We start from the raw sequence: 141,461 nt of genomic DNA, 5'->3' as shown, positions 1-141,461 counted from the left end.
TGCAGTTCAGGATGTGCAGGGGCAGCCAGCAGAAGGCAAAAAGGCCCACGATGATGGCCAGAGACTTGGCTGCGTGCACCTCCTTCTGCAGGGTGGTCCTGGAGTTGCCCATCAGCTCGATCTGGTGCAGCTGCTTGCAGGCCACCATGAATATCTTGATGTAGATCCCCAGCATGATGACGAGCGGGAGCAGCACGCAGCCGAAGAAGTTGAAGTAGACCATGTAGCTCATGGTCACCACGTTCTCAAAGAGGCACGAGATGAAGCAGCCCTGGGGCTCCGTCCCTGTCTCGTTGGTGGCGTTGGGACAGCCGCTCATGGCTTTGTGCCAGCCCATCAGAGGGGTCAGTCCAATCCCAAAGGACAGCAGCCACAGCACTGCGATGAGTCCCCTCGCCCGCTTGCCGGTCACCAGGCTGTTGTACCTGCAGCCCCCGGGACAAAACCACAGCAAATGTTACATAAACCAGCGCCGGTGACTTCCCTGCAGTTAAAGGATTCGTGTTTTGATTAATGAGACAAAAACCACACCCACGAGGGGGCCTCACCTCTCTGATCGCCCGAGGGGCAAAACCTCTCACCTGTGTCTCCACCCACACGCCCTGGTTTGGGGAGCTGACTCATTTACTATTCCTGAGAGGCGCCAGCACTGCCCCAGCCCACAAACCCCCTGCAAGGGGAGGGAAGGGACTCGGAGGCTTAAAAAAACCTTTATCATTGCGTGATCCTAAACCACCAACGGCCAGCAGGGCACGGACAGGGAGGCTCCCTGAGGCTCTCTGGCTCTGAGCAGCCCCTGCTGGGCACGCTGGGGCAGCTGCTGGGCAGTTCCTGGGCTGACCCCGTCCAGCTGCGGCAGTGCTGGTGCCCAGCTCTCCATTGCAGTCCCACATGGGTTATGAAGAAGCTCTGCTGTGGCCCAGGGACAGGTTGGTGCAGAGCTGAGCCTGGAGCTGCCCCACACCTTCCTCATGTCAGAGTCCCTTCGTGGCCCCTGCAGCCCTCAGATGCTCAGACACACAAGCAGAGCTGGAACCTGAAGCAGCAAAAGTCAAGTCTGGTTTGGGAGCAACCAGAGCAGCTGCCAAAATCAAAGCATCCATCAGATCCCTGTCTGGAGATAAGAAGAACCTGCAGATGCCAGAAGACAACATGAGAAACCCATTGCTGTCCTCTCCAGAGCCAGGCAGAGCCTGCTGGCTGCCACACGTCCCCTCCTTCCCACACCCTTCTCTCAGTGCTTGTTTACTCTGGCTGGGCTGCCCTGCTCCTCCTTCCCTAAGAACGTTTGTTCTGATTTTCTTCCGGCCGTGAGCAGGGCAGGGTTTTATTCCCACAGATCTGCAGCTGTGCTGTGAATCACTGTGTGAGTGAGCTCCTGCTCCTCTGCAAGGATGGGGGACACTGGGGGTCCCAGAGGGACTGGGGGAGCCCTCAGCTCCTTCAGGCTGGGCTGGCTGGGAGGATGCAGGAGCAGCAGCCACATTTAGGTGCTGCTGAATTGTGGACACAGACCATGGCTTGGTGTCTGAAGGGTAGATCCAGTCACTGAGGGGCTTCTCCTGCATTTTTCTCTCATTATTAATAAGTTCCAATACTTAGAAGATGAGAAGGTCTCAAACAGGGCATCAGTGAGGCCAAGCCTGTTGCTTTGAGACCTCACATTAAGTTTTCAAAGCTGGAGCTGGTCTGGGCTTGTGGGACCTGAAATCATTGAGATTTGAGAAGTTGACAGAAATCCAATCTCTTGGCAAGGTCTGAGTCTTGAGCTGCAGCCCTGGCCCAGCTCAGTCAGTGCTGCAGAGGCACCAGGAGCTGCTGCTCCCTCAGCTCTGCAGTGGGAAGGGAACACTGGCCCTCTCCAGGTGCTCCATCCCAAAAACTGCCATGGTGAGACTGGAAAATGCCAAAGGGCCATTGCTTAGAAACAGAAACTGAAGGAATAGAGGGGTTTGTGTGCTCAGGGACAGGAGGAGCCACCTTGGCCATGCTGAGATCCCAGGCTGGTGACATTTGATGCGGCCTCTTGCTGGAAACACTTGGCCCCAAATGAGGCTTCTTCCATCTGCTCTTCTCCTGAACTCTGCTAAGATAAGGCCTGGCTTGAAGGTTTACAAGACCAGTCAAGGAGCCACTTGGTGTTCCAGGGGCTGTCCTGGTGTCCTGTTTATTTTGGAGCTGCTGGCTCCTCCCAGCAGAGCTGCACAGGGACCATGGCACGTGCGTTTGTATATCCCCCGAGGGAAGATGTGAAAACATCCCGGGCTGCAAGAGCCAGAGCTGAGCAGTGGGGAGGGCTGGAGGCCCAGGACAGAGGTGGAGATGTTTTTTCACAGGGCACAACTGCCCTGCTCAGATTAGCTCTTCAGTTCCCCAGAATTTGCATGGCAGAGCCCTCCCACCATCTCTGCATCCACCTGGTGGTCACTGCTGTGGGCAGCCCAAAGAGCCCAAGGTGGAACTGGGGACAGCCTGAGGTCCTAGAGTTGTTAATTAATTACCTTCATGCACTTATTTGGTGGGACCCTGCCTGTATTGCCCTTAAGTCAACACAAGTTAAGCACAAACTTAAAAAAATAAATTAATGAATGTCACCAGATCCAGGTATGAGGAGTCTCACAAGCTCTTCTCTAAACTCCATAAAACAGGCTCAGACAGTGAGGAACCCACAGATTTCCACAGCTCAGAATCCTCCAAACCTCTCCTTCATTCTCTTTTAGGCTTAATATTATTAGACAAAAAAAAGCCCATTAAAGTAAATTTACTCACCTAAGTCTGCTCAACTAATGTATAACAAATATTGAATCACCTCTGCGCTTCCCCCCGGAGGCATCAAATGTTGCCTTAATGTAAATAACAGCTGAATATTCTCAAATGATTTATTGGAATTAAATAACCTGGCAATGTGTTAGCTCCTTCTGAAGTCTCTTTATGGGTGCAATCAGCATGAAGGCTTTAATTAGCCCAGCTCCCACCCCGAGGCCATGGTGGGGTGGCTCAGGCTCCTCTCCTGAGGCAGAAGCTGAGCATTGGCCACCAGTGTCCCTGCAGGAGGACAAGGGGCTGTCTGAGGGACAGCCCAGCCCTGCAGTGTCCCCTGGGCAGCTGGGGCTGTCCCTGCTGTGTCCTCACCCTCACAGGCACAGCCAGGGCTGCACGAGGTGTCCCCTGCTCTGGTGGCCCTCCCACAGCAGCGTCCCCATGGCCCCTCCAAACCCCAGGGCTTTCCTGGGGGAGCTCACAGCAAACACCAAAGGAGTGAATTCAGGTTGGAAGCCTCACTCTGTGTGTTGGAGGATGGTTGGAGTTGGGTTTTTGCATTTCTGCTGCCACTTCCTGGGGCTGGGGAGCAGCCAGGGTGCCCAGGCTGGTGCTGAGCGCAGCTGGCACAGAGCAGGACGCGCTGCCAGCCCGGCCTGGCAGGAACTGAGTCATGTCCTGCACGTCCCTGGCAGCTGCCACCAGCCCCTGCTGGACCCTGGGGAGCCCAGCCCAGCCCTGCTGCCCCTGAGCTCGGTCACACAAGGAAAGCACAGCAGGAGAAATTCAGCATTTGGGGTGAAGAGCTTGGGGCAGCTGGAGGAAACTCTGGAACAGGATTATGGGCACATGGTTTAGGTCAGAGAGCAGAAACAGGAGAGCCCTGCCTGTCCCTGCCTGTCCCACATCACAGCCTGGGGGTGCCACACAGCCCTGGCCCGTCCCTGCTGTCCCTGGGCCACAGCAGAGGCTGCTCAGGGACTTTGGGCTCTCCCACTGCCTCCAGAGCAGGATCAGCCCCCAGTGAACAATTCCAGAGCTTCAACCCCAAACCCAGCCATGGTTTGTGCTCCCCAGCCCCCTCCCCACCCTGCCCCTGCCCAGGCTGCTGGATGCAGGAGAGGAGCAGATGGAATTTGCAGGGCTGGGACCAGGCAGGTGCTCTGGCATATATTTCTATTTTAAGTGTGAAGGGAAATGCACAGACACCTCCATTCACAAGGGGTGAGAGCAGCTCGGCTGCCAAGCATTGTGTCCTTGTCACCTCCTCACAGCTGTACTTTGCATCTTGCTCTTTTTTTATTTAATTTTTTTTAGCTATAACAAAATAAGCACCATTTCTGCCTCTGTGCTCCATGCACAGCCACGGAATGGAGATCACACAGCAGCTGAAATATCCTGGCAGGACGCTTTAAATGAATCATAAATTGCACCTTAGAGAGGGAGGGGGGAGAAGAAAAAGAAATAAAAAGAAAAAGAAAGATAAAGGAAAAAAATGAAAAGAAAAAGCTGTGCTGTTGAGGCAGGAAGGAGTTGGCGGCCAGAGCTGTGCTCAGTGGTGACGCCGTCAGCTGGGGAAGTGGGACATCTGTGAGTGTCCCTGTCCTGGGCAGACAAATCACTTCCTCCTGCATCTGTCCCCATTGTGAGGGACAGCAGCAGCACTGCCGGCCTTCCGCTGGGCGGGACTGCCACAGTGCCACTGCCACAGTGTCACAATCACAGTGTCACACTGTCACAGTGCCACTGCCACAGTGTCACAATCACAGTGTCACACTGTCACACTGTCAGTGTCACACTGTCACAGTGTCACAGTCACAGTGTCACAATCACAGTGTCACACTGTCACAGTGCCACTGCCACAGTGTCACAGTCACAGTGTCACACTGTCACAGTGTCAGTGTCACAGTGTCACAGTCACAGTGTCACACTGTCACAGTGTCACAGTCACAGTGTCACAATCACAGTGTCACACTGTCACAGTACCACTGCCACAGTGTCACAATCACAGTGTCACAGTCACAGTGTCACACTGTCACACTGTCAGTGTCACACTGTCACAGTGTCACAGTCACAGTGTCACAGTCTCACAGTCACAGTGTCACAATCACAGTGCCACTGTCACAGTGTCACAATCACAGTGTCACAGTCTCACAGTGTCACAGTCACAGTGTCACACTGTCACACTGTCAGTGTCACAGTGTCAGTGTCGCACTGTCACAGTGTCACAGTGTCACAGTGTCACACTGTTACAGTGTCAGTGTCACAGTGTCACAGTCACAGTGTCACACTGTCACAGTGTCACAATCACAGTGTCACAATCACAGTGTCACACAGTGTCACATTGTCACAGTGTTACAGTGTCACACTGCCACAGTGTCACAGTGTCTGTCACCTGCCAGCCCGGCTCAGGTGAGCTCAGGGGTCAGGAGCAGGAGGAGCAGAGGAGGGGGCACCCCCAGAGGAACGGGCACCCCCAGCCCTCCCGAGTGGAAGGCAGTGTCCCCTCCCTGGTCCCCGTGTCCCCAGCCACGAGCCGGGGCTGTCAGACACCTGCAGGTTAAAACCTGCTCAGGAATTCTCATCCATGCCCTCATCCATGCTGTGAGCCCTCCCTGCCTGGGTGGTGACAGAGCCCGGAGAGGGACAGAGGGACAGCCACGGGGCTGTGGGAGAGAGGAACACGGGTATAAAACCCGCACCTGGCACACGGCCGGGCAATCTGGGGGTTCACACGGGCTCTGCAGCCGGGGATTGGGGGGGCTCGCAGGGCCGGGCAGGGGTTTGCAGGTGAGAGCTGCCCGCGATCGCTGCTCGGCAGGGTGAGAGAACGCGGCTGGAAGCCGAGCTCAGACACCGGGGGTGTCAGCGGGCTGGGCCAAGCGGGGCTGGGGCAAACGGAGGCCAAAGAGCCCCGGAGCACAGGAAGGAAATGAGCTCAGCCCCTCGCCCTGCTGCTGCTCCCACGCTCCGGCAGCCCCCGGCAGCCAAAGAGCAGCAGCTGCCCCGAAACGGTGCTGTGCCTGCAGGGGAATGGGGACTGGTGTGATACTGGGGTGGAACCAGTGTGTGATACTGGTGTGATACTGGGGTGGAACAAGTGTGTACTGGTGAGATACTTGTGTGGTAGTGGTGAGGAATCGGTGTGATCCTGGTGAGGAATCAGCATGATCCTGGTGTGATACTGATGTGGAACCAGTATGATCCTGGTATTTTGAGTTCCCGGGTCAGCCCTAGACCACAGCCCCGCAGTTCTCCCCTGTTTAAGGCCTGAGCTCCTCCTCAGCCCCCCGGGCTCTGCAGCTCAGCCTTATCAGCCTTATCAGCCTTATCAGCCTGCTGGGGCCTGGGCCTGGGGGTTTCTGTCCTCCCGAGGCTCCCGAGGGCCAGGCCTGGCTGTGCGGAGTCGAAGGTGCCTGGCAGAGGGGAGATAGGGGCTGGGTCAGGGGCAGCTGCCCCTCCCAGCGCCGGCTCAAGCGATAGCAGATAAGGGGGATGGCAGATCCCTGCTGGACCCTCCTTCTGCAATGAAAGGGGTGGAACCCCCTTCCCAAAGTTTCCAAAGTTCTGCCTTTCCCCCAGCGGCCCCACCGAGCTGCTGCTCAGCTGCCCTGGCTGCAGAGCCCAGGGGCTGGGACATGGGGCAGGGTCAGCCCCGAGCCCTCCCAGCCTCATCCCAGCAGCTCCAGGAGCCCATCCTGTCCTTCCTCCATGCCTGGACAGAGCCCCCAGCCCATCCTCATCCTCTCCTCCCTGCCTGGGCACTGCCAGGCTGGACAGAGCCCCCAGCCTGTGCCAGCACAAAGAGCACAATCCCATGGAAGGTTTGACCAAAAGGGGGACATGGCCCAGAGCTGCTCCTGCAGGGACTGTGCTCTGTCCCCTGTCCCAGTGACACCAGAGCCCAGAGGGCACTGCAGGGTGGCAGAGCAGGGACACCCACAGGGACACACCCCCGCTGAGGCACTCCCAGGTTATTTGTGGCTCCTGCCCAGGCCTGATGTCATCCATTGGATTAGGAGCTAATCCTCTCCTTGGATTGCACAAATTCCCTAAACTCGGTCCCTTCTGCAAGCCTGAGAGCCTGAGGACTGACACATCTGTAGGCACAGCTGGAGTCACCAATTCCTGGCATCCCGTGGATCAAATACAGTAAGAGGAGTCCCCAAGCCCCGCGTGGTCACTGCCTGGGGCAGCCCAGGGCCTGGGCAGACTCTCATTGCTCTGGTAAACAGCAAATTTCATAAAAATCCCAAGCAGCAGCTTGATAATTAACAAAGCAAAAACTTGCAACTTGAAGATAAAACAGTTTCTGCCAAAACATTTTGGTTTCATGTATGTTTTGCAGGGAGAGGTCAAAAGATCTTCTGTAGCAAAATTCTGCTGGATTTCAAAAGTTCCTTTTTTTAAAAAAAAAATCTTAAAATTAACCTGTATTTTTTTACAGATTGAGCTGGCCAAAACAGAATAAAAACCGTCTAAATCCAAAATCTGGGTCCTGACTCAGCCTGGGGATCAGTGCCCTCAGCCAACAGCCTGGAGCCAGGCCTGGCATCCCTGATGCTCCCTGGCATCCCTGCTGTCCCCCAGCTGCTGCAGAGGGGGCAGAGGTCCCAAGGAGGCCCCAATTCCTTTTCCTGTCAGGACTTTTGTTTTTTTGGGAAGTGGCCTCGGAGGTGCGGAAAAGATATAAAAATCTGGGATGTGCATTTTAAGGAAACCAGGCTGCTCACAGCTAAAAATAGCTGTGATTTCCCCTCTCTGCTTTATTGCCACGAGGGCACGTGTGATTATTCCTGATTTTGTTGTTGTGTTTTGGCTGCACCTGAAGGCTGGAGCGAGTGGCAGCCCTGGGGAAGCCTCACACGTCCCTGGGCCCAGCTTGGCTGCCACAAAGTTCCCTAAAGGTTGCTCAAGGGAACACCCCAGCCCTCCTGCCCCTGGTGGGTGCAACTCAGAGATAACCAAGGCCAGGCACAGCACCCTGGGGATGGGGAGGCTCTGGCAGCAGAATTGGGGTGCTCAGGAGTGGGCACAGCACAGGAGCCACAGGGGAGCAGCAGAACTCACCAGGGTTCAGATGAAGGGCAGTGCAAGGACAGAGGGAAATGAGGCAAGGGCACAGGGCACGGGGAGGAAGAGCAGCTCTGTGTGCTGGTGGCACTCACAGGGTGCCAGGTGAACACCAGGAGGATTTTCTCTGCTCCCCAGTGGCTCCAGTCCCACCTGACATCAAACCCCAGCAGTTTGCTTTGCTGAGCAAAGCTGGGATCTGACAGGGATCTGGGAACAGATCCCTGCAGGGGAACATGTCAGAGGGAGCCTCTCCCCTGCAGCACACAGACTCAGCATCAGCCAGGCCACCTCTGGAAAGGATGAGGAAAAAGCAACAACCCAAATTGAATCTGTCCCACGAGAACAGCAGGAAGGAGCTGCACTCCTGCCTTCCTCATGTCAGAGCCAAGGGAGCAGCAGCTCCTGTGGGACACTGGCAGGAGCAGAGGCAGGTCAGGGCAGCACCATTAACAGATCCTGATCCCATTAACTGATTGGAAATCCACAGGAGCATCCTCTGGCTGCAGGGAGGCAGCAAGGGCTCAAAGATGTGCAGAAAGGGAGAGGATGTGGCTGGGATTCCAGTTCATAGCAAAGCTTCCCTGGAACATCAGCCCTGCACATCTGCAAGGGGTGAAGCTGAAGATGGGAGAGAACCAAACCCAGGACAAGCAGCAGATCAGCTCAGATTCCAGGGATCTGGGGATGATTTTCCCAGGGCAGGTCCCAGCTGGGGTTTGCCAGGCAGCAGCACCTCATTCACTGTCCTGCAGCAGGTACCCATGCACAGGGGCACACACTGGGCTGCTACTCAGTGCTTCACCCTCCTTTGGCTCTCTAAATACAGATTCTCTTCTCCCTCCCTAATTCCTGACACGTTTGTTCCAGGCATCCGTCCCTACCTACAATTCTTCTCCATGCCAAAGGATTTGGGTTAATGCAAATAAAAGGAAACTGTTTTATTCCACCTACAAATCTTCTTTGGCTCCCAGCTACGGGACTGTGGGGTGAAATCCAGCCCTGGAGGAAGCCAGAGAGCAAAAAAAGCCTCTGTGCCAAGTGCTGTGTGCAGGATGGATTTGCTGCTGCTGAGAGATGCTGGATTCCCTGGCTGGGATGTTCTGCTTGGGGGAAGTGCTGGGATGGAGCTGGGCACAGGATGGGCACTCAGTGGTGGCAGCCGCCAGGAGGGGGCAGGAAAAGGGGACAAGGACAAGGAGCTGCATCCTGGGATGGCCGAGGGAAGGGCTGGGAGCTGCAGCTGCACAGAATGGGCAGCATGGGTGGGGGCTTCTCCACAAACAGAAAATTCATCAAAAGCAAACAAGCGAAATATGAGTTTCGAGGGACACAAAGAATTCATGGCTTTGGGTCAAATTCAGCAAATATTTTTAGCCAGAAGAGGGAGGGCTCTAAACCACCATTTTTAAAATAAGATTTTTTTTGTTCTGTAGTTCTCCAGATGAGAAGTTGTCAGTTCCTTCCCCAGTGAGGAGGTCCTGACCTCAAAGAGCAGCACAGCCACATCGGAAGGGTTGGGCAACTGAGCCCAAAATCTGCCAGGTTGGTCAGGATCACTTTGCTTCACTAAAACCTCCCAACATCCCTGTTCCAGTTTCACTGAAACAATTTTCCTCTTCCCCATGGGATTTCTTGGTTCAGCCACAGAGCTGAAAAATCCATTATTAGCCTGGCTGTAATGCAAAGTTCTGCTGTGCACCCCAGCCCACAGGCCTGCCCAGCCTCTCAAGCAGCTCTGAAAGGGTATTAAATAATGTGGCACAGCCCATCCTTAATGTCCCTGCTGAGCTTTCCACAGGGAGCTGATGGAGCACTGGATGTGACAAGGACACACACTCATCTGCTCTGCAACAACCACATTATTTATGGTAATCGCTGGGCAGGGCTGGGCACAAATAATTTTCTTAAACATTTAATACTTCATGGCCTGGTATCAGCCTCTGCACTGGCCTCCAGAACTGCTGTTTAAATGAGAAAAGCTTTTCCTACAGTCTCCATTCCTAGAAATTGATGATCAGCTTCCCATTCCCACAGCACAGCCCAGAAATGGCACATGCTCCTGCCCAGAGAGGGTGGTGGAAGAGGTTCCTCCCCCTCCCTGCCAGCAGCACTGTGGAATAATGATGCTGAAAACTCCAACCAAGCCTTGCTGGGAAAGCCCTGCTGCAGTCCAGAAGGGTTTTGCCTGTGTAGATTTATAACCTCCTCTGTCCCCTTTTGATCTTGGTGTACAACTAATAAAAGCCTTTCAGTATCAGTCCCTAAATCTCCTGTCCATTGTCCTGCTCCTCACAGGGAGAGCCCCCTCCTTTGGAAGGGGTTTTTTGCTTGCTGCTCCCTCCTGAGAGCACTGAAAGAGGCCTCAATGCCAAGATGGAGTTAAATCCAAATTTCACACTTTAGCCAGCCCAGGATGGGACTCCTCGGTCTCCACTTGTGTCCAGCCTGAAAGGACTCATAGGAATAAAGATATTTGTGCAAAAGGAATAAAAGGTTTGGCGAGACATGGGGGGAGGAAAGCGAAGCTGGGAAAGAATCCCGAAGCAAGGCAAAACTGCCCTGGGATGAACTGCCCTGATGGAGAGTGGAGCAAACCGCTCAAGAGCAGGACTGGGGGAAAAGGAGTGCAGGAAATATTGGCAGGCTCGGCAGCTGGCAAAGGCACTTCCCTCTGCGAGCACAGAACGATCCCTCAGGGCATTTCTGATCCTCTGCCTCCCCCGGCTCCAGCAGAGCACAGACCCCTCACCAGCTCCCTCAGCTGCAGAAAGTGCTTGTGGAACAAAAACAGAGTTATTGCCTGACAGCTTGTGGCCAGGGGTGTGATTAAACTGAAACTCAAGAATCTGACCTGCTTCTGTAGCTGCTGCTGCCCCAGCAGCCCGGGGAAACCCCGAGCGAGCGATGGAAAAGACACGGCAGCGTTTTCCGGGGCCGGGGTGGCTCTGTGAGCCCGGCTGGGGGCTGGCAGGGTCAGAAACAGGGTCAGGGGTGCTGGAAACAACCTGTCCCCGTCCCTGTGTGCTGCAGGTCCGCTCCCGCTTGCGCGACATCCCCCGGGATTTCCGTGCGCCGCGCTCGCATGACACACAGACACACGGACACACAGACACACGGACACACAGACACACGGACACACAGACACACGGACACACAGCCTCGCCTCTCCTCCTCGGCCCGATGACTAATTCATATTTGCTCAACCTCTGCGAGGTGTCAGATGCAAGGTGCCAGAACAGGGTGAAAGGGTTTCTCTCTTTTGAAGCCGTTTCAGGGTGACTTCATTGCCGTGCACGGGGACGAGCGGAGGCCGGGGAAGCTGCGGCTTTGCGGGGTTCAGCTGAGGTCCCTGTTCCACATCTGCCCTCCTTCCCCACAGCCCCTGGAGCTGTCCTGCACTCCCGGGGGCTCCATCCATGTCCTGTTCCCAGGGAAGGACAACCGAGACACGGAGGAGACCGAGAGGAACAAACTCAGGCGGTTCACAGTGCAAACCCGGGGTTTGGTGCACTTCAGCTTAAGGAAGCTGCTGCACCAGCCCACTGGAGAGGCGCCTGTAACTTCTATTCCACACATTTCCCCCCATTTTAATTCAATTCCCATGAATTAGAAGGAAAACAATTCATGTCTTGGAATCTGAACTGTAAAACTGTAAATCTGTGTGAACCTTTCTGCTCCCCTTTTCTCCTTTCACAGTAGGAAATAGTAGAAAGAGTGGCTGCTCCTCTATTTAATCACCTGGGAGATGCCTGGGCACCGCAATAAAGGGGCTGTATAAATAAATACCTGCACAGATGAGCCACAACATCCCAAACACAGCCTTACACCGCTGCGGGCCCGCCCGGAAACCTCTGACCCTCCCAAGGCAAACATCCTCAAGAAACTGAACCTCCAGGTGTGTTCCGAAGCAAAAGTGGGACACTGATCCCGTTCCTGCAGCGAGCGAGAGACAAACCTCTGCTATTTCCACCACCTGTCAGCAGTGAAACTTTCGGGGCAGCACCAGGGATTGGAAGCGCCAAGAGAAGGAGGATCAGCCCCGGGCTGTCAGGGAATGCCGCTGCCCGCTCCCACTGCAGCTCTTACCTCAGGGGGACCTTGATAGCCAGGTACCTGTCGATGGCCACGGCCAGCAGGCTGAAAATGGAGCTCTGGGTCAGCACCAGCACGAAGCAGGCGAAGAAGAGGCAGCTGTGAAAATCCACCTGGAAGCCGATGCTGATGGTGATGGCGAAGGGGATGGCCAACAACCCCACGGCGATATCGGCCACGGCCAGCGACACCAGGAAATAGTTGGTGGCGTTCTTCAAGGTGCTGTTGATGGCCACGGCCCAGCAGACCAGCACGTTGCCAGCGATGGAGAGCACGGCGATGATGAGCTCCAGCACGATGTAAGTGGTTTTCACAGTGTCCATGGCGAGCGCCCCGCGCCGGGAGCAGGCGAAGCTCATGGGAAGAAGGAACTTTCCTCCGGGCGCCCTCCCGCAGGCACCAGCACGCCCCGGGGCAGCCGAACGCCCATGTCCGGGCTCCCCGCGGCCCTGGGGGGCCGGAGGGGAGCGGCGAGCCCCGGGTGGCGGCCCCCCGCTGCCCGCACCGCCCGGCCCCCGCCCGGCATCCGCGGCTCCGCTCAGCGCCCGCCCGCAGCCGCCGCCACCCGCGGGGCCATCGGGGCTGCTCCGCCCGGGATGCTCCCTCCGCCCGGGATGCTCCGCCGCTGCCGCCCGCGGAAAAGCCGCTGCCGGGGCGGCGGGGCTATTTCTGCTCGGGGCGAGCGGGGCGGGGAGTGCGCGGCGCGGAGCCATTGGCCGGGACCCGGCGGCACCGGCACCGCGCCCCCGCAGCGCCCGGCCCCGCTCCCGCACCCCCGACTCCGGCACGGCTGCCCCGACCCCGCTCCTGAACCCCCCGGCTTCGCTCGCACTCCCAACTCTGCTCCCCCTCTCCCGCACCCCCGGCCCCGGCGTGAAGCTCCCCCGAGGTTTTGGGCACCGCTTTGCACAATTCGGAATAAAAAGTTGCCCTCAAAAAGTTGCCCTCGCTGTCCCCAAAGTCGAGGACTCCGGGTGCTGCTGCTGCTGCTCCGGGACAGCGGAGTTGCAGCACCGAAAATAAAATTGGCCACCAGCAGAGCGCTGACCCAAAGTAGGAGATTTCACAAAATCCTGGCAGCCCTCGGTCTCTGTATGGTTGTGGCACAGCGGGGCATTTCCTGATGTAAGAAATGGCAAAATAGCACGGATTAGCAAATGCTGTTACTCACAGGGCTGAAGTGGTTGAGTTTCAGTCTAAGGAGCTTGAAAAAAGTTCTACCTGAAGGGGTTGTATACTCCGGTGGATCTTAAACCAGCAGGGGAGGTGAAGGTAATTTAATAACTGGTTACCTTTTCATTGCAGGTTTCATGCTTTATATTGTGTTCACCATCAAAACACAGAACAGGGATGGAACTTCACATCACTGCTGAGGCATCCAGCAGCACTGAATAGCTCAGGGTAGAAAGTGGAAAAAAATTCAAACAATTAAAGAAAATAAACCTTCCTGTAGCAAACAGAAAGTAAAAGATATTGACATGGATTTCCTTTTTTTTTTTTTTTTTTTTAAACAAAGTTGTAAACTAAATCCTGTGGAAGGGAATGCTTCCTGAGGATCCAGAGTTAAATCAGAGCAAAAAACATATGGGAAAAATAGATTGAAACTATTCCTTTGGGTGTAGTGCAAATGGAAACACTCCTGTTGACCAGCAACACTTTGGGTCAGACAGATACAAAGGGGGACTCTTAATTTATATTGAACAAAGTCATTTTTATCAAGTTGGACATCTCAGGATGCTGAAAGAAAGCTGAGCCAGGGTACATTTAATTTGATGGGGACACACAGAGGGATCTGCACACAGGAGCATTGCTGCCCCTTGCACTCCCACCTGGACCTTTGCACTTTGCATTCAGGCACTCTGCTGTCACAGGAAAGAACCAAACCACGATGGCATTAACAGGGAAGCCCCAAAATCCCGTGACTCAAACCTCAGTTTTTGCCTGATGTGCCCTGAAAGGAGCAGCAGAGTTTGAGGTGAGCTCAAGGTTCACAGCCCCAGCTCTGGCTGCTCCATCAGAGCTGGCTGGATCCTGAACTTGCCCACACTGGTTTGGTTTATTTATTATTTTGGGATGAGTGCAGCTTCCCTCGTTCAGAGCCTGTTATAACCATGTGAACTATCACAGAGAAGAACTTTTCCCCCCAGAGGGATGGATTTACATGAGGGTTTTTACACGCATTGTTTTCCTAGTGCAGGAACATGTGCCAACAGCCACCTTCTGCTGCTTTACAGCACCTCAGCAAAACCAGAATTAACTTTCTGCACTGGACACATTTTATTAGAGAAAGATCTGCTTTTGTGATCATGGAAGCACTTATTACAGACTGAGCCCAGGGAAATTGTGGTTTGTCAAGTCAGACATGAACAGAAAAACCATTATTTCAGGTTCTGATGAATAGGTTGTTTGGGCAAGGTCTCTGTGAGACAGGTAGTGAGGCAGTGAAAATTGTGGATTTTGCCTTACAGGGAGATTCATGGCTCTCCAAAGCAGCAGAAGCTGTGCCAAGGTCCGGTGGTTTATTCTGGCAGGAACTGGTGCAACTGAGCTGACTCCCAATACAACTCCTGCAAGGGGAGCCAAGGACAAGTGTGCTCAGCTCTGTTCTACCAAACCTGGGTAAATCCTGCTGGGAGGAAAACCAGGATGAGCCCATTCCCAGATCCTGCCCTCCAGCTGTGCTTTTTGAGCCCCCTTTAAATACCTGGCACCACAAACCCTCCATGAAACACCAACTGAACTCTGCTGCCCTTGGAGAACGAGCTGAGCACTGAGAATCCCTGCAGCTCCCGGGGGATCCACAGGTGAGAGGCTGCAAATTCATCTTCTGGAATCTGTAAAGGAGCAAGGAAACCACAGAACCATCGAGGCAAACACAGCTCGGAGCCGGCAGCTGATGGGTGATGAATCCATTCAAGAACTGGAGCGCAGCAGCACCACGGCAGCCCCGGAGCCCCGCTGGATGCTCAGATGTCAGACGCAGATGAATCACCACTACTATTATTTTCCTGGATTCCACTTCCCTCCAGGGATTCACCTCCCAAGCCTCACGTAGGGAACGGCAGCAGCCCCGATCTGCTGCTTTCAAGCGCAAGAGGTGTCCGGGCTCCTTTGTTCGAGGGAAGGCGATTGAAAGGGATCGCACGTTGTGCTGGAGCTGCGCTGGGAGAAGCGAGCGGCGCCCTGGGGCCGCTGTCCCGGCCTCGGCAGGAGCCCTCCAGCCTCGTACGTGCTGTTCCCTCTGTCGCTGCCGTCCCCGGGGAGCGGAGCTGCCGCTTCGCAGGCCGAGCTCTTCCTGCAGCCCCTGTGATCTCTCCTGAGCAGGCTCCGAGGGCTTCCCGAGCGAGCGGTGCCTTCGCACCTCCAGCGCTCTTGGCCCGGGCACAAAGAGCTGGGGAGGAGCCCCAGTAACACATCCCTGCACACACACCCGGCCCGGGGACACGGCTCTGAGCACCAAAAATCACCCGAGCCAGGGACAGCTGAGATGTTCTTGCTGGTCCCGCAGCCAGATCTGCCAGCTCAGACACTCCTCAGCAGCCCCGACAACAGATTTTCCTCTCTAAGTCCACAGAGTTAAAGAACAAACACTGAAGTGGGAGAATCTCTGCTGCAAAGGGACACAGATATTGTCTGGCTATCAAAAATAAAGGTGGATGCCATATAAGAAGTCCATCTGTCTTGCTGACTTAGGCACATCATCACAGTGGCTTTGGCAGCCCTGCACCGACCTGTGAGCGCTGCAGCCGTGGGCAGAGTTGGCTCTGGGGTGTGCAGGGCATCAAACCCAGCGCTGGTGGCTTTGCAAGCAGAGGAGCTGCCACCCATCCCTTCCCGTGGAGGGCAGCTCCACCCAAAACTGCCGCGACACGGGGGAATGGAGAGACAGAGACACTGCCACCAGCCTGGCACTGCCACCCAAACCCATCCCCATCCCCACTCAAGCCTCCACTGGTTCTTCTGAGCTGTTTTCCTGGACAAGACACAGCCTGTCCTGAGCCTGACTCCAAGAAAGGATTCCCAAGGCACAACGCAACCCCTAAACCGCAGAGCAGGTACCAAAACCGCCTTTGAAATGGAGCTGCCAGCGTCAGGCTGAACTGCCCGGTCTGCCCGAGCCAGCTGAAAGGAATGGATGGGTTTGGATAACTTGCAGGCACCTCTGCATGTTTATTGCCCACATTGTGTTGAGCATTAGCACATCAAAGGCTCCTGATGAGCCCTGAATTAAATGATGAGGAGAGGAATGGCCCAAGGTGAGGTTGGTAACTGTAGGGCTCCAGGCATTTTACTGGAAGAGATGGAAAACAAAGAGTGAAATTCCAGGGAAAGCTATTTCCATACTGGAGATTTCAATCGTTCGGCAAAAGCCTTGGAAAACCAAACAGAAAAACTTGGTTAAGATCGTAAACTGTGGATGAACAAACTTGGATTTTCCTAGTCCCCAGGGTCATTGCCAGATCATAAATATGTATTATCCTGGAATCTCAAACCGGTGCTTTAAATTATCTGCAAGAACTCATCTCACAACAATGCAGGTGTGTGAATTCTTTAGAAATTGTTTCATTAGAAAACAAAGAAGTCACCACAGGACTGAAAAAAAAAAATAAACCATAAACGGCTCCACCAAAGGGGTTGAATTAAAAAGGAAGGATTTTGGCTGAATGGAGTCCAAAGTATGAGAACATAATTTTGAAAAAACTTTTCATTTTTTTTTCTCTGTGTTTGGTTTTGTGTACTAACCAGCTTCTGGGGTGGAAAGCCAAGTGCCTGTTCCAGCAGGATTTGTGAAGCAAAGCTGCTGCTCGATGCCCACGGTGCTGAGCCCTGCACGGGGCTCCCGGTGGGTACCGGGCCCAGTGTCCCCTTTATGCTGGGGGAGCTGGTACAGCCAATCTCCCCGAGAAATCCATGGGAAGCGTTGTGTTCCCAGGCCAACATCAGCTCCGGAGAAGCTGGACAGGCACTGATGCCCTTTGCAATTCAAACAACCTGTGATTGCCTCATTCAGAGCTGAGCTGCTTCCTGGGCAGAACCTTCACGAGTTCCTGTGCCCAGAGCTTGCTGAGTGTCCTCTTCACTCCCAATCAACACTGCACAGCAAAAGGAGAAGTGGTTCTGCTCCCTGACATCAGGGAAATGAGTCCTCAGCCCCAGCCTTTAAAGCAATTCAGGTTCACGTACAGATGTGGCATTTGGAGCTCCAAATGAATGCAGTGAAAGGTCTTGAACGGGTGCAACACAACAGCTCTGAATATGGAATTATGCTCAAATACTAGAGAAAAGCAAGATTTAGTTCAAATCCCTCAGCTGGCTTTCTCTGCAATATGAGCTCATGATTTATAAGTGTCTGTTATTATTATTATTGAGATTATCTGTGGCTGTCAGAGGACTTAGAAACCTCTGGTGTTCCATGTCCCAGCCAGAGCTCTGACAACCACTTCTGATCCCCAAAAATCAGGCTCCTTTCACAGGCAGGGCCAGGCAGGTCACCCAGGGGTTAAAGAGCAGCTTAGCTGTGAAGGGAAGATGCAGAATACACACAGAAATACAAATGAGCAAATGCAGGGGCAGGACCAACCTTCCTGTGCACAGGCAGCTGAATCTGCACCCAAAGCCTGCCTGAACCCCAAGGTCGGTATTGCACAGCCCCTGCTGGATTGCTCCATCAGAAATGAGGGTTTTGTTCCATCCACGCTCCAGCCACTGGCAAAAGGAAACCTGGTGCTGTTGAAGCCCAAGAACTTGGTTAATGTGGATTCCATCCTTGCAGGACTCCATCAGAAACCCTCTGAAAGCAATGCCCAGTCACAGCTGAAAGGGAGAACTGCCCAGCACTATCCCATGGCACATTATTTATTATTAACATTATTAACCCCTCTGCAAGCCTCAGACAGAACTCTCCCTTCCCAGAAGGGCTCTCCAGGGCTGAGCTGTGCAGAGATTATTATTTATGAATAAATTATTTTTATTCAGACACATCCAGGTTGCCTGGGCTGAACACTTTCATTCATGGCTTTCACTGGACCTGCCTTGGTTGTAGCTCAAATTTGGGTAAGGAAAATAACAAACGTTCTCTAACTGAAAAAAACCCGAGTCATGGTTGCAGCCTCACTTCCCAGGAATTTCATCCTGTCGGGAGAATGTTGGGAATGTCCTGAGGAATCGCTCACCTGGGGAGCTCCTTTGTCTCCATGATTAGAGCCTGGGAGTGGCTTCCTGTGAGACAAAGGATGAGCTGACCGAGGAGGCAAAAGTTGCAGCACATCAAGGTGGAACAAAGGTTTGAACTGCTATAAATTCTTTTTTTTTAAGCCGAGAGAAGTTTTAACTGGAGCTTTGCACAGAAAGTGTGCAGCTGTGTGGAGCAGGTTAAGAAAGGCATTTGCTCCCACGTTAATTCTCTTAATCTTGTTACTTTCTCTTTAACCAGCTTAAACTCTTGCTGAGGGTCTGAGGATGAATCCTCAGTCACTGCTGTGTATTTAAGAGGGGAAAGCAGCTCACTTTCTGGATGTGTGAATAATATTTACCCACGCTGACATTTTACAGCCTCATTTTCTTCCTGTTAAGCTCAATAAAACCAGTGACTCCCCCAGCACCTGACTCTTCTGGGTGACATTTACTCCAGAGCCCTCCAGTATTAAACTGGATAATTCTGTGAGGCTTCAACCACCTGCTTCTGACCTTTGCAGCCCATCTGGAAGACTCTTTATTCTACTCACATTTCTTATGCTTCTCTTCCATCTGCTCTGGCTTCCATCTTTCACCAGTCAGGAAGGGAATTTTTCTTTCCACACCAATCCATGTTCTCCAAGCACCAGGAGTCACTGAAAGCACACTGAGCAGCCCTGGATCTTGTCCTCCCACCCCACCTACAACCACCCACAAATCCCCCCAGGAAATTATTGGCTTTAGATTTCAGTCTCTTGTTGAACCAAACTTGTCCATGGCTGTCCCTCACTGGCCATGCCCACAGAGAATCCAGCTTGCCCCACAAATGACTCAAAGCACCAGGAGTGTACTCTGAAAAGAGACAGCAGAGCCTGGGAGCATCACTTAAGGCCCAGCAATAAAAATCCAGGGCTGAAACACAATACTTAGGTGGGGAAAAGCAAAGTAGCTTGGGTTATGTAAATGACAACTTTTCCCACAGGGTTTCACCTGCCCAGTGGACACAAACACACCTGAGAGGCCTGAAGAGCTTTAAATGCCCATTTCTTTTATCATCTCACTTTTCTTTGCTTACTTGGCAGCTGGATTGTTCTGGTACTGCTGTCACCACCTTGGTGAGACAAAAGCAGCCTCTGTGAAATTGTTCTGGAATTTGATCTCAGCACCTCTGAAAGCTCTGTGGGTGGAGGGGGTGGTGGCTGCAGAAGACTCCAAGAGATGTTTCTGGCACTGTGCACACACTGCTCACCCTCTGCAATGTTCTGGCACTGCCTCCCAGGTGCTTCTAACTCTGGGATCTGTCATCTCACCTTCTAGACTGCCTCCAAACTGGCCTTGAACACTTCCAGGGATACTTTGGATTTTGTATTGTATGTAGGTAACTGAAACATTTCAACAAACCTCAGAAACAGAAAAAGATTTATTAGAAATATTACACAGATTTTGCATCATACATTTTAATAATGTTAATATTTAAATATTAGCATGTCCAAATCTGCAATGCTTAGTATGTACATTCTAATGTGCTCTTTGTATAAATTAGATTACGATGGAACAGCTGTACCCAACAGGGAAAGCTAAAACTGTCAGAAGTGATCATCCCATATGACAAACTCAAGCCTGGACCAACAGTCACTAAAAACATTGTGTCCAGCACTGCCCAGTGGGACTTGGCACACATGCAAGTCAAAAATGGAGAGACTACCAGTTGAGAAAATAAAGTTACTTGCAGTTCAGTGAGAAGCTGCTTCTGCACCGTGTCGGTGAGCGAGCGTCGATGGCACTACAGTTGGTACAAACCAACACAGCTGAGCATAGTAGAACTTATTGCTGGGTTTAAAAATGTCTTAATGCTCCATGCCCTGAGTCTTTTTAGGCAAAAAGCCCTCTTGTGACAGGAAAATGCATAATCTCATCCCATACAGCCCCTGCCTGTGATCAGATGCACAAGGCTCAGCTTTGCCAAGAGCTGGCCCGGTCAGATCCTTGCTGCTGGTACCCCCAGCACAGCAGGATGAGGGAGGTATGAACAAACCAACAAGCCCAGGCTTGTGTGGTCACTGCCAAGGAAGGGGGAAAGTCAGGGAAGCCAAAAGGTGGATTTTTGAAGAGTTCCAGGTCAGGAATCAAACTGGGAAGAACCAGTCATTCTGCCTGCGTGCACTTGGTTCGGACAGAAAACTTGCACAGAACTGGTTGCACGTACAAAACAAGAGAGAAAACCTGTCAAAACCAACTTCCAATCACAGAAAGAAAACTGCCAGACCTCAAAGGGACCCTGCATAAGCCCCAAATCCCTCTTGCTTAGCACAGCTGCTCTGCTGCAGAGCAGGAAGAACAGAAGTCTTTGTCCCCTTTGTGTTACCAGGACTGGCAGGGGAAGGGGAGCCTGGCAAGGGCAGCCAGCTGTGCTGTGTCCTCTCCTCACCTGCTGAGACGCCCTGGCTGCACTCTTAGGAGGAATGCCCCTCAAGCTGACAGCCCACACAGACCCTCTGATGTCCTTTGTGACAAAGAGCCCCAGGTGTGTCTGTGCCCTGTCCCTCTCCTCACACTCTGGGCTCTCCCTCAGCCCCACCAGGAACTTTCAGGAAAAGCTCCTCAGCCCTTCTAGAAAAGCTCCTCACAGGGCTGACTCTGGGCTCACTCCTCACACCTCTGTACCTTCCCAAGCCATGAAACAATTTGTACCTTCTCTGTCTCACCTGAAATCCCAGGAGCAGGACTGCAGCTCCCACACTCCAATCTCCTTTCCTCTCCTACACTACAGTACAACACACTGCCACATCCCTCCCTGGAATGTCACTGGCACCCCCTTCCTAGCCCTTCTGCTCACCTGCTCATCCCAAATCAGCTGTGCTCATCCCAAATCAGCTGTTTGCTCCCCTGCAGCCCCACAGACTCCCCAGGTGGTGCCTGTGAGTGACAATTCAAGGAGCAAGGGACAAGACAAGATTTATCTGCCTGCACACCAGGGAAAGAGCCATTACTCCTAAGAGGCAAAGTCAGAAAGGATTTAGGAGGTTCAGACAAACCTCCTGCTCAACACCATCCCTGTCACATCATCACATTCAGGACATTTTCAGAGAATTCTCAGAACTTCTATAAAGACTACCCACATGCTCTCTTGCTTAACTTAATTAAATTCCCTAACTTTAAAGGCAGCTGGAACTTAAATTTTGCAGCTTCAATCTGAGATGTCTCACAAGGGCCTGAAGGGTCTCTGAAAACCAGGCCTGCAGCATCTCATATAGGATAAATTTAAATTAATATTGAAATTTTAAGGCAGCGTGAAAAAACAAGAGCAACTTGTGAAAATCAAAGTCTAGAAATGTAACTGTGCAATGTTTAAAAGGAAGAAACCCCCCCAATATTGTAACAGTTAAATGAACAAATAAACAATATTCTTAATTAAAAAAAATAATCTGGAAAACCTTCTCTCAAGGTATCACAATAAGATGTTTTGCAGGTTTGAGGACAGAACAGTAACATTGAAGAAAAGATAAAATCAAGTATCTTCTTCCCTACTACAATTCTGTGTTGTAATTCCTACCTAAGTAAAAAAATTAGGAATACACCACTAGAATTGGGCAGAATTAGTGTTTGGACTATGCTGCTGGGAGGAGCATAGGAGAGGAAGCAGCAAAGAGATGACAGAAACATTGCTTTGCACAAATCATTTGGGAAAAAAAAAAAAAAGAAAAGAAAAAGCAGCTGGATCCCACAGAATGGTCTGCAAGGGTAAAGTGAGCCTTGAGAGCCAGAGCAGTGTCAGAAGAGCCCTGGGAGCAGAGGATGCTCACACAGGAGGTGACATACACCCCATGGACACTGAGCCACACTGCAAACCCTTCCAGTGACCACAGGGTTAAAATTCCCTTTTTTTACATCATTTACTCTGACTTTGAGATGTTTACCACACACTGGGAATTAAAAGTGTTTTTCTCATCCCTGCAAGTGCCCAATCCAAAGCCCACTGAGGAATATGGAATTTTCTGTGCTGACTTCACTCCAGCTTTGAACTCCAGCCCGTTGGAGAGAATTGGGATCCCTGCCAGGGCACACCTCCAGGGAAAAGAGCTGCTGCATCCACAGGCAGTGGGGCCCTGCAGTGCAAGTGCCTCAAGTTTTCCTCTTCCATCTCATCCTGCATTTTAGAGCAACTCATCTTGGGTTCTCCATGGACACGAGGGCGTGCTGAGAAGTTCCAGAGTGAATTCCACCTAGAAAGGGCTCCCCTGCAAGGAGCTGCCTTGGCAGCACTCAGCTGCTTGCTCACAGGGCAGGATGGCAGCCAGCATCAGGGGCACTGCCTGTGCTCTCCCCTGGCCATTTTTACCACACAGCCTCTCCAAAGACTGCAACTGGACTTTCCCAGAGGCAATGGATTAGAATTAATTTCAGACTAAAACCAAGAGCAAGAGATGATTTTGTCCTCCCCCAGAACAGGCACTGCCTTCCTCCAGCATCCTCTTTGTTCAAAGCACTCCCTGGCTCTGGGCTCTTCCATCTATTCCTGAATCCTTTATTCTGCTGTGAGAACACCAAGTCTGAAATACATTGTTTATTAATTAAATAGCATTACAAAGTAAAATCAAATCAAACAACAAAGCACTATGGGGAACCAGAGGCTGAGATCAGCCACCTGCAAAGCCCTTGAAAGCCTGAAACCAATTTTGTTCTGTGAAATCTCTTGTTTCCATTTCATGAGCCTTTTTCCAGGAGGCAGGAGTAGTGAGCACTATATTTTTTGCAAGAGAGAAATGATGCCTAGCTCCCTAGGACTAATGTCCACAAAGCATCAGGGTTAAGCACAGTAACTAAACACCAACTTTCTCCTACCAGCGTGCCCTGAAGCAGCCAGGCAGCCTTTACATGCTCCTAGAACAAATCCAGCAGCCTGTTGGATGCTTCCATCCTTGCAGACAAACACAAAAATTAATTTCATCAGGTGAAATGAGAGACACAGAATAATGGACACTTCACAGTGTCTATCAGGCATTTTCCTAACAGTGTTTCTGAGGTGGGAAGCTGCTCCCTGGCGCCTGATCTCCCTGGCACAGACGGGTTCCAGTTACATTGTTTGTCATCTGTGGAGTGAAGTGCACCTTCCATTGGTGCTGATGTATGACTGTGTTCCTTCACAGCATGACATCACTTCCAAGCATGTCCCAGTGCCCCGTGGGCTGTATTTCATGGCACAGGGCACAGGCTGTCTCCAGATTCCTGCCTCCAGGCAGCAATGACACAGCTGTGCTGACCAGACAGGAGCAACACAGAGGGAAGAAGTTACTCCACTCAATCCACAAAAAATATGAGATGTCACTGTATTGCTCACCTGATTACTGGCACCTTTCAAGCTAAAGCTGTTAAATTGCATTTGCAATGTTCCTGTGATAACTGTGCCTGCACAGTCAGCCAGGAAACCAAGCTCTGGCTTCCCGGAGTAATCAAGTAATGAAGTTGGAGTAATAAACCTATTTTTCCTCAAAGACATTATTTCTGTTTGAGATGAAATGAAGTCCCAGCACCTAACAGGACCTTTCAGACTTATTTCACTAGCTGGTGATGAACAGAGGGTGGTTTCTGAGTTACAAATGATCCTGTTACCATCCTGCTGGTTATGCTATGAGTAAATTAGTGCAGTTATTGGGTGAGATGTGCGAGAGTAACTCAGGTTAAGGTTCTACAACTTAAGTGCATCTGTCAAGGTGTTTCATAAAATACATGGAGGCAAGAAAACAACATGTACTTGGGATGAATTAAGCATCTTTTGGCAAGAAGAGCATTTTTGTGAGCTTTTGCATGAACATTAATCTCCCAGCCTCCCTTGAGTGCCAGCATAGTCCACATTGACTTAAAACTTCACTGTGTAGCAGGTCTCCTGTCAAGGCCAATGTTGTTAGCCCAAGGGATCCTTTTCAGAAATATCCCATGTGTGCTTGAGAACGCTTTGCAATTTCCATGTGGGAGCAAACTTACCAATGGATTTGGTTTGCAAAGGTGGACAACAGGGAATTATTTGGTTGCAGTCCCAGATGGAATCAAACCTACGGAAGAGCCTCCTTTCACACTAAGAGCTTCAGTTGGTTGTGGAAGAGGAGCAAGCAGGTTTTTAAAGTGATCGAGTGCATCTGTAGCATTCTTTGTTCTCTTCCCCACTCGTGTCCACCTCTTGCTCTGCAGCTCAGGTCTCAAAGTATTTGTAGATCTGGGCCACGTACTGCATGACGCTCTGCCAGTCGGGCCGGTCCGTGTACAGCATCTCGCTGAGCTCCTGCCAGACACAGCACCACGCTCAGGCAGCCCCACACGGCTCCCCTGAGCCCCTCAGCACCTCTGCTCCCACTCCTGAGCCCCTCACAGCCATCAGGACCACTGGGATGATCCAAGTGCAATTCTGAAATCTCTTCATGCATTCTACCTAAAATATTTCTTCCATCTGCAATCAAAGATCAGTTCTCTATACAACTTCATTTAAGCTGATGCTCCTTTGCTTCTGAATCTAGCTCATGAACCCCGTAACAGTTTTCCCTTCATATTAAACTTATATCTCCCTTGTCATATAGTTAATTTTGGAAAAGTTTTTTTGAACAGTTTAACGTCTTTCTGTTTCTTAAAGCACTAAAACAACAGGAAACAAAATGGTGCAACCATTAATGTAATGGTGTGATATGGCAAGTCTGTCCATAAAATTATGAATAATCGGCAGCTGGCATCCAAAAGAAAGACATCATCCATACCATTATCTCAATACTGGATGACCTTCAGCAGCTCCTCCAAATTATATTTATTCTGTGATTCTACAAATTCTTTCTGGAAGTTCTCCTAACAGCATCCTGATGGTGGTGCAGCCCGCCCCAGCCCTGTGTGACACTCTGAGTGCAAGGTCACTGACTGGCCACGTGGCAACAAGGAAAGGTGTTGGAATGGTGTTTGCAGCAAATGTCCCCTTGCTCAAAGGTTACTCACCAGACTGGGTTTGATGCCCACACTTTCAGCAGCTTGAAATGCCAACAGCAGATTTCTCTTCTGTAAAAATAAAGTTCAAAAGGATTAACATCAAAGCACTGCTCCTGAACCTTTCCTTGCATCTGGTTACCCAGTAAGTTTAAATGAGCAGGTGTATTTGAAAACTAAACCCCTGGACTCCATACTTGCCTGCAGACTCTTTTTTGAGTCTCACCCTTTTTTGATCTTATTCACTCACAAGTTCTTTGCCTTTGAACAGCTCATCTACTTCTGCCTGAGTGACACCCTCTGTTTTTGACATATAGATTGTTGTGAAACTGGTTACAACTGGAAAAAGAGCCACTAAAGTTCTGTCTTTACTATGATACCTGGTTTCTGCAGAGGTTTTAATTAATATAAGACATTTTTGCAGATAATATAATTCTTACTGTGATAGATACTGTCTTTGTGTTTATTTGCAGCACTTGCTGGATTTAGCCAACTTGTCACTGTTTCATCACCCAGCAGTCCCTGCATTTCTCTCTGGGAGTTCACTGTTGGTTTCCTTCCCCTTTTCATCCATTCTGTTCACTGTGAATTCTGCAAATGTACAACACAACTTACTTTGTCCTGGCTGTTGAGCTCCTGGTAAGGAATATGTGCAGGCAAATATGTGTGCAGGAGAGCACAGAAGGCCAGCCCATCACTCCAGCTGCTGCTGAAGTTGGTAATATCAATATTCTGTAAGAGAAAACATGAGTCATCCTTGAACAGTGCTACACAACAACAACAAAAATCTTCAAACAACAGTTTTTATGCAGCCATGGAACAAAAACCCCAGAGCTGAGATAAAAATATCTGTGGTGACATTCCCACCACTGTCACCTCCAAAAGGAGAGAGGTGAAGAAAAAAAATTTGCAAGGAAATAGTCTAATAGAGTTGGGAGTTTATATGGACAAATATAAACTTCCTTCCCTTGTTTCTAGACACTTGGATTGTTCTTTGCCAGCCTCTTACTACAAGGCTGCACTCAGGTGCACAGAGCAAGCCCAGTTTCCCTGTTCATGACAGCTGAGGTCCAGAACCATGGGGGTTGCAGTGACTACAGAAACAGAAAATGGTATTTTAAAGTCAGCCCATCTGCAGAGAACTCCTTCAAACCACAGGATACATCCTGGGGATACAGAGTGCACTGGGGGTTCTTCCCTGGGTGCTCTCACGAGGCACAGCTGCAGTTAAAACAGGCCCATGGCCCAGTTCTGCCCCTGTGAACAAAGTGACCTTTCTGATGCTCCTGTCTGCACTGCCTGGCCACACCAGCACCCTCAGGAATTCCCATGGCCAAGTCCTGCAGCTAAAAACAGAGCACTGAACTGCTACAGAGCAAGAGCTGCTGGAGCAGGGGGCTCTGGGACACGGTGGAGCTGCCCCCTCTCCCACACTCCTGCAGGTGTGGAGTCACCTCCAACCCCCCTCAGCAGCCACATCCTCCTCTGTGCTCAGCTGCAGTTCACACTCCCCACCCCTGCATTCTCTTTAGTTAGCTGTTTTCTGGTTTCTTTCAAGACTCCCCCAAAGACATTTTACTGCATCTCTCATGCAACAGCTGATGCAGACACTAAAACCCAGACAGGAATTATTTCAGCATGTGCTCCTTGCTCCTGATACCTCACTGATTAGTTATCCAACCTGGACCTGGTCCAGTCAGACAGGATTTCCAGTTAGTAATAAATGTCCATAACCAAACATGACTCAAATTGAAGCAGTAGTGAATATCTCAGGTTAAAATACTTTGTAATAAATCTACAACTCTAATGGGCTCAGAAAGCAGCTGACATCCCCACGCTGCCCCAGCCACCACGTTGTAGGGCTCTATTAACATCTGTCAGTGGAGACAATACAAAAATGAGGCACTGCCTGAACACTGTCACAAGAAAAAAAAAATTGCTTTGAAAGCTGCCTTGGCATTGCCTATTCCATAAAGTTGCAACTTTTTAGTTGTAAGTCCAACTTTGTGTGTATGGAATTGGCTGAGCTAGATTATTCTGCTTTCTTGAAGTTTCAGACAAACAAGTTCCTTTCTATTTATCAATCTGCAGTTAGTGGGAAAGGAGTGACTGCCAAGTTACAGAAGTGTTTTTACTGAGGCCAATATGTTTTATCAGCAAATAGCTTATCAGCAAATGCCAATATTCTCATTTTATACTGTAGGATGGAAATGGAAAATGGAGGTTGTTCCTCCTCTTTCCCAAAGGCCGTGGAAACAGGAACAAACAGAGCCTTAGTTATGCAACAGGACCAGACAAAAAGGGAAAGCTTGTTTGTGTAGGAACGTTGTATCCATCCTCGTTTTCATGATGCTACTATGTGAGATACAAAACTGCTCCTTCACACTGTATTTCACTATCCCAAAATCAGTTTAATAATTTTACTTACCTTTGCAATTTTAAACACACCTAAAGCTCTTCTCCTTTTCCCAAATCACAATATCTACACATAAGAAGTGCTCATGTCTACCAAAACTAGGTTCAATAATCCTCACTTCCCCAACAGCATTGTCCAGCCAGTCATGCTCAGTAACTTTTGGATCTAAGTCTTACAAACAAGTAAAAGTTCAAGGATGGGATTCTGCTGACCATGTTTGAACCACAGATGAAATCTGCTGCAAAGTGGTTTGCCACAGTCAATGGCCAAAACGAACTCAATTCTGAATTTTTGTCCTAAATGCAACCCCAAAATGAACATTCAAAGGTTCAGCTCAACAGTTCAGTTCACAATACAATAAAAAATACTCAAGGCCACCTAGTTCCATTTTTACACCTAACAACAATCAATGAATTTTGGTTTCTTTTCTCTAAACAAATGCATTTCCATTTCATACACAGTACAAACTCCTCTCCTTGGCACTTCATCTTGGCTTCTGTGTTAGATACTTTTCAGTTTGGGATATAAGGACATGGTAAATGAAAAGTGATCTGTGTTTTGCTACACTGCAGCTTTATTTGTAGTACCTCCCCACTCCACCACCCCAAGAGGAATTAAGTCAAAATAGAGACAACTCTGATTTCTCGGAAGATCTCTGGCTGCCCTGAAGCCATTAAAAAAATAAAAAAAAAGGAAAACAATTTAGGGAATGAACACCTCGGAAACTATTCCCTTCTCTTGATTATTTTGGCAGCAGAGCCTGTCTCAGTCTTGCTGCCACACCTCTCTCCCTATTCAGTCCCTGAATATATGGGAGCTATTTGTGTCCATGCTGGTTGTTAATGCACAACGCCAAGCTGCATTTCTATGTCCCGTTTCTAGGTTCTGCTCACAGCAGAACCCTCATCCCAAGCTCTGAAAAACTGCATGTGGCTTCTCATGAGACACCCAGAAAGGATGGCAACACTCTGAGCCATCAGAATGAGTGCAGGGAGAAATGGGAAAATGGAGCAGGGATTCAGATCAAACTGAGCTGCAGCATTTATCAAGAAAGGAGGAAAAATTTGCTGTCAAATGGTCACAGCACATCCTGTGGTCAGTGGCAGCCCAGGCTCTGTCCTCAGCACTCCTGCAGGGTCACCAATCAGTAGAAACACTAAATTCTCTTCAAGCTCACAAGTGAACTCCTCTACATCACTGGGATTGTTCAGACACTGGGATCTGGAGGCACACCAGAGGGCACAGCTATCAAAGTACCAAAGTGCCCAGAAGGACCTATTTTTACGAACATTAAAGCAAAGTTTGAAAAAAGAGAAATATCCAGGCAATGCTATTTGGATAACAAATGTACAATCTAGGATATCAGTGTCAGGTTAAGCCTAAAAGACACAAACCACCTGGAAGTGATTGACCTTAGCCCCCCATTCCAGGAACAGGACCTTTCCTGCAGATAACAGAGCCCTGCTAAAGACACCCAGGGAAATCTGTGTGATCTGTTCTCACTAAAAACAATTCTTTGTTTGTCTGAGGAAAAAACCACCACCCCATTAGATTTCACTCGATCTTTGACTCCAAGCAAAAAGCAACAATGACATCATGCACTCCTCAGTACAGTCTGAGTAGGTTAAAATCCTGATACCAGATATTCCCACTATGCACGTGTTACTGTGCCCACAGCAATGGCTCTGAGTCATAATTTTCTCCCTGAGAGCCAGAATTATCAATTACAGACATGAATCAGCTTGAAGCTAGCCTGGAATCTGAGGAAGAAGGCCTGCAAGAAATACAAGCTGAGCATCATTATTCCATCCAGCATCCCTTCCTGCCTCTCCCAAGTTATTGGGATGGAATGGCACACAAGGAACCTGCCAGAGTGGCTGATCATGGAGGTTCAGCCCATGCAGGATATAAAATTAAATACCTGAAAATAAATCTACTGAGTAAATAGATTCAATTTATTGAATCTATTCAATTGCCTTGTTTTTAATAGCAGCTTCCCTCAAGTGGCTCATCACTACCCAGGCCCCCACAGCTCCTCCTGAACAGCTCATTGTTTTTATTGGATATATTTAAACACAGGTCTGAACAGAAGCCACAGCTCTGCACATCTGAACTCTGACCTTTCTAAAGCAAAATGGATCAAGGTACTCAACAGGCAACTTCCAAAGAGGACTCAAACCTACCCATGTTTAACAACAGCTGCACAAAACTGCAGCTCTAATTTGATTTATTACACCCTAACTGGCTGGGCCAGGTTAACAGGGTTCAGCCAAAGAGGTTTTATTCAGAGCAATCTTCAGGCTCTCACTGGGCAAGTTTTGAACAGTTCCTAAGAAGCAACATGAAGAAAGGATGGACCCTTTCAGCCTTCCAAACAAACAAAACACTCCAGTTCATCTGAAATGCTCCAGCAAAGATATGAAACATCTGGGCAATCTACTGGAACTATGGGTGAATGAGAAGTGTGGTCAGGTCCAGTTAACAGGGATGAAAGGCACGAATGCCTGAAATTAAAGGCTGCCTGGATTCTTCTGTAATTGCAGGGTACACCCAGATGACAAGTGCACACAGCTATTTTCAATGGGGAGCTGCAAGTCTGAAGTGATTTGTACATCACATTTAGTCCATCTACTACCAGGAAGCTTTCTCAATGCTCTCACCAATCTTTTTCTCTTAAATGGAATCCAAAATGAAGTAATGCCTTGTGATTAAAAGAAATCAAACCAGCAATGTATTGCACAGAGATTAAGTGGGTAGCCAGGGCTGGGAAGGAAGCCAGGTGACCTCCTATCCTCCAGCCTGTATTAATATCCCTGCTTCAAATGGCCCAGCCAACTGCAGTCTCCATAAGAAATGCTTTAAATTTCTTTAAAATGTTGTGTTTTTATCTCATAATCCATATTTCTAATGCTTCTCTCAGCATGTCAGTTAGCCATGTATCTTATTGCTGATTACATATGCATGGAAGAGCAGAGCTCAGATCACAAAATGCTCTCTGAAAATACAGTTAAATCATGTCATAGCAGCACTATGAACTGAAAAGGAACTGATGCCAGCTCTTTAAAAGTCATGCCATTTACTGCATTTCTTTTTATAAAGAATCCCTGCTTCCCATCACATTTTTAGGTTCTGTTTGCTCCTTTCTCCACTGCTGCCACAGGTGCTGCTTTGGGTTTACCATTCATCATTTTCTTCAGTAAGTGTGAATTAATGAGCCCTTTAGCAAAGACAAGATATTAGAGGATCTATGGCTGCATTTTTTTTTTTTTTGCAAAAGCATCAAACACCAATTTGCTATAGAATTCACATAGAGAAGAGACATTTAAATAGAGGAAATTTAAAATTTTTAAAAGGATATTATGCATCCTACACAAAGATGTTTCAGCTCCCAACTATTTCCATCTCAAAAACCAGAGAAGACACCAAAAAGTCAGGCAGATCCAATTTTCTTATATCAACTTTCCTACCCATGTCAGACTGGCAAGAATAGGTGGAATGATGCTGTCTAAAATTCTGTGTTTACAACAAGCTCATCTGGACAAGAGTTGTCCTACAGACATTGTTCAGAGTAAATTCTAAAGCCATTCTAAAACAATTCTGCACTCGTCAAACTCAGCTTTTTGCTCCTGTGGTTCAGGACATCTTCAAGGCAGCTTAGTTCTGATACTGTGGTTACAAGGGAGAGGTGGGGCTGAAATGGCTGAAGTTTTCATGACAATAAAAAATGAAAGTTGTAGCAAATGGGAGACAGCTAAGGTAATAAAGTCATTATGTAGCCTCCTATTTCCTTTGCTTGCAAGGCAAGATTCTACTGACACTGAAACCATCCCTGCAGCCATGCAGTGAGCATCCAACCTACCCAAGGAGCCAAATAGCTCTGTTGGTGCCTTTTACTGCTCCTTTTGTTTGCATTTTTATACATAAAGAGTGACTTTTTATAAAGAAAACAAGTTCTAATGAACACAGGCTAGAGTAGCTGCTGGCACAGCAGTGGATGAATTTGAAGCTTTCCTAGCAAATAATCTGAGTTGTTTTGAATGCAAATAACCCCATGACAGCATCCTCATTACTAAAAGTCACCTACTTCAAAGGTCTCACTAAAGGTTAGTAAAGTTACAGGGGTTTGTACATATTCCTCAGTTTGGGTCTTAATTTATTGCTATGCACAAGAGAGACAGAAAATGTATAAAACCAAGTTCACAAGGAGCTGGTTGGTTGTTAAACACAGAGGACCAAATGAGAGCTGGTCTAGGCAGAAGCAATTTTATGGATGTGTCTGGGTCATTTCAGAGATGAGGTAATGGTGCAAAGAGGTATTTATCAAGTGTGAGTGGTATTTCTGTAATTTCCACCAGTCACGCTCCGTGAGAAGGCAGAGCAGGAGTCACTTCTGTCTGCAGAGGTAGATTACACACCAAAAGCAGGGACTAAGGAGCTCTCCCTCTTGTAATAATCCAATTAGACATTGATCAGTCCTGGGTTTTGCTCTGCAGGTCTCTTTTCAGCCTGAATTCCCCTTGTTATGCTCCCTTGCTGAAAGGCAACTCCCTGCTTGCCACACAGCTGCCACTTCCATCAGCTTCCCCAGCAGCTCCAACAAATGACACCAGGGCTGAATGGCACAGGGGAGAAACAGACTGGGCTGGGTCCCCTCATTCCCAAGGCTGCAGCAGTGAGGATGCAGCAGCACAGCTCAGGGACCACACAGATACTCTGGGGAAGAGGGGAGGGAGAGAGGAGGGGAGGAATTAGCTCCACTCTGTGTCCAAGACAGCAGCACAGCTACTTCCTGCCTGGAGCCCTGGTGCAGAATTGCTAATGACCACACTGCCTGCTCCCACAGCTCTTTCTAATTATCTGTATTGAGAATTCAGAGATTAGGCATGCCCTGGAATTCCTGGGTGGAGGGGCAGGCTGCAGACTGCAGCAGGCTCAGGGTGGAGGATGGAAACAAGGTGGGCAGAGGTCCCACCAGCAAAGGTCACTGGTGGACCAGCAGCAGGGCCCAGCTCCCTCCCAGTTCAATTCCCAGTTTGGAGCTGTTCCAGCTGGTGACCAATCAATTCAGTGTTTTCACTGATTGTCAGTGCATCCAGGCAACACAAGGGAAGTGTCTTGGACTTTGGGATGGACAGAATGTAAATGCTATTTTTAAAATGACCCAGCAGGATAGAAAGCTACGCTTGAGAGAGCTGCATTTATTTTATCCCTCCAATCAAGAGACTTGTGTTTGTTTAAAGCATAAAGCCCTCTGTGTGAAAAAAGGTAGAGCTTGGCTCAAGTTATTTGGTTCCACTGGGGAAGCACATTTGTGCACTGGCATTTTTGAGAAGGGGTGATTACATTTGTAATCAACCTGGTTATTCCTCACATGCCATGATTTGGCTACTGCATTTTAATTCCAGACACCAATCCTGAGTGCGCATCTGGTGATTAAGAAACCACTGGGTCCTCTCCTGTATTTCCTCAGGACAAGGCACAGCTGTGCTGGGATTCTCAAGACTTTAAAACTAAGCTCCATCATATATGTGTCAAAGGAAGTGTTTGAACAAGCCAAGTCCCAGATATTACATTCTGACCAGGTTCAGAGGGTCATCCTGGGTTTTGTCCCATTTAGCTCTAATTCTGGTGAAGAATCAACTCTGCTGGAACTGCCAGCCTGAGTACCAACCCTGAGGACTGTGGTAATATTTATATTTTATATATTTTTTTAAATTTTTTTTTACATTATTTACACAGCTCTGCAGTCCCAGATGATGCCAGTGAGGTAAAGTGCTCAGCTGACAATTAGAAAAGATTAATGCTTCAGTAGACAGAAAATGCCAACTACTCACACTAATGACATACAAAGAAGTAACAGACTTCCTGTTTCTAAAAATAGCCCTTATTTTCCAGAATAAAGAAGAAGAAACTTTCAAACACGGATGTGTTAAAAGTACAACTGGCCATGAAGGAGCTTTGGGATGTCCTATAAAACAGATCCTCACAAAGTGCAGCCCCAGGAATGCACCTGGTTGATGCATCAGCAGTCCAAAAATGCCATCCCGGCACTGTGTCCCAGCAGAGTCCCTCTCCCAAAGGAGAATGATCCCATGACTATCTCACCAAAGGGAATATGTCATGTCCATCTTTGTGCATCTTTGGGTCACACTTAATCCATGCTGGATCTCATCCAGTCAGCAAAACAGGCAAAAAAAGCATCAGAAAGAGCAGGGACTAACAGCATGGCATAGGGCTTGAGAACAAGGAGGATTTGGAGGAAATACTGCCTAGCATGACGAGAAAAGAAATGCAAATTCCTGTGAGAAAAAGAAAGCCACAAATTCGTAAACAAAAAGCTGGTATTAGTCTGAGTTTAAATTGAACACAAAGGATAAAGAGCTTTATATTACATCCAATGCCAAACCACCAGCAGAGCAGTCTCTTGCTATGATTACTTGACAAACAGCAAATACTGCAACAGCTTTATTTTTCTCCCTAAGCTTTTGTATCTCTGCTCCATGAAGAGCTGCCTTGATCCACAGCTGATGCACTGACACTGCCATAGGGAGGTGATTCCATTGAAAACACAGACCAAGAATACATGAAATACAAACATTTCCAGAGGTACAGCTGCCATTTCCCTTTATCACTTCTAGGACATTCCCTGTCTGCTCCTATTTAGCATTTTTCTGTTTAAAACAACCATAGAGCTTTACTGTAGGAGATGGTGGATCTTCAACAAGTGGTGGGTGTAAAATAGGTCCTGTTAAACCCAACATCACTTGGAACAAAGAATAACCATGAAAATGTATTGGAGGAAAGAGCCACTCTCAGATCCTCTTTTCCTCTGGGCCACAGGAAGGGTGTGTAGTGGTTGAAAAGAGCATGAAAATAGTTCCATATTCATTAACATGGTGGCAGTTCCTTCTCCTCTCTGGAGAGAGCATGTGTGGCAGAAACAATAATCCTCAATTCTAATGATCATGGGTTAAGTGCCTCTTAAAGTTCTGTGTTTTCACAATACATCTGTGAATAGCAAGAGAGTTTAATCTAGAGAGGTTTGGCCCCTTGACAAATGGTCTCCACAGAGAGCAAAGAGAATCAGGGCACTTAAATGACACCACAGTCACTAATGACATGATTATGGGAGGTGATAATGCAACAAGAATGACTCTCAGCAGCTTCCAGGAGTTCCAGCTCACAGGAACCCAGCCTGTTAGAAAAGAGGCACCCAGTTCCTGCTTCACAATGCTGCTAGGATGTATCATTTTTTAAATAGATGGAAAAAAGCCACAAGACAACAGAGAAAAAGCTATTTTAACACAAATAGCTTACTCTCAGCAGGCTTTGTGGTTTAAAGTATTTGTGGTAAATGAGTTTCAGAGCCACAAAAGCATTTCTCAAGCCTGGTCACCTCATGGCCCTACATTACACACCATGATGTCAACGAAACTTGGAGAGGCAGAAGGAACACAGAATTGTATATCTGGCAGCACAGAGCCTGTGCCACTGCACAGTTCCTATAGGGAACCATACACTAGATTTGGTTTTCAAGGTGGAGATTTTCCACCAGAGTTTTGCACAAAGACAGAGAATCCAAAGCCTGATTTCACCACAATTCTTGCTCCTACTGAGATTTGTTGCACCTCCCCTGCATAGTTATTCAGAATCAATGGCCAAAATGCCACATAGCATTCATCTGGACACTAAAACATGACAATTGAAATAACATGATCTATCGTGTTACAGTTTATGCAATCCCATTTTCATATGCTTTCCTCCTAGTCCTTAAACTGAACTCCCACTTTATTTTCACTCCAGCGATTCTGTTTTCATGTTCTCAATATTTTTTCTCAGTATGCATATCTTTCTGATATCAAATCACTGTTTAAATAAGGATCTTAGAATTGACATAGCCAATTACAGAAACATAGATGCTTTCATGCTTCCCTTCAGTTACTGTAAACTCATGCAATTTCTTTTTTTAAAAAGCAAACAAAACCCTCCAGGCCACTGCTAATTTGTGTTGCACTTCCCCCAACTCCCCTTGGTGTCCCTGGTTTATTTTATGAGATTGCCTCCTGGGGAACATGCTGAAGTTCAAGGCCAGGGAATGTTCCCACTGTAGTCCATGCAAGGAGAGTTTGTGGCTGGACTTGATCTTAAACTAAATTAAACTAAGTGAGTCTATATTTGCCAGGAGCAGGATGAAAATTTCTATCTGTAGTATAAGTTTTGTATGAATTAAAGCATTTAAAAAGTAGAATCCTGTGTGCTGGTCCCTAGGTCTCATCCCCAGATACCTTTCTAGGTCACTCATCCAGCTTTCCTCAGGGATTCTGGGACATGGGGAGTAGCTGCTACTGAGAATATCAAATATTCTAATCCATTTTGCCCATACTGCTTAATGAAATCATAATTTAAACAGAAAGGAATCCCCTCTTCCCCCCAAGCTCAGATGAGGAATTGCTATCACACATTTTGCCACCAAAAAGAGAAGTTGGGCAGCCAAGCAGCAAGTTTTTAATGCTCTCATTCTGCTGTGTCACGGGAAAAGAGTTTGCAACCCAACTTCCCCCTGGTTCTGGCTCCATGTGAGGAATGACAGGACAGATCAGCCTGGAATTTGCACAGATGATGCCTCACAGACAGGGCTGTTATCTCTGGAAAAGAAGTCACCAGGGCTCTGCTCTGAGGAGCTCATTACCTCATCCCACCCTTGCAGAGGCTGAGGCAGGAAGGAGGATGACGTTCTTCACTCCATTTCTTGTACTCAAGAATGATAAAAACTCCCTGTGGAGCTCAACATCAGCCTTACCATGGGAGTGCAAGGGGCTGGGAAAAGCAAGTTCAGGATGAGTTAGTGAATGCACAGCAGAGAGTGCAATGGGAATGAGAGGCTGAAGAAGAATGTCCAAGAGAGAATTCCTCTAAACAAAGCAGTGAAGATAGAGTAGTAAAATTCTCACCATAAATCAATATTGTGATTGTGCTTTGGTTCTTCTGACTTTAATATCTACCCTGAGATCTCACACAGGCCTCTAGATTTGCAAAGCCACATCCTTTTTTCTAAAATCAGTATATTTAGTTCAACTTGGGTGTAAATCAGAGAAAGAAACCTACAGGCTGATGCTCAGAGAACACTTCTAACAGTGAAAAGGGCAACACTGCCAGGAGAATCTGATTGAGGAGGATGGAAACAGCCCATAAAAGTAAACATGCAAAAATCAACATACAATATTATTCACATTTCTTTGAAGTGACTGCTTACTGCATACTTTAGAAATGTGATTTAAGTAAAAAGGTACCTACTCTCTTACCTGGTAACCTTCAGTCTTCTTTTGGCACCATTTCAACAAAGCATTCCTCTTGGAACCCCCATACTCCCGGGCCAGGGCTGCCAGGGGGTCCTTCCTCTCCACACTAAACCAGGGAAGAAGAGAGAAGACAATAAATACTCTTGAAATCTCTTAAATTTTTAATTTTTTCATCTCTTTAATATCTGTATGACAAAGAATGGCAGCACAGAACATGAACATAAACCAAACTGAATTAGGTTTTGGAGCTTGCAGTAAGTGTTTTCCTTTACACAAGGTGGTGTCACTGCACATGAAGAGCTGAAAAAACAGAACCTGTGGATAGGCAGTGGTGTGTGTTAACCAAATACTTCTGTTATTATTGTCATCAGCTTTACTACAATTATCAAGTAATCTCTTTATTTTATATATAGAAAACTAGGATTTAGATGTAAAATGGAAAAAAAATGCTTAAAGAATCTGCAACAGTAAATTCACACCCAGCTGAGGTGCTGCAAAACAAATTCTTGAATAAAATGAAAAGTGTGAAAGCTGAGGACATTTAAAGGCCAGCAATCAAAACACCCCCATTGTCTCCACTCTACAGCTTCTACTGGTGGAAATAACAGTGGAGATCAGAGGAAAATATATGTTTTTTTCTCAAGAGTGAAGAAAATTATGTGTCCAATTTCCTTCAACCCTCAGAGCCTCAGGCTTTTAGCTCACCACAACATGGAAAATGACAGTAAGATAAAGAGGGCTGACCACATGTACACATGATGGAATTCTTGTGCACAACTCAGTGGCTCCTGAAAGCTTGCTATGCTCATTTCCCTTTTTAAAGATCATTACAATCTGAATTTTCATATCTGGATCTAACAGAGCCTGGTAATTCCCAAACACCAGCCAGCAGAGTCTGCTCTGGAGACAAGAGATCCTCCAGATTAAAACATACAGATTAAATCCTCCAGATTAAAACATTTATCTTGGTTCCAGGTAATGCTGTTGGGCTGCCCTGTTTTTCCCAGGAAATTGAGCTGATACCTGAGTTTGCTTTGGGGTTTCAAGCAGCTGGGGGTGGAGGAAAGCATCCTGCTGCTGAAGGCCATGGGGGGTTTGCTCAGGGACTCCAGGGAGGGGCTTTTGCGGAGGTAATGGTCTGGTTTCAGCTCTTCATTCCTCCCCTTCAGAAGGTCTGTGGGAATTCACAAAAAGCTGTCAAGTTTGCAGATTGAAGAATTTGATTAATCACTGTCCTGCCACCCCAGCACACAATATGCAGTCTGTTGTTTTGATTCTAAACAAATGTACTCATTTGTTCATTAAACACACATGGGGCTAGGAAACCTTGAGCAGATTAGAGGTGACCACAGCAAGGAATGGCTTTGATGATTTCAACAGTACAGGCTGCCTGGTTTCCTGTGATTGATACTCCTGCTGGGGGGTAGGGGCCTCAGGTGAATAAAGGGAAATACCAACATCTACAGCCTCCAAGGTTCAAAAGCTGAGCACAGATATCTTCACCAGATGACTGAGCAGCCCTAGTACAAGGATTTCTTTTCTGCCATTAGGAGACTTGAAGCAAGAAAGCCTCTTGTGTCCTGAACACAGCCAGGGAAAGGCACTTCTCACTCCTCATGATGTCTGACATAACTTGGAGAAGGCTCAATATATTCACAGCAGATGCATCTGTATTTTTCTTACACATATTATGTAATTTATATAATGTATTTGTTATATATATATAGTTATATAGTCAAAAGAAAATCACTGCACATCAATATATATAAAATAATAAAATAATAAAAACAAATAATAAAAATAAAAAGTAAAAAATAAATAATAAATAATAAATAATAAATAATAAATAATAAAAAGTGATGTAACAAGCCAGGACTGCACATCATGTTATCAGAAATTACTGGATGTGGAGCTCAACTTTTCCATCTCTTTTTCAGTTCCATCCCTATGATTATTACCAATTAATGCCAATCACTGAGGTGTGAATTCCTTCTTATCTCAGCTTCAGCTCCCTATAACTTATTTCTGGGTGCTTGAAAGTCCAGATGGAGCCAGGAAATCTCTGACTCTCAAAGATCACAGCCAAAACCAGCTCTGGGTGAAGTAATCCATGCTCCTCTCCAACTATGTAACATTTGGGTCACATTAGGGACATCACAGAACCCTGCTGTGACACTGGTCAGATGGAATCAGCCAGAAGATTTTTATTATGGAGACTACTTCACTCTGAATTTCCTTGGGGATAATTTCTGATTCAGTGTTGTTTGCATAGGATCAACTGCCTTCTAGGATTATTTAGATTGGAACCAGAGCTGTTACAACTTTACAGTGAGTAAGCCTTTGCTATGGATTATTGGAACTAAATTAAATCCAGGTACAAAGAGAAGCTGTAAATATAGGAACTTGCTAGATAAGCAACCATAAATTTTTACCATACAATGGCTTATAAAATATCTGTTGATTTTAACAGATTTTCACAGAACTATCTATGGGTAATAACAGAAATTATCCATTGCCCAGAGTGGGATATTTATTTTTAAGGACTGGCATCATATTTCATAGCTGATAGATTATTTCACTCTACAGTAAACTGGTAGAGATTAAAAAGGTCTTACATTGTGTTTGGGATCTACACACTCATGCAAGACTTCCTGGAAACCAAGTGATACAAGTAAATAAACCCTGTCCATTTCCCTAGACAGAAGCAGACACTTCTGCTTGCTTAGCCATGCTCTAATTTCTCTTCTGTATTAGCAAACTATTGCAGAAAATCCAGTCTAGCCATCAAGAACTTGTGACTGATTGTTGGGGCTTTTTTTGTCCCTTCCTGCAGTTTCACTACAGGAATATAACATTTCATCTTAAAAATTCAAGAATCTGTTGTTACTAACTTTGATTAAAATGCAACAATTACATTCAGGACCAGATAATCAAAATAAAGGGCCTAGAGAAACTGAGAAACAAACACTGGTAGGAAAGAATATTAAATGACAAGAGAACAAAAGCAAAGTGTGAAATGAAAACAAACTCATCTCTTGAGAGCTCTCAAAACAAACTATTTCCAGCCCAAATATGACTGCTCCTAAAACAGTCACATCAGTATCTGAAATGTTTGATGTATTTCAAATGAAGCTCAATTTAAAAACAAATAAACCCTCAGAAGACAGTGCTTTGGGCTAATTCCAGAGACATACATGTTGAACAAAATCCAGCCCTCTCCAGTTCCACAGTGTGGATTAGAGAGGTGCCATGGATCCTTCAGAACAAAGAAGGGGAGTTTGTGTTGGCAAACCACAATAAATCAGCTATTTTTTAGTTATGATCAAGATGGGAATAGAAGCACAACAAAATTAATAAACTCTGTAAAACAAAGATATTGGAGGCACTTTCCAGGTTTCCTTTGACCATGTAAGAAGAGGAAAAATGGCTCAGGCTGAGGCCAACAGTTAATAACAAGTTTAGTTAACAGAAAGAGGCAGTGTCTGTGCATTGATCACAACTTACCTGCCAGAGGGAGGTCTGACAGGTCTGCATGTCTGGCAATGCCCTTGCTGGCTGGCTTGGCATTGTTGTACACAGAATGTCTCTGTCAAACAAAGGTGCAAAAGGTAACCGAAGAAGTATTGGCCATCATGCTTACATAGGTGAGCAAAAAGAAGTTGTTTCTGCTATTTTAAGAGCACAAAGCATGTAGAAGGATACAGAAACCTTTCAGCAGTATCAGCTGCACCTAGATTTGGGTGAGTAACTGTGAAAAATAGAAGGACAAAGCGACAATACTTTATCTGGTAATACATTGGCTCCTGAACTACTTCACACTTCTATTTGTATGATTTTTCTCTTGCCAAACACAATTTAGAGTCACAAACCAAAAGTAAGGATGTCTGTTCTCAGCCTGATTCAGCTCTCAACACTCTGAGTCATATGTCAGGAGGATTCCTGTCTCTGCAGCCCCAGCAGCAGTTTTCAAGGAACACCTCACCATCATCAGGCATTAATACAAATTCCCAGACCTCACTGGATAACTGGGAGCACACATCTTGGAAACTTCAATCCCTTGTGTCCCAGCTCATGTGCCAGCTCCCTAGTTCAGTGTGATGTTTCTTCTATCTCACTCCCAATAACTGAAACCTCTTTTCTGGTCCATGGTGATAAAAGCTCAGAACTTCCAGAGTTCACATCCGTCCACCAAGACCTCTAAGCTCAAGTCCAGACAAACTCACTTTGATCCTTTTTGTTAGGACCACAGCATTTGATGTCCCACAGCAAACAAACAGATGAGTTTCCCCTTCCCCTGTCAGCAGATGCTGGAGCCAGCACTGTGTCCACCTCTTTTCAATCTCCAAGGACAGAAGAGCTCCTTGTACCTGCATTGGGGAAACAGCAGCTGCTGGGGCTGTCCTCACTGGAATTCCACTGAGAGGGCTCCTGGGCACCTTGTGAACTGGGATATTTTGTCCACTGCTACCTGCAAGGAAAAACCATAGAAACATCTGGATTTCAAACCCAACTATCAGTCTCTTGTCAGATCAGGGAACCACTGTGTAGTGACATTCTCTATTTATGCACCACTGACAGAAAACACCCATCCAGAAGCAAGAAGCAGATCCTGCACACTGCTAGAATTTTTTTTTACTCAATGTCCAAATACCTGAGCATCCCAAGTCAAAGGACTTTATCAGTGACTTCACAGTGGCTGCAGACTCCGGAGGCGTGGGAGATGCTCTGCTGAGGCAGACCCCCTGCCAGCGGCTGGCTGTGTCTGACTCCACAGAATCCACCTCTTCAGCTGCCAGCCTGCAAGGCACAAACCAGGCAAAGTCAGGGCCAGCAGAAAGTGCAAGCACAGATTAAAGTTCTTCATTGATAGGGAGGTAAATCCAACAATGAGCAGGTTTTATTGCATTGCCCAGAACATGGACCTCTCTTAGAATATTCAGGTACTTTTTTTGCAGCGCCTGGGAAACACTAAATCACTGAGTCTAACAAACTTTTCTGCATTGTTAACCATTTCATCCCCATTCCCAAGCCTCACACAGGAAGGAGGATTTTCATAAGAAAAAAAAAGGCAGTTTGATGAGACTTCTAATAATTACCAATAATTGCCTGAAGATGGGCTTTCAATAGAGCACAGGTGCCAAGGGGCTGCTGTGGCTCTCAGTTTATAGTGAGGAAATAACCAAAAGGCAAATACACTTCAGAGTAAAAACTCAACACTTAAAACTTATCAACAGAGAACCCTCAATCACAATTCATAAGCACTTATACAGGGAATAAACTCTTAAATGCTTCATCCTAGCAGACACAGGAAGGCCAAAATCCAATGGCTAGAATGAAGACAGACAAAGCAAATAGAAAATGTTTCATATTTTAACAGGAAGGATAAAGAAGTTATTCCTTTGAAAAGAAATTCTGAAGTCAAGATCAGGGGCTGGACTTACAGGAGTTCATACAGGAAGGCCCAGAGCTGTGTTAAACATCAAATATAATCCCACAGTGAAAGCTGCTTCCAGTCAAGTATTTTACATGATATTGCTCAGTGACTTACCTGTATTTCTCAGGTAGACTTGGAGTGCAATTATCTAGTTTTAGTTTAGGAAAGCTGCAAGCAAATAAAGTCTAGCAATGTGAAAAGAGATTATTTGTCCCTCTCCTACCTGCTCAGAACCTGCACATCAGCTGCTGAGCAGCAGGTCCTGAGCTGTCACCACTCCTCCCTGTATTTACAGTGTTTGATACACACCAAGAGCTCCATGAACACAAAACCAGAAATTATTTCATAAGGTTCCTGGAGGACTCCATCCAGAAAGTGCCTGTGGGGCTGAACAACTTCTGTGAGCCAAAAATAGAAGTCAGAGCCTTTCCCTTTAGCCATCAGAAAATGAAAAAGGCTAAAGGGTGTCAGTGAATAAGAGAATAAGAGTGACTCAAGTTTCTATTTCTGGCAGGGCTTAAGGAGGTGCTGTCTTTAAGCAGACTTTGCTATTTCTTTAATTCATTGAAGCTCCTTGTGTGCCAGGGGAGCCTGCAGAGGCAGATGGCTGGAGAAAAAGCCATTTCAGTTCCATTCTCCTTTAATCCAATAAGGAGGAAAGGCAGATTGGATGAGATTCACAGAGCTCTGAGGGAGCCAGTGTTTTGCTAGCCTTAAGATCCAGCCTTGACTTCTTGTTCTGTGGTTCATAAAGGATGAACAACAAATCAGCACGTGACAGCATCTGCACCTGAGCTACACAAACCACAAAAGCTAAAAGAGCCCTGCAAAGTGTGGAGGAAGGACAAATTTCTGCCTCAAGACCCCAAACCACCCAGTGCAATCTATTTCACTTTCAGTCTGGCCTTTGACTGCAGAAGGATGCAAACTAGACCAGCCCCTGTGCCACAGAAGAGACAATTGAGAATTTAGGAGCCATTATTCTGTCATTAGGATTCAAGTGCTGCAGTTACAACCAGTTTCCTTTTTTTTTTTTAGGATGTTTCCTGTAATCTTCCATCTGTATATTTGTAATAGGCAGACTGAAACAACCTCCTTGATTAAACACAATCACAAGAGAAAACCTAGGCCTCCCTTGCTGCAAACCTTGGCATAAAAGAACAACAGTCCTGAGAGCCACTTGCTTCAATTAAAACAACACATGCCAGCCAACAAGCAATGGAGAGATGAAACTGGTGAGCACTTAACCTTAAAAAGAAAAATCGGTATGATAGGGGGATGCACATGTGTGTACAGAGATGGGCTTCTTAAGAGAGAAGCAGAACAACAAGAGCTTAACTTGCAGTAGCTAATTCAGGAGGACAGCAGAGAGCACAAACTAGAAAGATTAATGATCAGCCACAACTTCAAACCCAAAATGACTCCTCCTCATGCACAGAATTTCTTCAGCTTAGCACATCCTAGGCCATCCAAGAGACTACACAAGTTCTGCTACAAAAATGAGGGATCTGAACAAAATGTCACCAAGTGCAGTATGCTTTCCTGGAAACAGGAATGAATGAATGGCTCACACAGATAAATGCTGCACGTGCAGCTGGCTGAAGTGGAGCAGCTCCAGGAGGAAGCAGAGCACTGGAGCCACAAAGGAATTAAAACGTGCAGTCCCTTTCACAAAACCACTGCTGAGTTTCATTCATTCACTGGTGAGAGAAATAGATGCAGAGAGCTTTTCTCTAACAGCAAGAGTGAGGTGGATAACTGACTGGTAACAAGGTGCAAATCTTTCAGATTTTTGGCAAACTCAGCCTTCTCACGGTAATAAAATTTCTAATCTGCTCTGATGACTCTTACAGGAGGCCTAAGACCACAGGACCATATTTTCAGAAATGATGACTCCCCAACCTCATCTTTGACACAGTTCCTGTCATTGTGACTCATCCTGAACTCCAATGCACACCAAAAAGAGACACAGAGCTACTGCTGCACAGAATAGAAGAGAGGCCAAAGGCAGGCAGCAGACAATTCCAAACACTTAAACATTTATTTGGCACTTCAATGTATATTTCTTAAACGTAAAAACCAACATTCAACAGCTGCCAGCACAGCAGAGAAAGGCAACACAAGTGTTGATATAGGCAAACACTCCAGTAGCACGGCACAAAGGTGGGGCCATGCCAAAGCCAGGACATCCTGTGGAATTCTCCACTAGCTCAGCCTGCTCCCACACCAGGCCCTTGCTAGGTCTTCACATCTAGAAGAAAAGGACAGAAATCCCACAGCCAAAACACAGAATTCCAGTCCTGGAACAAAGAGTGAGAATCTCCTGGTAGAGGTGGTGATCTCTGAGTTTTTCCTCAGCATCCATGGAAGGCTCTCTCCAGGTGTCTCCAGCTGCAGAGCTGAACTTCAAGTTCTCCCTGATCATCAAATACTTCACCTGAGTTAAAGGCATGAGAACAACTCCTTTCTGGGAGGGTGTTTACAAGGGGCTTGATATGTTCGTTTCTTTTCCTTCTGCTCTCTCCATCTGCAGTTCTTGCAGGAGGACAAAGCTCACAGGGAACTGTCCCCGGGAAGGTCACAGCAGGACACGCTCGTGGTTGTCCCTTCCCAGCAGCACCGGGTCGGCCGTGCCACCCAGTGGCGAGTGCCTTGTGAACGCAGGGGTGGAAATCAAACCAGCAGAACATCTGAGAATGACTAAATCCGTGTTTGCTGCTGGATTTCAGTGACCTATCCCCACGTCTGTGTGTCTGTATAAACCATCTGTTCTCTTACATGTATTTAGACACACAGAGATAAATCATAGAATAGAATATTACATGGAGAATTTGTGTATATGCCATTAAATTTTACAAATCAGACATACACACTCAGTGTAATTTTTGCTTAAGGTTAAAATGCTATGTTTGAATGCCTGTTTTGAGGAAAATAGCCCCATCCCTCCAAAAAAAGCTCTCAGTTATTTCAGATCCCCAGATCTCTGTGATTACTTCTTATGGCTTAGCTGGCTTTAGAGTAATTCAGAACTTCTTCTGCCTCCTGGTGTCTTCTGAAGAGAGAAGCCTTCTGAAACAAAGAGAGAGGCTCTTGCCCATGGGGAAGAGGTGGACCTGAGCATTCACACTTTGCAATACACTTGAATTTTGCAGGGTAATTAAAAAACCAGAGGTGCCTTCTTGTATTGAAACTTCCCTTTTCCAGCTGGGAGTTGAAGGCAAGTCCTGCAGTGTCTCACAGGCCTGGCTGTGCCTCCTTTCAGGGCTGTGTTAGCTGGCAGAGATCAGGCACCTGTGGAGAGACACACAGCAGTTGGGGAGGTTATGGAAAGCCACACCAAGCCCACCCTGAGGTACAGCTCTCTATTTTACATCATCCCATCATTTCTAAATTAGGGGGAGCCAGGGAAACACTGGTGGGGTGGCTGGGACAGGTAAAGGAGCACCTTAACACTCCACTAATTTGGCTTTGAGACATGATGAACAACAACAGTACAAAACACAGAATAAATCTGTGTTGCTCAGATAGGAGGAAATTAGTTATTTTCAGCCAGGTAATCAGTGTAGGACAGGGATGGTTCCTGGCCTTCCTCTCCTCTGCTCATTTCAGAATATTTATTCAAAAGGGGTACAGGGACCCAGCCAGGCAGCTGAGCTGCTCTACCTCAGCCAGAATTTCAGAGTTCTTGCACTAAAGGGGATGGAATAACCTCATCCAATGTAAAAAAAACCCACCAGGAACTCCTTAACAAACCCAAACCCCCACCCCAAACTACTCTGAGGAGCACACAAACACTGCTTTGAGAGCACTGCTCTGCCATCCTCCTTTGCTTGCTGTGAGAGCAGAGTGAACTCTCAAAGCTCTGAGACAGAACAGCTGCAGACACAGGCACAAATGAGCAGCACATCAGCACATACAGACTGACAGCAGGGTTTAATACACACACTACAAGCTCATTTCCAGGAGAAAAGCATGTGACACTGCCATGCTGTGGCATTGGAGATTTTAGGAGGAAAACCAGAAGCAAATTAGTGGGATGCATCACAATCTTCAGTTTAGGCTTCCATTTGAAGATCTGGTTAATTTTTTTATTACTCTATAAAGTCGCTCATTTAATTACAGATTTAATTTCTCTAAGTACTACTCCTGGCCCAACTGTCCTCCCTCCATGTTCTTATATCAAGGCATAAAATGCTTTAGTGCCAAAATAATTTTTACAATTTGAAGCCAAAGAGTCAAAGCAAAACCTCGAAAGTTTTTCTCAGTATCTTATCCTGCCTGGTCTTGAAAACATCCAAGGATGGAGAATATTTAACTTCCATTTCCACTACCTGTGAGGAGACAGCTCCACAACAATGGATTGTAAGCTTCTGCATTTTACTGCAGAGAAATAGCATTAATTAGGATGTAAAATATCATAGAAGAATGCCTGAAGCATGGGTTAATCAATTTGTAGGTTCACCAGTACTAACTTGGGACATGTTAACTCCTTTTTCCCTTATTCCATTTGGTTGATGCTTGTCCAACCTCCCCCCCCAACATTCTCAGTCATAGAATTAGACATTTAATCTGTGTTAAAGATGCCCTTGGGAGGCTCTTACCTTCATTCAGTTGAACTCTGATGACCTCATCAGGATTTTTTCTGCAAGTTCTTGGGCTGTTCCTAAACCAAAAATGACTTTTTGTCTGATTAGAAGAACGTAACGGCGAAATCAAACTTGGAGGCAGGAACTCAGGCAGCCACAGGCAAACATTAAAATGGCAGGATGTCGTAGGAGATAAATTGGCTTCAAGATGAATTTATGAGGTGGAGTCTAATGACCCTCAAGAGATGGCTGAGATTTTGCCAAAAACCTTTGAGTAGCAAGCTCTTTGGAAGGTACATTTTCCAATAAGAGCTTAAAAATCAGACAAGAAACTTTCACTAGGGACTGTCAGACATTCAGCTGAGCATGCAGCTGCTCAGCATTAGCAAACATGAGGAATACTTTATAGGCTCTGTTAAAGTATCATGCTACAAACTGCTTCCACCAGTGCTGAGCACACACCAAAATCTCCACAGGCACCAGAATCCACTGCTGATTCTGAGCAGTGGCATTGTGAAAGCTGACAAAGTGATGATGAGAATACCCCCAGAACTTCCTGGGTGAAAGAAGCCAAGGTGCTGGGGGAGACAGAGACCTCAGGAATGGAAAAATATCTGGAAGTGTAGAACTGGCTCTCAGCAGGAGCTTTGGCAGCTTCAGGAATTTGTTTCATAGGTCAGTAGAGCTTTAAAGTTGCAGTGTTTAGATGCTGATCACTGGTTTGTTTAGAAAGGGATTTCCACAGGCTTCATTATGTTCCCCATACCACTCAGTACAGACATCTTTCACACTCTGAGAGTCAAATTAATTATCCTGACAGATGCAAAATTTGGTTTTGTTACCTGTCTTTGAAAGAGAATCAATATTGCCCACTGCAGACAGCACATCTGGCTCCATGACCAAGGCAATACTCAAAGCAAGCTACACAGAGTGAACATGACACAGAGACAGACACATCCATGTGTGTGTGACACAGAGGGAGACACAAAAGCCAAAACTGACTTCATTAAATACATGTCTGAACAATTCCTCCTGGAACTACAGTTGTATGGATTCTGGAGTTCCAATTTAAAAGGAGCATTTGTAGCTCAGGCTTCTTATACCAAAGAGCTGATCATGTTCCTTGTAGATGGAAGAAAAATATTGCAGTTTGCAAATTAGCAGGTCATCTTCTACTCATGTGAAGTACTATCAAATATATCATAAAAGCCAAAATAATACAGAGGGGAAACTATGAGAATATGATTCCCCACCCTCATATAGGAACTCTGCTTTCAACAAGAGAAATTTCATTAAGAACAAATTAGAAATGGAAACAGAGCCCAGAACCTTACTGTCTGGTAATCATTTTGTCTGAGTACATGGTCTGTAACAGCTTTTCTTTGCATTCACTTGGGACTCTGCTAATGAAACTGGAGCCTAAAAACATTCCTTTATTTTCTGAAAAGAAGTTTTTCTGTTTGTTCAATCCAGGCATTCTGATCCTACACCTCCACAAAAAAGCTCTCCCATGTTTTTAGTCCCATCAACTGTACAGCTGCTGTGGAAAATCTTGAATGGAAAACAGTGAGCAATAAGTGCAATGTAGAGCTGGACTGTTACTTCACCTGAAAGAAATGACAGGATTCACCCTGTTCTTGTGGCCATTCTGCCAATGGCCATGAATTTGCCAGGAGAGAGATTAAAAGGCAAAATCTAGAGGAGTAAAATTAATTTACACATATTTCTGATAAACAGATGACTGCTTGTGTTACTTTGTCTTCCTTCATTCACTTCCCTCAGGTTAAGAAGTTGTCTTCTGGAATATCTGTACCCAGCCAATCCTTCCACAGATGGTTTAATACAGCTGCACAGAGTTATAAAGGCATGACCATATTGAGAGCAAAGCTATCAGAAGATATTGGCAATTGTTATTACTTAATATTTGCTTATTAAAACCTCCATGGCTTAGTTGACAGGACTGCCAAAAAGAAAAAGAACAGAAACATCTTAGAATAAGAGACAACAAAATCTGCCAGAAGAGTTACAAACAGACGAGATGCACATCCAAGCCTGCAGATAGTTACTGACAAAGCACTGTTTGCATGCGTGTTAGCAGGCACACGGAGCAAGTCCTGGCCTTGGGAAATGGAAAACAACCAACCTGTTGCTGCCCTTCACTTCATCCAGCTCCTTCTGCAGTCTGGCGCTCTTCTCCTCCTCCTCCTGCAGCTTCCTCTTCACCACACGGAGCTCCTGCTGAGCTTCACACTTAATGTCATTGGCCACAACCACTGCAGTCTGCAGGTCAGCCTGGAAACGCCTCCACTCCTCTGTGTCCTCCTGCCAAGAGCAAAGAGAACCCCAAACTGCTGTGAAAATGCACCCACTCAAGCTGAGCACTGAGTTATTGATCTCTATTGCAGTAATCACAAGCAACCAGGATTTTCTCCCCAGTTTTAAGGTGGTGCTGGGTCAAACTGAACACTTGCCTCTTTATGCTACTAAAATTATTGCCAAAGAAACTCGTGCTAATCTTTCCACTCCAATATTGCCTGGAAGTCCACAGTGAAGAGAATGAAAACTTAAAGGGTGCAGAAAGAATTTCTGCTCTTGTTCTAAGAAAATACAGTGCCAGTATTGCAAGAAAAGCTCAGCTTAGCTTTGTCTTGGAGCTTAAACCTTACCTTCATCTGCTTAGTGAGAGCTTTCAGCTGCCTCTCTGTATCTTGTTTTTGTTCTTCCAGCTTCATTGCTTTACCTAGGAATGATAAAAAATGTGAAAAGTTCATTAAACACATAAGGGCAACAGTGAAAGTGAGAATGGGAGGGCAGAGCAGCTGATTTGATTTTGCTTCTGGTAATGCCACTAAAATAGACTAAACTGAATTAAGGCACTGCCAATGATCAGGAATGGAACCAACAGTAGATCTGGTACTCAAATATCTCTAAAATATGTCATTATTTTCAGGTATTAAACCAGACTGAAATTTAAACAATCCCACGTGGATTCACTTGCTCAGCACACAGATCCCGAGGGATCACTGATGTGAGGAACAGCCACTGCTTCCACCAGGTGGCAGCTCCTCATCCTCAGCAACCTCGACTTCACTGCTCTTCCCAGTGCTCTGCCCTAAAAACTCTTTAATAGAAATCCAGAAATTCCAATTCTGGAATGGGTAATACTTCCTTCACTGAAGAATTAGGCTTGGAGACTGTCTCTAATGTCCCATCTACAGCACTCTCTGTTAAAATAGTACTTTTATGCATGAATAGAAGGGAATATCCAAAACTGGAATATTTGCAAAGATCAGATCTCCTCCTCCCTGTTGCAGCCCTAACTGAGCCCCCCACATAAGCTCACTTCAATCCTTTTTTCCAACTCCACCTACTTTCCAGGTCACTGATGAGCTGGTTATTGTGCAGTTTTATAGCACGATGCTGTTCCACCTGGTCTTCCAACTCAAAAATGGTCTCCTTCAGGTTTTTGATATCTGCTTCATTCTCTGATGTCTTCTCCTGCAGCTTCTGGCTGGTTCTGCTCAGTTGCTCAGCCTGTCGGTCACACACCTCCTTCAGCTGACCATACTCATTCTCAGCCTGGGAGGGAAGAAAAAAGCTGCAAGTTTGTCCTTATTTCTTAGGGGATCTCACTCATTAGAGACTTCACTTGTGGATTTAAATATTGTATATACCCAGTTTTCAATGAAAATGAAAGTCTCAGGAAGCAGAGATGAGAGATGAATGTCAGTTTTCTTTCCTGGCAATAAAGACAACACAAGATGCTGCAAAGGAAATGACATTTTCTATATGATGACCACAATTCCAAACCAATCTCTGCAGTTAATGAAGGGAAAGGAATTATATTCCCAGAAATCTCCACTTCTATTTCTGTAGAACATTATGAAAGTGATATCACTGCCTTATGGCCAGGCTGATGATCAGTTCATCCACATTAACAATTTGCTGCTTTTACCATGTGCATTTTCAATGGGCTGTGAAAACACACACAGCAGAGTCAGCTACTGCAGATAAGTGAATTTCTGAATATGGGACATCTGGAAATACTGAAGGGGGAATCTGCTGCACTTCAGTTTGCTGGCTCAGCCCACTGATCAATGCTTCCAGGTTTGGGGGGAGCTCTCTGACTGGGAACAAGTTATGGAAAAGGTGCAGGCTGCCAATTCAGTGAGCACCACTGGCACAGCCCCACTGCAGGGCAGCCTTACAGAAGCCTGTGGTCTTGCTTGGGTGTCACAAATAGCCAGTGATTCAAAACAGCTTAATTCGAGGGAAGGGAAGAGTAAAAAGAGGGAAATCTGTGGTTTCCAAACCAAGCAATAAAAAGTTTGGTACAGAGTCTGAGCACTCAGCAGTTTTTCATTTATTCCTCATGACCTGCAGCTCCAGAAAGCACTTGGGAAAAGTGGAGGAAAGCTTCCTCTACTAACTCCATTTGCTGTGGTCACCTACTTTAGCTGAAAGGACATCTGGATTTTCTAAATCACTCAAACCATGGAGGTGCTTTTTGGCAATGCTCTCTTCCTCTGCAGCCAATTTTATCATTCTCCTCATGCTCCCTTCCCCATACAGGAAAGGCTGCACACTTTCACTCCTCCTGCAGCACAGGGACACAATCACTGCTTGTGCTTTATTAACACTTGCTGAATGATGGCTCACACTGCAGCTCCTCTGAGCAGCCAGGATCACACAGAACACAGGGACACTAACTTGCTTAACCTTGTTTGGAGCAAAGCTGTGAACTCACTAATGAGGTAAATTGCTCTAAAAATATTTTTTATGTTACTTTACCTATCTCAAAACAGAGCATTTCTCTTTTTTTTTTGGTAAAAATATTTGTTTTATGAAAATTATCTCATCTGGAGCTTGACTGTGCTGTGCCTTGTTGCTGCCCCTATCAGCTTCCCTGAGCATTAATTCATGTCCTTGTGTTCTCATGACCAATGACACCTATACTTCACTGTTAATTAATTGTCATTCATTATGCAGAATTTAATATTCACAGCTAACTATTTATGCCCTTCTCTTCATCTGATTAGCAAGTGATTTCCACTATTTGTTCACACCATATCAAAGTGCTTTTTTATTGATCTGCTCTTTGCTCCAATTCTGACAGGCACAATTCTATTTGCTGAAAGAGTAAATTCTATACAAGGTATTAGGACAAAATAGTTATCAATTTATAAATACAGATATGCCAATAGTTATTTCTGAGAAAATATGGGTATAGCAGCAGAAACTGAGACAGTGTCATATAATCCCAGCTTCTACTAAGAGCTAATCATACAATTTAAATCCTGGACACTTAAAATCAGTGGCTAAATAAGAATGTAAAGACCAACCTATTTGTGAAAGGACAGAAACAACCACTGTATTTTAGAGCTGTTATTGTTTTACCTTAGACAGCAGCCCCTGAATGTGCTTCAGTTCACTGTTTGCCTTCAGCAGCTCTTGTTTCAGCTCAGTGCAAGAGGCTTCTAACTGGGCCTTTTCTGCATGGGCTACTTTGAGCATCTCCTGCACCTCAGAGTTGTCAGAGGTGCAGCCCATCACGTTGATTTCTGCAGCCTTTTGTTTCTCATTCTCCAGCTGAATTTTGAGAGAGCCATTCTCAATTTTCAGACCTTCCAAGGCAATTTTGCAGTCCTCCAGACTTTTTGTCACTGCGCTGTTGCTCTGCTGTTCCACTTCTAGAAGTTTAAGCAGCTTCTCATTTTCTTCTCTCAGGCTTTTTATCACCTGCTGGGCATCCTGATGCTCCCTTTCTAAGCTTCTCAGGCTGCTGGTTAACTGTTGCTGAATGTTGAGCAATTTCTCCCTTTCAAATTGTGCTTTTTCAAGAACTTCTGCACATTTCTGTTCCAGTTCAAGGACCTTCTCCTCTTGAGCTTCATTCTTGGATCGCTCTTGGAGGAGAGTCATGAGCTTCTCATTTTCCTGGCTCAGCTGCTCAGCTCTGTCTCTGTGCTGACGGAAGGAGGTCTCCAGGAGAGCTTTCTCTTCCACCAGCTTCTCATTTTCTGTGGTCAGCTCCTGCACCATTTGCTGCTGATCAGACAGCTCCTGCAAAGTGGCCTGCAGCTCTTCTGCTGTGCTGTGGTGATTCTCCTCCATCTTTTGTATTCTCTCCGTAAGAGATGCCACAGAGAGGTCGCTAATATTGTTTGGAGAACTTCCTGCAGTGGAGCACTTGGAGCCTTTGAAGTGGTTGCTGCTGGCAGATGCTGGCCTGGAAGGCACATCTGCAATGTGCTCAAAGTCAGATGCATCAGGGGACAGGGAGGCCTTGGTGACATCGCTGCTGGAGGAGCCGGAATTGCGCAGGGCAGCCCCGTTCAGGTGCTGCCTGTGCTCCTCTGCCTCACCCCTGGACACACTCTTGGATGGGCTTCCAAAACTCGACTCTTGGGTGGTTGGGGTTGGGAGGCTGCTGTCGCCTCCACTGCTTGTGGTTGTGTCTGAGAGAGGGGAGTTCTCCAGGTAAAGCAATTTCTCTTTCAAAGCACGGTTTTCTTCGCCCAGGCTAGCAAGCTCTTTTTGGAAAGTCCTGTTTTTCTCCTGAAGGGTTCTTATTAATGGATCTATGTCAACAGGTGATACTGTTTCTAAATTTTGGTTGGAAGCCCCCATTCCTTCAGCGTTGAGTGACCCTTTCTCTTTGCATTTCTTCAACTCACAACGAAGTTTGGTAATTTCCGAATCTTTCGTCTTTGCTTCTGCCAGGAGCTCTTTAACCTGAGATTCCAGAACAGCCTTGTCACCAGCTTCATTCTCTTGCTTGGACTTGCTGGTGGGGCGCACGTGTTTGGTCGGAGTTGGTGCAGCAGAAGAGGTGGGGCTGGGCTGTGTTTTCCTGGGGTTGGCCTGAGCACGCAGCACAGCTCTCTCCCTGGACACGGACGAGGACAATTCCCGGGGCGCCGGGATCCCCGTGCGCTTCGCAGCCGAAACCGCTCCTTGAGGAACGAGGGATGGAGCAAATTTGAGTTAGTGCATAAAGAGAACAAGTTTCTCAACAACAATGCTGGAATCTAGAGCAGCCCTGGGAAAAAAACACCTGAGTGTTTGAATAGGTTTAGTCATGACTGACTGTGTGGATTCATGTTTCAAAGGCTTGTATTATTCTGCATTTCTTCCTTTCCCATCCCCTGCAAAGGAACACAGCCTGGTAAACTTTTCCCCAGTGTGGTAATATAATATGTAAATGTTGCAATATGTGAGCCACAACCCCCTATTAATTGTATTGATGTAAAGATATAAGGATATTAATTATTTGAAAGTAAAAGTTCTTCACACTACTGTAAAACAGTGTAAATGCTGCATCTAATCTTAATGTAAAATGCTGGATCTAATCCTAATCATTTCTGAGGAAATGTTCAGTAACTTAAGAAAAGATACAAATGTATTTTTATCACACATAAAACTATTTGCATTATACTCTATTTAAGCAGATCATCACAAAAAAAGAACTGAAACACTTATGCTGAGCACAGATTCAGTGAAATATAAAACTCTTCTGGCACTTCCAACACTAAGACAATTGTGTGGCTGCAGCTTCTTGCAGAGATGGATGACAGATTTTCCATGTTCTAAATTCCCATCCTCTTATGGAAGAAGAGTAAAAGGAGCTTAGAGTTGATGCTGTTCTGTTCAGTTGTTGGTTGGGTTTTTTCCCCACCAACCAACAATGCAAAGGATTATGTGACTACAAGGGAAATGAAGTTTATGAGTTGCTGATTTTCATCTTTCAAAGCTCTCTTGAAATACAGGACCCCAGGCACTGAGGAAACAATAAGAGCCATCTGAACCATGGAAGTTGTAACAAGCTGGTTAAAGAAAAGAAGCTGGTTCAAAGGGCAGGTATGACATGGCACTATAACTGAAAACACTGTGAACTTAAGAAAATCCTGCTGAAAATTCAGGACCTTATTCAAAAGGAGAAGCCCTAAAGTACAGGACCACGAAGTGTTGGGATAGGGCACAATGAGGAGATGTGGTCCAATGTAGCCACATAAACAGGATGCAAGAGCAAGTTATGCAAACAGAAAGGGCTAGAGCCAGTGTTTGCAATAAAAACAACTTCCAGAAGGACTCTGGGGGGAAATCCCAGAATGAATTCCATCTCCCCACATTTGGGAGGCTCTTTGCCGACACACATGTGCAGCATCCACAGAAAATCAAAGAGCATTAGGAGCAAAGGGGAACAGACCCCCTTCCTTATACTGCAACCTCATCACCCTCCCACAGCAGAGCAGGGCACGGAAGGGTTAACATTAACACCACCCCGTTTGCTCAGCATCTCTTTTGAAGAATGCACTGGGTTTATAAAGCCCACACAAACAGGAGCCCCTCCTCTCCCCCCCAAACACACACACTCTGCAGCAGCAGCACAATAAACACCCCAGACAAAGAGCAGCTGAAGAAAAGCCCCCTGAAGCCGGCAGAGCGCTGGCAGGAGAGCACAGAGAGCCTCTGTCATGGCAGGGGCACGGTGAGGCCAGACACAAAGGCTCCAGTGTTTTTGGGAAGAGATACAGGGACAGCCAGGCCCACACAGCTTCATCCAGTCACCTACAGCTGGAGGGGACAGCACAGCTCCAGGGTCTCCAGTGGAAAACAGAGCTGGGAATTCTCCTTGTCAGAGCCCCAGCTCATGGGTCATCCCATTCCCAACCCAACCACCACGACCTGGCACCCATAAAACCTACTTAGAGTGAGCTCAGCACATGAGCAAAGCTCGTGGTGTCCATGCAGCCAACACCAGGAGATGAAGGACAGGAGGAAAAGTGGAAGGACCATGATGTGATGTGACTGCCAGCAGAGAAATCCCAGCTCAGCACAGCCCCTCCCTGCTTAGAGAGAGGCACAGGTGAACCCCAGGTAGGAAAGCACTTGAATGCATCCTGACCATTGAGAAGGACAAGTGTCCAGTATACAGAAGCAGTTTTCACACAAGCTGCAACTACACTACAGTTTTAAGATGTAAAATCCACATTACAAGTGAGCAGAGATGTTCTTGAATGGAGCCAAAGGGGTGATTTAAAGCCTCCTGTGTGTCCTGGGCTTTTATTCAACCTGAAAGGGTTTTCTACCTTTCACAGAAAATTTTATGACAAAAGCAAGTGCTCTGAAAAACTTTTTTAATGCACAAACTGGTTCAATAACATGACTGTCAACTGGTCAGTACACGACTAAGCAGTATTCCATAAATAGTGGGTGGTATTCTGTACATTGCAATAAATAATGAGGAAATTACACATTAGTACAAATTGTTTGGCACTAAGGAAACCACCTTTTCCTAGGAGATGTGCTGCACCTGTAGTGATGCCAGCATGTTTCTAATCACCACCAGATGACAACTGCAACACGATCTTGAGCAGTGGAAGACATATACATGAGGATAACAATTAATGATATTTAACTGGGATTATCTGTACTCCACCAGCTTGCCAACCTGTGCAGGCTTTGAGCTTACTCAGTGTGCCTCCTGTGTTTTGCAAGACTCCACGCTCTGCTGACTTGTTCTGTCATAAATCACAAGGCATTTGCTATCCATCCATAACCATTAACCAACTTGGTTTTTTCACAGCATAGAAAGACTTACATATTTTCCTCATTCCACTCCCCACAGGCACCACGCTAAAAAGTCACAAGGAGCCCCCAAAACAAAAGTTCTAAGCGCATATGTTGATCACAAAACACCAAATCAAGTATAAACACCACTTTAAAGTCTATTTTATGGGCAAGCCCCCTGTGAATGACCTTGGAATTGAGCAGAGCAGTGGTTGCCAATGACTGCCAAGCCACAGCCCGAGGCTCCAGAGGCAGGAGCTGCACTGAGGGCTATGCAAGTCCCCCTGGTGACCTGATTGAGTGGCCCCCAGTCTGTGATGGGCTGTGGGACACTCCAGACAGACACATGCCTCCCACTGCTGCATCCAACACAGCCCTGATTTATGCTGCTGCTTTCAGGGGCTGGAATCACACACAAATTCACTGCCTGGCCAGTGCTGCTGGTTTTGAGCAGGGGAGAGAAAAACACCCAGCCCAGAATCTCAGGGGAGGTCACCTCACACTGTGCTCCTCACCTGGGTGCCCAGTCAGAACTTCTCCATTTTCAGTCGTGAGGCATTAACCCATAACAATTACACAGAGCTTATAATTCCCCAAGTGCTTTAAAATTACCAGCTATTTAACTCAAATCCTCTAAAACACATAATTAAGTTTAAGCTACAGAACAGGGAAGCAGAGAGAAATGAGACACCTCACCCAAGATCACACTAAATCAGGATCAGGACCAGGGTTTGCAGCCTGCTGTGCAGCTTTCCATGCACCACTTGCTGCCAGGGAGCACTCCCTGACTTCCCACCGGTGTCAAAAGCCAAAGTATCACTTTAATGAGATAAAAGTTGAACCCTTGAGATGATCTTTTGGCTTTTTAATCCCATTTTCAACACAACTACAATGTTTCTCACAGAAGCATCAGGATTACTCCTCAGTTTTTTCCACATCATGATCCATTTCTGATCTGAGATCTCAGCAGCTTCCATAGGGACATCCATAACCAGGAGAAAATGGACTATGGAATGGAAGAAAACATTTCCCAATCCTCCAAGGTGAAGCACACAGGATTGTTGCTCAGAAGTAACATCCAATGTAATTACAGTGGTAGCAGGGTAAGGGGAAGTAGAAGCAAACATTTTACCAGTCACAGGGGACACGTGTGACATTATGGAATGAAGATTCAATACATTTATCTGCCTTTACATTCCATGTGCTCTGAGATAACACATATCACTGCAGTAAAGCACTAGCCTTGAATTTACATTTATTTTACTTGACCCTTAATTATACTAACAGTTCAAACACCTGCTTCCCCAGTCTCAGAGGAGAGGAATAATCTCAATTGGGAAGTGACAACATTTGACTACTAAACACCTTTGAAAATGTTCTAATTTCTGCCTTGAATCTATTTTTTAGAACTGGAGTCAATACAAAATTATTTGCCTCTGGCCTTTGTCCCATTTGTGTCCCACAACCTGCCCTTTTCTTAATCCTTCCTTCCATCAACATATTAATAACCCAAAGGTTAATGCCACGGCCTTCTGCTGTTCCACAGTGGAGTTAACAGGGAATGTTCCATTTACTACCTTATTCCTCAATTTTAATCCTGTCATCTCTTAAGCAAACAACAATAAAAACACATTGTTTCCTTCAACATATTCAAAATTCCACGTCAGTAATTCACTGTTCCATGGTTGCAGTAGGTACCAAGCCTCCTGCACCATGGATGTAATTTAAGCACTGATCACCCACAAAGCATTTCAATCATGTAAGACTAAAGCATGGAGACAGATGCAGCTTTGGTGTGATGTTTTGAAACAATGGATACCTTATTTGAATTGCAAGGGCAGGATAACCAACAAGAACTAAAAGAAAGCTATTCATAGCACGCTGCAATGTTCCAGTCATACATTTCAGAAAGGCGAACTGTTGCCTGCAGACAAGTTTGTCCTCTCACGAGGGATGGTAAAGCTCTCTCATTCCAGCTCCTGCTTTTGCAACAGATCAGCAATTTCACTGTCCCGTGTCTGTCATCCCTAAATCCTCCTCAGAAATGACAGTGCAACAAGAGATTACAAAAAGAAATTAAGGACTAACTACTCAAAGCCTCCCTGGAAGCAGAAGACAGAGGTGGTTCTGTCATTCTGGAGTTCTGTTCTCACATGCCAGGATGTTTTAATAAAATTTCCCATCTGAACAGAACTCCTGAGCCTCAGATAGAAAAGTGGTTCCTTGAGGGAAAGGTCAGTATAAATCAAATGGGCTGGAGGCATTTAGCACCATGGCTAAGTAAAGGGAATATTAACAGCCCACGCTTGTACACCAAATAAAAAGAATTATTAAACCACCCCACACAATTTCACTGTGCTCTAGCACTTGTGGTTTAGTTGAAATATGTCCTTCTTATCAGTTCTGGCTTTCAGCTCATCCTCTGGCTGTGACTTCAGAGAGCCCTTCCTGAGGCTTTGCCAGGATGTGCTGAGGATCCAGAGCAGCACCAGGAACACACAGCAGCAGCCAGGCAAGGCAGGCAGGTACCCTGTGCTCAGCCTTGCCCGGGAAAGGTCCTGGCACCACTTTCAGTTTCTCAGTAAAACAAACCTGGCTCACAGGAGTATCTTAATTTCACCTGGTTTATGACACCTGGTCTAGGACACCAAAACACAGCTGTCTAGTGCCATTTCAGATGACCTTTAGGTATATTTAAAATACCTTCACTGCACTCCAAGATTTGGCAGCACCTGTAGGAGACTTGTCCCTTGCTCCAGAGGCAGACAGAGCAACTGGGATGTCTGAAGACACCTGAAGTGCCACCACACATTGAACTGAACAGTCAGACTTTCTTCACAGATTTACAAACAATGCTAGAAGGCAGATAACAGCAGCTTTTTTGTGCTACGTTCAGAATTCCTCCAGCACCCTAGTAACTGCCTTTAGCTAATTTCCAGCTACACAATGAATGATTTAACACTATGGATTAATATGGGATTCATGACATCATCAATGTGAATTTAGTCACAGCCAAGTCACAAAAGATGGCATTAGCTTGGAGTCACCGACCACACTCTCGGCTGACTCACTGATAAACCAGCACATGTTACAGGGAGCCTGGACGTGTTCTCTGACTTCTTTTGTCAACTCAGAGTAAAGTTTTAAAGAACCTAATTAACTTGGTGCTCAAAATCCATTTTTCAAAAGCAGATAAGCCACTAAGACCTCAAAGCTTAAGTGAAAGCCCAGGGGACTTGGCAGATCCCGTTCACCCTGTCCCAGCATTGATCCTGAGATTGATACTGAGACTGATTAAGAGCCAGCGAGGGATGTCCTTGGGGAAATGGAGACTGTACAGCACAGAGGAAGGATTGCTGTACACTTGACTCCTTTAAAGTACTTTTTCATTAAAAGGTTTCAGTACACATCTGTTTCATTGAATCACCCTATTTTTTCCTGCCTTTCCCCCCCTCCTTTTGTTTAAAGCAAATTAAACAGTTAAAAAACAAGTTCCCTGCTGACCAGAGATCTTCTGAAATCCAAATTAAGAGGAAACACACTGACACATTTCACAGTGGCATGAGGAAAAGCAAACATTGAGAAGTAGGGCAGATAGAACAGCAGCCTTTACCTGCACTGCTGGGCTACTTCACACAACACCTACAGAGACAAAATCCCTGCACATTCTGCCACACTGCTTAATCCCCCTATCCCTGAACCTCTGGGAATGGTAGGACAGCTTGGTAACAAATACTGAAGGGATGCACACAAGTAAATCAAGCCATGAGGAAGATTTGAATCTTCTTGGGAGATGAAATGTGAGTGAGACTGGATGCAAAAGGCCAGATTTTCAAAGAGATGCAGGTGGCAAGAGACCCACCCAGCACCTACTGATATTTTCAAAACTGCTTGAGCTGATTAGAACTTCATATTTGAGACCAAAACGGCTGAAACTTCTGCTCCACCACCAGCTTAGGCAAAAGTCAGGATAAAGAATGGCACTATTGTACTGTGCAAAGTATCATGGCTTGATCTGCTTGGTACACAAAGGGAATGAGCTTGAAGGGGTTCCATTATTCCATAACAACAGCACTGGATACTCCTTTGAATAAATCTCAAAAACTCAGAGGAGCACACCATTTTCCACCTCTTTCAGGGTAGTCCTAGAGAAAGACAGTGCTGTCTGCTACCTGGTCTTTATGCAGCAGCAAACAAAGCAAAGCAAGGCTTGGCCAGTCGTGGCTTTTCCAAATTAATCAGTCTGTTTGCAGAGTGTTAGTCACAGAGCCAACACCTTCACAGGTCAGCACCTCCTTGGGAAGGTTCACTTGTACTCCACCTAGCTTTACAAAAACACAAGGAGATGGCCCCAGAACAACAAATGTGGTTTTGATAATCCAGCACTAATTATATATTGAAGCTTCAGCTCCAATAAGGCCTTTTACTCACTTAGCAAATGCAGACTAGGAGTAATTAAAACATTAGCTTTTTTCCTGAATCATTTAATGGCCTGTTGGTCTGTCTGGCCTCCCTGATTGCATTGTCTGTGGAACAGGCACAATATGCAACAGCAGGAAAGAGCTAAAAGGCTTAATGCAAAGATTTTGATCTATGTAATCATGGTGGAGAGTGTAGGAAAGCAACTCAGGTACTGATATTTGAGATGGAGGATAAGAGTAAGACCAAAGAGAAATAAAAATTACAAAGTACTAGGGAACAACAGATGTCTGTACTGAAAAAACTACACTAGAAAAGAAAAAGAAAGAGCAGCAACAAGCATCTTGATCTGAGTAATTCCTAATTTAAGACTAGAGACCCTGACTTTTGAGCTGAACACTTGGTAAAGATTGGCTGATTTTTTTACTTATAAATACTAGTCTAGAGATCTAGAGTGCAAAAAGCACCCAAGAAAAAGCACTTTTGGTAATTTAAAGACAAAGTGATGACACAACTACTTGCCAGTGGTTTAAATCTGCAGATCAACTATTGGTAGGACATTCTTTTCAAGGGTGGCCACCAGCAGAGACTCTCCCATGGCAGGAATGTAACCCAATAGTAGAGATGACCTTATAGTTGAACATCACCATTTAGTTCAAATTTTAGCATCTAAACAAGTACTAAGAATCCAGAAAAGGTCTCAGTAAGTTTTATAATGGTTTTAAAAGAGAAAAATGTCTGCTGCACAATTAAGGAATGATCACACACATTTTATTTTCAGCTTATTGGATTCACCTGATCAATAGCTCTGTCGTTTTCTCCTTGCAGATAAAGTCACATTTAATTCTTCCAGAAAAGTGCTAAAATGAAAATAGAAAAAGATCAACTCTAGTCAGTATCTGGTGGTTCCAAGCTCAGCACAGCCACAAGAACTGAATTTCAATTTCACTTTGTCACAGCTCAATTCTATTACAGTGGAAACAAGGTCGCATTCAGAAGGTAAATGAGAGGAGATCTGATCAAAACCCTGTTCACAAAGTCTCATTGTGAATTTCAGCTGACTTTCTCTGCTCTTTATGGGCCTGTTCACGGACAATTCCTCTCTGAATTCCTCTCTGCAAGAGTAGTTAAAATCTCTTTACCCTGAGAGACTTGCCAGTGTCCAACAAAAGAGTCCCTCTGGACATTTCTGATGCTGTTTACTTGAGTTTCATGAAAGTTTTTAAGCTGAAAATGAAAACTCTAGCTTGGATATCCCTGTTTTGAGCAAAAGTACAGAGGTACAAAAGCAGTGCAGGCTCTACTGTAAGGGACAACTTTTGCTCCCAAAGATCCATCAGAAAAGTGAATTGGATGAGCTGAGGGACAAGAACTGCTCTGTGCATGCTCAGTCTTTGCTGCCACAAACACAAACTTCTCTTTCTGATCTGCTCAAGAGTCAAGGAGCACCCAAGGGGCTCCACTGCTCTGGCACCAAGAGAATCACGAGGTGCTGCTGTGATCATCCCCAGAATGAGGGGCACAAACCCCATGGAATTACCAACATAACTGGGGTGGAATCTACCCCTGAGCTGCTTTGGATTTCTGGAGTACCCAGCAACCTGAGCATAACAAACACTGAGCCATCCAAAGCAAATGTTCAGGGAAATTCTATATCCTGCACTTGCTGGAATATCCCTATGGTAAACTCAACACTACTTTTTTTGGAGCTGTTAATACCACTGGGCCTGCCAAAAACTTTAGTCACCTCCAAGTTATATCCCTTGTCTAACCCCCACAAAAGAATGACTAAAACTTTCAGTTAATGTGTAGCACTATCTCAAAATTAATCTGGTGAAAGTTACAGAAATAGAGAATTCTCCCTTTTTAAAATGAAGTACCCCTACTTGCTGGTTTTAATGCAAATTTGTAATTTCCACAACCATCATAGCTCATTATTAAAAACAATACATAATTTTTATATTCCTTAAAGGGGGCTTGACTCTATATACTTGTGACATAAGCACACCAAAATTATTGGGATTTCTGTGTACTAGGACACTTCCTGATTTTGTTTGTTCTGGAACATTTCCTGCCTATGCACCTGTAAAAACAAGATAGGATCAGGTATAATCATCTCATATCTACAGCTAAATCAATTTTAAGCCAAACTCTATTCTGGTAGTTTTTTTGACAGCTGTTAAAAAAGAAAATCCATAAATATGATTTATTTTGTGTAGAGGGACAAATCACTGAATTCACTGAAACAAAGGATTTTTTGTTTGATATGGTTGGTAAGACTGGAGTTTCCTTTGTTTTCCTACCTGTTAGATCTGAGGCTTCTGCTTTCAGAAGGTTTTTATAACAAATGTTGTGGGGAACATCCTTGGAGTTAATAACACATCCCCCAGAATGTGTTGCTCAGAAAAAGCAGGGATTTGCTTGAAGTTAAAGCAGAGAAATAATTTTTCAATTCTTATGGCTGTACTAGGAATACTCCTAGATAAATGACCATTGGCTACACTTAGAATCCCAGGGTTTTCCTTGATTCTAGCTTGCAGACAAGGAGATAATTCTCCTCAGCTCAGAAAGCAGCTTCCAGCTAATCTAGCCCAGAAGTTCTCCACTCAGCCATTGCTGGGTTAACATGGTGATAAAACAGCTGTTCTTCCATTTCTGGAAAATACAATTATAATGGATAAAATACCAGTGCTGAGTGTTTTGAGAAGTACAGGAAATTAAAAAGCAAACAAAACTAACCAACCCTAAATCCAACCATACCAACTCACTTAGCAGTGGCTGTCAGTACTTGTGCTCCTCCATGCACAGTGGTTGTCACAACTGAATGTGATCTGTGGCTCAAGTTAATGAAGGAATGTCCTAAAACCCCCTGGTCCAATAATTCAATTGGAAGGAACAGTGAGAACCCTGCTCCTGCTCCTTCCAGACAAGTCAGGCGCTGTGGATCCCTATAACCATCAAAATCTGATATCTCTCCACAAACACAAGGGATAACCAAACATTGTAAGAGGGGAAATGTTTAATATCCAACACTTTCACAAGTAGCAGGTAATTTACTCAACCTGTTTAATTGTTCAGGAGGCCATGCAATGGACTGAACCTGGAACAGAGATACGTGCATGGGGCTTCATCACGCTTCTATTTCTTTGTAAACAATGCTCTAATTCCTTGTCCTTCCCATTGAGCAGAGCCATCACAGAGGAAAAGAAGCTGAAAATGCCTCTCCAAGCACTGGTGTGGGGTGCTCTGGGTCAGGAATCCATGATCCCAACCCTCTAGCTCAGGAATGCTGCCCCACACTTGGCCAAAAGAACTTCTGTCCTCATGAATTCCCAAATCCTGCTAATCCAGAAAGGCAGGGGGGAAAGGGATCACAAATGGAAACATGAAAGGAGACTTCTCTTCCTTCCCTGAAAGGGCAGAACTTAAAAGCTGGAAGCTTATTTTTAAAAATTGTTTGCTTAATGCTTAATAACCAGTTTGCATTGCACTGGTGTTACAACTGCCTTTTGTTTACTGAAATGTGATGGCCACATAATAAACCCAGTTTTATTGTCATTTCCAGCCTGCTTCTGTGAGGGGGTGGGGAAAGGACTCCAGTTTAGTCTCCACAGCTCATCCAGAGCTCTAGCTCAGCCCAGCACAGAGCCAAGAACAGCCAATACTGGGAGCTGGGCTGAAATCATCAGAACTATCAACACAGGATGAGACACATCAGGAAAAGAAATGAGACACAAGGGGAGAGGAGAAAGCTCATAACATAATGAGATATTTATCTATAAAACATTGCCCACTTCAAAGCAGGAAGAGCTTGAACTCCTTGCTTTAAGAAAAGAGAGCTTTTAATTAAAAGATCAGTCAAAGATTTTCCACAGTCAAGCAGCCTCAAAGAAACTATGTGTGGAGGAGGCTGAGAGTAATTCTTAACATGATTAGTCCATTCTTCAAACTCAACAAGGTTTTATGAAAGCATTTCTCAAGACCTAGAAGATAAGGATTGTGGAAATATCCTCAGCCCCTCAAAGAAAGGCTCTTTCCTTCTGACACCTCCATCCTGATCAGCTTTTGCCCTGAAAAGCCTGGAAAAACATATTTAGAGCTCTATGCCTCCCAACTTGTGGCAAAATAAATTGTAATCCTAGGATCCATGGCTTTGGGTTAAGCAAAGTTACTGCCATGGACTTGAGGAGGCCTTGCTTGAAATATTTCTGTGCATTGCTCTAGCCAGCTGAAAACTGAGGCTGTATGAGCACACAGCCTTCCATTAGACAGAGGACTAAAAGCCTTTGAAGGTTTAAATGAATTGCACCACTTTTCTGGAACACTCTTTCCATCCAAGGAATGTTTCCAGACTGGGATGGACATGACACCACCACCTTATCCCCTCGCAGCATTACAGCTGACACCACAGGCTCTGGGGAACAAGACTTTGAACCACTTCCCTTTGGTCAAAGAATTTTAAAATGCTTTTTCTTTTCTGAAAAAATCCCCAGAATTTTGACAATTTAGCTTTCAATAACAAAAAAATGCAAGGTTCTCTACAAGCTGCAATTTAGCAACTATTTCACATTATTGCAGAGACAACAGCAAGGCTGTTGCACTCTGAGGGAACTTTCCCAACAGAGAATTACCAGTCCTGGAATGACTCCTGTTCATGGAACCTCATCCCCTCTTACCAGCTGTTAATTATGACTAATGAACCTCATGCTGAGGTGGTTCTGTTCTGCACAAGCACAGGGAATTACCTCTGTTTTATTTCAGGAATCATAAGCATTTTTGTCTATGAGAATAAGTATTCAGTTATACTTTTGAAGGTCTTTCCTGTATTGCAGAGAACTCAGTTCCTGCCAACAAATTTATCATTATCCACACCCTTGCGGAAACAACTCCTATAAAAGGGATTATATGAACATAATTATTTGGTATCACAAGGATTTCTACATCTTCAGTATAAATGCTGCTATGGCACAATGCAGAAGACCTTTAGGGTGTGAAAAATACAAAAGAATATCCTCCAGATGCAGGGAAGAAGCCACCTTTGCATTCTGCACATTTCAGACTAATTAAAACAGATTTCTATCCTTAGTACAGGATGGGATTTCTTAATTCAGTTGGGGAAGAAATAAAAGTCATCCAACATAAGTAAAATGTGTCAGAGGATTAACTGCACCCTGCCCCTAAAGCCACTTTCATTCCATACATTAATAAATATGATTTCATTGAAGTTGCTGGCAAAATTCTTACTTGCCTGAGTAGCAATGATTTTTAACACTTAGCACCAAAGCATCCATCAGGGCAGGAATGTGAGAGGAACAGAACTCTGCTCATGGGATGTGGACATATTTGCTTTGCTCCTAACATTTTTCCTAAGCAACTGAATAAATTCCAACCAAGATACAAAACCTACAGAGCTGGTGACAAATGGAAAATATATGTCCTTGTTTCAGCCAACACATCCCTTACACATGCTCAGAACTAAACCCTGAAAACTCATGTCAGCCCTTTGCTTTCCCAAGAGTGCATTTTTCCAGCGATGAATATGAAATTTGCCTGTAAGAACTTCAAATGTAAATTTTGCTGCTGATAAAAATACAGAGCTTGTTAGCTGTGTGCTCCAGAGCCTGATGAGAAGGGCAGGAAGCTGCAGCTCTGATGTAATTTACAGCCTGAGAGAACCAACCCATGACCACACAGCACACAAGGGCAGAGCGCTCTGCCTCAGAACATGCAATCCATACCTATTGATGCTTGTGGAAAAACAATTCATGAAATATAATAGATGGAACATTCCAAAGAGATCTGTGAACACAAGCCTGCTTTGGATTACAGGAAGAAAAGAGTTGATGCATGGAAAATCTAACAGTGTCTATTACCATCATCATAGATCTCAGTTTTAGATCATCTTCAATCATCATGCTCAAATTGCTTGGAGATACAGAATGACAAAGTAATAGAAAATAATGAAGATATCAATATTTGTCTATCTTCAACTGCTAGTTTGTGAGAATCACAGAAAAATCAAATTAAGTTCTTCACAAGCAGTGCAGTACAAACAAAATCACAGAAGTACTCTTGCCTCAGTTTTAGAATCTCATGTTGTTTTGAAAGCTACATTCCCTGTGGAAATCAGATTTTATGAAGAGTAAATTAGTAAAATTGGGGAGGAATTGAAAAGAGAAAAAAATAAGACAGATTACTTTGCTGAAATACTGGTAGAAGGCCCAGAACACAGGACTGCTTCCAAATAAACCCCTCAGTACCTCCAGGGCTCAGTGGGAAGACCAAGGGGCAATACATGCTCAGGTTTCTTTGGCCAGCTTTATGACTTCAAGATCTTGAGGAGCCAAACATACCCCAAAGAAAAAGAAGCAAACCTCTTTCTCCATTATTCCCTAATTCAGCATTATTCCCTTCTCCTTCCACCCTTTTCCCTCTTTCAGGTAATTTAATGCTGTGTCAGAGCCACAACCATCCCCTGGCTGTTCCCTTGTCACTCTGCAGCTGTCAAGCACATTAACTAAACTAATGAAACAATCATCAAGAAAATTAGCTTTTACATTTATTATCATGTTAGATCTATCACTGGTAAGTTCTAAACCACCACCAGCATTGGGGCAACAGCACAATGCAGAGCTCTGGACCCACAGGACAAGTTCTTGCTGACCAGCTCATTCAACAGGATTCCCAGAAGCTCCCTCCTTTATCCAAAAATGGCTTTGTTTTGCTGATGGAAATTAATCTGACACAAAATGCATAAACCACATCCTGCTGCCTGCCATGCCCTAAAAGTTCTTCTTGTAAAAGCTGTCATCCTGCCCATGGAGAAAGCACTCCCACTCAGACATCCTCCCAGGCAGGGCAGAAAACTGCTGGGAAGGCCCTGTTGTGTAGGAGAGCTTATTGATGATCTTTTGCACTAATTTAGCTCTCATTAGCCCTTCAACTTGGAATCAGGGGACCTCAGATTATCACTGAGCAGTGCCTCAGATAATTCCAGAGGTGAGTTACTTACACTCATGACTAAATTCCTCTAGGAGGCCACTCCAGACTGTGGCAGTGGCTGCTCCCATTTCACTGCTCTGGGAGCAGAGGGGACACTGCCACTGACTGATGTGTCTGTCAGTCCTCCTGAAATGATTTCATCATGCCAGCCCTGTCAAGTCACCTCACGAGACCCATCCACACAGCTGGCCTTGAAGAAAAGCTGAAGTCAAGTAAAAATTACTCTCCAGGGGGAAATAAAGTTCTTCAATACCAGTTTAATCAGCAGTGTGTTACTACTCTGAAAAATGAGAGCATTTGCAAACCCCCCATGCAAGAATGACTTGTGGGAGGAAGAGGTGACTAAGGAATTAAACTATCCAGTGGAGAGCAAATTGTGGTTTGTTGGCTCCACTGGGAACAAAAGGTCTGTGGCTGGCTGCCCGAGCTGCAAGAGGACATGACTTGCAGTCGGTATTTCCATGAAAGCTGTTATGTGATTCATTAGCTTTGCTGGCCCCTCTCCCCTCCCTCCCTTCCCCCCACACCATCATTAAACTCATCTGGTCTCTCGAGCTCTTGCTTGGCAGAAATGGTGTTCTGAGATCCAGCAGAGTTAAAATGAACGGCTCCCATGTTTGGGAGAAAAAAGAGGGAGACTAAAGACAGCACCCAGGAAAGGTCTGACTACACACCCTGGAAACAAAGAACAGAAATGACAAGAACATGTATTCCTACAAAAGCATTTATCTTGAAAGTCTCCTATGTTTTACACTGAAAAATCCCTTCCTCAAACTCAAATGAAGCCAGCCCTGGGCCAGGACAAAACAGACATAAGAAAACAGATCAATACTGACTCAGTGCATGCACTGACACTTGATATTCTCATCCAAGCCATGTAAGCATGTTTTACAAATAAACACAATCCCAAAAAAAGCCTAACCCTTGGATAACCCCACCCGTCACCTTGTTCCAACAGGAGAAGTTAACATTTCCCATTCAAGCCATTCTTTCAGGAAAGTTTTTGTGGGTATTGAGTCATTTTTTTCCACCTCTTCCCAAAGATATTCATCATCCATCACCTGCAGATGTTTGGAGGATAAACAACCCCCCCATCAGCGTGTCAACCAGTGTCAAAGAACATCAGTGCTCCTGTTCAGAAATAACAGGAGGCCTCCCTGTTTCCAAGGCAAACTATGTTTGAAAGGCTTTCTCCCAGTAAATACTGTGCACTGGATAATTCTGGATTCTTCCATAGCTCCCAGGAAATGTTCCAGCTATTCCACAGGTGCTGTGGCCTCTGTTTGTATACACTGTTTCCTTTAGCTTGGGCAGTCAGTTTCAAAAGCAGAAAACCGATTCTGCTGACAAACTGCTGCAATATTCACTCGCCTTTCACATAATTTTCTGTAGTACTTTATAGGTGTTTTCATTCTAAAACCTCCACTGGTTTTAAAAATATGAATATTCAGAGCACTGGGGAAACCAGTGACTTGCAAGGAGCAGTGTTTTGGCAAAGAAGTGATGCAAACTTGGGTCACTCACCACAAAGTTCTCACAAATTATTGTAAAAGCTGTTTAAAGTAAGTTTTAAATTAGTAGCTAGGAAAAGCCTATAGAATTTAATGTTATTACAAGCAATCCTCTCAAATCCTTGTTAGACACTCTTAGGAAGATGGGGATTAATTTGAGATGATACTGGGCTGTTAGGGTCTTGTCTTCTGTTCCAAACATTCCCATCAGACACCAGAACTGGATTCCTTTCCCGTCTTCTCCTCACCACAGTCCCTTGCCCTGTCAGTCCCAGTTCTTTGATTTTCCTGTATTAATGTGTTAACCTTCAACTGCTCAGCTTGGAGGCAATAATTTCCTTCCTGTTCCTGGACAGCACTGACCAGCCCACCCAGAATTTACACTTAATAGGAAAACACACTAAGGTACATAATACTCTTGTAAATATGTGAAAGCAAGTATTTTACTTGAAATGATAACCTATATCATAACAGGATGAGATTTTTAAAGGCTTCAGTGCCCACTGACACCAAGAGGAGGAACAAATCTGCCCCCAGCACCCCAAGATGGTAAGTTTGGGGTGAAAGACTTAGAGATGAGCCATAAGATGTCCATAAAGTTTCCTAAGAAGGTAGAAAAGGTAACCCTGAATGTCATGCTCAGGGAACAGTCAAATGGGTTGTCTGTCGCTAAAGCTGGCTCATGAGCTGGATCAATAAAGAAACCCAGTCCTGGGGTTTAGTCTGGTTGTTCCAAACGCAAGCCTACAAGTACCACAGTTGTTCAAGGAGTTGGTGCTCCTGAATGAGAGCTGAGTTAAGTTCACTCAAGCAGAAACAGAACTCAGAGATACTACGAGTATCACTTTCTGATGTGAGAAGCAGGTTTTGCATCCAGCTGTCAAAAACACAAACTCTGAGCTCCAAAGCCAGAGCTCTCACACACAATAAGGACTATGTTGTCAGATTTTTTTCTTTTTGTCAGCAGGAATGTTCCTGACTCTTTCGTGGTTAAACACTGGCGTTGTGAACACATAGTTCAAGACAAAACACTGGTTTTCAGCTTTACTCATACCTTATGTACAGTGAGGACTTTCAAACAAGACCTAGTACAGCCTATTCTTAAAAACTGAGAACAGTTTAAAAACTGCTTAGGTGCAACACAAGCATAACTCTTTCCTCTTCAATAAAAAAATAAATCAAGAGAAAACAAAGGATGAAAGAGATTTTTCAAACCCACAAGGGGTCTGCACACTCATTTATCATCTGTGTTAACAGCAATAAGCTGTTCAAAATGGCCCAGCAAAATCAGAGTCCGTTTGCTCCAGCTGATCAGAAGTCAGCAGTGCGTCTCCTCGGGCCATTATCCAGCTCTCCCTTAGTTTATTATCAGTACTACCACCCCAAAATTACACTTTTAGCTCCAGCAAAACTTCGCTGGCTGGCAGCGGCCAGCGCATTTCAGGGGCTGGGGATGTCGGCAGCCACATTCTCCAGCCTAAAGTTTAACTTTCCCTTAGGGCAGCATTTCTTCTGGTGACTGGGTACTGGCAGCTTTTGTGTTCTTCATTAGCCCGGTGATTAACATAGTGCTAGAGAGTTCTCACTACACCTCGCCGCTGTTCCAGCACTCGCTGGCAGATCTGCCGTGAGATCCCCGAGCAGCAATGCAGCCCTGGCTGACAATTCCAGAGATCAGGTACATTTGTGTTTGCTCTTACAACAATACCTACACATCGACCCGAAGTCATAGAAACCCCTGCTCAAGCAATAACAACTTTAATGGGATTTTGTGAATGAAATTCCCATGGCAACAGCAAGAAACAGAGTGCCAGGAAATACAACTGATTGTGGTTTTATGTGTGTTAGAGGGTTCTAAATTCGGAAAGAAACTGAGAAATAAGCAGCAGAGAATAGTGGACCTACGGGTTTTCCACCTCGCTCAGCATTTGAGAAACAAGCAAAATAAATCAGAAGGCGAGCGAAGCAGCTCTACGGCATCAGGAACAAATTAGCAGCGGTGTTAGTGTACAGTGCAGACATTTGGCACACGGGAATGCGATCTACCTGATACCAGCTCTCAGCTTTCTATGAAATCTGCTCCTGATTAACATGCAGAGCACTACACTTCTGAAAGGACAATGGTGGGAGACCTTCCACAAAGGCATCATTTTAAATTCTAAGGCCTGGAAAATTTCAGGCCTCAGGCCACGAACAATGGTGAAGGCTAACACATCCAAGCTGCAGATCCTGACAAGTTCTATGCACATCACTACATTGGCTTTGGAACTTTTTAGCTGCATCATGCAGACCATGCCAAGAAAAAGAAAGAAATCTGTCAGCGAACACGGTCCCACCCTTGCAGGCATTCTGCTCCAAAGGATTCCTTTCAGAAGAGCTCCCGTGAGGACGGTGCTGTGATCTCAGGTATGGAACGCCAATAAAGCGCATTTACAAGGCAAACAGCAGCAGTGTCCCCGGCAGGTTGGAAGCCACCGGCGTTCGCTGTGACAGCAGCCCCAAGCCGCCTCAGCCCCCGAGGACAAAACGCCATCCCCGCGGTGCCGCCGCCCCGCCGCCCGCACACACCTTGCTCGTGCTCCTCCGCCCTGCCCGGCTGGTTCCCCATCTCCTCCGGCCGCCCGGCTCCTCCCGAGCCCCCTCAGGCCGCCGCAGCCCCGCTCATGCCCGGTGCGGGCGCGGAGCGGCCTCTGGCCGTGCCCGGCTCGGGCAGCCCCGGCGGGGAGCGGCGGGGAGCGCGTCCCGAGCTGCTGCTGGCGGCCGAGCCGCGCTGCGGCCCCGCCGAGGCGGCTGCGGCGCCGCCTCCTCCCTCAGCCGGCCCCGCTCCGGGCCGGGCTGGGCGGCAGCGAGCGGGACAGCGCCGGGGGACACCCAGCGGCGGCCGCGGGAGCTGCAGCTCGGGCCGGGCCGCGGCTCCGGGAGGGAGCGACGCCCCAGCACCGCCTCGATGCTCCCCAGCACCGTACCTCGATACTCTCTCCGAACGGCCTCGATGCTCCCCCAGCACCGCCTGGAGCGGAGCCTCCCTGCCCTGGATCAGCCGTGGCGGAAAGGGGAACACCATGGAGCCCGTCCCGTATCGGTGTTTCTAAGCGAAACACGGCTGAAGGTGAAGTCAGCAGGGACCTGAGCAGCCAAATGTCTCCAAAGCAAAGCCAACATTAATTTTTAGCCAGTTCCACCATGCTTAGCATAGAGCAAACAGACCCTGCCCACAGATCTAAGTACACTGCTGAGCACAGCACTGACATGTCTGGGCAAGGGCAGCTCCAAACTGCCACAAAAATGAGGGGACCCAGTTTCAGAGATGCTCAGCGTCTCGTGAAAACAGAGATACCCAAGGGATGCTGAAATGGAGACTGGGCTCCTCTGAAAACCTGACCGTGGTTGTGAGCATGAGCCCTTTCTGACAAGTCCCATCCATCAGATCTGCTCTGATATCCTCTGGGGCTATTCCTGGGTCAGCCGAGCACCCCCAGCTGCTCTAAGCCTCCACTGGTGCTGAGAACAGCACAGCAGGCTCACATCCCTATTATATTAAACAATATACAGCATTCAATGAGTTGAATTGAAATCTATTCCTCTTTATTGATGTAAGGATGTGGTATTTTATTCCTAAAAGTCTATTAGAGTGATTTCCAAATTTCCCCTAATGCCAATAAAACAACAATCAAACCTGACAGCCACTAGCACATCTAGACTTGCAGCCACAAACTGGAGCAGATTTCACACCACATCTCTATCATCAATAATTTTGCCTGTGACTGGCACTGCAAGAGCAGCTGCATAGAACAGACTCACCCAGAGGCACACCAACAGCACATCTTTCCAAAAAATCAAGATGCTCCACACTCATGGAGCCCTGATGTACATGGGAAACAAGGATACTGAATGACTCCAGTGATCAGTTTCCATTACATGGATAATTAACAGAATCCTCTTGAGTGTTGGTTTCAACAAGAGGGTTAAAAACAAATTCAGAAATAATAAACTAGTGTGTCTCCTAGGCTCAAAACAGCCTGAAAAATAAAACATGGAGAATTAATCTATCTAGTTGTGAATCCATCACTTCAGATAAAGTATCTGGAGACCATTCAATATAATAGAAGCAGAATTTTGCTAATATTTCAGTACAATAGGATGAGTTCATTGTCAGTCTTCAGCTTTCCATTGTTCTTCCTCTGACACTTTATAGATGAAGTGAAAAGTTTTCATACAGCTGTCTATATCTGGATGACATTAAACAACTCCTGTCTACCTCTGTCTCATGACATGTCAAACACAAAACGCTTTGTTTAATGAATAAGCCATCAAAAAGGAATCAGTGACAGTACATTCTTTCTCTAAAAGTCATCTTATGATCTCTTAAGTCTGGTATCTTACTGTGGTGGGTACTCAGCCTGCCCTTTCCAAAGTACAGATGCAATCTTCCTCCAAATGCAGTTAGAATGTATCTCCCACAGAGATTTTCTTCCACTATAGACCAAGGAGTCACTTCTGCTTTCCCTCAACAGGACTCACCTGAGGGGCTGCATGAGCTGTGAGAGTCTGTTGGGCTGATAAATCCTGAAGCTGAGCATTTATTACTTCATCACCTGCTTTCTATTTCTGTAATCACAAAAGGGAATAGTGTAACAAGGTCCCAGTGCAGCGTTGGTGCAAGCCTGGAGCAATTATAAAATGTAATCACTGACTCGGAGCACACACACCTGAAATCTGAGCACTGGAGGAGAGTCAGGACTGGAAGACCCAATCTGTTATTTTTGACAGTGGCACGAAATATGAATCAGAACATTCTAACACCATGATAAGGAGAATGATGTCAGGCCAAAGACTTCTAGCCCAGTCCAAAATGAAAGGTAAAGCACATATTTTTAAATACAGCTACAGCCTGAGCAGGAGGTGTAGATAAGAGATTACTGCTTATGGAGCTTGCAGCTCAAGCTGAGGAAAAAGGAGTAGCAGCAAACATGAGATGGGGACCAGGTAACAAATCACAACAGATGCATCTTTAGGCAACTATTTGTTATCTGAACATTTTGCATTACTTTCCCTTCCTCTTCAGTAATAAAGCTACAAAAACAAATGAATGCATTTCAACTCTACAAAGTCTCTTCCTAAGCATGAAGCTTGACTCATCCCCTTGCTCTTTGTAGAAATGCCAATAGAACTTCACAAACACTCCTTTCCTATATAGCGAGAATGGGAGTTAATTACTGAAGGTGTGATGTACATAATTCTTTCCACTCCCTAGTCAAATGACAGGACTTGCTTGCCAGGCACAACTTTCTTTGCATCCTACTCACAACACAGCAAATGAATGAGTGGAATTTCTGTTCAAATTGTAATCCATGCTCATGAGAATAAGTGTGAAGATGCTGACAAATCTCAGATTTGCAGTGGCCAGGTAGGTGACAGTCTCTCCAGAAGGCTGAATTCTAAGTTACAGATACTAAACTGAATGGGCCCTAAGTGTGGACATCATAACCACCAGAGTTCACACTATCACACTCCTCTTCTATTAATGCTGAAGATTTTATGAGCACCAAGTACATAAGTAGCAGGGAAAATAAATCTTCAGAATCTGTGCATCATTCCCAATAGTGGACCCCAAAGGATTAGAAATATAACATCTAGAGCTGAACTCGTGATGAACAAAAGTTTTTTTAAACCATGCTAGAAACAATTTTTTTGTAATAAAGATACTTGGTGAGGTCACAGTTCATGGCACAGAAGCACAGCCTTCCAGGAACCCATCTGAGATGGAGCTGTCAATCCCTCCCCTCTTGTTCTACACTACTAAAATCTAATATAAGCCAAAAGCTGCTGGAAAAAAAAAAAAAAAAACAGTGGAAAAAAATACTACAAGGAATGCCAAGCCCTCCCCTGATCTGCATACTTGTCAGACCAGGCCAGCTTTGCGTTCCTTTCCTTCTCCCTCCCATTCTTTAAGTGCAAACACAATGGCCCTGTGCCAAGGCATTCTGGCTGCAATAGATTTAGGCCCAGAGAATTTGTGTTAAGGATCATTTCTCTTCAAACCAGCTGAAGGAAAGCTGATAATTAACCCAGGGCAGGTCGTCAGAGCAGGGTTGTGTTGACTTTGCTGAACAACTTCAGGAAAGAAGCCTGGAAAGAAATGAAAACAAGCTGGAAGATCCTAGATTGGTGCTATTCCTGGAGCATCCAGGCATGCTCCCCTCTGTTTAGGTGTCCCTAGGAAGGCTTTTGGGATCACCACAGTTCCCTTACAGCTGTAATGAATCCTCCCTATGCATGTTGCCTTGAGCCAATTAACTGTCAACAATTTAATGAGTTAAGTCATTGCAGCCTTCAGGACTCAGCATTTCAGTGTCCCTGCCACACACTGAATCCTCTGAGCTGGCTCAGCTCCCAGAGGGGCTCACGTGTGCCAACAAAGTCATTCTCAGGGAACAGCCACAGAAAAGGGTCTCTTTCACAGGTGGTTTTAACAAGAGGCTGAATGCAGAACCTCAGAATGTGTTAACAGAGATTCAGCAGAGGACATGTAAATTCTGCAGTAGATTAGGACAGCAAGAAAGCTTGGAAAAGGTACGTTCTGCAGACAGTGTTGTCAGCAGAAGTTAATTCCTACTTGTTTAATAATGCAAGATGACTGCAGCCAGCCTGTGAATGCCTCTCAAAAAGCCTGTTATCCATAACAGGATCAGGTATCAGAAATCCTACCAGACAGCCTCTAAATGCATTGGTCTCACTATACTGCCAGTTATCAAAGAGGAAAAAGATGCCTGGAGAACAGTCATGTGAAGCAGCCCCATTCCCAGCCATTCCAGGATGCACAACTGCCCATGGCTTACAGAGGGAAAGAGCAAAGCTTCAAACATGAAAAACAACACAGCAATAAATATAATACAAGAATATTTTCAGCAAAGGCATCAGCAGCCAACAACTGTAATTGCAAGCTGTGCCAAGGAAAAAAAATCCTTGTAAGGAGCAGTAAGAGAAACTTGACAAGTAGCAGCCATAACCTAAATCTGGAATGCCAAATTTGATCTACTTCAAATTTTGAGCTTTCCCTTCAGAGGACAGTGGGTGAAATCTTCTAAACTGGTGCTGAAACTCAGTCTGACTACTTGACACCTGGGGAAATCACACTCAGAGGAAACATTTTGCTAAGGGATGCCAGGAGGGTTCAGGTTCATGGTTGTAGCAATATGTTAAACATCCTTGCAGATATTTATAGATGTGTGTAGATGTCAATATGCATAGCCAGCTGCATGCAGAGCTCTGGATGTAAATGCAGACACATTTCCACTGCTTTGCATGCTAAATTCCTGCAGCACTTCTTGCCAATTTAAATGACAGCCTGACAAAGCAATATCTTGAGTCCTCTTTTCCTTTTTATACCACTTTTAGATATAGAATAATTATGCAAGAGCTATGTCTTGTACCTGGAAGGGGGAGCAAAATGCAAGTGGGCTTTCCAGATGAGGTTTTGAGGCATATTTAGAGCTCCTGGGAAAGCCCAGATGAGCTCAGCCCTTTGCAGTGGAGCCTGGTGGAACAGAACATACCGATCTCATTAGTGTCCCTCACACTTGGCACCATCGTTCACAAGGAAAACGAGACAGTAACGAGCCTGAATGCAAAGTGCAGCCACCTCTCCCAAACCTATAGCAGTGCTTTGATGTGGCAGATCACAAAAAGCAGGCGCTGTCAAAAGCTGATGTATGGCAGAGTAAAAGGGCCCCAAGGTCAGAGAGCTGTCCTTTAATAGAAATCACTTTCCTTTTTCCTGTCCTAATTGGGGTGCATTAGCATCTTATGAACTGCTAAATTGTCAGATTTTTTTTTTTCCACAAGGATTTGTTCTTTTTTAAAGAAAGCTTTTTAAAAAAAGATACTTCCTTGAATTTTCTGGCCATGGAGGGAAAGCTTCTGGTCTGGATTAGCTTCACATTAACCTAAATTTTTACCCCATATCACAAGCAGAGAAGTTGGCTGAGAGAAGACAATAAATTTGATAGAGTCCCTATATTACTATCAAATAGCAAGCTGAAAATGACAATTCTCTGAACATGCAGGAATCTCTGAAATCTGTAGCATGGCACATTTTCAATTTTGCTGGGAAAGAAGCATATCTAATGAGTGCTATGTGCAATAAAACCACACACCAGCCTCCCCTCTGGGATCAGCCACAGGTGAACAAGTCTCACCAGTGATATTCAAACTTTCCCAGCACTAACACCAGAGCTGGCAGGGACCAGTTGGCCTCATTTAGTTAAAAGCTTTCTTTTCTGAATACCAGCACTATCTACACAGAAAAGCTGCAAGCAGCTGTTTCAGAGAGAAATCAAGACTTTTCACATAAACTACATGAAAAAACAATGATGGACAAATGGAGGAATGGTATGTGCTCTACCAGCACTAGGAAGGAATTGAAGATACACAGGTATCACATTTAGTCACTGGGACATTAACTGGCAGGAATGTGAATGACAAATCACAGAAAAACTCATCAAAACAGAGCCCCTCCTTACTGAAGATTGTTCAACCCAAACTGTGCCACAACAGAACATAAGCCTCAGGCCCTTCTATAGTTTTCCCTGATTATGCCAAATCTCTTGGTATTTTTGTTTCCCTATTTAATTTGCTGGGTTTATTGCAACAGCCTGTGTTGCAGAGCAGCTTCATTTCCAATGCTGGCAATGTTCCATTCTGGGATTAGCAGCTTTTGTCCAGGTAACCTGCAGAGTTCAGAGCCTCGACAAGAGATGCTGAGGAGATAATTGAAACTCTTAATATCTTTGAGCTTCCCTCCTCTGTGCTCCTGGATTGGCACCATCCCCAGCCTTGGATGTGAATCAACTCAGCAGGAACACACAGAAATCAACAGGTTTTTGTTATTTTGGCTGAAAATTCAGGCCAAGTATTGACTTTCCCATTTTATGCATAATAATAAATGGTAATTTCTGATGGAGCAGGGGGTGACACAGCAGGCCACCCCTCACAGTCCTGCTGGCATCTTGGCTTCTCCCAGCCCCCAAAGATGTAGCACCTGTCTCCTGCTTTGGCCTTTAGAGAGAACTTGAGCTTGTCAGTAAAATAACCAGAATTTCTATAAATGCCAAGGTAGGTGATAATAACATTGTTATTGACAGTTTCCTATTGTTTCTGAGGCAAATCATGTCTAAAGAGATTTAGCCTTTATTTAGCTATAAAAAAAATAAGCTGATGAAGCAGCCTGAGAAAAAGTACAGCTATCTCTTAATTACATTTCAGGGATAACTGATACCTCATACTGGAGCTGGCAGCACTTGATATAAAAATCAATATATTTGTGAGAAATGGGAAGGGCTGAAATAGTCTCAATGCTTTTGGATGATGTGTGACTGGACTGTGCCATGCCCACATCCTGGCTATGTCCAGACTCTTTTTGGTTCCTGTCCAAGCTGACAGATAATAGCAGCTGCCACTGAAATCACATCAAAGCAGCACAGGAACATGATTAACCCAGGCAGCCTCCAGGAAAGTCCTCAGAAAGTGCTTGAACTGGGAGTTTGTATGGACTGAATGACAGAACTCAGAGCAAGGATTTGGAATGACTTCCAGGCTCCATTGAGAAAGTAATTTCATCTGCCTGAACCTCAAATTTTTTATTTGCATACCAGTCCTGCCATGCAATGCTCTTCCTGAGAGGTATGTGATCACATAAGAAGCTTTGAAATTCTCTGTGAAATTGCTTTTTTAAGGTTATTTGGCTTGCAGACCTCAAAGGAGCAGAATCTGAAGTCATTGATTTCCTACAATCCTGAACCTTAGGGGAAGACAGTCCTAGTTTCTCATGAATACGCAAACTTCTCTATTAATATATTTTACAATAATTTCTTTGCTATATGGCTTCAAAGACTGGATGGCTTTATAAGTACATGCATTAACATAAATATATTCCAAGATTAGTGAACTCTTGCTCATGTTTTACAATTTTCCAGCCTTTTTTCATCTACTGAGACATTGAAAACAATGCCAGAGTTCTGTTGGCCTGGCTTTAACAAACCCAAGCAGCCACTTCAGGACAGCACATGGGAAGACATCACACTGTGGATAAGGAATACAAGACATTTCTCTTTCTCTACGTGTCATTTCCCACTGCCTGGGATTTCAAAACAGCCAGGGAGTTACAAAATCAAACAGCACAGCTCAGAACTTCCAGCCAGAATCAGTCTCCAGCTCCATTTGCTCAACTGCACTTGCCAAGGATGGATCCATGGGCTTGGCCTCATCCCCCTTTAAGTTGTTTATGATTTACTGTGTCAGCTCCCAGCAGGGCAGGCAGGGGTAGTTCCATCAATAAAAGGCTGGAATAAATAACTGAAACTCCACCAAGGGCAGCACAGAAACAACCTTATTTAAACAACCAACCTTTAGGTCAATTATTTATTATCTGCAGCATTTGGAACATATCTTCCTGCTCAAGGTCAACACACAAATGGTGGACAGTCACACCCAAAGAAGAAAGAAACCTAAGCTTTTGTATTTCCATTCCTTTTTCCCTTTAAATTCTCTCACACAGGACTATTATACCAACTGTGTACCATCAGAGTGTGGCTGGAGCTAATAGAATATCATTTCAGTAAAATACTCCAACCACTCACTTGAGTAACAGACAAAAAAGCCCAAACAAGGGGGAGAGAGAATGCCTACAGTCAAGACATTAAAGGAAAACACAGAACAGATGAAGGCCATCAAAGAAACAAAAGAAAGTGATTTTGGAATAAATTTCTAGATTTACACATTTGGCTACCTACACAAACATCTGCATTCCCCAGCTACTGGAACCCTCTCACTTGGATTAGCTCCACAGTCAGCTTTGCATCTTGATCACAATCAGACTCTTTGGGAAGCCATTGCAATAAAACACAGCAGCTGAAAACGTTCTCTCCTTTCCTACTTCTGTTCCCTAGAACACGCTGTGCCCTCTGCCATGCTCACTGTTAGTTCTCTTAGCAACAATGCACCATTTTAGTGGGACTATTGGTATTTTCCTTTTCAGTGTGACAAAGCATTCATCTCTGTAACCTTGCTCAATAAGATCAAGCACCTTCCAGTGGCCCTGACAATGACACCTTCTCAGCATACAGCTGGGTTTTCAAACACTTTTAGATTATGGAACCACTGTAAAAACAGACATGTAAGAAGACACTGTATACACACTTAAAACAGTTCTCTCTAGGTTAAAAACCATTTTAGAGTGGTAACACATACATTCTTAGTGTTTATCTATACACTTGTTCTCTTTTCATTTAGCATTAATATTCCCATTCATGCTTCTACAAATGCAAATACAAAGCAATATATGAGGTTATATCCAATGATGTGATTTAAAGTGGCAAAGGAATATCCAGATGTAACCTGACCTCCATAAACCATTCCAGCCTTTGTATTTAAAGCAGTCCTCATCATAAATCTCCCTCCTCGAGTCCCAGTTATCATAGCTGCATGCAGAAGAGGGCTCTCTATTCCATGCTTGTGTTTTGGTGTCTGACAGACATATTCCACTCTGGACTCCCTGCAGTGCTGTTTCCCTGGCTGCATTCCCAGGATCCTGTGCTGCATCATCTGTACAGGTTTTCATCTCCCTGCCTGGCTCCTCCCAAGCATCATGCTTCTTTATTGGCTTGTGAATCCCAAATTCCTTTGGATACAGCTAGTCACTATTAAATTTGAGGATTTACACACTGATTAACAGCAGAATTGGATCTGTCTTTGGGTTACTACGAAACATTTGTGCTGTTACATGGCACATCATTTTCTTCCAAGGGTATATAAAGGCTTTGATATTTCATTTTTTTAAATAAACAGAAATCTCTCTCTGGTTAGTAACATTGTTCTGTCACACAGTCAAAACCTGCAGAGGCTGTGACAAATAGGGAGGTCATGGTCAAATGTAATAAGAGCTCACATTCCCTTGGAAATCCACCAGGGAGCAGACAAAAGCAAGCATTTGCTGAGCTCCTGGGGGAAAGCAGAGCGCTTGCACCGAAGCCCTTGGTATGCAGACGGTGTCGCTGCCTTTGGAAACAGGCTTAGGTTTGAAACCTATGGGAACAAGCGGATGGGGCTGAGGCTGCTGGGGAGAGCGTGCCCCGGGCTAGCTCAGGAGCAGCACAGGCTGCACAGAGGATGCCCAGGGCTGCTCTTTGTTCTCACACCTCCGCCGAGTGCCAGGAGCAGCGGGGAAGCAGCTCTGCTCACTCGGTAGAGAGAGAGAAGAGAGATTGCTATTGATAAATGGGGAAACTTCAGGCAGCGATGCTGTCCTGCCCTGGAGCCCGGGCTGGGTCCATCCTGCCCTGGAGCCGCGGGGCACCGGCGCCACCGCCCGGCTGCTGGGGCTGCCCCGGCTGCTAAACCCACCCGGTGCGTCCCTTTTCACCTCCTGTCCCTGGCTCCTGGGGTGCGGGATGCAAAGCACAGCGTCCTGCGACTGCCACACGGCTGTGCTGCAACGGGGACAGGGGACACTGCTGGGACCTTGACACTCGCAGCATCTTTGTGCCTACCTGTGCTGGGCTTCAGCCGGCTCTCGGCAAGCTCTGAGATGGCTCCTGCTGTGATTGTCTTCTTCAGCCTGGACACTCCCGAAGCTGCTGCTGGCCCGGGTTTGGTGAGCATGTCCTCGCTGCTCGCCCGCTTCAGCTGTGACACAGAGGGGGGACAGGTCAGGACCCTGAATATTCCCCTTAGTTAGTTCAAAATGCAAGATTCTTTGGGGAAAAAATATTAACATTTCCATAGAGTAGCCCCACAGGAATATTGCCTTGATAACTGGAGTACATAATTTTTGTATTTGCATTCCATTCTAGGTTTTTGTGAAGTGGGTTAAGGGATAAAGCGCTGTTCCAAGAATGAGGAATGAAAATGGGAAAGACTGTTCAAAAAGGAAAATAATTAAAAGGCAATGAGAAAACAGTTTACAGGAGTGGTCTACTGGCAACTTTTTGGGAGGGAATCTGGTGACACAAGTCTGCTCTAAGTGCCAACTGAAGAAACCCATGGAACACAAGGACAAGGTAAGATTCAAAGAGAAACACTGAAATTATCTTGCTTCAGCAAGCAGGAGTTACAGTTTATCCCAGAACTTTGGTCAGCTGATTTCCCATTCGTGTGCCTCTAGTAACAGTTTCTAATTAATTTCAGGAAAAATACTTTAAGTATTTTAAGACCAAAGCTTAGGAGAGTCTCCCTAGAGCAGTAGTTTTCCTATACTTTTGAATTTGTGGACACCTCAAGTGTTTTCTCAAAAGCAAATCCACTTCCTTTGAAGTTGTCCAGTGCCACTGGGGGTCCCTGAAGCTCAGGCTGAACCCCACTGCTGGATTAAGAGAAAAGAGAGTACACAACAAGCACTGCCCCTATTTAGTAGTTCCTGAATGTGAAATATTCAAGCAAAATGAAATCTTTCAACTCTAATTCCTTCTCCCTTTAATCTCCTCCTCTGACTCAGAGCCTGTGGTTTCCTGGACCCTGTGAGCCCATAAGTTTCAACAGCTGAAGTGTTGATGGTGCTCCAGGATACCAAACAACGAACGTTTTTCCTTCTGGCAGAGGTTTTGTCAGCTCACTCTCGGGAGGAGAATGGAACAACCTGACTTTCTGACCTTCAGAGAGTTCTGCAGTCTCTCTGAAGTAATTTCTTCAATGTGTTCTTCCCTACAGCAGCAACTGCAGTGCCTTTTCTACTCCCTTTCTTCAAACAAGCCACTTTGATGATTTTGCATTTGCAGCTGGATACAATTTGAAGTCATTAGCTGTCATTAGGAAGAAATCTCTCCACAATTAACACTAAATTTAACAAATCAATCGTATCAGATTTCCTGATTAGTGTCCTCAATGGCATTCCTTCAGAGATGCTGCCTCAACCACACAGCATAACCTGCCTGGAGCACTGAAGTACCCTATTGGTATCTGCATCTTGGAGTCTGCACAGCAAGTTCAATAAATTAATCCTTTCCTTGAAAAACTGTAACAATTAATGAAGTTTTAATCAAGAGAAGATCTAAATACTGTACCCTGCTATGTACTGTTCATTAAACTTTGTTACTGGAAAGTTACAACCTTGGCCTGGGTTTGGATGACCAGGTTATTTCTGTTTGCTGGCTGCAAGGGTGCAGATGCAGCAGCATTTCAGGTGTATAACTCCATTTTCTTAAAAACAGTACTTGGACAGAAGTTTCTGTTATTTTTTAAAATATATCTGTATTAAAAAAATAGGATTCATAAAATGCATTTGTTACATTGCAATGTCTTGTGTTAAGATATTTTGCCTTGAAGGGAGAGGCACAGGTTTTTAGGAATGCTGGAAATTCATTAATAAATCTCTTTGAATTTCTTTACACGTGTAACTATCAGCTGAACTAGAAATTTGCCATTTGTTTTTCCCCAACTTCAAAGTTTAGCCAATTCCCTCACACACAGAGTGTACAGATTCAGTACATGCAAAATACTTTGAGAAATGTGTATTAATTTAATTTACAACAAAATTTAAATCTCCCTGCACTTAACACAGTGTGTGTGGTAGTTTGAGGACTAAACCAAAGCTTTAACCTGGATCAAGACTGGAATGCTTGAACAGTCTCCAAGGATTTGTACCTTGCTGAGCCGAGATTCAAAGGCCAGGGAAGTGGAGGACTTTGATGTCTTCATTCCTGTGGAGGTGGTGGGAAGAGGTTTCCCTCTGTCAACTCCATGGCTCCCTTGCTTTGCTATTGCACTCCAAGGCCTGGCACTACTCTTCATTTTCTTCCCAAGTAATTCAGTCTACAGACTCTAAAAAAGAAAAAAAAATTAAAAGTTTATATGTATTCATGCACTCATACAAAAATATAACTTATCTTTATGTGACCTGAAAGGCAAGAGTGATATCTGGCATGAGTTTAAAGGGCTGAAAAGGCCATGCTATACTTGATCCCCTCTCTCACAAACATCAACACTGAGTCTAGAGAAAGCTTCAGAGAATGCCACAGCCACTTTTACTTTTCATACCAACCACAGAAGAAACTTTAACTTTTCTGGGGACTGTTTAAGTCCCAAAACCTCTCTCAGGCACAGCAAAACACCTGTAAGCACTGAAGCACAATGAAAGAGAAACTAAGAACATTGAAGCCCACAGCAATTTAAAGAAACCTTGGGATAAAAGGAAGAATACTTATTTTACCATTAGATCCAGCGTCTTCAAATGAAATAACATTCACTTTTAGAAAGTCACATGAGAAGCAAGTTTCCTCAGATGGGTGGAAAATATATCTTTAACTTATCAGAGTCTTCTAGAGGAGCAGCAGTTGATGTTGCCACAGTGATAAAAAGATGTTCCACAATACCAAGACTCACAAAACATGGTGAAAAAAACCCAACTTCTTTGCAAACAAAGATCCAGATCCACTATTCCTCAGAGATAAGCTTATGCAAGAGAGAAATCCTGCCAGGAAGCAGCAAACAGACATGGTTTCCTTTTTTTGGATGTAGCTGAAGACGTTTCAGCTGCCAGCAGGAACAAGCAGCCTGTTTCCCTCAGCAGGCTGACAGCTGCCAGTTAAACAGCTCCCTGCACTCCTGGAGATCTAAACCCATTCATTTCCACCAGCCACTGCCCAATCCACACCATGAGCAGAATAAAAGAATTATTTGGATGTTTTTCCCAAGTCCCACGAACCTGCTGGGCTGGGAATGTGAGGGAGGGGAAGTGGCCTGATATCTCCTGTCCTCCCCCACTTCGTATGAGCAACATTTTTCTTCATTTTCCAAAATAGACACAGGATGTAGCTATGGCTCAGCCTTGTGTAGGCAGAGGGTAACTTGTCTGTTAAGCAGGTAACCAGAATATCCACAGGCACAGGATGGAATGCTGGAAATTCATTAATAAATCTCTTTGAATTTCTTTACACGTGTAACTATCAGCTAAACTAAGAATTTGCCATTTGTTTTTCTTCATATTCAAAGTTTGGGCAATTCCCTCACCCACAGAGTGCCCAGTGCCTGGCAAGGTGCTCAGAGGGACAGTGAGCTTGGGCAGCAACACCTTGACAGAGACACTGCAACAATTTACTCCTGGCTGAGTCAGGAGGGGCTCCAGTCACATTTTACATCCCATGATTTGCTTTGTACCTGATTTCACATTCATAAATGAGAGCATTCACTGAACTCCCAGGACACAGCTCTGTCAGGGCCCAGGGTGGATGTGACAGTGACAGCACCGTGCAGGTGCCACCTCGGTCTGTTCAGGGAGTGCTTCTGCACGGAGGTGAAGGAATGTCAAGTGCTCAGCTGCTGTTCACAGAGAACAAAGCCAGCAAGTGACATTCCCTCTGTTTGTCCTTGCTGCCTCTTGCAGGGGGGGCAGTCTGCTCTCTCCATAGCACTTCCCTATCAGCTCCTAAATAAAGGAATTAAAAAGTTAGTAGTTGTTGCTAAGTATAGGCATTACCCCATTAAAATTCTTCACACATCCAGCGAGGAGCCATCCACTGATCTCATTAAGAGCCTTTGGTGATGATTATGCTGATCACTGGTTTAAAGCCCTGACAGATATGTAAACTATATTACAATAGATGATATAATTTAGCATTCCCACAGCTCATGATCCACCTTAGCAAGCTTTGGTGCTTACAATATTTAAAAACTTATCTTTTAACAGGCTCTTAATCCTTTTAACATTCACTGTATTTATATGGGTGAACAGGCAACTACACATGCAAACTCTTGCTGATTACATCTCCAAATTATGCAGATTTTGGTTTTTTGCAGATCCAGTGGTTGCACATACACAGCTTTATTATACCCTCTGGTTCTCTTCATAACTGTACCTCATATTTTCCTGCCGTAAGCTGTACAGATGCTGTCTTGATATCCAAAGGAATTTAATTTTGAGTCATCCATGACATTTTCAAGTTGCAGTGGAGTGATATGCTCATTAGAGCATGATGTTAGGAGTAAAAGGAAGAGGTACTTAAACAAAAAAACCCAAACCACAATTCAAGAAATCCAGTCAGTAGCCTAAGGCAAACTGGCTTCTTCATGTAAAGAGAGCTGAATTATTTGCCATGTGGATTCAATAACATTTTACTGCACCAAGTAGATGAAACTAAAATTGAGAAGAAATACCTGGATTTATTAGTGTTTATTATTAGTTTTGCCATGTATTTATAGGAGAACTGGCATTTGTAAAAGATGGAGTTAAGACTTCTCAGGTATTTGGCTAACCTGAATTTGCCTTGTAGATAAAGATTTCCATCTCTGAAGTGGGATTCCAGGACTTTCCACAAGCCTTATATGTACTTCAAAGCATCAAGCCAGGTTGCACATCCTAAGCTGCTTTCATTCCTAAGTAGGTGACACATATTTGAGTTATTAGAAGCACTGCTTCAGTAGTGCAAAATAAAAGTACCTCAAGAAAAAAAAAAAAAAAAGTGAAAAAAAAAAGTCCTGCTGTTCTTTGATGAGAGCAGAAAATCCATTCTCAGAGTCACCATCAGCTTTCCCCCTCCTCCAAAAGCAATTTATTGCATTACAATGAAACAAGCAAAACAAAAAGCTCCATGGAAGGGGTGAGCAGGGGGGACAATGGAAAACCCTGGAGTTCAGGACCAATCAGGACACCCAGCACTGGCAAGGAGGTTTTTCTTATCCTGGTGTAAATACAGCACATTTATTAAAAACATCCAATCCAGCTCTTATCTACTTGTGTCTTAGAAGTAACTCTGCCGAATTTTCAGCCTTCCACAAGGACCCCAGAGAGACTGATTTGATCTCTAGGCTATCCCCAGGGAGATTTAAAGAGAAGGAGCTTTCCACAAGAGACACAACCAAGCTGTTCCTGCAAACACAGGGACAAAAATCACCTGTTTTACATCCATTCTGTGTCAATACATTTCAAATGAGAGCTGATTCTCATGGGAAAACGACTTGCTTTAAGCAATGCCTCAAGCTCTGTGGGTTTAGTTTTCATTTTTGCACCTTTCACAGGGAATTTTCCTTAGGAAGCAAACAGAATTACTGCCAGCCTGAAATTCAAACTCCTTCTTGGGCATCAGCCAGAGCAGGGCACTCAGCTGGCCAGACTATATCCCTGTAGCATGCCCTGCTTGGAGCTAGACTCTGAAAATGAGGAAACAACCCCATGCTGAAATAAATGAGGACTCAGCAAGACATAACTTCAGCAAAATTGGTTCTATTGCCAGGCACTTCCAGACTGCAGGGGCTTGGGGTTGGGTTTTTAAAAACCTTTTACACCCAAAAGTGGTGTCTGAATACACTCCTCCCCTGAAACAGGTACTGCAAATGATAATCAGGCTTACCAAAAATGTAAAGCTGGTCCTGACAGAGCTTCTTGTGTCAGTAATCCTCAGAATTCCCTGCAGGCATCAGCCTTTAAAAATTCAGGCCATGCTATACAGTTCATCCTTTTTTACTGGTATTTTAAAGGATGTTTGGACTATGTTGATGAGGACTATTTTGGCAGTTGGCAGAAGTTCTGCAGTCCATTTTACTTGAAATTTCACTGTTTTATTAAAGGATGAGAACCCAGACATTTCTTTATTAGTCACTCCACATGCATTTATAAATAAAAGTCTTTAGAACTAGCCTAGAATGATTCCCATTTTATGGCTAGAAAAACTGGATTAAGAATTTATCCTAACTCACAGGCAGTCAGCATCAGCAGAAGCAACACCAGGGCTCCAGGATCTTTAGACTTGGCTGTGGATCAAAAGAGGAGTTCACCAGTTCTGGGAAATAAACTTCTAGGGCACACATTCTGCTGACTATTAAAGGCTATTTTATTCTGAAGAACTAAAGAAAATAGATAGAACTAAAGAAAATTGATTTGAGTGATAAGCAATATTATTTCACAGTCAAGAAACCTAGGATTTGCACTATTAAATAAATAAAAATTATTAGCATATCTGTAGAAATTAAATTACCCAGGAAAATCCCTGTTGGGGGACAGAAAGCATCTGTACCCCATATATAATTGTTATACAATTTAGGTTTTGGTGCACATGTCTGTGTGTCAGGACTCAGCAGGACACTCAAATTAAAGCAGAGTCATGCACAAGTTGCTTTGGGAAAAGGAAAGAAATAAAGAATTATGAAAGCTCATTACTGAATCTGGAGAGGAATGTGCCAGATGGCAGCTTCACCAGGACCTGGGAATGCCCAGCAGTCCTGAAGGATGAGGCCACAGTCCCAGCTCTGCACCTAAGGCCCTCAAAGGACACATGTGTGACTTTGGTGGGTCAAACCCCACAGTCCCCAGTGCCATTTTCCTGTAATTCAGTTACTTTTCATTACATCCCAAGGTCAGACTATTCCAGAAGCTTTGTAACACACACTCATGAATTCAAAGCGTGATTTTCTTTTTTTTTTTGTAAAATCTGCATCATGCTTCTACTATTTTCCCTCTAATCAACTTCTGCTATTTTCAGAGAAACTATCAACTAGAACATAGAAATATCTAACAAGTTCAGTAAACTGTAAAGCATTTTCTAGTGGCACGTAGGAAGCTGCATGGCAGGATAGACAGCTGGGCTAAAATAGAATTCTTTTCTGCCTTTCACATCAATTAACTTTAAACAACAATTTTTAGGCTTGACAGATGCTTCCATATGACTCATCTTGATTTCTTAACTGATATTAGGAATCAAACCAGGGAAGCTGATAGTCCAAATACAGTAATTGGTAATGTGGAGATAGATGGCATAGAGAAAACTCCATTTAGAAATAAGATCAGGCTAAAAAATAAAAACAAACTGTTAGTCCTTTGGTCATCTTTAACAGATTTCCTCAGGCATCTGCTCCTTTAACCTCAGCAGAATTTCTGTATCTATCCAGTCTCTCTTTGCTTTAACTCCTATTACCTTGTTTCGGTGTATTTGAGGGTCTCAGTGCAACCTTCCTTCATCATTCCTCCAAGCAGTCACTTGCTAGATTCTTGCTTGTACAAAGCTTAACTTTAATTAGGATTGGATGAAAAAACCCAGCAAAAAAAAAAAAAAAAAAAACAAAAAAAAAAAACAAAAAAACCAAAAAACACCACCAAGCCAGACCACTTGCTTCCACCCAAACACAACTCAGACAAAAAAAAAAAAAAATACCCATTTCCCAAAACCTCATCTCTAATGCTCCTCTTGCTTTTGCTGTCCAAAAAGAATCAATTATAAACCCCACCCCAGACACTTCACAGTTTCCTCTGGTCTACCTCAGCAGACTCTCTTTCCAATCTCATTTGCAGCTGAATTTTCGTGGTTTGCTGGTAGAGGACCAGGAGACAAGACAGCACTTGGAAATTTTCATGTCCAGACAGCAGGGCAAATTCTGCTGGTTTTATTCGTGCCTCAAGAAAGATGCTTTTAGTGCTATTATTATTATTTTTCAACTTTAAACAACGAAGAAGATTGTACTATAATAAAAACAGCTAGGCAGCTGTAGAATTGAAGTGATCTTGCAAGGAGTTAAAAATGCTGTTAAATTTTAGCCAGAGAACTACACAGAAATGAGGATACAGACATTGCCAAGGTCACCCATTTAGTCACTCTTGGGTAGAAGCTTGCTTTGCATTTTTGCTTTAATGATTCTTCTGTAGAACTCTTCAACATCAAAAGAACACTTTCAATGTGGCATCAGATGAGAATTTTCTTTTCAGAGGATACAGCTCTACCTCTCCTCTAGAAGCAACTATTGCAGAGCCAGTTGCTTTCCTTCCCCCTATGGTGTCAGATGCAAACAGATAATGGAAACTCCCTTCAACTTCCCAAAGACAAAGTTTATCTGTGGTCACAGTGGTAAGGGAGCAGCTCACATTTTTGTGTTAAGGCTTTTTTTGCTTATTTCCTTTGTGTGTTCTCAAGAATTCCCTACAATTGGTGTTTATTGAGTAGCACACAAATGTACTGAAGGGTTCCAAGGATGTCCAAAGATCAGAGGTGGCACAGGCAAGGACAGGTCCAGGCAGCCACATGTGACAGATTTCCAGCCATCAACTCAGCCTCCAAAACCATCCCCAAAAGGCTGCCCAGAGGCCAGGCCAGCAACTGCAAAACTTCATGTCTCAGCATCATCCAAAATAAAATTCTCTTCCCACAGCAGCCATTAGAGTCATTGATGACTTTTTCAGGCATGGAGAGCACTGCAAAACCTTCTGCCCACCCTCCTCCACAGAAGCTCTCCCTGGAGTTTTGGATTTGTCAGCCTTTCACTCATCCTTAGATCACATGAGAAAAATGCAGAAATCACAACAAAATCCTCAGGTGGACAAGGAATTGGTTCAGCTGCATTTCCCTTGTCCTTGTTCCATGCTGCTGGCCATTTGAGAGACAGAAAAATACAGAGATCATCCAGCACAGTGACTGATGCTGGCAAACTGAGCCAAAGCTGTACTGGGAGATGCCTGGGAACATGCCTGTCCTGTATTTGAATCACACTGTTTGTCCATGGATTCTCCATCTCCTCCTCCTTCCTCACACTGATTATCTAACCAGTCACCATTACACAGCTCAGGAGAGAAATGCTGCTACCTCCCTATGACCCCTGATCTTATAAATGAGAGGATAAAAACAAAACTCCCAACCCAGCTGTAATTTTCTACATGATGTGGCAATTCTGAATCACAAACACCATGTTACTGAAGGATGCACAGGGAGATTCAGGAAGGCTAAAAATGATGCATTGACTCCAAATTCCCTTTTTGAAGTTACAACCATGTTATAATCGTGACGAATTAGGTCACTCTGGGCTTTCCCCAATATGACTCTGTCCTGAATAGATGGGTTTAATTCATGTTCAGTACATTCAGGTTGAGAACAAAAATGTTTTAGAGTCATTTCAAGGCAGCTATTGCTCATTAATCCACGTTCTTTCAACTGCTGTCCCAGTGAATACAGCACAAAGCAAGTGACACATTCGGCCACTTCATGTTTTGCCAACCCACAAGAAGGAAGAGAAGAAGGTTTCATTTCAGATAGAGCAAGAGCTATATAACTGCTGAAGAAATTAAGAATAATTACAAGTGGTTTGCCTGATAATTACCTGCCATTACGTTTTTCGGTAGCATAGAAGGTAAACACAACTACAAGAAGGAAAAGGAACGATGATGTTTTTTTGGAACAGCAGAGATGGACAGCATGTGGCTACATGGTCATCCTGACTGGAACAGAGAGTGGCAGCTTCCCTGTCCCCTCTGAGCATGGAAGGATGATACCAGAGGCAATGCATTCCATGGAATTCCACCTGGATCCATCCTCAGCTTCAGCACAGAATCATCATACCCCCTCAGCCATGCAATCTTCCCATGCCTTAGTTTTTCCATTTATAAAATAATTGCTCACTAAATAGGATATTTATGAAGATGGACTCATTCGTTTGCCTTGGAAAGGAACCCCACAGAAAAAAAAGCAAAAATTAGATAAATCAACATCTGTCACACAGCACGCAAGCGAGCAGCCTCACAGATTGCCACATGCTGGGATGTTTCCCTGACTCCCGTTTTCCATCCATCACAGTGCAGAGAAATTATTGAGATCTGGAAGCTATCCCTTAAGGAGATATTTATCTCCCATTAAAGAGCAAAATAGCTCACTTGAAGTTCATAAACTGGGAACTTCTGAGCATTTATGAGAGACAGTTTTAACTTCAGACAGAAAGGGCTCCTTGCAAGGATAAGGACATAACTCCAAAGCTGCAGGAGAAACCAGAGGACTTCTGCATTTTAAAAATATTCATAATGAACAGGAACAGAACAGACCTAAGCAGCAGTTTGCAGCTGTGACTGGGGGCCACTGATGGACTCAATGAGCCACCTTGGTGGGCTTCACAATGAAATTAAATTGGTTTAGAACTGCACAAGAAATGGAAGGGGTAGCACATAGCCAAGTGCATGTTAGGATGAGGAATTTCTGTGGTAGTTACAGAAATTCTGCAGAAAAAACACTGAGCAAATGAGGTATTCTCTCTCCTGCCAAGGTTACAGCAGCAAAGAACACTTGAATTTAGAAAGAAACATGCAAACCAGAAAGGATCAGTAGGGGATTTCTAGAACTATACAGAAAAGGTAGAGAATCCCTGTTTTCAAACCAGTTCTACCACTAATCCTGTACTGCTACACACACAGGGCTTAATTAACATCTCTACAACTTTGCCATATTACCTGCTCTATAAATGCTGTTATTATTGCAATTGTTTCTATGACCAATCTTCATCCCCAGCACAATTTTAAAGACAACAGTGGAGGTGCAGTAATGAAAGGGCCCTGCTGAGAACCTGACCAGCCCTGGCTGCCAGAGGTGCCTGCTGGAGTGCCCCAGCACTGTCCCTGCTCCCACAGATATGAGCTGCCAAAGCTCCTGGCTCAGCAGCCCCTTCCCTTCTGCCCTTCCTTCACTGGACTGTGTGCACATGCAGCAGCAGAGGAAACTCTGCTCGTGCTCCTGCTTCGATTCACTGTCGGGGAAGAACCGTAAATTGCCAGAGGAGAAAGCAGGAACAGAAACAGCTTCACCCCTTCTGTCACTAAATCAATGTAGCTGAGCAGGAGGAAAATACAGTAGCCAGCTCTCCTGAGGGGATTTTTTTCTGTGGTTGTAATGGCTTTTAGACCACCCCCACCCAGCCCATTTTCAGCTAACACAGCTGTGTTTACCCTATTTTTGATTAATTCAATTTAGTTTTACATTGAGATGCTACGAAAAAAGTGTTGTTGAGCAAAGCCGGGTCATTCACTCTACAAATACATTACTGACCCAAGAATCCTTCTAGAGATAATACAGTTCCCATAAAAGAAATAAAAGATAATAAAATACTTACAGCAAAAAGCTCGTCCTCTTTTCTGCGTTAAAAAGAAAAGGGTCTCCCACTAGCTTCTGACAGCATGTGCAAACCAGACTGAAAATTCAGGGCTTGAGTGCTTCCCTGAGAGGAAAACCACATTCAGAGAGACACAGAGAGCTGCTTGAGAAATGATTCACACACGGAAGCGAGCTGGCTCCACCGGCGCCTCGGCATTCAGCACACACACAGCACTCGCTTACTCAGGGGAATGACAAATATTATATTTTCATCAAAGCAAGGAGGATTTATGCAAGAAAGCAATTTGAAGCCTAGGTCCAGAGCAGTGAGATGCTTCAATCCTTAAAGCAGATGAAGAGTTTCTTTCAGGGTCCCATCAGCCCCAGCTGCAGGACTGGACACTGGGCAGAGCATAAACCACAAACTGGTCTGGATGATCCAATTAAGCAAAAACATGCAGCACATACAACGGAGAAAGGGCAAGGAGGTGGCACAGAAAAAGGCATTTTCAGAGGAAAACACAGGAGCAGCTTTCAGAAGCTTTTCTATTCCACAAGAATACATCCCACAGAGTGCCAGCAATCACAGCCAGGACACCTGATGGCATTTCCCTTGCCTCCATCATTGCTTCAACAAAGTGGAAAAATGGGTCTAGGGAAGGAAGGTGCACTAAGACAGAAGCTTTTACAAAAGTAACCAGAATAAGTCCTGGGTGACTTGAGCTGCCCAAGAAGGGTCAATCTGTTCTTTATTTAGAAAAAAGCAAATAAAGGACAAGAGCGAACAAATGCTTGAGAACGTTAACCTCTTCCTTAAGATTTTTGAAAAGAATTTCATGATTGAAAACAGGAAGAAAAAGGCTGGAGGTCTTAACAGAGTTACAGCAAGCAGAGATAGTATCAAGTTGAAGGAGACAGAGAGGATGAAAAGACATCAAATCCAAATTTCAAACAGAAAACTAACATGTTTTAAACAGGGCTTTTTGTCCAATTCTGTCTAGAGAGGGTCTGATCACCCTCTGGTCTCCCTGACCAAAGAATTGCTACAGATCAGGAATTCTCCCTCTCAACAGTGTGAAGCTGGTATTTAAGTAATGTTGATACTACAGTAGATATTTCTAGTAGATGTTGATGGATCTGAATACTCCAACCTTGTTGCACCCTCCTTACTCGAGGTGCCAAAGGGGCCTGAAGGAAGCTGATGTTATGCCAAGAGTAAATTTATGTTTTAGCTCAGTGTTGGCAGCACTACTGCTATCATAGAGAAACCAAACCCTAAAAACAGATTGAGTCAAGCCAAATCTCCTCTGAAGATTATGGATTTGGGATCCAACTTTCTGATATTCTTGAGTAACGAGCTCTTGCCTTATCTTAAAATGCCAGAACAAGACAAAAGAGCACACCATGACTTATTTGGCACAGGATAAAGCTCTGTGCTTGGCAGGTCTCAAGCAGACATTAGTTCTAAGTCCCTACATTCAGGCAGGTGCTGTTCCAGCTTTGCCAACATCCACAATGTACCAATCCTTCTACCCAGCCCATTTTGACAGTTCCTTCAATGTCCAAGGTCAGGCTGTGTGAGCACAGGTAGAACTTACCCATTCTGTATTTTCACAGCACATTCAGAGTTCTTGAGATGATTCACAGCTCAGATAAGGAGGAAGTTGCTGTAGATACTTGGTCTGAGTGCAGAGTTCCTCCTCCCCGAGGAAGTGACCCCACGTGTGCTGCAGGCACAGGCAATGAGGTCACCTGGTACCCAGGGGAGGGACTGCAGCTCACCCCTCTGCTCATGGAGCACCTTCACAACTGAACAGATGCAGCTCAAAAATACCAGCCCAGGGCAAACAGCTGCAGGGACCCTGAGCTCACCAGTGAGAGGGACATCAGGTGCAGACACCTTGCTGAGGTTTTTTGGCTGAAGAAACCAAACCCTTTTTGGAGAGCAGCATTCTGCCCCTCTGCCACTGCTGATGAGTTTGTTTGGGCTCAGAGGGAGAGCAGTGTTGGCAGCTTGAGAGGTTTTCCTATCCTCCAGCCAAGAGAAATACAGAACTGAGATGAGGGAGTGGAGAAGCAAGATGAGCTCCTGTATTGCACTCTCAAATATCTTTGGGATGCATTTGATAAATATAACTTGACCAAAACCTAAAAATGAAATGCTTGGCTGTAAGGAGACAGTCACAACATTTACATGCTTCAGCTTGGGGAGACAGCCTGGAATAGTGGTGGAGAATTCCCCAAACCCAAGGAGACCAGACAGTATATTTGTTTATTTAGAGGTTTTCTGGTAGACTTTATGGCTATAATTACCTGATCTCTTTACTTAGACCAAAGAGTTATTCAGCATAAAACTTTCTGAATTGATAAATTGCCTTTCTGTTAAATGAAAAAACAGCCCAGAAACAAACAGCTCAAATGAGCTGGCCAGGCTGAAAGAAAGCCAGGGCCTTAACCATAATTACTTTCACACAGCCAGGGTGAGAAAACAATTTCAAGTAGCAATATAAACTTTTTTCAAGTATCTGCCAGGTTCTCACCCAGCTGGTAAAATTGGTTGACAGACAAAATAACACTGAACATATTGCCTGCATTCTGCTCAATGCACTTGCTCCCACAACTTCCCTACAAGGTATGAGAGAATAAGATCAAACCTCGCCATTAATACACCTTAAAAATACTGCATTTGAGGAATTTTAAGGTTTTATGCTGCATTAATGGTACAATTCCTCAAGAACAAGTGTGGATGAGAACTTAATGAAATGGGCAAAGGGCAGAATTTTGGGTGGCACAGCTCATTTGGGAAGCAAATGCATAGTGTGGAAAATAGGCTCACATAAGCAACAAGGTTTAAAATATCTTTGCATTTACAGATATTTATGCCATATTTAACTGCTTTTGTGCATGAAACAATCTTAATTACAAAGGAGAGAAATTCCATAAACAAGGCTATTATGTCAATAACAATGTCTTTTTAAAGCAAGTCTCTAATTCAGCTCTAAGGCTCGGGACGTTGCTGTCTGGAGTTGGAAAACCAAAAGCAATTACAAAGGCAAGCCTGCATCAGACAGTGGATATTAGTGGAGTCAGGCCATGGCTCTGGGACAGCATTTACTCCGTGCTTTTTCCCTTTTGGACATAACTGATCCAAACTCCTTTATTTTCTCAGTTGCAGTGCAGATGTCAGGAAGTTCACGCCGCTGGTGGACGTTTGCACAGTGAATCATGGGGCACCACTTTCCATTTCGACAAAAACAACTGCTGCTCAGTCAACAAGATGCTGCTGATCAAATGGGTGGATGGAACTCCTGCAAACTGCTGCCAAAAAGGCTCCACCAGCACAAGAAAGCTGTGTGAGCTGCCTTGGAGAACTGGGATTTATTTTTCCTTCCCTGTTCTTAAGGGACTACTCAGAGTTTCATGTTCCTACCCAACACCTGAAGGTCTCAGCCTGTGGCTACCAGCTTTGACCTGCAAGTGGAGAAAATGCTTGCTGCTGGGAGAGACTAGAATAATTCAATTGGGGTGAAAAAAGGCAGATAATGTTTTATGGAACATGGAGTGCTACAGGAGACAAGAAAAACAGCTTCCTCTGGTGCCTATTGCCAAAATTTCAGAAGACCAGACAACAACTTGAGAATTTCCAAGGGAACAGCCACTGAGTCAGTCAAGAATAGAATTAGGAAACTGCCTGTTTCAAAAGTAACTCTGTAAGATGTGCCAGCATTTTTCAGTATTTCTGTAATTTCCAAGTAGAACACTCAAGAGTTAACACACATTTATCTACTAAAAAAAAAAAAAAGCCAACCCACAGAAAAAGTCAAAATGAGAAAGGAAATCTATGTAGCAAAGAAACACTCATCATATTTCATATACTTAAAATTAAAATTGCTGATCACTTTTGCACACATTTATGCAAAGTTTATTATTCTTTGCAATTTTCAAACATCTCTACTTCCTTAGGCATCATCTACAACCAAGGACAGCTTTCCTGCAGTCACTCTGTTATTCAAAATGTGGATAAATCTGAACATGCAAAAAAGGCAACACTGGGTGCTCTTCCCTGAAAGAGGACCATAAGACTTATACTGTTCTTTTTTACTAACTGATTTTTTTTTTAAATTTCAGTGATTAAAAGCAAGAAAGGCTTAAGGGAAAGGGACTAACTTTCTGTTTTATTACTCCTCGCTGTTAGTTTTCTGCTATATAGGTTATAATGTGGCACTCATTAACAATTCATAGAGAATTACCATATTCAAGTAGCACAGCAAGTTTTTACTACCTACCCAGGCAAAATCCTGCACAGCCCTGCTTGCTGCCTTTACTTATTGTCCCAGAGGGATCTCATGCTGCAAGAGCTGGCATTTTATCACCTAACGGGAGAGGAATTCCAACAGGTTGGAAACTCCAAGGAGCCCGGAACAGAGAAACATTCCATTAAATCCCTGACAACGCAGAGCTGCGCAGCAACACGAAGCTCAGGAGATGCGTGCTGGAGGCTGCCTTGGAATTAAAAACCCCTGACGGGATTCTGGAGCAAAGTCCCACTGCTTTGAACTTCTCGGTGCTTTTCAGGGGATGCAAATGGGAGATGGGAGGTGTCGGCTTTGTCCCGGAGCGATTCCCGCTGGAAGTGCCGACAGCCGGGACGGGAGCGGGGCTCTGGGATCCCCCCGACCCTCGGGAGCATCAGCGGGAACCGAACCAGGACAAACCACAGAGGGAACTCGGGAAGCACCAGGAGCTCAGGATCCAGGAGACTAATTCATAAGAAACAAAAAACAAAACTCTATTCATACTAACTTTCTAAAAATATACATTAAATAACCTTATTACCATCCTAAAACTAATTCTACAAAAACCTATTGTTATTTGTCACGTCTACTGCTTAAAAAACTTTTCTGCTTGCTTAAAAAACTTTTCTAATATATCTGCAATGCTAACAGTACTTCAATCTAAAGCCTACATACCTTTTTTAACCATTTCCTAAAAACCCTCTAACTTTATAAATTCCAACAGGAACGAGCCCTCTAATGCAGATCAGAATTACAGAAAAAAGGTTCTTGGCAAGATCTGATTCCCCACACAGCAACGCCCACCTCGGGTTTCCTCTCTGCATCTTTTACAGACACTCGATCAGTGTTGGTTCATCATTGCAGTAGCTTAATAACTCATCTATTTTACAGGTCAGGAAAGCACTTAAATTACTGAATAAATATCACAAATTAGCAAGGTTCTGCAGTGCTCATCGATTTTAACTCCCATCTAAATCAGCAGTTTTGACAGACATGCACACAGAGGCACCCAGAAATTCACCAAAGCCAAATTTCTATGCTGATGTAATCAAATACAGAAAAAAAAGGGAGCATCTAAATTAAAGTTCAACAATTCCTTTCTTCTAGACAGCTTGTAGGAACAAACATGTTTGCTACTGCTTAAACTTTTAAATCAGCTAAGCAGGCTTGAGAAATGGAACCATGCAGCTGAAATTTGAAGTGCCCAAACGCTGAGACCCTCCCAGCCTTAACCACAATGCTACAGAGGAACCATTAAGAAACAAGTAGTGGTATAAAGCAGGCAATTTCCATTCTGAGAGGCAGGTTCTGCTTTCAAGACTTCTTACAACATTATTTCTTTGGATCTCTTGGTTGGGGATCATAATCCCTTCAGATTTTAAACCCTCGGTGCAAATCTGGCACTCAAAAAACCTCATAACTAAAATGAATTAGAAGCATCCTTAAACTCAGCAAAAAAGATCTTGGCATGTGGCTCACGTTGCCTCCAGGGCAGGTAAGGACAAATATCAACACTTCACCAGCATGAGCTCATCCTGCAGGCACAATCTTCCCACCAAACGTGCTCAGTGCCACTCGTGCTGGCTCTGCTGTGCCAGAGTTCCCCCCACACAAAGTGGAAGCAAACTGCTCCTCTCCTCAAGGTCTCATTTTCTCATGCACCAAACAGCTCACACCAGGGCAGAACCCCCCTTACCAAAAGCCCTAAATGCCCAGAAGCAGGAAGCACAGGGAAAGCAGCAGGAATAGGTGCTCAGTTTTCCATGTTTCTATAAAAGCAAGTGATAATTTAAAATCTCCAGCAGATCCTATAGTAGGAGGGCAATGCAGCAAGAGAACAGATTGCATGAAAAGGAAGAAGTGCCCTATGGAGTTTGTGACCTGTTTACCATAAGTAAATAAATAAATGAAAGCAAAACAACCCCCTGAGGCGACAGTTTGCATGAGGGACATTAGTGACTCTGTCATGTGGAAGCCTATAGAAACAACTGTCATTACAGAGCAAGGGATTGATTTGCCACACAACAGGAACTCGGGAGAGAAAGCAGACGTGAAAGAAGGGAAGAGGAAGATTTGGAAATGAGGGCAGCAGAGAAGTCACTCTGAATATTGCCCAACTAACACCACTGCCTTGGTATAGAGCAACTGAAGGCCAAGAGGAAAATGGAGCAGTTTGAGAACACCATGAAATGAACAGAGAACACACAAGCCAGGTCAATTCTTTCTACTCCCCACTGAATCACTCAGCTGCCCTTCCTGCTCCTGTGGCAGGTGGAATATCACCATTTTGCATCCTTCATTAGGGTTAATTAGTTCACTTGCTGACAGTGTTGAAAGAAAGGCCAAGTGTTGGCTCAGACAGAGGGAGTGACATCTTCCATTCCTGCAGGAGCCAGCTGCCCAAGGAAAGCCTGGGCTGTCCCTGCCTCTGGAACTGCTCTCTATTCCCTGATCTGAGGGCAGGCTCCAGAATAAATCTTATTCCTTTCAGTTCCACTGCCATCCACTGCTATCAAAAATCAGGAATATGTTATTCTGTCCCCTTTGATCTCATTCAAACCGTGAAAACAACAGCCTAAGCATTTTGCCCTGCCGTATCTCGGGGAGCTGGAAACCTTTTACCAGCAAGAAATTCTTCCAGCAGTTACCATGGTGACTCTGGTAATAGATATTTAAAGGCAGCTCACTCATAATCACATTCATTAGATATCAGGAGGCTTTAGTAAGAAAGGCACAAAAAGCTTGAAACCAGGGAGCCAACCAGGCTTGGTGATGGTATAAGAAATTTCTGGGGAGGGATCTGCTTATTCCATCATTTAGCTGGACACAAAGGGCTCCTGTTCAAATCTAGAATGGCACTGAGGCTTGCAGAATAAACTATTTTTAGTTTGTCAATTAAAAAATTGGTTCTGAAAGCCTCATTTCAATGGTGGTACTTCCATTAATCTTTTCAGAGTGGGCATTAACAGAAATACAAGAAATAGCTGTGCCACAGCTCCATCTCCAATTAGGGCCAGGCTGCTGGCAATCTCCTGGTCTGCCATCACCTGGAAACTCCAATCTGGATAAAGCTCTCTGAGTTGAAGAGATATGTTTGGTTATAGAAATGCTAAATCATTTATTTCTTTAGGTTTGAGCCCACAGCTTTCCAACCCACTGGAACACAACCCAGAGAATCTGCAGCAGCAGATCTCCAGGTAGGGAGCCACTTCTCCAGGCTGGCTGAGCCTGTGAAACACTCATCAAACTGAGATTTCCTTTCTCTTTTTGCTGCATATTTCCATGACAACTTTCCCGCAGTATCAACTTCTTTCTCTTGGAAAGGTCTCTCAAAGAGAATTCAGGCTTCTATAGCAACAGCTGAAAGCCCTGGGAGATAATGATGCCTGGAACTTTTTTTAGACCATGCAAGTGTGTTTTAAACTTTATAGGTGAAAACAAAAATATGTGCAATATTGGGCAAACTGTGAAGAGGAGAAGGAGTACCTTGCTGAAGTGGAACAAACACAAAGAAACCACCTTACTTTCAAAAGGGATGCAGACTTTGAGATCTAAAACATTAGGGAGAGCAGACAGGATCAAAGACTCGTCTTGAAAAGCCACATCCTGTTCCTTCTCTCTGAGTTACAGAGCTCAGTCACAAGGAACGAGTCTGCTGATCCTAAAAGGAGATTTTAGTCCAAGATCTCTCTCTGCAGCCTGTTTTATATTGACTTAAAGCAAAAAAAAAAAAATTGGAAAATCGGTCAGTCAAGATACTTTTTGAGTTTTAACTCCAATATACCTGCCACCTATCTATAATCTAACCTTTTTCTTAGTACTTAGCTGTTTGCCATGGTAGTGACACAGTATTCTCCAACACTGAGAGCTACTTTAGAAGAAAAAAAAACAACTCAGCTGCACTGTCAACCAAATAAATTTGCTAAACTCATAAAGCCATGGAAAGTACAGAAGCTGAAGCAGCTTTCCTTCATTGAAATTAGATCTATTTCACAAAGCACTTCACAAAGATCTATAGATCTATAGATCTATTTCACAAAGCCCTTTCTCCAGTGCCCTTTCCAACCTAAAGTCTTTTAAAGAAAAAAAAGACAAAACACTTTAACCTACATTCACAAGGTCAATGAGAGGTAGGAAAGGATTAAATTTATTGTATAGATGAGAACACCACAGGGTGGAAACAAAGCCCAGCAGGTCCCAGCACCTTCCCTTTTGCAGCCACTGGAAACCTCTTTGTTCCCAGCAGGTGAGATCAGCATGTGACCGCCTGCAAAGCAGCCCCACTTTCTTCTGCTTGTGGTGATTAAAAGCTTTTCCTTTTTTCATTAAAATACTCATTGATTTATCTCCTCTTCTCCTCATTCATCCCTACATCAGGACAGTTCTGATAAGGAAAAGAAAATGCCCAATGAGTGAAAAGGAATGGATTTTATCTAATTCTTGTTGACTTCCACCTTCAGTCACTTCTTGCCCAGCTGAACAACTTCAGAAAACACTCTGGAACTGGCATTTTGACAAAATAAAACTTGAGGACTGTGAAAACTTATTTTAATTTTTTAATAGCACTGCTAGAGTCTATTCAAAACCTGGGAACTCTACCACCAAGACACATATGCAAAACCAGGATTTCTGACAAACCTCTCATTATTTCCAAGATTTATCCTGTCTGGAGAAGACTGAAGCGTGGGAGTCACTGAGTCACTGCAAAGGTCAAGTGAGACGCAATGATTCGGTGTCTCCGTGTGCTGCCCTCTGCTGAAACAGCCACCGAGCTCGGGATCATCTGTGCCCGCTGCTGCCGTCACACTCACCCCAATTCACAATGTTTCATTTCCTGGGACCATGAAATGCATGAAATAAAAATAACCCGAGCTCTTGCACTGGACCGAACAGCTCCAGGATAAAGGAGTGGATGGAACAGGAACAGGGTCGGATGCACAGGTTCACAGGCTTGGAAATAAGAAACAGCTGAAAGTTTCATTTAAACATCTTGTTTATCAAAGATGTTGAACCCTCATAGTCCCTCTCAAATCCCTAATCCTCCATCTGATTTCACCCACACGAAAAATCTGTTCAGGCAGATGAGATTATTCAAATACCCAGGCACCGGAATTTGTTCGTATGTAGAACAGCATGGGGAGAGGAGAAAACTACTAAATATCTAAGGGAAAAAAAAAATCTAATTACTCATTAATATCCATAAATAAGTATATTTTATAGGATCATATTTACAAAATTCTTGCTTAAATATTTTATTTACAAACAAATAGTAACCTAGCATTTTCTCCTAAACTCAGGGAAAGGGAAAAGAAAGTCAAAGCATATATTAAACTATACATTAAACCCTCAGTGCTGAAATTCCCAATCCAACACATATGTTTTTTTCCCTTTAGGCCTTTGGAAATTAGGCTTTGCTATGAGACTTCAGCAAGGTTATTTTGGTTCAAGAAGATTGAAATCTTAAGTTGAGGGTTCCTTGGGGAGACCATCCTGCCAGCAACCTCAAGATCCTGCTGTAGTAGATTTTAACCACGAGCTTTTGCATGCGATTTGACCTTAAAAACGAAAAGAAGCGGGGGGAAATACCCCCAACAAGCAAACAAAAATCCCAAACAAATAACAAAAAACATATTTTAAAAAACCCAAGGACAAAAAAAAAAAAAAAAAAAAAAAAGAAAAAGAGGGAATAGCAGCGGGCAGGTGGTGCAGCCAGTAGAGGGCGGTGGGATTTAGAGGAAAGTTGTTGAACTTCGTCTAATGAAGCATTTGAAGTGATAAAATTATCCATTTAAATCGTTATTTGAACCTACCTACCTACAGCAAGACATAGGCAGGATAGAGAAAAAAAGAACCAAAATAGAAACGAAATTTTATTACTTTAAGACCTCTAAAAAGTCCTGTTTCAGGGTAGGAAGATTTCATACTAAATGCATCATTTACTTAATTTTGAAATTCGTTTTCAATTACTGAAATACAATAATTTCATGCATCCTATTGAAACCAAGACAACTATTTCTCATAGATTTTAAGGCCAATGGGTAACGTAAAATAAAAAAATACCAAACAAGAAGAAAGTTATTTTTAAGGCACACCTATTGTCACTTGTGAAGATGAAAACTGCACAAGAAAGTAAAACTGATTAAGAAAAAGTAATACAAGCAAGAAATACAGATTTTTATCTTTCAATGCATCTTATTCACCAAAAGGAAAAGCAACATTTCTCACCTTCTCACCAAACAGAACAGCTCCCCAGGGCTAAGGTTAGTGCATTATTTGACACCAGCCCAGTTTGCATTTTGCGACGGAATATTGTGGATATTTTCAGAGCCCTTTTGAGCTACACAAGTCCTGAAGCAACACCGCTGCCCCACGCCAGAGGGGACCGAGCTGTCCCCAGCCGGGGATGTCCCGGTGCTCCGTGGCACAGCGGGGACACCTTTGCCAGGTTCGGGTGCCTCGGGCCGTGCCATGGAGGGAGCCCCGATGCCCTCCGAGCCTCGCCGGAGCTGCGGGAGCCCCGCTGCCCCTCAGAGCCCCCCGGGGGATGCGGGAGCGCCGCTGCCCTCCGAGCCCCGCCTGAGCTGCGAGAGCCCCGCTACCCTCAGAGTCCCCCGGGGGGACGCGGGAGCCCCGCTGCCCCTCCGAGTCCCGGCGGGACGCTGCGGGCACGAACAGCGCCCGCCCCGTGTGGGACCTGTTGCCCTCAGACACCGGCGCGGGGCTGGAGTCAGCGGAGGGGAGGATGCGGAGACACGGCGGCGACACCGCGACACCTCACCCGCTGCCCGCACCTCAGCCACCGAGGGCACAGTGGTCCCGCACTGCGGCACCTCGGCGCTCCCCCAGCAGCGGGATGCCCGGCGCGAGGCTGCCGGTTCTGCCCAGCCCAACCGGTGCCCCCGCGCTGTCCGCACCTCCCCGCGCTCACCTGCAGCCGCCGCCGCCGCCGCGCTCGGGGATGCTCCGCAGCCGGAGCCCTCACCTCACCTGCACCGGCCGCACCGGCCAACAGGGGGCTGGCTTGCGGCATGCCGGGTAATGTAGTCCCCTGGCTGCCTGGACCGGCCAATCCCCGCTGCGCGCCGCGGAGCGTGCCGGGAGTGGTAGTTCTTCCCGGAGGCGTCGGCGCGGGGCAGACTGGGAGTTGTAGTCAAAAAGCTGCGGTGCGCAGCGGCTTCTCCCAGCTGTGGAACTACAACTCCCGTGCCCCCGCGCCGCGGTGGCTCGAGCGAGCCCGGACGCGGCACCGAGCGGCCGTGGGTGTGCATGGCCATCATGGCGGCCCCGCCACCCTCAGCGCCGGGAGAGCCGGCGCCGCCACCGCCGCCACAGCCGCTGCAGTACAGCCTCCTGCTGCAGCACCTCGTGGGCGACAAGCGGCAGCCCCGCGTCTGGGACCCCGCCGTCTTCGGCGGAATCCCCTGCCCGCCCAAGAGCGAGGAGCAGAAGATGGTGGAGCGGGTCATGGAGAGCTGCCCCTTCAAGGCGGCGCTGGCTTGTGTGGGAGGTGCGGCGGCTCTGGGGTCGTTCGGGGGTCCCTGTGGCGTCGGGAGAGGGGCGGATGGAGAAAAGGCTGCAGTGCCCTTGTTTGATTTCCTTCTTAAGCCTGCTCCAGTGCCTATCCCATGTCGCAGGCAGCGATCTGTGTCTGCCTTCCTTGGAGGTGCTCGTGGCCTTTCCTCACACAGCACGGGCTGTCACAAGTGTCCACAGCACCGAGGGATTCCTGCCCTGTCACAGACAGCGGGGGCAGAGCCGCTCCACTGCCTGCGGGGAATGCGCTGCTCCAGCCCAGCCAAGTTAATTTCATTGTTTATCTCTCACAGGTTTTGTTCTGGGAGGTGCGTTCGGTATCTTCACAGCTGGCATTGACACCAACGTGGGGTTTGATCCCAAGGATCCCTACCGCACCCCCACGGCCAAAGAGGTGCTCAAGGACATGGGGCAGCGAGGCATCTCCTACGCCAAGAACTTCGCCATCGTGGGTGCCATGTTCTCCTGCACGGAATGCGTGGTGGAATCTGTGAGTAAGAGCCTCTCAACCATTAAGAAATGTTTTCTGGTACCCTTTAGAATCCTCTACTAGATCCAAATAAGTACATATATCCTCTTTGTAATAGGGCAGTGGACTAGGCTGCTTTGTTCTTTCTTGGCCAGCAAAGCTTTTCAGTTTTGAGATCTGTCTTCAGAGCTGCTGTTCTCTGACAGAATGAAGAACTCTTCTGCAGTAGCAAAGTCCTTTTCAGTTTTAAGTCCTAAATGTATTGGCAAGCATAGGCATTATTTTTTAAAACCCTTTTAAGCTACAAGTGCTTGTGTAAAATGTCAAACTGTGAGTTGCAAGATGGTAATTTCAGTCTAAAAGTTCCATATGCAGAAAGGGTTCATTTGATGAAAGTTCTTGAGTAACAGGCTGGTTTTCATCTGGCCTCTACAGTCAGAAATTACCTTTCGTAGCTCAGTAGTAAATCTATCATTGCTTTTTTAAAATAGGAAAATTACCCTGTTATGAATTTGAGTCCTGCCTTTTAATTGAAAGGCACAATGAGTTAAGAAGTTTAACTCATCTAGAAGAAAAGTGTATCTGCTTGCACAATGGAGCAGAACAAAGAGATCTCTGCACTGGTGAAAATCAGCATGTCCTGGCTATGAATATAGTCCATCTTTGTCAGCAAGTGCTGTGACTCTCACTGTGCCAAAGAGCAGGCTCAGGGCTGCTCTCATGTGGCTGTTGCACTTTTAGACTCAGGGCTGTGTTCTGTCCTGCCTCACTTGAGGATCCTTCCCCAGCACTGCATTGCACCACATGGATTTGTCTCGCCTCTGCCAGTTCCCTTCTCCTTCCTCCCTTCCCTGCCCTGCGAGTCTGGGAGTGCAGGGCCATCTGCTGAGAGCAGAGGGAAGAACACCCTCAGCTGAGAAGGGGATGGCAGGTCGTTTAAGCTTTCTTGCTGTTAGCACAGATGCTGAGTGTTATTCCATATTTCCTTGTTGGCTGTGATTTGTGACTCCACAGTATCGTGGGAAGTCGGACTGGAAGAACAGCGTTATCAGTGGCTGCATCACGGGAGGAGCCATCGGCTTCAGAGGTTGGTGGTGCCTGCTGGGAGCTGTTTCTGTGATAAGATTGGATTTGGTTAAGCAGCACACGATGTTCTCGTGCAGCACACACACCACAAACCTCCTTGCATGGGGATGTGGTGAGGCCAGTGTGAGAGTGTGCTCCGGACTGGCAGAGCTGTGAGCTCCAAGAATTAGTGGGGGTAAGGAAGGGTTGGTCAGAGAAGAAAATCAACAAAATTCATTTGAAAGAAAAGTCAGGAGATGGTGGTGGCTGTCCACACTCTTCTGTGGCATCACGGGAGAGAGCCAAAAATACATACAGAAGCTGTTAACTGAGGTTTACACATCTGCCATTTCTGCTACTCTCCTTTGAAACTAGAACTAAAGAGCTCTCTTCTTTTGTATCATGTGTAAAATACTTTTCTCCTTTCTCACGTATCAGTTCAAACAGACAGCTCTACTTACATGTGAATGTAAGTGAAGAAGTGGGGTTTTAGTCCAGCAGCACTAGTGGAGACTTTCCTTTAGTGGTAACATCTGGGAAAATGCCCAAGTAGGGGAGAACTGCTCTGCTCATCAGAAATATCAAACTTCTCTCACTCTCCTTAAGAAAAAAAACAGTCCTGTTTTAAGAAGCATAAACGAAAAGAAAGCTCTTGAAAGTGCTTCTAATTGAGCTTGTTAAGTTGTGTTTGTCCTAGACCTAATCCTCTTAGAGCTGTCAGAGCAGTGGCTGCTCTTCCTTTCCCTCCCTAGCCCCACCAAGGCACTTGCAGGGCTCAGATGAGAGCACAGTAAAGTCAGCAGTGGCCACGGGAGGGTTTGTACATCAGGCAGTGGCAGTGTCACTGTCCCCCAGGAGGGCACTGCCAGGTTCCTGTTGCTGTGAGCTCTGAGGCAGCACAAGTTACTGGGTAGAAGAATATTTCCCCTGCTTTGTCTCATGGTTCCCACCCTTGCCTTGCAGCGGGGCTGAAGGCCGGCGTGATCGGCTGCGGAGGATTCGCCGCTTTCTCCGCCGCAGTCGATTACTACCTGCGGTAACAGCCAGGAGCAACAGTCCCTGTCCAGTGCTGCTGCTGAGAGCCTGCACCACGGCACAAGCACCAGGCTTACCTTTCCACTGCCTCTGGAGTCGGGGTGGCGCTGGCCACTGTGTGAATGACTAACAGCGACCTGGCTGCGAGCCCTGGCGAGCTGCTGCAGGCGGGCTTGCGGGAGCAGGGGAGCATGGAGCCAGGCACAGAGCAGCATCTCCAGGACACATCAGCTGACTGTCAGTTTCCAGGAAACATGCCTGGACTCTGAGCTCTTTCGATCCTTTGGGGCTGATTTTGATTAAGTCTGTTGCTGGCATCAAAAGAAGGCGGGAGGACAATCTTTGATGAGAAATGCGGTGATTTAGGTTGTCACATATTTGAAGGTGCTGCAAGTGTTTTAACAGTCACCAGTTTGCAGCTTGCTACTCTGTTGGGGAGAGGTAAGATCCTGTGGAGAAATAAGCTTGTTCCAGGCTTTTCTTAAAATACCATCTGAAGACAAACCACCATCTGTACAACTTGTCTTATTTCAAGTACAGAGATGAGCGCCAGATTTCTTTACCATGTTTTAAAGGGAAAAGCAGAAAGGAATCCTTACCCTTAGAGCTGTGGTTACTGGCAGATGAACAGAACAGTTTAAGGGAAAAAAAGAGGTTGTTGCTGAAGTATAATTCTCTGTAGCCACTTGGCCAGCCTGATTTAACCTCACAGTGGGAGTGCAATCTTGCTACTGCTTTAATTGCCCCAGGCTCACCCCATTAGTTCCAGCAGTTTGATGGTGAGACTTAGAAAGCAGAGCTGTGAGAATAAACCAGTGTTTGACAGATAACTGGGCACTCACTCAGCACACAGCCTGCTTCCCATCACATCCCTGTGCCACCTCCACGTGCCCCAGTGTTACTTACACAGGGGGAAGTGAATGTTTTTTCTCAGCTCAGTTTTTTCTGCCCAGAATTGGTGCTGAAATCAAAACATCTGTTTGTTAGCTCAAGGAGCTGCTGCCTCTCTGATTGGTGTTCTCTCTGCCCTCCTGAAGAAGAGTAACCAAGCTCTGTTCTCAGATCTCAGAGGGTCATTTTTAACCTTCACTGAGCCACTCCATAAAGGCAAACACTGCCTCTGATCTTTTTGAGGCAGTGGCATTTCAGATGCAGTGCACACCACTAATAGGGATTCTCCCACTCACCTCCCCTCCTTTGCATCCACATTTGGACATCCCAGAACAGTGACAGCCCTTGTTGACCTGGAAGAGCAGCACTAGCAGTGTGTTTTGGCTGGTACAGTGGTCAGTTTGGAGGCACACTGGCTCCCATTCCCACATGGAAAGAAGTGGGGAGACAGCAAGCACCATGTGATCTATCAGATGAGGTTTCCAGATCTCCTGATGTCCCTTGCTGTGCCTGTTCAATATCCTCAGGCCAGAAGCTGTGCAAGTCAGCTGAATTTTAAGCTTGAGTAATTCTAGGCTGATTAAACAGCCTGGCTCCAGACAGTCCAGGGTTTTTTCTCCAAAATGCAAGGATGTAGCCCAAACCATAAGAACTCTCTTCAAAGATTGCTTGGCACAATGCCTGTGCTTATACCACTGGCTTGAAGTGCAACTAGCAAGAATTCCACGACAGAAAGAAGCTGTGATGCCAGAGTGATCAGTTAGTGCAAACAGCAACACCACAGGGCTTCTTTTGTGCAAATATCGGGGCTTTGCATTTTTATTAACATTTTTTTTTCTCCTCACGAGGTTTTACAGCCATTTAAAGTTTATAATCTACAGAAATTGAAACAGAACACAAACAAAAATATATCCTTAACAACTTTTGAAAGTCAAATATTAATTAACAGTTCTATTCTACCTGTAGCTGCAAGAGTCCACCCCCCTCTTTTCCTTCCTGTAGGGACAAGCAAAAGCCAGTCATGGGGACAGCCACAGCCTGTTGTGCTGGGCTGTGGGGACCGGGCCTCCAGCCACTGTCACAGGGGGAGATTTGGCTGTACAGAGTCTCCATCTGGAATGACAGAGAGTGGACAGAGACTTGGACACATGTAACAAATCAGACACACACAGGGATCTGTTGTGCAGTCAGATCTAAAGCTCGGCCTCCTTACTGGGTCCAGGGCCAAGACAGACGCCTGGTTATTTTCTGCAATGCTGTTTCCCTTCTGTTGAGCTGGTAGTCAAGAGGAGCAGGGTCTGGAGTGTGAGCCCTTTGGAGGGGGACTGAGACCTCCCCTCCTTGGTTGCTTTGCTGGTGCAGGGCTGGCAGGTGCTGCCTTCCCCAGGGAGGGGGCTGAGGACATACCTGGTGCATCGGTGGCTGGGCTCTACCTGGAACAGTCCAATAGCTGGGAGGGTAAAGGCAACGCTGCTGTGGGGGACAGGCTTGGTCACTTCTCATCCATCTCCATTTGGCACAGGAGAGCACAGGGCCAACGCAGTCGGGGACATGGGGGGGCTTTTCCCACAAGAACACGGACTCAGCTCACAGAGCGAAAGGTTTTGTGTCCCAACAGGTACCAACACCTACGTGGGAGTGTGGGGGACATCCCAGGAGCCAGACACTGGGGCAGCCTGTCCTGCCCTGGGACATGGCCTGACAGCTCCAGCCATCAGCTTGGGAGGGAAGGGTCACTGGAGCCACTAACAAACAAACCTGAGCTGGCTGGGCACGGCTAATCCAGCAGCAACCACTTTGGGAGAAAGACAGAACAAAGCATTTCTGCCTTCAGACACGAGGCCATGAAGGCTTTCCTCCTCCCATCCTTCTTGCTGGTTCCCAGGCTGGGTGACCATCCAGCTGCTGCAGAGCACTTGCCTCTGGCAGCCAGGCTGCCACCGAGGCAGGGCCATGTGCTGCCATGTGCCCAGTGCAGCAGGGAACGCCAAGGAAGGGATAAAACATCTCCTTGTCCCCGTGGCCACGGGAGGGATGCTGTGCCACGGGGTGCATGCAGTGCTCATGGCAGTGCTGGGCTGGCAGGGGCGTGAGTGCCTCACCATGGCAGAGACAGAACCGTACAGCAGAGACCCTGTTCCCCACCAAACTTCCAAATTGGGGAAATTTGCGACCACATCAGTGCCAGAGCACACGTGGGGTCAATCCATGGTGCAGAAAGCAAACCTGCCTCTGGCTGGCCATCCTTTCAGCCTGCTGTGGATCCAGACCAGCCAGCACCTCTGGCTCCAGCCTTGTGTGAGAGGTTACCCCATAACTACTCAGAGGCGAAATCCAGCGAGGGGAGGAACCGCCACGCCACACGCACACAGGCAAAGCACAGGGCTGGAGAGGGGACTGGCCTGAAACACCCAGAGGAGCCGTGGCAGGGAGGAAGCAGCACCCTGCTCCTCGGCCCTCGGGGTCGCAGTTTGCTCAGAGCGGAGCAGGATCCAGGCACAGGGTCCGACGTTTGCGCAGGCAGCGAAGCCAAAGCGGGGCTGGTGTCACCGTCACCAGGGAGGGAGGGAGGGAGGCCCGTGAGCTCCCGGCCTCGGAGCGAGCCAGTGCTGCACATGCAGGCGTGGGCAGGGAGCTGGGCAGCAAACAGGCACTCGTGGGGCACTGCAGGCTTCAGGCAGGGGGTGCCTGTAGGAGTGAGCGGGCAGGAAGGAGTCCAGGAGAAAACTAGCCAAGGGGGAAGCCTGTGTCCACAGCCCTTGTCAGTCACTACCTCTTCCGTTGAGCAAATATACATAAAAACAATCCTTGAACACAAGAAGGGACATAAGACACGACTACTTTACAGAGAGGGCCTGGCACCTGCTGGGACCGGGCCACTGGAACATGATTGTACAGGAGCTGCAGGCAGCACCGTCCTGGGTCTGGGCTGGTCTCCCTCGGGGGCTGTGGTCCAGTCCGTGTCCCCCAGCAGGGAGCTGGAGTGTTTGCAGCTGGTGCCTTCTGCCTGCAGGCTACACGTCCGTGGAGAAGTAAAGTGTGTTGCGTTTGAGCTCGCTGAAGGAGATGGGAGGATGCTGCAGGTAGTAGAGAAGGACCTGGACCTGTAGAAGGTAAATGGGGGGTGTTACTACAGAAGGGGAAAGAGCTGCCACCTCCCAGCTTGTCCCATCCAGCAAAAAGTAACAAATCTACCCAGACAGACAGGTGAACCCCTCCAGTCCCCAGCTCTTACCTGGGCCATCACATCGTGGGACCAGATGTCAGAGGCCAAGGTGAGGTGCGCCTTGCTCTCCCCCTCTGAGGGTCTCAGAAGTGTCGGCCCAAAAACCGTGGCCAGATTGTGGAGAGACATTTTGTTGATAGGTTCCTTTTCAGCCACCCTGAGGGGTACAGGAGAGAGGCAGTGTCAGCCCCTAACGATGCTCAGGAGTGGGGAGCCATGGGGTGATGTGGAGGCCGAGGGCTGCTCTCCCTTCTCCCAGCAGCAGTAGGGCACCTCCAGCTTTCCACTGCCCTCTATAGCCCTCAGAAAAGCCAGGTGCAGGGCAGGGAGCTCTGCCCCCTTCACGGCCTCTGCTGGAGCTGCCGGGCCTGGCTGGGAGCCCTGGGCGTGATGTGGCAGCAACCAAGCCCTGACTCCTGCACTGCGGGGCCTCCACCCTTCCCCAGCCCGCAGGGCATGGGAGCCCTGCACAGCCCCTGCCCCCTGCACCCACTCCCCTCGAGGCTCCCTGCCCCAACAGCCCCGTGGGAGCCCTGCCAGCACGGAGGGAAGCAGGACCACAACATTGCCATGTTAGGAGGCAGCTGTGCTCCCCGGCACAGGCTGCTCGCTTGAGCCCCGGCCAGGGGAGCAGATGTGGGAACTGGCTGTGCCCGGTTCTCAGGATGGAAATGGATTTTTCCTTCTCCATCCCCCAGCATCAATCACTTTTTCTGTTTGGTTTTAGCCAAACCAGAGGAACAGAAAAAAAAATTTAATGATGCAAGTAACATGAGCCATGAGCCCCAGCTCTGGCCAGGCTTGGTGTTCTGCTCTGCTGCCCTTCCACAGCCCTGTACCTTCCCTGGGTTTTGGGGCCCTAGGGACCCCCAGTCCCTGAATCCCCAGGTTTGGATGCACCTCATCTGGGCCAAGAAATGCCTGCCAAACCACCAACTGCTGCACTCACCCTGGGATAGCTGATATGAGGTGTCACCTGCAGTTCTGGGACATTTCCACAGAGCTGAGTGTCCTTGGTTCTTGGCCACCCGCTGCTGACAGGTGACAGGGATTGCTGCATCTTGTTTTGCAAGGACTACTGCTGGACTGGTGGGAAGGGACACAGAGCTGTTTTCCTGCTAAGGGGGACACTGCAGAGCTCCCAACTGATTCCTGCCCTGTGCTGAGGTCAGCTGCTCCCTGCAGAGCTCATCCAAGCAGCTGCACGCCGGCTGCAGCAGCCAAGTGTTCCTTGTTTGCAGAGGCCGTGTGCTCCCTGCAGAGCTGACCTGGATCACTGGCCAGGCACAGCCCAGACCCTGCTGGCACCACAGCCGCTGGTCCTGGGACACCAGGGCTGCTCTGGAGGGGCAGAACAGCTCCAGGACCCCCCAGCATCCTACAGGGCCCAAGGATGCTGGGAATGTGGAATGCCAACACTGATATCAGAGAAGGGTCTGAACAAGCTGCAGCCTGGGGAATATGCCAGAACCCAGAGAGATGAGGCAGGTGGGGCACACCTGGAGCTGTACCCTCTTGGAAGGGCTGGGAAAGGACCACTCCATGCCTGCCCCAAGCTGCTTTTGCTGGCCCTGGCTGCTGCCCTGCTCTGCACCAGCACAGCCTCCAGTCTGGGATCAGCCTGGAGCCGTGCTGGAAACAAGCAGCTTTAACTCTGTTCATGTCCCATCCCCACAGCAAAGCAGTGAGACAGACCCATCCTGCACCTCCCACCCACCCCAGGCAGCCCCTGAGCCTTTACCTTTTCAAGTGCTCCAGCAGGAAGAGGAAGGTGATGAGGTTGGGGTCAGGCAGCGAGCGGAGAAGGTGCATCATGCAGTTCTCCTTGGCAGCAGGATCCGAGAGAGCTGGAGGTAAAGAGAGGGAGGGCTCAGGACAGGGTCTGCTGCAGCAGCAGGACCCACCACAGCCAGACACCTCCCAGCAGCCACTGTGTGAGCACTGGGGAGCAGAGCTGGCCTGGAACCAGCAAAAACAGCCAGGACCAAGTGGGCTGAGCTGGGAATGACCCTTGGGGGTCTCCCATCCCAGAGCAAGCAATGCCAAACTGAGTTTGTGCATCATCCCCTTCCCATCCCTTACCGATGCCCTCCATGAAGGCAGGGTAGAGCCTGTCAGTGAGGAGGGGCTCGGGCAGCTCTCGGAAGTACAGCTTCAGCGTGCCAGCGATGGCATTGATGTCCATGTCACTCAGCATCACCAGGATGTCCTTGTTATCTGTCCAGAGAGCACCCACATGTGACTCCTGCCCTCCTGATCCCCTCTGTGTCACTGCAGCCAGCCAGACAGGCTGCCAGCTGCAGGGCAGGACAGCACTGCTGGGTTCACAGCCCCATCAGCCAGGCTGAGCCTGGGAAAAGCCCAGTGGTTCCCGCCTGGCTGGGCAACAGGACACACAACGATTTGTGCAAATCCATTTGTAACATTTCCCTGACTCAGTGTCTGCCAGGAGCCAGCCCAGAGGCACAAACAGGCTGGGATCCCTGGGTGGTTTTGCCCCTCCTCACCCCCAGCCCCTTCCTGTGCAGAGTGGCACATCTGGCACAAGTGCAGTGCAATAACCAAACCCAGCCTTGCAGAGGGCTAGGGTGGGATCTCAGAACACCAAGCTCCCCCAGGACACTCACTCGCATCAAAGACAGCTTTCAATGCCTGGATGTCAGTGGCCACTCCGGAGATCCTGTAGATGCCAACCTCTTCAATGCCCCTCTTCTCCACCTCCTCCACGCACTGGCGCACGATGTAAGGCACCTTGGAGCGCTCGCGCCTGGCTCGGGAGGCACAGCTGTCACCAGAGACTCCCAGGGGAACCCTGGCAGCCAGCCCAGCCCTGCCAACCCAGTGCCCAGCCCTGCATGCACGAGGGGAGGATGGGAATGGCAAAGGGAACGGGAAAATCCCCAGCAGAGAGCAAAGGCCAAGCTCCCAGTGCTGGTGGGAGCAAAGGGACACAGTGCAACCAGAGCAAGGGGACGCAGGGCAGCCACACACCCAGAGCAGATCAGCCCCACAGCCCTGCATCATTTACTTTGTCACAACACTGATTTTCACCCCGAAGACACCAGTCTGCTTTTTGGACGGGGTCCTCTTCAGGCTCATGTCCCTGCTTGTGAACTTCATGGAGAACTCCACCTTGATCTGTGGGAGACAGGGGGTGAGTGCTGGCTGCCCTGAAGGCGAGAAGGGGCTGCATGCACAGCGAGGGGCTGTGGGTCCCCCACCACACTTACTCCGTTCATCTCAATCACATCCATGTGCCAGTTCTTGGTCTGCACGGCCTGTGGGTCCAGCTGTGGGGAGAGAAGCTCTGTGAGTTCTGTGGGGACACAGCCTCGTGCCAGCCCTGCTGCCATCCCAACCTGGTGGCCCCAAAGCCCCTGATCTGCAGGTGGTATAGAACACAGGATATGCTTTTCCTGTGCAACAAGACCACAGGATGGAGAGGTTCCCATCCCTTTGGGCTCTGGGGTCCCTCTGGCCGTGCCCTGAAGCCAGGAGGGCTCAGCCCCCCTGTCCTGCCCTCTCCCCAGAGCCCCTGCAAGGCAGTGCTATAACCCACACCCACGAAGCAAGAAACTTCCAAGAAATTAGGACTATTTCTGGCGGCAGATTGATGAAACAGAACTAGGGCAGCGTTTTCCATGCAGAAAAACAACATCTCCCCATAGCCAAGGCTATTTATAACCCCTGGGAATGACAGGCTCTGCTATTTCTGGCTTTGGGGCTAGCGGGGGACTCGGCGACGCTGCCCCGGGTGCAGTGAGAGGTGCTGGCATTCCCAAGGCCCTGGCACGTGCCCTGGTGGGTTCCGGGCCCCAGGGCTGTGCAGAGCTGGCTGCAGTTGCCTCTTGGGGCTCTTTGGTCCCCAGCTGGTGGTATTGATCCTGCCCCATCGATCCCTGTAATGCACGGGGCGGGCAGCCCGGCCCTAATGTCCCCTTGGGGAAGGGGATGGGAGCTGGGGGGGGGGGGGCTCCCAGGGCTGGGGACACGCAGCTGCCAGGCCACACTGGCACCAGGCACGTGGGGTCACCCTGCAAGGACATGGGAGCTCCCTGCAGCTGCTGGGTCAGGAGATGCTCTGGGCAAGTGTAAAGATGTTCAGAGCTGCTGCTCCAGCCACAGAGCTGCTGCTCCCCTGCCCATAAACTCACTGCATGTCATGATGGGGGGGCACTGTGGGGTCCCTCATGTCCCTTCCTGCACACCAAGACCCCACAGTCTCAAGGACAAGCTGGAGCTGCCCTGGCTCTTGGCACAGACCCAGCACGGTGGCGTTGCCACATGCCCAGCTCTGTGTCACTGTGAGCCCAAACAGCTCCTCAGCCATGGGAAAAATGTGATTCCCCAGCAAGGCAGAAATGCTGCTGTCTCCAGCATGGCCCAGGAATGGCTCCTGACATTCCTGCTCCAGCCCAGCACATGGAAGAGCCCAGAGAGAGCCACGCTGCTCCCTCTGTGCCAGCCCTGCGGCTGCTGGGGAGCAGCAGGAGGAGGAGGAGGAGGAGCAGGAGGAAAGCTGCAGCTGCCCTGGGCTCCCATGGGACCCTGCAGCAGGTCTGGACACTGGGATCACGAGACTGCAGCCAGAGCCCAGCCAAGCCCAGCCCTGCTGCCCCAGCTCCTCTGTGCTCCCCTGCAGGGCTGCATCCCCCACAGCCCTGCCATGGAGCCACCACAGCCAACACCATGTCCCAGGCACTTCCACCCTTTCCCCACTCATGGCAGGGAAGCCCCTTCATCCCCCAGCCAGGTCAGGAGCCTGTCTGCTCTGCAACACAATTTCATCTGCAGCCACCATGCCTGCCTTCCCTTCCCCAGCCCTCAGGTCCCTCTGGCCCCGATGGCCCTGGCAGCTCACATCTGGAAGGGCTTTAGCAGAGCTCTGAAGAAAGCTTTTATTAAAGCCAGGCTGGCTGCTGCCAGTGCTGCAGACCTTTCCCTGAGCACATCACTCCCCTGCAGCCCCTGCATGGGCACAATCATCCCACAACAGCCAGCAGGGCCCAAATTTGGGCTAATTCTGCTGGCACCATGGGCCTGAGCCCCTCTGCAGCTAGGGCAGGTCCCTGTGCACTGCTGTGGCCTGGCCCTGGTGCTCTCTAACCCTCCTGCAGCAGCAGCAGCAGCACATGATGCTGCCACTCCCCAGTTTAGGCAAAGCCACGTCCAACCCTTCATCTCCAGGTGTGGGAGGATGGACAGGAGCATCCACCCACAGAGCCAGAGGCAGCTCCTGCCCACACAGCGCTGGCAAACACCCTGTCCAGCTCCCAGCACCATCTCCTTGTCCTCTGAAGGGATCTGCCTTGCTCCAGCAAGATCAGGGACATCCCAGGTCAGTGGGGAACTCCTGGGGAACAGCCAGCAGTGTGCAGGATGAGATGTCAGCTCCTCTGTGGAAGATCAGACAGCTTCAAACATCCCTCTGTGCCCGGGGAAACACCTCAGCCAGGTCACCAGCACATCTCCAGGCTGCTCCCTCCTGCATCCCAGGGACTCTCAGCCATGGTGGTGTCCATGCCCAGCTCAGCATCCACTGTGGTGCTGCTCTCATCCACGGCAAGGTGAAACACTCTCTGTTTGTTGCCATCATCCTGGCTTCCCAAATTATCCAAAGCTGTTTGTTTGTAGGACAAGGCCCCAGGTTGTGGAGGAACAGGCAGCGAGCATCCTGGCAGTCCTGCAGCACTCTCCGTGCTCTGGGGAGGTCCTGCTGGTGCTGACCCTCCCCTCCTTCTGCTTGTCTTGTCCATGGGACGGCTCCAGACTTGAGGTGATGAGGCCACATCCTGGAATTTTGTCCTCAAGGCACCTCCAGGTCGTGGCACTGTGACAGACCCAGGGCACAGAGCTCCAAGGTGAGGAGCAGGGCTCCAAATCCTCAGGGTGGTTCCCCAGGGACGCTGTGGTGGGGCAGGGACTGTCAGGCTGGGCATGTGCCCTCCTCACACCCCAGGCCCATGAGGTCACCCCACCTCAGCCTGGGGTGAAGCAATTGGGAGCAAACTTGTGACTCAGCCTTCGAGGTCATCTCTGCCAGGGCCCTGGGGAGGGGGATCCCAGAGGAGCTGCTGCAGCCAGTGCTGCTTCCCATCAGCGTGGCACCCACAGCTTCCCCAGCCTGTGGCTGCCCTGGCAAGCAGATCCCTCAGCAGATCTCCAGACAGTCCCTGAGCCCCCAGCACCGTGGGACAGAGCAGCCCCCACACCAGCAAACGCTGCCAGTGGCCAAGTATTGTAATCATATTGTTGTTGTTATATTTCTAGAGTCCGTACCTTCTAAGTGGTTTTCTCACATGCAGCTCTTCTCAGCAGTGTAGTTCCTTGTGGCTTCATCAGGGCTCCTCAAAGGCCCTCAACCCACCCCCTTTTATCCTAGTAGCCTTCACGAGCCACAGCTGCTGCTCAACTAAGGACTTCACAGCTGTAGCTCATTTAGAATAACTAGGACTGGGGCAAGGCCACTTATACAGTACATAGATTTTACAGGGACTCCTACTACAGCCAAGCACAGCCCCCCCAAAAATCAGTAATTCACAGCCCTGACAGAGTGACCCGGGCAGCAGCACCCACAGCCCAGCAGGACCCCGGGGCCACATCCAGCCCTGCAGCCCCAGGGAAGCCAGAGTCAGGGAAATGAAACCCCTCCATGCTGTGAGCCAGCAGCAGCCGCCGGGCAGCCTCCCCAGAGAGCCCTGCTGCCCCTTAATCCCCTGGGCTCGGCACTGAATCGAGGTTAATGCAGCTGCGTCACACACACACACAGCCAAACCAGGCTGGGCAGGGGGACTGCGCCGAGGGAAACCCCAGAGTGCCCCGTGGGGCTTTTGGGACAGCCTGCAAGGGCGCTGTCCCCCTCCTCTGTCGCACTTCCCCGCGCTCTGTGTTTCTGGCTGATGTGGCTGCGACACAGCTGGGAAAGCCTGGATGGACCCGGGCTGCAGGAGGGGGACGCAGGCAGTGTCCCCAGCCAGCCCAGGAGCATCGCTGCCCCCTGGAAAAGCTCCGGGGCCGGGCAGGGGCTCCCTGGGGCTCTGCAGAACCCCCCGGTGCAAACAGCTCAGCCTGCGGGAGCCCGCCAGCACACACAGGGAGAGGGAAGAGCAAAACAAACACCTCACAGGCTGCCGAGTGCATCCGAGAGCTCCCAAAGCACCCGAACATCTCCCTGCTCCGCGCACAGACCCCGCAGCGCTCACTCTGCACACAAACAACACAGCCCCCCGTACCAGCGCCCCCCACCCCACAAACCCAGCGGTCACAGCACAGAGCAGAGCCCGGCAGAGCCACCCCAGCGCCCAGCACTGCCCCCCGCACCCGGAGCACCTTCTGCCGGAGCAGCTTGCTGCGCACCCTGCCCCAGAGCCGGGCGCCCGTGTTCGGGGCTCGCTTCCCCTCGGGCTCCTCCACGCCGCGCTCGCCCCCGGTACCGGGGCTGATACCGGGGCTTCCCTCGGGCTGCACCAACACCTCCGTCATCGCTTCGGCTCCGGGCAGGCGACACGAGGGTGCCCGCGGCTGGCTCAGCGCAGCATCGGCATCCGAACGGTCAGCGGGGCCGGGCCAGGGGAGCCCGGCTGGGGCGGCGAGCGGCCGGGGCTCATCCTCGGGCTGCGCGCCGGGCTGGCGAGGCAGCCCCAAAACCTCCCTCCCTCTCTCCCTCCCTCCCTCTGCGAGGAAGTGACTCAAAGGCAGCCCCCCCCCGGCGGCCCCCACGCGTTTAACCCTCGCCCTGCCGCTCGGGAGCGCTGGGGGGGCTGCCCGGGCACCGCCGCCGGGATCCGCTGTTATCCGCTGCTGTTATCCCCCTGCCGCTCTCCCGCTGCCGTTATCCGCTGTTGTTATCCCTCTGCCGTTCTCCGCTGTTTTTATCCCCCTGCTGTTTTCCTCTGCCGTTATCCCTCTCCTGTTTTCCGCTGTTGTTATCCTCCTGTCGTTATCCCTCTCTCGTTTTCCTCTGTTTTTATCCCCTCCCGTTATCCCCCTGCCGTTCTCCGCTGTTTTTATCCCCCTGCCGTTCTCCCTCTCTCGTTCTCCGCCCCGCAGCCCCAGCGGCAGCCGCGGCCCCCGAGGCACGGCCGCTGGCGGCTGCAGCACTCCCGGCTCCCCGCAGGAGCCAGGCTGGCTCTGCTGCTCCTCCTGAGGCTTTTGGGGTCTGTTGTCATGCCTGGGTACCCCCATGTCCCCCCTCTGTGTACCCTGGCAATTGTCAGCCCCACGGCCAGAGGGGCAGGGAAGCCCTGGAGGGTCCCTGCTTGCTGAGGGACAGGCTGAGGTGCAGCTTGGGGGGACTTGAGTGTCCCCCAGTCCATCCCTCAGCAGCCCCTGAGGTCCCTTCAGGTCACTGTGGCTCCCTGCAGGTCAGGGGTGCCTCAGCATCACAAATCTCCCCTGCCAGAGACTCTGCCAGCCCAGGGAAGATGACAGACAGACAGACAGACAGACAGACAGGCAGCTATTCCCTGAGGGCACAGCAGGCACCGTGCCCATGACAACACAGGCTCTGCTCCAGCAGCCAAATCTCCCCGTGCATCAAATGGGCTGAGGAAGGGGGTCCTGAGCCCCCCTTATGCACCCACTGCCGTCTCCTCCAGGGCATGGGAGGCACATCCAGCCTCTGTCCCCTGCAATGTGGGCACGAGCACTCACAGCCCGCTTTGCCCCCCACAACACCCATCTGCCATCCTGGCACAGCACCACTCACCCCTGCCAGCACCCAGCACACACAGCCCAGCTGCTGGGAGCAACTGGGACAGCTCAGAGCAGGGCTGCAGGGGACACAGGACCCTCATGGGGACACGAGCCAAACAGGGCAGCCCTACCCCGACCACAGCATATTCCAGCTTTGGAAAATGGGGTTAATAACAGCAAAACAGGGTTAATGCCAGCCAGGAGTCACAGCTTTCCACTGAGCAGCCAGTGCTACTATGTGGAACCAGCAGCAGCCCATGATGAGCCCAGGGACCAGCCAGGGTGAGGAACATCCAGTGCAGCATTTCTGCCTGAATGCCTCAGGGACAAGGCAGGGGGGCAGCCCTGGGCCTTGAATATAGCCCACAGCCCCAGCAGCAGCACTGCCCATGCTGCTCACAGCTGTCCTGCCCTGCCACCAAGCCCACCCCTGGGGCTCGGGTGACACCAGGACAGCCCCAACCCTGTCGCTTCCGTCCACCCATCCAGATCCTGCTTGGGATAAGCAGCCCCAGGGCCTTCTCTCTTTCCTGCTCTTCCCCCAGCGCTCTTGCACAGCGGGTACGGGCTGTGCTGTCCCTGTCCCGACCCCCGCATCTCCCAGCATGACTCATGTTTGTTGATCCAGGCTATTTCCGAGAGCGCAGCTGGACTGATCCCCGCGGGACACGAGCCCCTTCCCTGCCCTGGCCGTCCCCCTTGGCCCAATGCCACCCCCACAGCGCTGCTGCCTGGGGGAGAGGGCAACAGAGGGCTGATCTCAGGTATGGACAAGCCACTGGTGGAGCTGAGCCCCCTCTTCCCACCCTTTGTCCCCTCCAGTGCTGTTTCCCCACAGCATCTCCATTCCCTGCAGCCTTTCCCTGCTGCTCTCTGCTCCCCTGGGACCTGCCCTCAGCTGCTTTCCCACGGAGCAGGCAGCCCTGAGGGGCTCTTTGAAGTGTCCCAGGCGTGACCCTGTCCCCAGCACAGCCAGGAACACACAGAGACACCCCCAGCCCCAACTGTGCTCCCCTGCCCTGGCCTTCCCTGCAGCCTGGCCAGGGTGGCTGCAGGGGGAATGGGAGGTCTGGGGGTCTGCCTGCCCTCCACTCCACGCTCCTGGTCCCGCTCACCTGGGAGCATCTCAGGGCAGCCCAGGCCTCCATCCTGCCTGCCTGGCAACCACCAATCATAGGAGCTCAGCCATTGCCCTGGAAACCCCCGTTGCCATAACAGCAGCTGATGGAGGCACAGGCAAGGCAGATGGTGGCAGAGGGAGACACAGGAGGGACAGGGGGCTGCACATGCAGAGCCCTCCCCAGGGCAGCTGCCAACCCCTCCCTGCAGCCCCCTGGGGCCACAGCACAGAGAGCAGCAGAACAGAAACACTTCCAGCCCAGCTGGGGCTGGATGCACCTCTGCAGGGAAGGTCTGGCTTTGCCACCTCCACAAAGGCCCCTCTCACTTTGTCCCACCTTCTCCTGCAGCCACTGTGCCCCAGGACCATCACCCCCATGCCTGATGCCCACCCACCTCACTGCCTTCAACCCCACAATTGCTGTACCCCATTCCCAAAAGCAGAGCAACACCCCAGGACAACCCTCCCAGCCCAGGTGCCAGGCCCTAAAGGAGTCCCCCTTTGGGTGAGAGGATGCCCAAGAGCCCCAGAGCATACCTGGATCTGCCCCTTGCCCATGATCTTGTCCACAATTTCGTTGTTGTCCTTGTTGAGCTTGGTCTTGTCGTAGCACTTCTCGTAGCAGAGGATGCGCAGGGACTGGGAGCCCTCCAGCTCAATCTCAAACTCCTGGGGTGTGGAGGGAGGGTGGCTCAACCCCAGCACCCCAGAGCAGCTCCAGAACTGGGGAAATGGGGAGCACAGCCCCTCCCTGCAGGCCACCCTCCCTCACCTCGTTCCACTGCGGCTCCGTGGTGTCCCGGAACACCCTGGTCTTGGCTTTGCTGACAAAGTAGCCAAAGGAGTCCACCTCCAGTGTGCAGTAGAGATCTGGGGGAGCAGACATGGCTCAGCACCCCAGAACACCCCCACCATCTCCCAGGACACCACGGTGGGCAGAGCAGGGCCACATGCTGGATCCCAACTCTTCTGAGCCCCTCCAAGCTGGGTGGGCACCACACTTACTGGCTGACTGCTTGAAGCCCTTGGCAGAGTGGACGATGACGTGCAGGAACCCATAAAGCCCTGGGGACTCGTCATCTGTGGCAGGAGAGCAGAGCAGGGGCTGTGTCAGGGCCTGGGGCTGGCCAACCCCAAGGCAGCCTTTGCCACCTGTGCCACAGCAACCAGGGCCTGCAGTGACACCCAAACCCCCCAAGCTCCTGCAGGGACATCCCTAAGTCCTGTATCCCCCACTGACACTCATCCCAAGCTCTCCTGCTGCTGGACAGCCCCGGGGATGTTCGCGGTGGGGCTGGCTGGGTCTCACCCTGGGCACACTGCCCCGGCCCAGTCCACGGTGTGGGATGGAGAGAGCCCAAAAGCTGCAGCCGGGATTGCTCAGCCTGGGAGCCCGACTCTGCTCCAGCAGTGCCACCTGGTGGGAAGCTGTCCCCGGCACAGCAGAGTCCCCGCTCCAGCCCAGGGACCCCGCAGTGCTGCCAGCACCACCCCGAGCACACAGGACCCAGCGGCCGCTCACCGTCCTTGTTGCTGGTGACTGGGATGTTGTGGACGGTGCGCAGCTTGAAGCAGGATCCCGTGAGCACCTGCAGCTCCACTGAGCTCAGGACAAAGGCCTGGAGGTCTGGGAGAGGACAGAAACGTCAGAGGGACACAGCCAGTGCTGGTCATAGAGACCGCAGAGCACCAGGCTGGGATCCTATAGGGTTTCTGGGGTGACCAGGAGCCCCAAGTGGGCCAGCAGCCCCAAACTCACCCTTTTTCTGCAGTCTCTGGATGGCCTCCCTCCACTCGGACCGCTCGTAGTCGGAGGAGAGCAGGAAGAGGTAGCTCTGCAAGAGAGGAGATGTGGCAGGCTGTGTGCAGGCAGGGCTGAGCCCAGCCCCAGCCCCAGCCCGCCCTCCTCACCTTCCCGTTGCGGTTGTGGATGCGGAAGGGAATGGCAGGGGAGTTGAGCAGCAGCCAGAATTCGTTCTCAAACATCTTCTTCTTGAGGCGCTCGATGGCGCGGCTCTGCCCCTTGTTGGCTTTCTGCAGACGGGGAGCAGAGGGGACCTTCCAGAGGTGCCCCATCCCTGACCCAGAGCAAGGCACCCACCCCAAGAGCAAGTCCCACACCTGTCACAGACATCTTTTAGGAAAAATCCTCTCCTTAGGATTTTTCCTCCTGAGAAGCTGAGAGGCCTCAGGAACAAAATGTAAACAATGGTTATCTGCTGCTGTGGAATGCAACAGGTGGATCTGTGATTGGCCCATGTTGGTTGTTTCTAATTAATGGCCAATCAAAGTGAGCTGGCTCGGACAGAGAGTCTGAGCCACAAGCCTTTGTTATCATTCCTTCTTTTCCTATTTGTAGCTAGCCTTCTGATGAAATCCTTTCCTCTATTCTTTTAGTATAGTTTTAGAATAATATATATCATAAAATAATAAATCAAGCCTTCTGAAACATGGAGTCAGATCCTCGTCTCCTCCCTCATCCTCAGACCCCTGCGAACACTGTCACACACACCCTTCTCTCACCTCCTTCTGCACCTCGCTCTTGATGGCTGAGATCTTCATCTTCATGTCCTCCAGCTCGTGGTCGGGGATGACGTGCACCTGCGGGCAGTGCTCCGACTCCTCCGGCGAGGGGAACACCAGGTCGGCCAGGGGCACGTACCACTTGCAGTCGTACTGCTGGTGCTTCCTGCAGCCAGGGCACGGTGCTGACTGACACCTGACCCCTCCCAGGCACACCTCCCACCCCACTGAGGGACAGGGAGGTGTGGCACAGTGCCCAGCGCCCTCCTTACCCCACTGCTGTCTTCTTCAGCTTGGCACAGAGCAGCACGTCGGTGAAGAGGAAGACGTGCCGCAGCTTCCGCGAGCCCTCTGACAGCTCCACCAGGAAGCCATCCTTGACAAGCTGCCGGGTCTGCGGGACAGAGGGGCTGCCATGAGAGCAGGCAGGGAGCAAAGGGCAGCAATCCATAGGGAAAGGCCGACAGTCCTGTCCCTCTCTGTGGCTCAGCCACCAGGAGCACGGGGAGGTCCATGTCCTCTATGTCCAGCAAGCAGCAAGGACCAGGTAGAGCCCTAATTTTGTACCTAGAATTGTATCTGGAGGAGCCTCTCCAGCTCCTACCCAGGCACTAAGGAGCTCTTCAGGGCAGGGGTCTGGCAGAGGGCTCAGCCCTCACCCTGTGCCCAGGCACTGCCCACCCCACAGGCTCACCTCGCCCTTGGGGGTGGTGACCGCTGTCCTCCGGGGGTCAATGTCCTCATTGATGCTGGAGAGGAAGTTCTGGGAGATGCGGAGGGCGTCCTGCAGCAGCGGGTAGTCAGGGTGGTCAGCTGGGGTGTGCTTGAGGAGGTCCTGGAAGGAGACAGGCACAGGTTGGCAGCTCGAAATCACCCAGCCTGGAGAGCCCTCATCAGCACTCCCCAGGAGGAGCAGAGACAGAGGCCACCACCACCCCCGTGGTGGCCCTGGTGTCACACTCACGTGCAGGACGAGGGTGCTCCGTGTCACCCGGTCGATGGGTTTGTACAGCAGCGCTGAGGGGAGAGACAAAGTGTCAGCAGCCACCTGTGCCTGCAGCCCCTGGCCCCTCTCCCACCTGTCAGAGAGAGCACAGGGGCAAGGAGGGGAGCCCAGATGCCCAGGGCAAGAATCTGAGCTCTGTCCTGCACAGCTGGACAATGGTGGTAGTGTCAGGAGCAGGGGGGAGCCAGCACTGCCACAGCCCCGTGTCCTGGCAGTGCCACAGCACCGTGTCCTGGCACTGCCACAGCCCCGTGTCCTGCAGTGCTGGGGGCACCAGGAGCCACAGCCAGGCTGGTGTGCAGTCCTGGGAGGTGGGGACAGGATGTCCCACCCCACCTGTGGCAGCGCAGGGCTGGCACAGCCCTCTGAGGGCAGGGCCTCCCCGGAGGGCTGCACCCACACTCGCTGTGCTGTGCGGTGGCTGTGCAGCGGAAGAGCCGTTCCTCACCCTCAGCGGCTTTCTCAGTTTCCCTTTTTGCTCAGAGCTGGGTCCCGTCTCTCACCAAGCTCTGCCACGCCATGGGACACCCTGTACCCACCCCTCTGCACCACCCCAGGCAGCCCTGGGTGCAAAGGGGGCCCAGGCTGCTCCAGCAGCAGCAAAATCCCCACCTACAGAGAACACTGAGGCTTCAGCCCCACAGCCCTGCCCCGTGTCCCTGCCTGCAGCCCGCCTGACTGCCTGTGGGGCTCCAGCCAGGGCAGAGCTGCCTCACACACAACCACACAACACACACAGGGGGTACAGACACCCCCTTTCTCCTGCCACACGCCCTCCCAGCAGGAAACAGCCCCAGAAGCTCTCCAGAGGCACATTTCAGAGGAAGCAGACAGACCCTTCTCCTCCTGCGCACCTCTCTGGGCAGGCAAAGGCACAGAGCCCACTCACAGTGCTGCTCCCCGTGCCTGGCCACATTCACGTCTCCCCAGGCTGCTGATGCCTCTGGGGTTTCCCTTCACTTTGGAGCACTTCCCCAAACTGCCAGAGCTGAGAGCAGACAGATTTTGGGCCACGGGAGAGGAGGGAAAGCTGCCACCTCCTCACCCTGGGCGGACTTGTGAGGGGCTCCCATCCCTGTGATCCCAGAGGGGGCTGGCTGGTGGCCCCCAGCCCTGAGACAGGGTGGGCAGGGGGTCTCTGCTCAGGAGGTGACGATGCCAGGCTGAACCCCTGGCCATCCCCAAGGCAGCCTTTGCCACCTTTGCCACAGCAAGCACAGTGCCTGCAGTGACACCCAAGTCCCCCAGGTCCCTGCAGGGACATCCCTAAGCCCTGTATCCCTCACTGGCAGACATCCAGAGGCTGCACCCCACAGCTCCATGCCAGAGGGTGAAACAAGAGCCTGGTCCCCGTGACAGGCAGCCAGAATCCTGCTCTGGGATAGAGGTGACAGGCAGGGTGCCCCCCCTTTTCCACCACGAGGAAGGATGGACCCTCCTGCTGCCATCACTACAGGAACATGCAAAGCTCCGGGGAGCCCCTGGAGGGGTGGTCCTAGCCCAACAGAGGAGCAAGGAGCTCCCTGTGCCCACAGCCCTGCCAGCCTGGGACCCACAGGCAGCAGAGGCAGGGATGCCCGGTGCCTCTCCTCCCAGCCATGGAGAGCTGGACATTCCACCCCACGATGCCGGGGCAAACGGGGACGCCTCCCCATCACCATCCCCACAGCACAGCCCGGCACGGGAGGGGGCTCCCCCAGCCCAGCACCCCCTGCCCACCGCAGCTCCCTGTGTCCCATCGGCGGCACCATCCATATCCATGCCCGGCGGGGACAGCGAGCGCGTGGCTGCGTGTGCCGGAGCCAAGATGATTCAACCGAGCCTGGAACAAAGACGCTCCCAACTTCATCCTGCAGAGCACGACCGCAGCCTCCACCCCCCCGCGGCACCGCTCCTCACCGACCCCCCAAAAGCGGAGCCGCCCCCCGGGCTCACCGTAGGTGCAGTTACAGCAGAGCCGGACAATGAGGAGGATTTCCATGGCAGCCCCGGCCCCGCGCAGCCATCGCAGCAGCTCAGCCCGGCTGCGGCACCGCTCCGGCCGCTCCGCACGGGGAGGAGCGCTGGGCAGGGGCTGGGGGCTGCCGCACGCCCCCCGCATCCCAAAGAGCCGCCTGTGACCCCCCCTTCCCCTTCCCCTCCCCGCCGGCTCCAGGCACACAAAGGGCTCGGTAATTCACCCGCGCACACAAAAGGATGCGACCCCCTCCCCGAATCCCTTTCCCCGCGTCCCCCGTACCCTCCATGGTGACAGACGTGTGGCTCTCCTTGGAGTCCTTGGGGCCCTTCACCTTCAGCTCCTAGGGAGAGAAAGCCCCATCAGCACAGCCCGTGGGAGCTGGGGTGGGGGCAAGGTCGTGGCTCAAGGTCATGGGGACCCCCCAACCCCTCCTGCACCCCCTGGCCCCAGCCCGGCCGTGCTGGAGGGCACACACGGGTGCTGGGTGAAGGAGGGTGGGTTCCTGCCTGGCTGGGAGCAGCTCAGGCTGTGCCCAGTGGCTGGGACATGGTGGTGATGCCACTGAGCTGAACAGGACCAGGAGGCCCAGGCTGCAGCCATGGAGGTCCCAGTTTCTAAAGAGGATCCATGCACGGAGCTCCAGGCAGCAGGAGATGAGCCACAGGTGCTCAGCACTGATGACAGCACAGGCTGAGCCCAACCTGAGCTTGCACAAGGTGGGGACAACCTCCTGCAATGCCCAAAAGAGCAGAGCCCCCAGTGGCCCAGCCCTTGGGGACAGTCCCTGCAAGTCCCCAGGGCAGGGAGAGCATCTCCACGGGGCAAACACGGTCAGCTCAGTGTTCTCTGCCCTGTGCAGGGACAGCCCTGTCCCACTGGCACAGCCCCATCCCAGCTCACCTCTGAGATCTTCTGGAACTGGTAGTTGCTCTGGCTGCACTTCTCTGCCGTTTCCAAAGCGATTTTGTAGTTATCCACAAAGGCCTTGTAGACGCCCAGCTGGCTGGCCTGTGGGGAGTGGGGGTTAGCCAGGCACCAGCAGGGAGCTGAAGCCCCCCACAGCACCCAAGGCAGCCCTTGAGGTGACACTGCTCAGAGCTGTCCCCTCCTGGCAGGACACTCAGCCAGCTTGGCTCCTGCTCAGGGCAGGATGGTGGAGCTCCTGCCCAGCCTGTGCCTCCAAAAACCTCCAAAATCCAGCAGGGAGATAACAAGTGCCTGGACAGCAGAAGCTGAAGCTACAGCCCTTCAACCTGGCCTCTCCTTCTCCTCTCCCCAGCACGGTCACAGCATCCATGGGCACAGCCCCTGTGGGCATCACAACTCCAAACTCATCACAAGTCCAGCCCTGCTCCTCTTCCAAGTGGAGCAAGACCCAGGGAAGGTGCGTACCAGCTTCTGGAAGAGGTGGCCCATGGTGACATTGCTGTCCCACTGCTGCACCTTCGGGCACAGGCTGTCGTAGAACTCCTTGTGGATCTCATAGATGTCCTGGATCTTGTAGAAAATGGTCTCGATCTGCTGCAGGGTGAGGACAGGCTGCGACGTGGTGGCCGTGGCCTTCAGTGGCTTCATGGGCTGCCAAAGGAGGGAGAGCCTGAGATGAGGGCTAAGAGGAGAACACTGGGGGTGAGGAGGATCTGAGCTGGCAGCGAGGGCTGCCCAGGACAGAGGGACCAAGGCTGGCAGCTGGACCAGGGGCACTCCAGGCTGGGGCATCCTCGGGCTTCCCCACAGCGGCAGTCACCCCGTGTTGTGCAACAGCGTCTCGCCATGAAGGTCAGCGAGGCCACAGGAGGAAACAGGGTGACAAATATGTCCCCAAAAGGGACATGGGCAGCAGGGGAGGTGAGATGGGGGTAGCCAGAGCAAAGCTGGCCCTGGTGTGGCCCCTGGAGCTTTGCTCCCACTCAGGCTGATGTGGCTGGGGGAAGGCAACCAGGAAAAAATGACTCCATCCATCCATCCATCCATCCATCCATCCATCCATCCATCCATCCCTGCAGGGGCTGTGCTCACCAACAAGAGGGCCTCCAGCTGGTTGATGTAGATCTCCTCGCTGGCCAGGAAACCGGAGAGCACCAACTTCCGCATCTCCAGGCCTTTGCCAGCGTCCCGCTCGCCCTGCAGAACACAGCAAGGAGCCTGGCTGAGCCAGCAACCGGCACAGGAGGAGACCCCTCATCCCACCAGGTTGGGCACAAATCCCTGCCAGTGGCAAGGCGTGGGCTGTGCCCGGTGGGCAGCAGAGCCCGTCTGGAGCCAGCTGGGAAAGCCACGAGCTGTGCTGGCTGCTGTCCCCTCCCTGCTCCGGGCTGGCCACGGGCCCGGTGCCGCTGGCAGCGCTCCAGGATGGCGCACGGCATGGCAGGACTCTCCCAGGGCAGAGTCCAGAGACGCCCAGTGAAATCATGCTTGGCGCTGGATGGGCTCCCATGTGACGGGGCACCACCCTTTCCCTCGGCTGAGGTTTCCCTTGGGAAGTGCCACCCAGCAGGCACTGCCCAGTGGCACGGGCATGGCCCAGCACCCAGGTCTGCTGCAGCACTGATGTTCCTGTGGTGTGACACTCATGGCAGAGCTGGGGGGCTCTGGGACCCTCAGTGAGGCTCTGCCAGTGCCCAGGCATGGACACCCCAGCCCCCGGACCATCCTTGGTCACACCTTGGCATCTCCTCTTAAAAAATCACACTTGAGACCAGGCTTTGCCTCCCAGACAGGGGCCAAGCAGAGCCATGGGGGCATCACTCTGGGCCCTCCAGGATGGTTTGGGGGGGACATTGGTTCTGTCTCACCTCTGCCCATGCCAGCCCTGGCTGTTGTGCACAGCCCCGAGGTGGGCATGGATCAGGATCAGCATCTCTCTGCCCCACTCCAGTGCCCATCAGCCAGCCCTGGGGCCTGCTGTGACAACAGAGTGTCTCCCCCGCCAGGCTGGGCCATTCAGGCTGGGCCACGGTGACAGAGCAGCAGGAGGGTGAGCGGGGGGGCCACTTTTATTCACCAGGAGCTCGTGGGCTCTTTGCCACAGATTAGTCACGGGCTCTTCCTGCTTCCCCAGCCTGGGCCCTGCGCAGGAGCTCAGCAGATAAGAGGCCCACCCACGCTCGGGGCCCACGCACCCCACGGGGACAATGTCAACCCCCGTGAGCCAGAGCAGTGACACAAGCCAGGGCCCTGTGGCTGCCCCATGCAGGAGACCCCAGGAAGAGCAGGGGCAGAGCCCTCTTCCAGCACCCAGGCAACCTGGCATGAGGGTGGGCATGAGAGGGATGCTGAGCTGCACCTGCCAGCACAGGGGTCGCCCCCTTGCTCTGTTTTGGGGCTGTTTAGGGGTTTCTGGTGGCCGAGTGGGGGAATCGGCCAATAGCCGAGCAGCGGTCAGAGTGTAAAACCAGCCCCTTCCTGAGCATCCGGTGCCGCTCTGCTGAGCCCCTCAGCTCCCATCCCGCAGCACGTGTGGCTCTGCTCCCCCCTGGAAGCACAGCTGGGTGCTCACCCTACGCCGTGCCCCCACACCTGGAGCCTGGCACAGCCGTGCCCCGTGCCCTGGCACAGGCAGCCCTGGGGCTTTGGTGGGGCCGCAGTGATGCTCCCGCCGCTGCCAGCTCTGCCCCCACCAGCACCCACCGCATCGCCCCAGGGACCGTGCCAACATCACCAGCACCAGCGAAATGCCCCTCGTCCCCACACCCACTGCCCAGCACGGGCAGGGTCCCCCCGCTGCCCACCTTGTCGCCGGCCGAAAACGGAGACACGGGGCTGGTGGGGGTTCCTGGCTCAGAGTCATCTTCATCCTCCAGCACTTTATCCAGGTACCCTATGGCCTCCTCTTCCTCCTCCATGGCCGGCCGGGCAGCGGGGCGCACAGGGCACCCCACAAGGCTCCGGGCAAGGCGCTCAGGCGGCCGGGCTGTCCCAGCCTGACTCAGCCCTGGACGCCGGCCACCAGCGCGGGATGAAAGGAGCCATTATGGGATCCCCGGTGCTGCTCCAGCCTGACCCAGCTCCGGCCTCCCCGTGCAGTCCCGGGCGGCCCGGGCGCTCCCGGCGGCGGCTCCGGGCTCGGCAGCGCTGCGAGCGCAGGGCCGGCCCCGCTCCCGGCTCGGCTCCGCTCGGCCCCGGGGCCGCGGGCGCTGCGGGGGCCGCTGCCCCAGCCCCAGAGCCCCAGAGCCCCAGCCCCAGCCGGCCCCGCCGCTCCGCCCCGCGCTCCTACAGGAAATGCTCTCCCGGCTACGGAGGTGGGGCCGCTCCGCCGCCCCGTGGGCAAGGCTGGGGCGAGCGCTGCGCCGTCCCCGTGGGCTCCGCCAAGGCGGCTCCGGAACGAGCCGCGGGGAGGGCACCCCTGCCAGCCCCACCCCGGCAGAGGGAGAGCATCCCCCTGTGGACCCCCGAGTCCCGTGGGAAGGAGCAGCAGAACCTCGCCGCCAGCGAGGAGTGAGCTTGGAGGGGGCAGCATCACCCAGTGCCACACGGGGACCCGGCTGGGCACCCCCAGAAGGGATCAGAGCTCTCCGTGCCCCAGAGGGGACTCGGGGCAGCGTCACCGAGCCGAGCCGGGTGTGCTCACACAGACCTGCCACACAGGCTGGCACCTCGGCGCTGAGCCCCGGGGCAGCGGGACATGGGGACAGCAGCGGGACATGGGGACAGCAGCGGGACATGGGGACAGCAGCGCTGCTGTGACGCTTGTGAGGGACACTGAGGGCCTTGGCAGACAAGGCAAGAGCAGGCTGGAGGAGGGGACACTCATGCAAGAGCTGCTTCAGCAGTTTCCCCGAGGCTCCTCAGAAGCAAAAGGGGAACCAGTGGCTGCATGTGCTCTGCCCACAGGAGCCATCTCTTCTCCCTGCACCCATCTGAGCCTGCAACAAACTCCTGCTGTGAGATGTGGGGACACAGGGACTTTCCAGAGCCCGTGTCCAGCCCTGTGTCCATGCCACAGCTCAGCCTTTGCACCACAACCCTGCCCAGCATGGCAGAGTGAGGAATGGTCCCTGTCCAGGGGAATGCTGCCCACAGTGCCAAACCCAGCAGCACCCAAGCAGGGGCTGGGACACCGACTCCACACCACAACCACATCCCACGGTGGGATGGGGAGGGTTAAGGTGTGTCTGCACGCAGCAGTCACAGGCCCCAGACAAGGTTACAGCTGCCCCAGGAGCCTGCACAACGAGATGCCCCAGCAGAAACCTCCTCAAACCAGCCCTCACAAAGGCAGCGCCACCAGTCCTGCCTCCCTGCAGGAGAGCAGTGGGCTGAACCTGGCACCCTGTGCCACACAAGCACAAGCCTGTGCCCCTCGCAGGGCTGCACACACTGTGTTGGCATTGGAGGGAGCTCTGCCAAGCCCCAGCACAAGCAGCTCCAGATAAAGAGACGGAGGCAGAGCTGGCACCGGCCTCCAACACTTCCCAATCCTGTTTGTCACAACCAAGTTAATGTCCCTGCCTGTCCCCAGAGCCACCGTGCCCTCAAGGACACCCCTCTGCAGCATCTCCCCCCAGCCCTGTCCCCAGAGCCACCCTCTGCTGTCCCTGCTGGCCTCGGGGTCAGAGCCCAGCACGGAATGTCAGGGCTGGGCTCCAAGAGCTGTGCTGGGGGTTCAGGGAGCCCGAGTGGTTCAGAGCCAGCCCCGGAGGCGGTGGCAGGGGGCAGCACCCTCCTCTCCCTCCCCAGGGCGCTGGGACTGCGATGCTGCGCAGGGCGACTCTGGGGAGGAAGCCACACCTCTCCCTCTTCTGCCTCAGCATCCGGGTCAGGAGCTTAACTCTTTCCATGACAAAAATAAAACTTCACTTTTCCCGGCGCGGGCAGCGGCAGCGCTGGGGGATCCCCCAGCCCGGGGCCGTGCGGTTGCTCCCCGCATTAAACCCGAGGGGCCAAAGCCCCAGCCTGGATCCCACCGCTCCCGAGCTTTATGGAAACTTTCATTCTGGAAAAAAACCCCACTTTTTTTCCTTTGGATCCCGCCCCGCGCAGCTCTGCGGGCATTCCTCCTCTTTCGGAAAACCAGAGCGCTTCCCGAGGATGCGCTGCGAACAGCAGGAGTTACATTGAAACTGTGCACAGCGAGGGGGGGCACCTTGTGTCCCCAGCTCTGCTGGCGCCTGGTCCCCGAGTGCCACTAGGTGGAGACGGCAGCCCGGCGGAGCCGCTGGCACTGTCCCCAAGGGCTCCGCGAGATGGGGACCCGGCAATTCCTGTCCCCAAGGGCTCCGGGAGATGGGGACCCGGCAATTCCTGTGCCCTGTCCCCAAGGGCTCCCGGGGCTGGGGACCCGGCAATTCCTGTCCCCAAGGGCTCCGGGAGATGGGGACCCGGCAATTCCTGTCCCCAAAGGCTCCGGGAGATGGGGACCCGGCAATTCCTGTGCCCTGTCCCCAGAGGCTCCGGGAGATGGGGACCCGGCAATTCCTGTCCCCAAGGGCTCCAGGAGATGGGGACCCGGCAATTCCTGTGCCCTGTCCCCAAGGGCTCCAGGAGATGGGGACCCAGCAATTCCTGTGCCCTGTCCCCAAGGGCTCCCGGGGATGGGGACCCGGCAATTCCTGTGCCCTGTCCCCAAGGGCTCCCGGGGATGGGGACCCGGCAATTCCTGTCCCCAAGGGCTCCAAGAGATGGGGACCCAGCAATTCCTGTGCCCTGTCCCCAAGGGCTCCCGGGGATGGGGACCCGGCACTCCCCATTTCCAGCACGCCCGCCCCGGGACCCGCTGCCCGGCCAGCGCATCCCATCGCGGCTCTGTCTCGGCGGGACAGGGACACATCGTGTCCCACGGGCACGGCATCCCCTGAACTGCCACTCCCCGGAGCCCAGACTGCCCCGGCCGGCAGAAATTGGGCTGTCGGGCACAGTCCCCAGGTCAGAGCAGCACAAACACCGCTGGCACCGAGACCCCCGCGCCCCCAGCACCTACCCCTGTGCCGAGGCCATCGGTGGGCGTGGGTGACACACCGTCCCCGCTGTCCTGGCCGCGGGCGCTGAGCTGGGGGGACATGGTGGGCGACTCATCGATGTAGGGCATGGTTTCCGAGCCCTCCGGCAGCGCCTTGGGCTCCTCGTTGCCCTCGGCGTCGTACTCGTCCGCGCCATAGTTGAAGTCTGCCGGGGTGAGAGAGGGTGGCCGTGAGTACCGGGCACGGCTCGGGGACACCGGGTGGCACCGCGGCCACCCAGGCCAGGTCACCCACGGGCAGGTGGCCCCGCGTCCCAGGGCCGCTCAGCCCCGCCGCCTGCTCAGCCAAGCAGGCACGGAGACATCAGAGATCACAGCGAGCATCCCCGGCCCCGCAGGCATCCTCTGCTCGACACACTTCCCTATATTTGAATAATTAACGGAACCGAGAGGCCCGGCGGCCCCGTCTGCGCAGGGACAGCTGCTCTGCCAGACGCTGCGGCCTCGTGCAAGTGGCTGTGCCCTGCCTGCCCGCCGGCCACATCCCTGTGCCATCCCTGTGCCATGTCTGTGCCATCCCTGGGGACAGATGAGCTGGGCTGGCACCCACGGCCGCGTCCTCCTCGTTTGACCGTGCCCTCACTCCTCGGGGCTGGAAATGCCAGGATGCCCAGCTCGGGGGGCAGTGCCACCCCCGCGGGGTGAATTGGGCATTCCCTCCCCGATGGGGGACAGAGAGGGGGGGGATGAATCCTGCACTGGGAATGAGCCCCTCCCGCCAGAACAGCACCCGTTTGTGGGTGCCCCACGCTGCCCCACAGCCCCCCATCACCCAAGGCCTGGGGGAAGGAATTTGGGGGACACAGAGCCCCAAGGGGGAGGCGGGGGGGGGGTCTGCAGAGGGGCCCTGGGGCCCGGGGTACATCCGAACCCGTTTCCATGGGAACGGCAGCGGCTCGGTGGCGGCTGCAGCAGCCCCGAGATGCCGACAAAGGGGAGGGGGAAGGGAGCCCGGCTGCGGCAGGGCCGGCCGGGGGTGCACCCGGCACCCCCCACCCCAAGACAGCGGCCAGGAGCCCCTCGGCAGCCCCCAGAGAGGGAGGGGGCTCGTCCAACACCACCCCCATGGATCCCTGGAAGCCACATCCTCACAGGGTTCCCGGGCACAGACACTGGGGAGAGCCCAGCCAAGAGCCCAGCTGATAACCTGGGCACAACGGGGTGTGCTGGGGTCAGAGCAGCCAGCCCAGAGCAAACCCCACACCGCTGCCACTCCATGTCCCCAGGGCCATGCTGGACAAGGACTCCCCTGGCTCCCACCAACACCACTCAGCACATTAATATTACATCCTGCTTCCTGGGGAAAGTGGATAAATCTTTAAATCAAAGTGTGCTCAGGCCAGGAGCCAGTGCCAGTGGGGAGGGATGGATGGGGAGTCCCATATGCACCTGAGAGGGGTTGGAGGAGAGCTGTGACATGGGCCAGATGCACCCCATCTCTGCCAGCACACCACAGCCCCTCTCAGACCTCATTTCTTTAGCAATCAGCTGATGACAATCCCTCAGTGGGCCACCACAGCCCACCTTCAACCCAGGAGCTGAGTGGATTGGCCCTCAGATAACACCCCCTGGTCCTCAGCTTCCAGGAAAAAAGGATCCCTGGCTCTAACCTGCTCTGCCTCCTCATGGTGGGCTGTTCATCATCTCCTGTCTTGGACAGGTCTCAGCTGTGATGCTTCCAGCACCATCCAGGAGCACAGCAGCATAAGGCTCATTGGTGTTCTCCATGATAGCCACTCCCCAGGACACAACCCCACAGAGCTGCCCTCACCCAGGGACTGTCCCCAGGCTGGGAATGCCCCAGAGCAACCCCAAACTCTCCCCCAAGCTCCTTTCCTAAGGGGGAGCCAGGGCAGCAGAGAGGGCCCAAAGCTGATGGTCACCATCAGGTGTCACCACCTTCCCTCCACCATAGCCAAGGTCTGCAGCTCCAGGCTGCACCACAGGGACACCCAGAGCGGCACTGTCACCGTGGCAGTGCTGGCAACCCCGGTGGGGCTCATCAGCAGCCAAGTAACGAGGAACAGAGCGTTAACGAGGCAGCTGGGGACCTGGGAGGTGACACCTGCAGCAGTGCAGGGAAGGAGGTGCCGTGGAGAGGGAAGGGCCTGCAGGGATGCAGGAACGTCCTGGCTCTGCTGGTAGCTGTTGGAGCAGATCTACATCCCAGACCAGAGCTGGGGATGGGATCTACAGGCAGTGCCCAACAGGCACACAAGGAGAGGCACCCTGAGCTGTCCCCAGGACACAGCCATGATGTCCCCAGGACATAGCCATGATGTCCCCACAGCTCCAGCTGTGCCATCCAAGCTGTGCAGATTTTGAGGGGCCTCACGTGGGGAGCCTGGGCACAGGAACCCCCCCAGCAACCCCAGAAGCTGCTACAGGGAGGGGACCAAGCACCACCAACCATCCAGGACAGGCAAGGGAGACACTGATGGGCGAGGGACACAGAGGGGTTGTCCCCTGGGGTGCTTGTGGCACCCAGACACCCAAACCCAGCATCTCTCTCCCTCCTCCCCCACAGCTGCATTGCCCCTGCAGCCTGTTCTGTGCCTGTGCCAAAACCCAGAGTTATTTTTGCTCCTGATTTTTAGCAGCAGTGGAAATCCTCCTGCTGCACCCCAGGCATGGAGATGGAGGGCAGGGAGGGAGCCTGGCCCAGGGGAGCCACTCTGGGGGACAAGGACACCCTGATCTGAAACAGCCCTGTGGCCCCAAGCCCACAGACAGCCCCAGGGCCCTGAGCTGCACCAAGGGATGCTGACACCAGCAGGGCAGAGGCCCTGTGAGCCAGCACATGGCCCCAGCAGGGTGACAGAGACAAGAAACCATCCCTGTGAAAGATTATTTTCCCCAGGAAAATGTTTTTGCTCCGCCACATCTTCCCAGGCTGCTGGCAGCAGGATGTTCCCCACGAGGGAGCTCAGCCAAGGGCAGCAGCTGCTCCTGCCCTGCCCAGACAGAGCACAGCCACAGCAGCTCAGGGTGGCACTCCCAGCTGTTCCCTGACACCCTGGCAGCGTGTGGGCACAGCCCAACGCCCACCCCATCCACCATCCCACTTCCAAGAAAAGCCCAACATCCACACAGAGCCTGTGAGATTTTGGGGGAATGCCACGGTTCGCCTGTGCCTGGGTGAAAATTCACCATGACAACACAGATGTGTGAGCTGCCTTTGGACCTGGGCCTCTGCTGAAGGGTGGCTCAACACAACAGCATCCCCTCCACACCAGCACTGCCTTGCCCAGAGTGATGATGATGAAGGCTGGACCCTGCCCTGCATCCCCCAAAGCACGGCCATGCCAAGCAGCCTCCCCCGCGCCTTGGGGAGGGCGGCTGGAGCGGGATTTGGGATGGCAGAGCCGTAGGAAGGAGAGTGCCACGGGTGGCTGGGAAGGAGGGTGCAGAGGCTGGGGCTGGATGAAAATTGACCCAGGTGGCCCCAGGGCTCCAGCCCAAACCCCTGCACAGCCACCCCAGCCCCCGGAGCTGCTGGATGTGGCCTCTGGCTGTGGACACCAGAGGTTTTGGGCTGGCAAACCTGGGGAGGGGGCTCAGCCCTGCTCACCGTGCCCCTTGGCGGCCCCGCTCCCTCCAGGGCACGGCAGATGCCAGCTCCATGCATGGAGCATGCTGCGGAGCATCCCACCTTCCCACGCACCCGGCCAAACCCCGCTGCCCCAGCAGCGCCGGGCTCCGAGCCCAGCACTGCGCCCCAAACCCCACCCCGGGGTGCCCTCGCAGCCCCAAAATAACCACGGGGACCCTGTGACCGAGCCCCTGATCCCCTGGATCTGCCCTGAGAGCAGGACCGGCTCCGGGCTCCCTCCTCCCTGCCGCCCGGCCGTGGGATGGGATGGGATCGGGGGGTTCGCAGCCCCGGGATGCTGCAGGACGCCCCCGGCCCCGCCGGCTGCCAGCCCCCGGTACCGACAGCGCGTTGCCACAGCACCGGCACCGCGCCTGGAGCTCGCTGCGAGCGCCGCGGCTGAGGGAGGCAGGGAGGGAAGCAGGGAGAGAGGGAGAGGTGCCCTCCCACCGCCGCGATGGCACCTGCGGCCAAAAGCCATACCCATCCCCATCCCCAAACCCTCCGCGGGCAGTGCCGGCTGTGGGGAACAACCCGCTCCAACCTCAGCGACCCCCGAGCCGAGACCACCGCCACCCACCCTGCCCATGCAGCCCCCAGAGCCTGGGGGACGCCGGGCAGACCCCGGCCAGACCCCCAGGACACGCGGGATGCTCGCGGAGCGGAGCACAACCCCCAGGCAGCATCAGCAGCCCCCGGCCCGGCTCGGCTCCGCCCGGGACAGCGCAGCAGCATCGCTGCCCAGGCGCCGCAGCGTTACACAACAGGTAGCGGGCAGGCAGCCCCCGGCCCCCCGCGCCCCCCCGGCCGCCCCGGGCACGTACTGCTGTAGAGGGTGTCGATCCAGGAGAGGCGCGGCAGGCCGCGGTGGCTCAGCGGCTCCATCCTCCCGGCGCTGCGCCGCCTCAGCCCGCTCGCATCGCACAACAAAGGCGGCGGGCGGGAGGCGGGGGCCGCGGGCGGGGGCTGAGGGTGGCAGAGCCGGGCACGGGCACACGGCCGCGCTCCTGCCCAGGGTGCCCGGCGAAGGAGGTGCCGCCTGGCAATGGCAGCGCGTCCCGCCTCCCGCCCCTGCCTCGCCTCGCCGGGGGGAGCCGAGCTCGGCGTCCCCCCGCACGCAGCAGCCGCGCCGACCCTCCGCAGGGGTCTGGGCACCGGCCAGGAGGAGGAGGAGGAGGATGAGGATGAGGAGGCGATGGGGGTGGCACAGCGGCGTGTGCGGCTGCACCCCCAAGGAGAGCGGGGGGGAAAGGGGGAGCTGGCTCCATCACCCTTCCAGCACAGCCTCACCTCCTCGCTGTGACCTGGGGATGCTGGGCCAAATTCACAGCAAAACCTCCCCTCAAATACCTGAGGCTGAAGGACACAGGCTCTTCCCACAGCCCTGCTCCTCCCAGCCCTGCTCCGCTGGTTCTGGGAGCCAGGGCCTGCAGGAGCCGGGAGCAGCCCTGCCCCACACACCTGGGGCTGGCAGAGCGGGACGCGGGCAGGCAGGGGTTAAACCGCCCTCCCCGGCCGCGTGTAGCCAAAGGAAACACGGAGTGCCAGAGTCGTCAACCCCAATATGTCAGGGCGCCAGCCAAGCGTTCAAGTGCAAAGAGTGCCCTGGTTCAGGCTGTGCCCGGCAGGGCGGGCACCACCCCCGGGCACCATAGTGCCATCCTCGGGCACCATCCCCGGCCCGTCCTGCCCGCGGGGCTCGGGGTGGGCACGGACCGGGAGCGGCACCGCCGCCAGATGGAGCCGGGCAGGAGGGACAATGCTCTGCCGGGCACACGGGGAAGGCAGAGTGTGAAGTGCCAGGACGCGGGGGGGAGACCTGAGGGGACCCTGCACTGCCACCGCCTGATTGTCACTGCCAGGGATGTCCACGACAGGCTCGGTGCAGCGTACTGGGGGAGCACAGCAATGCCAGAGCTGTGGCTCAGCACGGCTGGAGCACAGGGAGCCACTGGCACCTGGCACCCAGGATGAGGAGGCACTGCTGCCCCAGCACAGCCCTGCCTGCCCGGGGGTTGCATCCATGGCAAGGACAGCCAGAACCTGCTGCACCCACGGGCTGTGGGTCAGGGTGCAGCCCTACAGCTGCCATTTGCCTCCCCCTGCCCCATCCCAGCTGCTCTGGGGAGCTGAGACTCCCCTTGTCCCCAGGACATCGGCACAGGCAGTGCCCAAGGGTGGCCAGGATGCGACAGCCTTTGCTGTTCATCATCCACCAACTCCCCCACTCACTCCTGCTTTGGCTCAAGCTGAGCTCGTCCTCACTTTGCCCCTGAATGGATGAAGAGCTTCCTGCACACTCCACAGCAAACCCCACACCCAGCCCTGCACCCCCAGAGCCCGAGGCTCAGCCAGGAAGGTGGTGGTGGTTCAGCTGAGAGCATCAACCTTGCTCATGGCAGGAAACCACACAGTCCGCTGGTGCCCTGGGGAGCCCTGCAGCAGCACCAGCACCAGATGCAGCTGCTCATCCTCAGCACGATGGCTGCAGAGCCGTGGGGGCAGCTGCTTTTCCCTGCACACAGGCAGGGAGGGGCTTTTCCACATCCTTCCCTCAGCCAGACACATTTCCTGGCCACTCCTGCCCACCTCTCCATGCCCCCTTTGCATATCTGCTCCTTTATCCAACACAGGCCATCAGTGAGCACTTGGAGGAGCTGCCAGAGCTCCTGGAGCCCTCCCCAGGGTGGCCACCCCCAGCCTGGCACCACCCAGCAGGTCCTGGCAGTGCCAGGGCCAGGAGGACCAGGCAGGCAATTCCCCACAGCTGGGTGAGTGTCCTGGGAAGTGTCTTTGGAGAAAGCCAAGCATGCTGTCTTCATAACATAAATAGGAAGGCTCAAATACATCAACAATCCCATCAGAAAGAGGTGGATAATACATTCACTTTGGGAGATAGAAAAAAAAGAAATAATTATGACCCAGGCAGGTGGTCTTGCACAGCCCACAACAAACTCCTGGGCTGTATTTTAATTTCATATTCTTTTCACCTTTGCAAAAACAACAACAACACCACCACCTCAAAACCTGCATAGCAGCCGAACCTCCCTCCTCTCCCTGTGGCTTGGGGGGAGCACCCACCCCAGCCTGGCACCCACCAGCCCTGGGTGACAGAGCCCAGTGCTGGTGAGGAGATGCTGCCAACCCTGTTCTCAACCCCCAGCCCTGGGTGACAGAGCCCATCCTGGGTTCTGGGTGAGGAGATGCTGCCATCCCCGTTCTCAGCCCCCGCCACCGCCCCCAGCTCCAGCTGGGAGCATCCCTGCGGCAAGAGCCGGGAGAAGCTGAGCTCCAGCATCCCTCCCCAGCAGCAGCCAGCCCTGCACAGCCTGCCTGGTGTCTGGCTGTCTGCCTGGCATCTGCCCAGCCCCTGCCCGCCTGCCCACGCCGCGCTATTCCTGGGCTCTTGTGCAAGAGCCCTCCAGTCACAGCCACGGGAGCTGCAGGAGCCCCAGGGCTGGCCCAGAGCTGGGCAAGGGCTGCTGCTGGGCACCAGGGCTGGTGGTGGCAACCAGAGAGCAGCTCCAGAGCCACCTGGAGCCACCCACACACACCCACACACACAGACACACACACACACACCACACTCTGTGGTTTTGTCCTCGCCTGAGCAGTCAAAATTAAACGCTGAGACTCTGCCTGGCCTGTCCCGGCCAGAGGAGGAACTCCCAGCCCCTTCAGAGCCAAACAAACACTTTCTAACAATGGGGGAATATAATAAAATAAAAATTTACAAACGCCTCCAGCACTGGGGGTGTTTTCCCACAGGAAGAGCGGAATGGGAGACTGAGGTTGGGGAGCTAAAGTGGCTAAAGAAGGACTGGAAGAGCAGCCAGAGTGCTTTGGTTTGGGAGAGGGAGAACCTCTGTGTGCTGGGCCATGGCAGGAGCACAGACAGACTCCAGGAGATGCCAGAGCACAGCCTGGCTCCCCCAGTGCTGCTCTGCTGGGCTCCCAGCAGCTCCAGGCTGACCCT

General features: G+C 49.3%; 4 protein-coding genes across 7 annotated transcripts in view; 1 reads left to right on the top strand and 3 right to left on the bottom strand.

Annotated features, from left to right (window-relative positions):
• The window catches only part of ADORA2B (adenosine A2b receptor), a 13,490-nt gene extending 1,125 nt beyond the window's left edge, over positions 1–12,365 (bottom strand). Inside the window, exons 1-2 of the mRNA XM_054287368.1 lie at positions 11,923–12,365; positions 1–425 (exon numbers count right to left, since the gene is read on the bottom strand). The exon at positions 1–425 is cut by the window's left edge and continues 1,125 nt beyond it. Of these exons, the coding sequence (XP_054143343.1) occupies positions 1–425; positions 11,923–12,287 (790 nt within the window). The 5' untranslated portion in view covers positions 12,288–12,365. The remainder of the gene's footprint in view (positions 426–11,922) is intronic.
• Positions 12,366–22,233: 9,868 nt separating this feature from the next.
• Positions 22,234–93,346, bottom strand: SPECC1 (sperm antigen with calponin homology and coiled-coil domains 1). Of its 3 annotated transcripts, XM_054287311.1 has the most exons (15): positions 93,138–93,346; positions 83,937–84,113; positions 81,848–81,983; positions 52,195–53,753; positions 50,169–50,376; positions 49,464–49,537; positions 48,941–49,119; positions 41,429–41,574; positions 41,145–41,245; positions 40,282–40,363; positions 37,801–37,951; positions 36,781–36,883; positions 25,678–25,794; positions 25,075–25,134; positions 22,234–24,379 (listed from the first exon to the last, which is right to left on the bottom strand). In XM_054287311.1, the coding sequence occupies exons 2-15, from the start codon at positions 84,081–84,083 to the stop codon at positions 24,290–24,292; spliced, it is 3,153 nt and encodes a 1,050-aa protein (XP_054143286.1). In that variant the 5' UTR covers positions 84,084–84,113; positions 93,138–93,346; the 3' UTR covers positions 22,234–24,289. The 3 variants fall into 3 exon arrangements, with proteins under 3 accessions (XP_054143286.1, XP_054143287.1, XP_054143288.1); XM_054287312.1 differs by lacking the exons at positions 81,848–81,983; positions 83,937–84,113; positions 93,138–93,346 and adding an exon at positions 71,871–71,957; XM_054287313.1 differs by lacking the exons at positions 22,234–24,379; positions 25,075–25,134; positions 25,678–25,794; ... (3 more) ...; positions 41,145–41,245; positions 41,429–41,574 and adding an exon at positions 43,966–45,502 and having other exon boundaries at positions 93,138–93,343.
• An 11,333-nt stretch (positions 93,347–104,679) lies between these two features.
• TIMM22 (translocase of inner mitochondrial membrane 22) lies at positions 104,680–108,022 on the top strand. Its single transcript, XM_054287316.1, has 4 exons — positions 104,680–104,920; positions 105,240–105,436; positions 106,430–106,502; positions 107,444–108,022. The coding sequence occupies exons 1-4, from the start codon at positions 104,680–104,682 to the stop codon at positions 107,518–107,520; spliced, it is 588 nt and encodes a 195-aa protein (XP_054143291.1). The 3' UTR covers positions 107,521–108,022.
• A 1,189-nt stretch (positions 108,023–109,211) lies between these two features.
• On the bottom strand, positions 109,212–138,490 carry ABR (ABR activator of RhoGEF and GTPase). Of its 2 annotated transcripts, XM_054287314.1 has the most exons (23): positions 138,310–138,490; positions 133,855–134,039; positions 128,955–129,059; positions 128,328–128,513; positions 127,836–127,943; positions 127,215–127,275; positions 124,934–124,986; positions 124,664–124,804; positions 124,242–124,363; positions 123,970–124,135; positions 123,358–123,480; positions 123,206–123,281; positions 122,969–123,073; positions 122,452–122,526; positions 122,219–122,316; positions 121,984–122,115; positions 114,863–114,922; positions 114,661–114,770; positions 114,260–114,399; positions 113,715–113,849; positions 113,374–113,479; positions 111,642–111,789; positions 109,212–111,510 (listed from the first exon to the last, which is right to left on the bottom strand). In XM_054287314.1, the coding sequence occupies exons 1-23, from the start codon at positions 138,368–138,370 to the stop codon at positions 111,421–111,423; spliced, it is 2,586 nt and encodes an 861-aa protein (XP_054143289.1). In that variant the 5' UTR covers positions 138,371–138,490; the 3' UTR covers positions 109,212–111,420. The 2 variants fall into 2 exon arrangements, with proteins under 2 accessions (XP_054143289.1, XP_054143290.1); XM_054287315.1 differs by lacking the exons at positions 121,984–122,115; positions 122,219–122,316; positions 122,452–122,526; ... (11 more) ...; positions 133,855–134,039; positions 138,310–138,490 and adding an exon at positions 118,962–119,257.
• Positions 138,491–141,461: the final 2,971 nt, after the last annotated feature.

This window comes from Melozone crissalis, unplaced genomic scaffold (genome assembly GCF_028551555.1).
Source record: "Melozone crissalis strain CALT ecotype California unplaced genomic scaffold, PUWL_Pcris_2 ptg000057l_1, whole genome shotgun sequence".
In the NCBI taxonomy this organism is placed as follows: Eukaryota; Metazoa; Chordata; class Aves; order Passeriformes; family Passerellidae; genus Melozone; species Melozone crissalis.
This window is presented reverse-complemented; position numbering and strand designations above follow the sequence as displayed.

Bases quoted from the DNA above. Each gene is read 5' to 3' on its own strand.
- TIMM22 (XM_054287316.1), top strand. From the start codon at position 104,680: ATGGCCATCATGGCGGCCCCGCCACCCTCAGCGCCGGGAGAGCCGGCG. The intron at 104,921-105,239 runs GTGCGGCGGCTC...TATCTCTCACAG, and splicing joins GGCGCTGGCTTGTGTGGGAG to GTTTTGTTCTGGGAGGTGCG. The intron at 106,503-107,443 runs GTTGGTGGTGCC...CTTGCCTTGCAG, and splicing joins AGGAGCCATCGGCTTCAGAG to CGGGGCTGAAGGCCGGCGTG.
- ABR (XM_054287314.1), bottom strand. From the start codon at position 138,370: ATGGAGCCGCTGAGCCACCGCGGCCTGCCGCGCCTCTCCTGGATCGAC. The intron at 127,944-128,327 runs GTACGCACCTTC...CACTCCCCACAG, and splicing joins GCCACCTCTTCCAGAAGCTG to GCCAGCCAGCTGGGCGTCTA. The intron at 114,400-114,660 runs GTAAATGATGCA...CTCCCGAGCCAG, and splicing joins AAAATCAGTGTTGTGACAAA to GCGCGAGCGCTCCAAGGTGC.
- SPECC1 (XM_054287311.1), bottom strand. From the start codon at position 84,083: ATGAAGAGTAGTGCCAGGCCTTGGAGTGCAATAGCAAAGCAAGGGAGC. The intron at 41,246-41,428 runs GTATTTGGACAT...TTTTCCTTGCAG, and splicing joins CTTTGACTTGGGATGCTCAG to GTAGCAGTGGACAAAATATC. The intron at 25,795-36,780 runs GTAAGAGAGTAG...TTTCTCTTACAG, and splicing joins AGAAGACTGAAGGTTACCAG to AATATTGATATTACCAACTT.